Source organism: Propithecus coquereli, unplaced genomic scaffold (assembly GCF_000956105.1).
Source record: "Propithecus coquereli isolate 6110/MARCELLA unplaced genomic scaffold, Pcoq_1.0 Scaffold184, whole genome shotgun sequence".
NCBI lineage: Eukaryota > Metazoa > Chordata > Mammalia > Primates > Indriidae > Propithecus > Propithecus coquereli.
The window spans coordinates 2,672,741-2,816,919 of record NW_012143190.1 but is presented as its reverse complement, the minus strand read 5'-3'; the positions used below and the strand labels follow the sequence as shown (position 1 = coordinate 2,816,919).

Below are 144,179 nucleotides of genomic sequence, written 5' to 3'. Positions count from 1 at the left end.
TGTGTATTTCTCCTTGCAGTTCTTTATGTTTTTTCTCACGCAGATTGACACTGTTGTTAGGCACATACATATTAAAAATTGTTGCATCTTCTTGAAGAATTGACCCATTTATCATTATTTAATACCCTCTTGATCCCAGTAAGTTTACTTTTTCTAAAGTCTTCTTTTCTGGAATTAATATAGCTACTACAGCTTTCTTTTGATTAGTGTCAGCATGGTATATCTTTCTCCATATTTTTACTTTTAATCTGTCTATATCTTTTTATTTAAAGTGAACACAATATATTAGGTCTTGTTTTTATTATCTAGTCTGACAGTCTATGTCTTTTAATTGGTGTATTGAGACCATTCACATTTAGAGTTATTACTAATATAGTTGGATTAATATATCCTATATTTATAACCATTTTCTATTTATTACATTTGTCTTGTGTTTCTTTTTTATCTTTCCCTCTTTTTATGCCTTCTCTAGTTTTAATAGAGCATTTTATATGATTCAGTGTTCTCTCTTCTCTTAGAAAATTAATTATCTTTTTAGTGGTTGCTCTGGAGTTTGCAGTATACATTTGTAATCTAATTCCACTTCCAATTAACACTATCCCACTTCATGGGTAGTGCAAGCACTTTGTAAGAGAGTATTTCCACTTTCTTCCTCCCATCCCTTATAACATTGCTGTCGTCCATTTCCCTTATCTACAAACTATAATCACCCAATACATCACTGCTATTATCATCTTGAAAAGTTATCTATTGGACCAATTAAGAAGAAAAATAAAAAGGTTTTATTTTACCTTTATTTATTTCTTCTCTAACATTCTTTCTTCCTTTACATAGATCTGAGTTTCTGACTCATATCTTTTCCTTCTCTTGAAGAACTTCTTTTAACATTTTTTGCAAGGTAGATGTACTGGTGACAAATTCCCTCAATTCTGTTTGTCTGAGAAAATCTTTATTTCTCCTTCACATCTGAAGGATAATTTCTCTGGATGCAGAATCTGGGTTGTTGATTTGTTTCTTTCAACACTTTAAACATTTCACTCCACTCTCTTCTTGCCTTCATGGTTTCTGACAAGAATGTTGATATAAATTTTAGCCTTGTTCCTCTATAGGTAAGGTTTTTATTTTATTCTCTCATGCAATAGACTGAATATTTGTGTCTCCTCCCTGCCAAATTCATATGTTGAAATCCTAATCCAATGTGTTAGTATTTAGAGGTGAGGCCTTTGGGAGGTATTAATAATTAGGTCATGAAGATGGAACCCTCGCAAATGGGATTGGTGCCCTTATATGAAAAGGCCAGAGAACTCGCTAGCTTTCTTTCCGCCATGTGAAGATGCAGTAAGAAGCCATCAACTTGCAAAGCAGAAGAGGCCCCTCACCCACCCATGCTGGCACCCTGATCTCAGACTTTCAACCTCCAGAACTGTGAGAAATAAATTTCTGTTGCCACTCAGTCTACGGCTTTCTGTTATAACAGCCCAAACTGATTAAAACATCTCATTTCTTTCAAAATCCTCTCTTTGACTCTGGTTTTCTGCAGTTTGAACATGATATCCCTGCATGTTGATTTCTTGGTATTTAATCTGCTGGGTGTCCTGCAAGCTTTCTGGGTCAGTGGTTTGGTGTCTGTCCATAATTTTGGAAGATTCTCATTATTACTACAAATATTTCTCTTACTTCTTTCCTTCTTTCTTCTCCCTCGGGTATTCTTATTACATGTACGTTACACATTTTGTAATTGTTCCACAGTTTTATGAATTTATGTTTTTTATTTTATTTTATTTTGTTTTTGCATTTCAGTTTTGGAATTTTTGTTTTGTATTGTTTTGTTCTGAGACAGGGTCTTGCTCTGTTGCCTAGGCTAAAGTGCAGTGGCATCGTCATAGCTCACTGCAGCCTGCAACTCCTGGACTCAACTGATCCTGCTGTCTCAGCCTCCCCAGTTGCTGGGCCTACAGGCATGCACCACCATGCTGGCTAATTTTTTGAAATTTTTTGTGTAGGGACAGGGTCTCACTATTGCCCAGGCTGGAGTTTCAGAAGTTTTTATTGACATCTTCAAACTTACTAATTATTTTCCAGGTAATGTCTAGCCTCCTGGTGAGCCTATCAATGGCATTTTTATTGTTCTTACAATGTTTTTCATCTCTAGAATTTCCTTTTGATTCTGTCTTAGAGTTTCCATCTCTTTGATTACATTACCCATCTATTCTTGCACATTTTCTGCTTTGTTTGTTAGACCTCTTAGCATATGAATCATGGTTATTTTAAATTCCTGGTCTGATGACTCCAAAATCTCTGCCGTATCTGAGTCTAGTTGTGTTGTTTGCTTTGTCTCCTCAAACTGTTTTTTCTTGCCTTTAGCATACCTTATAATTTTTTGTTGAAAGCCAGACATGATGCATTGCATAATAGGAGCTGAGGTAAATAGGCCTTTAGTTTATCTGGCCAGGGGTTACGTTGTTTAATACAGGTGTAGGTGTTTGAGGCTGTTTCCTCTGTTCTCTTTTTTTTTCCATCCCTGTTATCTTTGGGTTCCCCAGAAACTCCTTAAATACTCTAAGCCCTGCAGTTTTTCAGCTGTAATCCTCTGCTATGACACAGAAGCCCTGTTGTGGTGGTGGCATGGGACACAGAGGTTAGAGAAGCTCCTAGAATGCTGTGATTAGGTCTCAGTCTTTTCGTGAGCCTGTGCTCCTGGGCTGTGACCTTCACGAGTGCTTCTCGGCTTTTCCCCCACTTACACGAGACAGAATGGCTAGAAGGGACTGGAGTTTTGTATTTTTCTCCTCCCACATCAATTAGGCTCTGCTATGATCTGAATGTCTGTGTCCTGCAAAAATTCATTTGTTAAAACCTAACCCCCAATGTGATGATATTAAGAGGCGGGGCCTTGGGGAGATGATTAGATCGAGAGTGGAGCACTCAGGAATGAGATTAGTGCCCTTATAAAAGAGGCCCGGCAAAGCCACCTGCCCTTTCTACCATGTGAGGACACAGCTAGAAGGCGCTGCCTATGAGGAAACGAGCTCTCGCCAGGCACCAAATCTGCCTAAGCCTTGATCTTGGACTTCCCGGCCTCCAGAACTGTAAGCAATAAATGTTTATTATTTATAAGCCTCCCGTTTTGTGACATTTTTGTTATAGCAGCCCAAATGGACTAAGAAAGGCTCTGATGAAATAGTTTCCCTTGAAGACAGGTAGAAAACAGAATGTTCTGGATTACTTTTTCCCTGTCCATGCTGGAAGCAGGAGGAGGATTTTCTCTGCTCTTCACTGAGAATCTGATGAAGTACTTGGAGGTAAAACTCACAGAGGTATGAGTCCTAGGGCCTCCCTAGAGCTTTTAACTTTCAAGCTAATCAATTAACAGTCAGCCTCCAGAAATTCATCAATTACACTTTCAGTTTTCTTACCCATTCCCTGGCTCTGACATCTTCTGCTCCTGGCAAGCTGCGCTTCTATTTGTCTGCCTCTTCATTTTTCGGAGTGTCAATTTGGCCTGTGACCCCAATTCTCAGATGGGTCTAAACAGCTTTTTCTTATTGTGACGATGGAAGTGATGATTGCCAAGCTCTTTACACATCCAAGCAGAAGCCAGAAGTTGTCATGTATTTAATTATATATCTCTTTTAAATCCCACAAGATATTATTGCTATTATTTTATATAGTCAGGATCCATTTAGATGTGCACACATATTTACTATTTTTATTGTTCTTTATTCCTTTTTGCTCTATAATTTTATCTGTAAGATTTTTACTTCTGTTGCAGATAGCCCTTTATAAATCTTTAATGTAAGTCTACTATGAATTAACTCTCTGTTATTGTTTGCCTAAAAACAATGTCTATTTCTCTTTTGTTGTGGAAGAATATTTTTGCTGGGCATAACATTCTAGGTTGGATATTGTTTTCTTTAAGCATTCTGAATACATCATTTCATTATCTTCTGGCTTTAATCGTTGCTGTTGAGAAATCAGTTTCCTTTTTAGTAGCTGTCTACTCTATTAAAGATAATCTTTTTCTTCTGAAAGGTCTTAAAATTTTCTCTTTGTCTTTGGTTTTCATCAATTTCATTGTTGTTTTTCTAGATGTGTATTTCTTTGTGTTTATTTTGCTTGGAGTTCATTGTGATTCTTAAATTGTGGATTAATATCTTCTATTAGTTTGGACAATTTTCAGGCACTATCTTTTCAGATTTCTGCCCCATTTTCTCTCTATTTCTTTTGGGATTCCAAATAAACATTGTTAGACCTTTTCATTGAATTCTTGATGTCTTTTACCTTCTCTTCGGTGTTTTCCTTATTTTTCTCTCTCCTGCTCCATTCTGGATAAGGTATTCTAACTTTGCTTCCAATTCACTGATTTTCTCTTCAACTGGTCTTCTATGTTGTTAATCCAACCCACTGTGTTCTTAATTTTAGTTATTGGATTTTTCAGTTCTACAATTTCTATTTTGTTGTTTCTCAAAGCTGTTAAGGTACTTTTTATGGTTTTCAGCTTTTTGCAAAAATTTTCAACTTTGTCTTCTATATACTTGGTCACATAAGTATCATTGCATTAAAGTCTATCTCTGACAATTCCAACATATGGAACCCCTGGAGGTTTTTTCCCCTTCTTTGTTGTTTCTGCTGGTTCTTTTTCATGCTGTCTTATGACCCAAAGTGTCTGGTTTTCTTTAATAGTGTGCCATAAATTGTAACTGAAAAATTATTCATAGAAATAATTTGAGGCTTAGGATGATGTTATCTTCCTTCAGAGAGGATTTTCATTGTTTTCTCCTTGAGGAATTAGCAGTCTAGAATCATCTTAATTCAACTGTAGGAATTAAGATTGTCTAGGCTGGGTGCTATGGCTCACACCTGTAATCCCAGCACTTTGGGAGGCCAAGGCAGGAGGATTACTTGAGCCCAGGAGTTGAAGGCTGCAGTGAGCTATGATCATGCCACTGCACTCTAGCCTGGGTGACAGAGTGAGACCTCAACTCAAAGAAGAAGAAAAAAGAATTGAGGTTATCTGGGTTGCCTGGATGACACTAAGCTGAGATGCAGTTCCTGTGTAGGCTGGTTTACCCACCCTTATTCCCTGAGAGTAGCTCTTCAAGGTCCCAACACAAGGACTTCACCATGGCCTCCCACCATGGTTTGAAAGTCTGAGGATCAGCTTAGCATCAAGAAGAGAAGTCCCCAGCACAGAAAAGGATCAGTACTTCTTTCCCCATCATTTTTATACTCAACAAGCAAATTCAGGCTAAATGTCTGTCAAGGAAGTCATGGGGCAGGCGGAACAGAGCAAGAATGAATCCCAGAGCAATGCTCATGCCCGGCACAGAGGCAGCATGGAAGAGTTTTGAAAGCCAGCTCTGGAGGCCGACTGCTCCAATCCTATTCTGGAGCTGCCACTTACTGGCTGTGATATCTTGAACAAGTTGCTTAGTCCCACAGTGACTTATTTTGTCTTATGTTTAAAATGGAGATAAATATAGTACTTCCCTCATAGTGTTGTCATAAGTATTAAGAGTTAATTTCTACTTCATGTCTATTAAATTGGCTATTACCTTAAAACAAAACCAGAAAACAACAAATGTTGATGTGGATGTGGAGAAACTGGAATCCTCGTGCATAGCTGGAGGAATGTAAAATGGTGCAGCCACTAAGGAAAAACAGTGCTATGGTTTGACTCCCCCAAAATGTGTGTGTTGGCAGTTTAATCTCCAATGCAACAGTGTTGAAAGATGAGAGAGATGAGGTGACTAGGTCATGAGGGCACAGCCATTATAAAAAGGAAAGGATTAATGCTAATATCATAGGATTGGATCCATGATCGCAAGGCTGGGTTTGTTATGAAAGCCAGTTTGGCCTCCTCTTGCTCTCACTCATGCATTCTCTCACCATGTGATGCCTTCTGTCATGTTATGACACAGCAAGAAAGCCCTCACCAGATGTGGGCCCTCAATCTTGGGCTTCCCAGACTCCAGAACTATGAGTCAATACATTTTCTGTTCTTGGTAAATTACCCAGTCTCAGGTATTCTGTGATAGCAGCACAAAACAGACTAAGACAAACAGTACATCAATTTCTCAAAAAATTAAACAGGATTACCATACAATCTAGCAATTCCACTTTTGGGTATATACACAAAAGAATTGAAAGCAGGGACTTAAACAGACATTTGTACTCCAATGTTCATGGCAGTATTATTCACAATAGCCAGAAGGTGGAAACAACCAAAACATTCATTAACAGGTGGATGGATAAACAAAATGTGGTATATATGTACAATGGAATAATATTCAGCCTTCCTAGTCTGTTTTGTGCTACTATAACAGAATACCACAGACTAATTTATAAAGAACAGAATTTTTTTTCCTCACAGTTCTAGAGGCTGGGAATTCCAAGATCCGGGCACCAGCAGGTTTGGTGTCCCGTGAGGGCCTGGTCGCAGCTTCCAAAATGGTACCTTGACTGCTGCATCCTCTGGAGAGGAGGAATGCTGTTCCTCGCAGGACACAAGAGCAGAACAGAATGAACCCACCCCCACAAGCCCTTTTTATAGGGGCATTAATCCATTCATGAAGCCCTCATGACCTAAATACCTCCCATTAGACCCCACTTTCCGACACCATCATGTTGGGGATTGAGTTGCAACATGAGTTTTTGAGGGGACAAAAACATTCAAACCATAGAAAGCCTTTGAAAAGGAAGGAAATTCTGACACGTGCTCCATGGGTGAGGCTTGGAGACATAATGCTGAGTGAAATGTCAGTCATGAAAGGACAAATACTGTATGATTTGACTTACATGAAGTACCTAAAGTAGTCAAGTTTATAGAGAAAGAAGGCAAATGGTGGTTGACAGGGGTTGGGCGGAGGTGGAGTTAATGTTTCCTGGGTATGTAGTTTCAGTTTCGCAAGATGAAGAAAGTTCTGGAGAAGGCTGGTTGTGATGGTTGCACAACAATGCGAATGTACTTAACAGCACTGAACTGGACACTTAAAAATGGTTAAAATGGCAAATTTTATGTTACATATATTTTACAAAATAAAACGTTTTTTTGAAGACTAAGAACTAATTAATTTAATTTAAGGGAGAAGGCAGAGTTAGGGGTTATGGCTGATTCAGCTGGGAGACTCACTCCTATCAGATACCATTCCCCACCTGGAGCAGATGGGTGACAGTGAGTGGCAATGGGAACAATTCAGATAGAACCCACCTTAGGAGATGATCCCATCTCACCAAAGTCAACAGAGCCTCAATTGGGACTGTCGAGAACCTTCCAGATCTTTCAATGGGACTTCAGGGAGGCAGTTTACTCCAACACAGAACAGTCACCAGCACCTCAGATGGTTAAACTCATAGTTACCTGACTCTTCCCAAATCCTTCCTTGTGGCACTTTGCATATGAGAAATACTGAGAGGTATTTTAGACGAAAAGGATGATTCCATGAGCAAATGAGTTTGGGAAATGCTGGATTACATAAAAGTAAAGAGGTTTCTTCATTGCAGGAATTCTCAGAGCCTTTAGTATCCCCATGTGCATTACGAATCTCCAAGAGGAAAATATAGTATGCAGAGTTGCCCAAATTTAGTTCACGTGGAACCATTTTTCAGAGAATGCCTAAGCTCTGAGGAGCCCAGTTTAGAGAATATTGTTTCTGGGAAGACACAATACTAGAAGAGGTTCCTTCTCTGAGTTAGGGGACCCTCTCAAAGTAGACACTACTTCTCTTCATCTCAGCCACTTTAAAAAAAAAAAAAAAGCTTAATTGGCCCTGTGGGAGGAAGGGGCTGGGCATGATGGGAAGGAGAGACCTCTGCTAAGCAAAAGTTTCTCAGAACTGGGGAGAATTGGGGACTAATTGCTAACAATCTTTACCCAGGGTGTTTGTTGTTTGCTTGCTTTCTTGATCTGCAGTCAAATGCTCTGTCCCTGAGCTATACCCCCTCCTGCATGTTTGCTTTCTTTCTGAATCAACTGGGGAAGAAAGAATGAGCTTTAAAAAGTAGAATGCCAGCATCCCCTTCTGCTGTGTCCACGCTTTCCAGAATTTTCCCTACCTCCTCTAAGCTCCATACGCTCAGTCTTGTTACGTTTCTTCTTAGCAGCCTTGCCTTGGCCTGTGTTTCAGACTTTTCAAAAAGATTTTCATCAAAATATTAAAATTCAAAATCTTTCTACTAATTTAAGTGAAAGATTCAGATAAAAAGAATACTCTAGTCCCAGAACGTTTTGCTTAAAGTTTCACTGAGATTTACTATATACACCCAAATTTTTCTTTGGGTGCCTTTTTTTTTTTTTTTGCTTGTTAGGTTATTGTGACCAAATTGGGTAAAATTCAAATTTTAGTAGCTATGAAGCATTACACAAATGAGACAGACTGGAAGGAGATCATCTTGAAGACTAGTGTGACCTCTCCCATCCCAAGGGGGCATGACACATGAGACAGAAATAATAACTTGTGTGCCAGGTGACGGGGGGTTGAAGGTGTTGAACCTTCACAGACACTCTGGGACATCCTTCAATGTGGCCTGTGAGAAGGCCCAGCTGGCTCCATGGGGCTCACACCCATCACTTTCTCCCCCAATGATTCTGTTCTTTTTATGCAGTCAGCTGCTATAAACAAAAGAAGTTTGAAGTCAAATGTAGGCAAAATAATCTCTTGCCATGGTTCCTGCCCAGATTTCTTCTCAGGAACACAGACATCTTGAAGGAAGAAAAGGTCAAATTGACTTCCATATAATTGGACCCACATTTTGGGAGTTTTGCCATCACTCCAGAGTGGAGATTTAAGAAGCATTTGGAATTTGAAAGTTCTCCTTTAGGTCCCAGCAGAGGGCAGAGTGTAACATCCAGACTTGCACGGATTCCGGCACAGTGACGCACTAGGGCTCCTTACATATGGTTGGTGGAGTTGCAGATTAATGAGATGTCAGGAATTTGGTGAGAGGGAAAACCAGCTAAGATAATGCTCTCTCCTTGGAACTTCCGGAAGCTCCAGATGCAACCCTTCTTCACGGCAGGGCCCAGGACCAACCTACATGGCCACGCCAGGTTCACGGTTCTCATGCCGTTGTGAGACAGCCACGAAGCTTTAACAGAACGGATCATCTCCACCAAGGACTCACTGGTTTTATTTTCATGGTAGAGATTATTCTGAAAACAAAAATATTACATGCTTGGCAGGTTTTTTTTGACCCATGTGTTTGTTATTCTAGCACACATCATCTGCCAACATTGCAACACAATCTACTGAGGAGTGAAAAAATAAAGAAAAAAGAGAAAGGAGAAAAAATGAAAAGAAAGCTCTTATAATCAGACAGGAAGTCATTGTACAGTTTAGCTCCTCCCCGTGATCCCCCCATGGTGGGTTCTCCCGACTTGTGTCCTCCACTGGAGAATGAGGAGCGGCAGAGGTGCCTCAGGAAGCCCAGCTCCCCTAGCCTGGAGCCACGTGCAGTGGAGAGGGTGGTGGGAAAAGTCTGGGGCCAACATTAACTCACTGGCAAGGCTGGGGGTCCTTTGGAGACTGGCCGGCATATTTTGGCTAACTGAGCCCTTGTGTCTCACCAGGAAGATCCCCTGCCTTTCAGACAAAGAGGGGCATTTCCCAGGCCCACATTCCGAATGTCCAAGGATCTCATTTTCCCCCAAGTGGGAAAACTCACTTTATTTTTTTGTCAGTCAGTGGAGAAATGGAGGCAGAGTTTCCGGTAATCAAGAGCATTGAAAAACCTCTATGTCTTTGTGTAACCTAGTTATCCATCCATTTATTTTTATAATTATCTTTTATAACAACACCAAAGATTTTAAATTACCCTCTGGCCTTCTTCATTCATACAGACATTGTTTGATGAAATATGAGTTCAGTTTACAAAGCAGATATATTTTTAATAATCTACTTCTATTTCTTTTCTCTGAGATTCTGCTAATTGAATCCTTGGTTAAGTCAATAGTATTATCTTATTTTAAACATACGTAAATAATTCAGAAATAAGGAAAGTGGACACCCACCTCTGCAGCCAATCCCATGAGCAAGATAATTTTTTGTACCGATGTAAGTCTTATGTCAAATAAGACTTTGAAAAGGAAGGTATTTGCATCAGGGCTTCTGGGTCAGGATTCACAGAGCTTTTGCTCGGCCAGTGCAAACCTGAGCCTGGCACTCCCCAAGTCTCCTTTACCTGCCCTCTGTTCCCAGCCTTGTCTTCCCCTTTCTCTGCTCATCGCCCACCTCTGCTTGGGGACTGTGCTCCAGCTCACGGGGTCTGCTGGCTGCCCTGCTGCCTCCTGTCTCCAGCTCTTTTGCCTGAACTGCCTCCTTCCCTCATATCTGCCACCCGGACTCCCACTCAAACTCCTGCCCAGTTTGAAGCCCCCTCACCTCCTTTCCTCTGAGACGCCTTCTCTCCCTTTATACTTCCCTCTTGCTTGGCAAGTCTGAGTGCAATGCTTCCTATAGTCTGCCCTGCGTTTCGAATGTGTCTGTGTGGGCACTACCTCCCCCACTAGCCTGCGGACCCTTGGCAGTTGTTTCTGAGTCATTCCCTCATCTCTGCATAGCAGCGCCTTGAGGCCAGAAGAGGTGACGTCCATGAAGAATTGAATTGAATGGACTATGGAGAGCAAGAAAGCAAGAAGCCAGGGCAACTAAGTGAAAGTAAAAGATGAATGACAAACTGGAGGGAAATACTTTTCACTTTATCACAGTCAAAGATTTACCATCTTTAATATATATGAACAAGCTTTAAAAATAAAGAAAAAGAGCCCATAGAAAAAGTAGCAAGAAATGTGAAAAGTTCACAGAAACAGAAATGCAGGTGGACCTTAAACATGAAAAAAGGCTCAAACTTACACATAGTAAGATAAATGTAATTTAGAACTACATTGACCTAACAGACATCTAAGAGAACACTTTGTCTAACAGCAGAATACACATGGAACATTCTCCAGGAAAGATCATATGCTAGGCTATAAAAGACTCGATAAGTGTAAAAGGATTGAAGTTGTACAAAGTAGTAATATGTTCTCCAACCATAGTGGAATTAAATTAGAAATCAAGAATAGAAAAAATTTGAGAAATTCACAAATAAGTGGACATTAAACTACATACTCCTGAGTGACCAGTAGGTTAAAGAAGTCACAAGAAAAATTAGAAAATACTTTAAGATGAACAAATATGAAACTTATTAAAACTTATGGGATGCAGCTAAAGCAGTGCTCAGAGAGAAATTTATAGCTGTGAACACCTATATTGAGAATGAAAGATGTCAAATCAATAACCTAACCTTCAACCTTAGAATACTAGAAAGAGAAGAGCAAAATAAACCTAAATCAAGCAGAAGGAAGGAAATAAGACTAGAGCAAAAATAAATAAAATAAGGAATAGATAAACAGTAGAAGAGATCAGTGAAAGCTTAAGTCGGTTCCCTGAAAAGTCAACAAAATTGACAAACCTTTAGTCACATTGACCAAGTGAAAAAGAGAGAAGACTCAAGTTACTAAAATCAGAAATCAGAAAGGGACGTCATTACTGGCCTTCTAGAAAAATACTAGAAATAGTATTTAGGTATTCTAAAATACCTAAAATACAGGTATTTTAGGATTGTGAGAGAATATCGTGAACAACTGTATCCTAACAAATCTGAAAACCTAGATGAAATGGACGAATTCCTGAAAAGACACAAATTGTTGAAACGGACTCAAGAAGAAATAGAAAAATTTGAACAGACCTATAAAAAGTAAAAATATTGAACTATTAATTTTTAAACTTCCCAGAAAGAAAACTGCAGGCCCAGATCGCTTCACTGGTGAATTCTTCCAAACTTGTAAAGAAGAATTAAGACCAATCCTTCACAAACTCTCATAGAAAATAGAATATGGGTGGACATTTCCCAACTCATTTTATAAAGTCAGTATTACACTGATACCAAAGCAAGACAACAGTATTATAAAAAAAGAAAACTATAGGCCAAAACTATATTGAGACACTGTTTCTTATGAAGACTGACAAAAATCTAAAAGTTTAGCAACGAAGTTTAACAAGAAAGTTTAGGCTACCATAAAACAAGAACTCATCAAACGCTGATAGAAATGCAAAATGATGCAACTTCTATAAAGGGAAATTTTGCAATATTAGCAAATTACATACTTACCCTTAATCCCAGCAATCTTATTTCTAGGAGTCTGACCTAAAGATTACCGGCAAATGCAAAAGGATGTATGGCAAGGCTTTTTGTTGCTGTGCTATTTGTAAAGACTGAGAACCATCCAAGTGTCATTGACATGAGCCTGGTTGGATAGACTCTCATGCATTCACCCAAAGATTAGGGCTGCATGGCCATTTGAAAAAATGAAGGGTACCTGTGTAATCTCCAAGAAAAGTGGAAAAGTAAAGAACAAAGAGCAAGGCGAGGAAAGTGTGTAAAATCGTCTACCAGGTATGTGAAAAAGAGGAGGAGGAAAATGAATACACATATACGTATATTTAAAAATGGAAAGAATAAAACAAAAATTTATTTTAGAGAAAGCTTACTCGTGGGGAGGGAAGGACTAGGGAAAAGGACAGACACAGTAGCCACACTCTTATTGAATGAATCTTGTTTGCAGATTTGACTTTGCAAAAATGTAGATGTTTTACATAACTGTACAACAAAATTAAATTTAAAAACCAGTTCCTAAAATAATGCATAGAAATCCAAAGGAAAATTAAATAAGTGAACCTCTTCGGAACCCTGCCGAGCTCACTGCACACGTACTAATTCTGAGACATTAATACCATCTCTTCACGCTTCTCATGCGTTGTGCCCCATGAATCTTACCGTGTATCAAGTTTGCAGAATAACCACATGGAGAATTATTTTAGGCTTTTGAAAAACCCTAATAGGATGTATCCAAGGCCAAAAAGAATAGTAAAACAATGTTTTCAACTGCTTCCAGTCCTCACATTGCTAGCAGCAATATTGGCATGTGACTCTAACCTACATTCAGGATAAAGCAAAATTGAAATTGTGTTAGTGTCATTAGGAATAAGACTTTCAGCATGAGCAAAAAGAGACACAAATATAAAATCAAGGAAGTTAACTAAAATCCCTGTGTTTCTAAATTTGAGTTGGAAATTATCAGTAAGAACTCATGATTCATTTTCTTTAAAAGTATATATGTGGGCCGGGCGCTGTGGCTCAAGCCTGTAATCCTAGCACTCTGGGAGGCCGAGGCAGGCGGATCGTTTGAGCTTAGGAGTTCGAGACCAGCCTGAGCAAGAGCGAGACCCCGTCTCTACCAAAAATAGAAAGAAATTAATCGGACAACTAAAAATACGTAGAAAAAATCAGCCAGGCATGGTGGTGCATGCCTGTAGTCCCAGCTACTCGAGAGGCTGAGGCAGGAGGATCGCTTGAGCCCAGGAGTTTGAGGTTGCTGTGAGCTAGGATGATGCCACGGCACTCTAGCCCGGGCAAGACAGTGAGACTCTGTCTCAAAAAAAAGTATATATGTGCACATACACACACTCACACACAACTTCGTAGTTCTGCCCCCTGAAAAGGCCTAGAAACGGTTCAGTTCAGAAGCAGATCTTGGTTTCTGAACAGGATTTCCCACTGAAAGGAACCGGGGCTCCTTGGAGAATGGCTGAGTCCAGATCTGGGGCAATAAATGGACAAGATGGGCCTGAAACACCTCTTCATCCCAGACAGCGAAGAAGCTCTCAGAGACTCCCGGGGTGGTGTCACAAGGATTCAAGAGTCTGCATGAAATTGGGACAATGTGAGCAACAGTAAAGAAAATAACTGCTGCGGATTGAAATGCCTCAAATATGTTCAAATCCATGAATTTATACTGACTCTCTGAAAAAAAGAAACTCACTAGTCACCTTGGGATGATGCCAGGGAACCAACTTACTCCTCTGGAAACTGAAACCTTTTCCCTGCCTTTCCTATGCGAACTGTGCCTCAGGGTAACCAGGTCTGATCAGGGCAAGTTTCTCTTTATAAATGAATTCCAACTAATAAATGAAGAAGAGTCAACTGCATTAGAAAATCACCATTTTGCAAGTCCTAGAGATATAATGGCTCTAGACAATCATCAAAGTCCGCTGACGTCACAAAAAAGAGACAACTGGACATTATTCGTCTCCCAACAGAAGGACACACCACCACCAGTGAAAGAATCTTGTTGCAAAAGTCAACCTTGAATCTGAACAGATTTCAAGATTTAATTATTGATCCGGAAATGCAGGAGATGGAGGGGCATGAGAAACAACATCGCTGACTCATTTCAGAGTCTGCTCTGAGGGGATCCAAACCAAGACCCTTGGGCCTCCACCCGGGGCACCCCCTGTCCACAGCCTGACTCCCAAGACCTTCTCAGGGCCCCGCAGAGGTGAGCACACAGGTCACTGTCCCAACACCTCTCACTGACCGTGACAGCCAGCTGGTCATTTATACCCTCTGAGCCTCAGTATCCTCTCCACAGTTCTCGTGCATCATTTCCACGCACTGGGTCATCCAGGTGACATTTGCAGAGGAGGACACCTCCAGAGCATGGGCATTCTGATCAGGACCTGCTCCCCCCCACCTCCACCCCCGACCCCTACGGCTCTGGCTCAGTGCCATCCAACAGAAATACGATGTCAGCCACAGCTGGGAGCTACGGAGCAAATGTAATTTTCAATTTTCTAGAAGTCAATTAAAGAAGTCACTGTCTGGGGGATGGGCATGCACGTAGCTCTGATTCAGGTGGTGCAAAGGCAATTTATGTAACCAAAGCATTTGTAGCCCCCTAATACTCTAAAATTAAAAAAAAGTAAATAGAAGCAGGTGAAAAAAATTTAATAACATTCTATTTAACTCAATATATCCAAAATATTTCAACATGCAATCAATTATTATCACAAGTCTTGGCAATCCCATGCATATTTTGTGCTCAGAGCACATCTCAATTCATTCTGGCTGTGTTCCAAACGCTCAGTAGCCACACGTGTGGGCCCTGCTAAGCTGGCCCCCAAGAAGGGGTGTTCTCTTGGGTAAGGCTGAGGCTCCCCTCCTTTCCATGTTATCTGACCCTGAGAAAGGGCCTGTTTGTCTAAGTGAGGGGCCCATTGCCTGCTGAGCCGCTGGCTGGCAGCCAGCTGGGTTGGGCTGCTCTCTGGCATTGACCACCAAACGTCCACACGTCTCAGCCCTGGCAGTGCTGGCTACCGGCTCACCTGCCCCATGGGGCCTTCCCGGGCTGCTCTTGGCCGATTCCTGATGCCTTCAGAATGCCCCGCCTCCAAAATTCTGCCTGGACCTGTGCTGTTGGAACTGTGGCCACTTAGCATTGTCCTGCTGCCCCTGGAAGGACCCCTGCCAAAGCGGTGAATTTTTCAGGCCTCAGGAGTCAACCACCAGTTGACAAGAAAGAAGACCTGGGCACCGGCCAGGGCTGCTGCTGCGTGGGTGCTGCTCAGCCCCGGCTGTGTGCATTCCGGCAAAGCACATGGGAGTCGTGCTTGCCCCCAACCCTCGTGCGCCTACTCTGTTGGGACAGACCTGAGAAAATCTAATGAAAACAAAAGATAAACCCTGTCCCCAGAAAATGGCCTAGCCCATGTTCACTCACCTCAGGAGTTCAGACACTTCCTGAGCCCCTGGGGTGTCTGCCAGGCAGGGGACGGGGGAGTGACCCCTCTGGGCTCAGGCTATGCTCCCCACCGGGCTCTGCTTATGGGGCAGATATGACAACCTGGGCCAGTCCTGCTCTGCCTCACGTGCTGTCTGGGCAGGCCATCCACTCATCAGCTTAGTGTCCTCATCTGTAATATGGGAACACCCCCAATTGCCCTTGTGTCCGACCTGTCTGCGTCTCTGTCGGCTCCTCTGTGAGGCAGGGGATGGCCCATGCCAGAAGACTCACAGACGCAGGGGGGAGAAATGATGATGTACAGGGGTGTTTCAGGGTTGGGTTTTTCCTTTCCTGCCATGCTGAGAAAGTGTGTCAAAAGCCAGAATAATCATGCACACTGTGACAGCAAATCCAAAAATCCTCCCACCATGGCAGTTTTGGGGTGACTGTGGGTACCGGTCAGGAGGTGCTGGAAGAGCGGAATAGTGGGGATTAGAAACACCCAGTCAGGGGTGAGAGTCATGTGGGGCTCACGCTGCATGTGCAGCTGGTTCGCCTCGACCTCTGGCCCAACCTCAGACGATTTGAAAAAGGATTAGCAATAATTAATGCCATGTGCTGCCTTCTCCCAGCTCCCCAGGGCCCAGGCACTGCCCGCATGATGAGGGGCTTCTGAAAGAACGATTATGTCCAATTGTCTCGATTATGCAAACCATGCTGACATTTCCATCAGGGGAAGGGCCGGCTGGGTGGGAGGGAGATCTGGGGGGGCCACTTCAAAGGGAAAGCTCTAGCCCCCCACCTTCCCCAGATCCCAAGGCTGTCATGGACTCTCACATGGAGCGGCCTGGAAGCTTGGGGCTGGGCTTCCTTTTCTGGCCTGGGAACCAGGTCACGGGACCATCGCCTCGCAGGGATCATGAGGGCCCAGGCGCTCACACGCTGCTCTTAAAGGGTGGGCCCTCCTCCCCCAGCATCCTGCTCAGCCCAAGGACGAGACTGGAAGAGGCTGGAGGAGGCTGAGCTGTGCCGTCCCTGTCGCGCTGCTGCAGGTAAACCCAGGTTTGCATAAGCTCAGGTGCAGGCAAGCTCAAGTGCAGGTAACCTCAGATGCAGGTAGGCTCAGGTATAGGTAAGCTCAGGTGCTGATAGGCTCAGGTGCTGTTAGCCTCAGGTACAGGTAGGCTCAGGTATGGGTAAGCTCAGGTGCTGTTAGCCTTAGGTGCAGGTAGGCTCAGGTGCTGTTAGCCTCAGGTGCTGTTAACCTCAGGTACAAGTAGGCTCAGGTGCTGGTAACCTCAAGTGCAGGTAGGCTCAGGTATGGGTAACCACAGGTGTGGGCCAGCTCAGGTGAGCTTCGTGGTACCTATATCTCCTCTTCTGCTGAGGCTCGCTGGGCAGGGCCCTGGGCAATAGCCCGTGGATCTGCATTCGGCCTGGGTTCCAAAAGTCCCTCTCAGCAGAACGGGCCCACCAGGCTGATTTGCAGAGGAGACAAGCACTCTGTCAGCGGGTCACAGAGAGCCTCAAAAGCTCTGAGCCTCCCCAAGGCCAGCTTCTAGATGCAGCTTCCAAGGATTTGCTCAGAAGCTCCAGCTCCAGGCCTTGGCCTCCTTAGCATCTTACTTTGCTTCAGGGAAAAGCCACATCTTCCTAGGAACCCCAGAAAACACTGAAGTTCTTGGGGGAGAAGGGGTTTATACCTGTAAGCCTGTATCAGCTGAGGTTTGTTTTTTTTTTTTTGAGACAAGAGTCTCACTCTGTTGCCCGGGCTAGAGTGAGTGCCATGGCATCAGCCTAGCTCACAGCAACCTCAGACTCCTGGGCTGAAGCAATCCTTCTGGCTCAGCCTCCCGAGTAGCTGGGACTATAGGCATGCGCCACCATGCCCGGCTAATTTTTTCTACATATTTTTAGTTGTCCAATTAATTTCTTTCTATTTTTGGTAGAGACTGGGGTCTCGCTCTTGCTCAGGCTGGTCTCGAACTCCTGAGCTCAAATAATCCTGCCCGCCTCGGCCTCCCAGGGTGCTAGGATTACAGGCGTGAGCCACCGCACCCAGCCTCAGCTGAGGTTTTAACTGTTAGTTACAGCCTTAGGGAAGAGGCTGGTTATACCACACAGGCTTGTGAAAGGAGATTAATATTCCCTCTCCCTGCCAGTAGGAGTGTGGATTGGTTTCCGGAAGGCAGTTCAGCAGTATGTGGACAGGAAGTCCACAGATTCCACATGTAGGAACCCACCCTGATTTTGAAGGGCTGCCAAAATTTACATGGTAACACAGTGAACAATCCAAATGTCCCCAAATAGAGGACTGGACACATAAATCATGGTCTATCTGCAAGATGAAATATAATGCAGTCACTTTTAAAATGACGAAGAGAAAGGTGTAATGACTATGTGTAGAATGATGATATTTTTTTCCCTAATCTATTCACAGAAAAAAAGCCTAGAAGTGTTATTAGTTATTTTTAAACGGAAGCCTCATGGGTGATGTTTATTTATTCCTCTGTGCATTTCTACTTCTTCTCTTCTCTTGTCTTTAATGATTTTCTGTAACAAATATATTTTCCTTTTTTGCCTGAAAGTATATCTCTTTTTGTATTTTTTATTGATATATCATAGTTACATATATTTGGGGGGTACATGTAATATTTTGGTACGTGTATACAATGTGTATTTTTCTTTTAAAACCTTAGCAAAAATAGTGGGGGTGGGGGAGGAGAAAAACTATTTTCAGGAATTGTAGTTGGGTTGACAAGGGATAGGAACTGAGAAGGAAGGTGGAGGGAAGGAAGATGAGAAAAATCTGCTCTCTCTGAACCGAATATTTAGGGCCGAACCAAGAGGGGAGCACAGCCTTTCTGTAAGTGGACTTGAGAAATACAGATTTGATTTTGGGAAGGATTGTCTTTGGTAATATTCCCCCAATACAATTCATGGAACTATCTAGCAGCAGTTTTAATTCATCGCATTTACAATTATATCTGTAGCATACATTGGCCACTTCTCTGCAGTGTATTTTGGCTCCAGAAAATGTAATTGGAAACATCAACTCATGTTGAATGTGTTTGCTGTAACTATTTATGTTTTATCGGTTATGTTCTAGGAGAAGTTTGGAATTTGGTTTGGCTCTTTGCAACCTCATTTATTTGCTTTGTAAATTTGATAAGTACAAGAAGTGAAATGATGCTCAGGCATTTTAAATTGCTAGTCATCTTCATTCTGAACTAAGTGAAAACAAAACAGATTTTCTATCAACCTAAAATCCTCTTACTTGGAGCATTAGATGTCTTTAGAAAATTCTCTTTTGCTTTGGTTGAAAATGTTTGCAAGATGTCCTGTAATGCGTGTGTGTGTGTGTGTGTGTGTGTGTGTGTGTGTGTAAATTCTGGACCTGGGAAAATGGAAGCCCTTAGCCAGGGGAATAATGAGACCCAATCCCTCAAAGCCTTCCATGACCTAGAGGTTAATGAGATTTAACATCTTAAAACTTATATTAACAAGACACTAGCCAGAGACACTGTTGTCACCAGTGATATGCAAAGGAATCTGGCCAGTCGGTACCTGTCGCGTTCCTCTTTTTCTGTCCCTAATGTTAGGCTGGACAATGGGTGAAGGAATCACAGCATCTGTTGGGAGCAGCCAGGGTCCAGGAAACAGATTTGTCTCTACCCTACCAGGAGCAATTTTCCCAGGCTCCTGTAGAAAGCACCTGTTAGTATTTATCTCACCACTTTCCAGAAGCTGTGCCTTCAGTTACTGTCTAAGTCGGCTGGGGGGGCGGGGGATGCATTTATAATGGTAGTGATGACTTTTAAGAAATCAAGCTAATGTCAACCCACAGCACTCCCTTGCCCAGCTGCTGGGGCCTTCCTGTTGCTGTGCATGTCATCCCCTCCCCCATGGCTCCTGGCTCCTACTCCACCTGGTCTGCCCCCACCATAAACGTGGCAAGCACAGGGTCCTCTTCCCTCCACACAACGTGTCTGTCCTGTGTCTGGTCCCCCAAGGTTGGTAATGCTTGATGGACCTCAAGGCAGAGGTGATGCTCCTGCCAGGTGGCCTCTCTCCATGGCCCTGGGCTCTTCTGGAGACAGGGCACCAGGGCAGGCACATTCCTCTGGCATGGTGAGGTGGAGAGCATGCTGGTCAGAGATCACGGCGACAGGGTCCTGTTGTGTTTGTTAATCATTTTAAGTATGATTATAAAGGCGTACGGAAGAGCCAAGTGCAAGTCCTGCTTACGTACTTCTCCCAATCCCCACTCCCCCGACTGCTGACCATGCTTAGTGTCTGATGTGTGTTATTCTACATCCTTGCCCAGTAGCGATAGCCCATGAGCCACACATGCTTCAAATTGTATAGTAGCCATGTTAAAAAAAAGTAAAAATAAGTAAGTGAAATTAACTTTGATACCATAATTTATTTAATTCAATATATCCAAAATATTATAATTTCAACATGTGGTCAATATCAAAAACTTATTAATGAGTTATTTCACGTCCTTTTTTTGTACTAAGTCTTTGAAATCCTGCCAAACACCTCTTTTTCCAGCTCTCGCGGTAGACAGAGCGGACGGGAGTGCGCTCAGACTTACCCTCACAGCATAGCTCCATTCGTACTGGCCGCATTTCTTTGCTCGACAGCCACGTGTAGCCAGGGTCTGCTGTGCTGGACAGCTCAGCTCTAGACATCTGCATATCAGGAAGTTTGTTCCTGTGATCACACCACAAAGATCTTACTACAGCTTTCTTTTCCATTCATAATAGAGATGTTTACACTTTAGAACTCAAGAGTTCTATGTAATCTTTTTCATAGTTGCATTAGCCCCTGATTGGTAAAACCAGTCCCCAATGTAGACTAACAAAAAATTGGAGGTTTCCAATTTTTCACTTAGTTGAAAATATACTGCAACAAATAGCCCTGTATTGCCTGTGTACAGACAAAAGTATTCCAGATAATAGATCCGCGGAAGCGGAAGTGCGAGGTCCAGGTACGCGCACTTTGCACTGTAATGGATCCTGCCCAGCTCCCCTCCAAAAAGGTGCTACCACCAGCGGGCTGTGAGAGAGGGAAGCCCGTTCTCAGCCAAGACAGCCACCAACTAGCTGGGACCTCGTTCCCTTCGAGGTAAATGCACAGAGTTGGGCTGATGTCCTCCTCGGCTCCTAAATGCCCACTTCCGTGGCTCGAATGGTGGCGATCCCCGCCAACGCCTTTGGTGGGTGGGTGAGAGCTGCCTGCTCCCCCTGCAGCAGGGCAGGTCTTGTCTGAGGGCAGCAGAAAACACTCAGAAAAAGAGCCAAACTGTATTATTTTTAAAATTGCTGTTTCACTAATTTTCATTCCTGTGGATCGTTAATTAAACATCATCACAGCAAAAGAGTAGAGCAGCGAAGGGGCCCAAGCAGCTCCGGAGCCGACAGCCTCCATCGCCACATTGAGCAAATGCCTAGGATTTTACCCGCCCACTCCTGCTGGTGTGCCACCCTGTGCCCTTCCCCACTCTGGTGGCCCCAACAAGCATCACAGTCCCCGAGGGACCAGGAGAGCCGGCTATGCAGACACCCATACCTCACAGATCTAGCAGCTGTGGGGCACCTGCTTGGGCCCTGGGAGCCCCGAGAGAGGAAGCCTGAGGGTGGGCACCTGGAGGGGTGGTGAAGGACAGGGAGCACCTGAAAAGGAGAGGGTGCTCCCTGTGGGAGCCAGGCGGGCAAGGAGGCTGGCCCAGGCTCCGCTCCTCGCTCCTGCGGGTGCTGGGCTGCACCCTCCTAGCACCTGCAAACCAGACCAGGCACTTGGGCAAGGAGGGGAGGCCCTATATGCAGTGCCCTCCCGACAACCTTGCCCTTCTGAGCCAGCCGGCTGGTCAATGTTGGCCAAACCAGGAAGGGGAGCTGTTGCGGGGCCCCAAGATCCTTGTTGGAATCCCCAGGTTCCCAAACATTATGGTAGAGCTGGTGACAGGGGAGGAGAAGGGAGATTGGGACACTCACCGATCCCAGGCTGTGTGATTCTGATTCTCTCCCTTCCTTTTGTTTATTTTTTTAAAATATTTTAGTGTGAAATAAAGAGTGTAAAAATAGTGCATAAAAGGTCTGCACACAGTTAAAGCATAATAATAAAGCAGATCCTGTGAATTATCACGGGGCCCTCTCGGGCTGCTCTCCTTCCCTCCCGGAGATCCCATCACTTCCTGATGCTCGTTCCCTGGCTGTTCTTTATGTTTTGTTTTGTGTCGTTTTGAGGCTTCCAGGTTTTTTAATTTTATTTTTTAATAACTTATTGAGATGAAATATATGTAGCATAAAATTAACCACTCTAAAGTGAACCATTGAGTGGTATTTAGCGTGTTCATGATGTTGAACAGCTATCTCTGTCCTTACTTCCTTCCATCATTACAGAGTAAAACCCCAGACCCATTCAGCAATTCCTCCCCACTTCCCTCCCCCAGCCCTGGAAACCACTGGTTTGTGCTTTGTCTCTATGGATTTATCTATTCTGAATGTTTCATCTAAATGGAATGGTACAGTATGTGACCTTTTGTGTCTGCCTTCTTTCAATAAGCATGTTTCCAAGATTCCTCCAAGGTGTGGCATGTTTCAGAACTTCATTCGTTTTTATGGCTGAATAATATTCTGTCGTTTGTGTGATATATACCACAATTTGTTTATCCATTCATCCACTGATGGACATTTGAGCCTTACTATGAACATACACTTGTTTGAGTCCTTGTTTTCATTTATTTTGGGTATATACCTAGGAGCGGAATTACTGAATCATATGGTAATTCTACATTTAACTTTTTGTGAGGAACTGCCAAATGGTTTTCCAAAGTGGCTATACCATTTGCATTTCTACCAGCAATGTATGAGGGTTCCAATTTCTCCACAGCCTTGCAAACACTTGTTGCTGGTTTTTGTTTTTTACTTTTTGAGGTTTTTTTTTAAATAGTCATTCTAGTAGGGGTGAAATGGTACCTCATTGTGGTTTTAATTTGCATTTTCCTAATGACTAATGATGTTGAACATCTTTTCATGTGCTGTGCTTGTTGGCCATTTGTATGTCTTCCTTGGAGAATTATGTATTCAAGTCCTTTGCCCATTTTTTATTTGAATTGTCCTTTTGTTGTTGAGTTGGAAAGTTCTTTATATATTCCGGATACCAAATTCTTGTCTGATACTTGCTTCACAAATATTTTTTCCTATTCTATATGTTGTTTTTTCATCTTCTTTATAGTGTCTTTTGATGCACTTTGATGGACAGTTTTTTATTTTAGTGAAGTCCAGTTTATCTCTTTTCTCTTTTGTTATTCATGCTTTTGGTATCATATCTATGAATACATTGACAAATCTGAGGTCATGAAGATTTACCCCAATATTTTCTTCTAGGAGGTTTATTGTTTTAGCTCTTATATTTTAGTCTGATCCATCTTGAGTTAATTTTTATAGATGGTGTGGAGTAGGGGTCCAAATCGATTCTTTTGCACATGGGTATCCAGTTTTCCCAGCACCATTTATTGAAAAGACTGTCCTTTCTCCTACTGAATGGTCTGTCTGGGCACCTTTGTTTACAAGTCTTTCCCTTCCTTGGTTAAATTTATTTCCAGATATTTTTATTATTTTTGGTGTTATTATAAATGGAGTCACATTGTACATATCTTTACTCTGTGTTGTGTTTTGAGTCATCCCTGTGGCAGCTGTGGTTTGTGTGTCTCCATTGCTGTACGATGTTCCCCGTGTGACTATACAGCACTGTGCCTACAGACCCCATAGCCGCTGGGCATCTAGGTCGCTCTCCATCGGGGCCCTTGTGAATGGTGCTGCTGAGCACGTGCTCGCGCAATCTTCTGGTACAAATACATGGCCACAGGTATATTTGGGGTAAACCTCAGTGTGAAACTGTTGGGCTGTGGAGTATGTGCCTGCTTCATTTTCTGAGGCAATGCCAAATGGTTTTCTGTCCTTAAAGTGTGAAACTCAAAAAGCCAATGCCCATTTTGGAGAAAACCTTTTGAAGCTGCTATAGGAGACAGCTGCATAACGAGGGAGAGGGCTGTGGACGGGATCAGGCCCAGCTGCCTGGCCATGTGACCAGTGGGGTTGGTGGCCCCACCACAGTGCTCTGTCTCCTCTCTTATGCTGCTCACTTCCTAGAGCCCTGACCAAAGCCCTAACCCCTCCACAGCCTCAGTTTCCTCATTCATATAACCAGGGGAGCTTGTGGTTTCTGCAGACCACCAGCCCCCTTCCCCACACCATATCTCGGTTCTGCGGGACAGTCACAGTGGCCACCACAGCAGAGAAATGGGATCCCACACTCTGCCTTGATTCTGCTGTTCCCACTTCCAAGAGCACCTTTCCCCCACCACTCCTGCCTGGCCATTTGTCCTCATCCCTCAGGGCTAAGCCAGATGTCCCCTCCCGGCCTATCCCGCCCATCGAGGGTCTCCCCCGTCTTCCAAAAAGAAAAGCTTTCTCCTCCCTCTGCCCGCTCCCAGCACACTGTGCTCACCTTGCTGGTGGCCTGGGCCCTCCTGGGAGCTGCCAAGGGCTGAGCCCACTCAACACACCTGGAGGCAGCGGAGACTACCACGTAAGGGGGCTTCATAAGCTAACAGTGTGAACCACACATATGCTGGGCTCCCTTCACGACACACAAAGCAGCCCAGCTACACAGTCCCCACTGAACTTTCAAAAATACTCCCCCCTCCTTTTTTTTTTACATAACCTTCCCAAGTTTTAAAAGCTGAGTTATGTGTGGGAACATTTATCTATAAATACATGAGCAGCCCAGACACTGACCATGAGTCACGGGTCACTACAGACCATATGGGTCAGGATAGCCCCAGAGGAACACAGCGTGTGTGAACTCCCTTTGGGAAGTCTGGCCGCACCCTCCCGCTTCAGCCCACCCTTCCCTGCCCGGCCACTCCCACCCAGGCCTGGCTGCCAGTGGCTCTCCCCATGCTGCCAAAACTGGCCCCTTAGGGAGGGCCCGTCAATGCCGCTTCTCCACGTCCTCAGACCTGCCCGTCCTGCTCCATCCCTCAGTGGCTGACTACTGTAAACTGGCCAGTCTGCTAAACAAGTGCTGCTGAAGTCCGAGAGGCACTTACTGACTTAACACCCGCACACTGTCCCCTGCAGCCCAGGAACCCACTTCACATGGATGATGGCGTTGTCTGCACAGCACGGAGTGGGCAAATACTTGCACGAGGCTTGGAAAAACACAAAATAAGATTTACACCTGGCATTGTTAAGGCTCATGACTGAACTGTGAGTTCTGGCAGGAAGTGTCTGCATTGAGGTGTCACCATTCTTGGGGACAGTGGGCCAGGCCTGGGCTTGACTCTCAGCTCTGCCATCTCACTGGCCTCTTGCTTCCTTGGCCATGAACCAGGGAATTGGAAACAATATGATCAGAGTCTACCCAACCTACCAAACAGACCCCGGAAGCTAAAATCTTACCCTCATTACACTTTTATCAGTTAATGCTTAAGAAATTTAAAAACCGTTAACTGAATGCCAATCTCTGCCAGACATAGGGCTCAAGGTTTCGCATGCTCAATCATATTTAATCCTTATGAAAACTATGGAAAATCAGCACCATTATCCCGTATCACAGACAAGCTAATTGAGGCCCAGAAAAGTTAAATAGCTTAGCCAAGGTCATAAAGATAAGAAATGGTGACTCTGGGATGTCGTACTCAGGTACGTCCAAATCCAAAGTCCTTCTCTTTTTTCCACATTATTTGCTATATTTTTACTTTAAGCACCACCTTCAAAGCTTAAGCCCAAAGAAATGACTTCAGTAGTAAAACTTCCAGGCACCAGTCAGGCCCATTGGGAAGATTCCTTCCAGGGTGCCGTTTCACGTGGAGAACACCACTTGGAATGGTGACCAGACGGCCACGCTGGGGAGTCCCTGCCGCTGGCTAAAGGGTGAGGGAGCGCTCCGTGCAGTGGCTCCAAAAGACACCCACAAATATTGCAGAAATTCCATTTTTAAGAAGTTCTGCACAGGAGTGTGCGTGTGGATAAGCAGGAGGAAATATCTGACGGGCACACACCAAACTGTTCCCGGGGGTTACTGCTGAGGCAGGGTTTGCAGGGCAAAGGAGAGAGAATCGCCTTTTGGTTTAGATGTTTCTGTGTTTTTCTAATTTGTTCCATTGAACACATGTTAGTTTTAGGGTTTTTTTTTTTTTTTGGTTTGGTTTTAATTTCAATCAAAGATAAAACACACACACACACACCAGGCCCACTGCGACCCCCACCCCCACGCGGTGCTCCCAGCCAGCCCAGGGTCCTCTGTCCTGAGTCACCGTTAGCTCCCTGTGGGCCACACAGCACAGGCGTCCCCTCACTCACAGGGGCAGGCAGGGGTGGATCCAGTGGTCCTTTGGGGCCTCCATTTTAAGGAAAATGATGGATTACACAAGTCCAGATCAGGTGCGAGGCCTTGGAGAGATCTGTGCAAGTTCAGGGCCCTGGAGCTGAAGCTTCCTCAGCCGGTGGTGACTCGTCCCCAGGGGCAGCTGGGCCTGGGCCCTTGGCATCCCTCACACACCTCCCAAGCCAGTGGTCCCCATGCCTCGTGTTAGAGCCCAGGGTGACTCGCAGGCCCGTTCCAGCCCCATCCACTGCTGCCCGTGGAATGTGCTGTCCCACACGGGCCTCCCCACTGTTCTCCAGCAGCTGTCTGGGCTGGCAGGAGGGTCAGTAGGCCACAGTCACCAACGACCTGTCATAAGCGTCACGCCAAACCCTATAGGATTCTGTGGGAGAAGGAACAATGTGCACCCTACATACACTTACCAAAATATCCTCCCATATTTTTAACTGAGCAGGAAAAGTTAATTAGTGCTCCACCATAAAACATGACTATATATAAAGCCTTGCATTCCCCAACATGTCGGGGTGCCACCATCAACCCCCAGAAACCCACCCAGTGGGGGACATGCTGGCCGCATGACCCAGGAACTGTGAGCTGATTGGAAATGACTGCTCCTGTTGCACAATAACTCAAACCACAGCCTGCCTTTAAAATTTTGATATTGTGTTCATCATAGATTTTTGGTATTAATTTTTTTAAAATATGGTATTGTTATTTATCCTGATTACTGAACTTTTGGCACTGAGAGGTGAGTGCTTCACTTGCCTCACCCTAACACTGGCCTGTCCATCCCCCCGGATAGCACAGAGAGCCCAACTGTATCAGCCGGCTCAGCAGCCTCCAAGCACTTCTACGATCAGGCTTCCGGTCAGCAGACGCTGACCTCCTGCCCCGGTGTCCAGGTGCCAGCACTGCCACCACTGCCTTTCCTCTGACTCATCTCCCCAACACTGCGAACTCACAGCTCCTCCAGAGGTCTGGATGGAAGGCCCCGCCGGTGGCAGGAAGCTGAGTGAGGGCTGCGCAATGGATCTCAAACTGTGCCCCTGAATCACGAGGAGGCTTGTGAAAATGCTCGCTCCTAGGCCCCGATTCTGAGTCAGGGTCTGGAGTGGCGCTCAGAGAGCTACATTTTCAATACTTTAGAAATTTTTTATTGGAACAGCAGGAGTTTTTTTAAAAAATTCAATTTTGGTAAAATATACATAACATAAAATTTACCATCTTAATCATTTTTAAGTGTACAGTTTGTGTTAAGTATTTTTGTATTGTGGTGTGACCCATCTCCAGAACTCTATCTTGCAAAACTGAAACTCTGTACCCACTAAACAACTCCTCCCTCCCCCTACCCCTAGCCCCTGGCAGCCACCACTCTATTCCCTGTGCCTATGAGTTTGACTACTTTAGGTACCTCGTATAAGTGGAATAATACAGTACTTGCCCTTTTGTGACTGGCTTATTTCAGTTAGCGTGTCTTAAAGGTTCACCCATGTTGTAATGTGTCAGAATCTCCTTCCTTTTTAAGGCGGAATAATATTTCATTGCATGTACAGACCACGTTGTATTGATCCATTCACTTGTGGATGGACTCTCAGGTGGCTTCTACCTCTTGGCTGTTGTGAATCATGCTGCTTTGAACACTGGTGCACAAATACCTCTTGAGACCTGCTTCCAATTCTCTTGGGAATTATACTCGGTGGAATTGCTGGATCACATAGTGATTCTATATTTAATTTTGAGGAACTGCCAAACCAGTTTCCACACTGGCTGTTCTATTTTACATGCCCAGCAATGGGCTAGTTTTCCAACTTCTCCATGTCTTTGCCAGGACTTGTTATTTCCTGTTATTTTCAAGGTATCCATCGTAATGGATGGGAGGTAGTATCCCACTGTGGTCCTGATTTGCATTTCCCTAATTAAGATTCGTGACCTTGAGCATCTTTTCATGTATTTGTCTGCCATTTGTATATCTTCTTTGGAGCAATATCTATCCAAGTCCTATTTTTTAATCAGGTTGTTTGGTTTTTCTGTTTGCTGGGTTATAGGAGCTCTTTATATATTCTGAATATTAATCCCTTATCAGATATATGATTTACAAATAGTCTTCCTGTTCCATAGGTTGTCAGATATCCGCATTTTTAACAATTTTCCCTGAACCACACTTTAAGGAATGCTGGCACAGAATTTATGGACTCCTTTCTAGAAGCAAGTTTCTGGACCAGTTTTAACCTAGGAGCAGGGTCCACGAGGAGACAGGGAGGAATGCTAGCTCCATTCAGCACCCAGGGCCCATGCTGGGAGAGGTGGTAACTCTGACCTGGTGCAGGTCTCTGGCATTGAAAGAAGAAGATGCCTGAAGGGTGATGCATGTTCTGGAGTGAGGCATGTCCCTGGTCCCCTCCCCCTCCAACAACGTGATCCCAAAAGCAGGGGCCATGCCAGGATCCCATCCTGTGCCAGGGAAGAGGGGCCATACGCATATGTAAAGCACAGCATGTGTTCACAAGTGCCTGCCTGGCTTACCTTTATGTGATCTGCAAATGGAGCACAGAGAAGTCTGACACCCAAGGAGGCACATGACTTGCAGGAACTCTCTGGCTCTGCCAGAGCTGGGGCTGGAAGCCAACCTCGCCGCCTTCCCTTCCTTCCCTTCCTCCCACCCTCCACCCAGCAGCCTGGACTGAGTTGTCCCCACGGCCCCCCGGGTGTTCCGTGACAGTCCACCTCTTCCCTCCAGGTTCATCGGGTGCCCTCAGCTGGAGTATGAACCACCTGTGTTCCTTGTCTGTGACCAGGGTAAAGGTAGCTTTCTGAGGGTGGGGACTTAGATATTCCTGTACACCCCCCATTTTGTTTGTTCTCCTGTGAATGGTCAGAGGGAAGTAGCTGTGGGCATTAGTCCCACAGGCCTCTATTCCAGGATATCGCAAGCCTGTCACTTTGGGCCTGAAGTCCTTCTCTGTGTCTGTGGGACGTGGGGGGAGGCGGGATCTTATCTGTCAATGGTAAGAAATGAGGAGCAAATATCAAAGACTTGGAAGCGTAACCCCAGCTGCCATCCATGTGGCCGGCCTGTATAATGAAATGTCTGGACTGTGGCCCCCCTTTTTTGTCTTTTTGTTCTGTTTTGTTTCTCCAGTTTGACTATTGGCCGTAGTTCAGAGCTAACTAGTAACACCCTGATTTCTACCCAAGAGTCAGCACCCCATTATCTGCAGCGAGGGCAGCCTGGCAGGAGGTAAGTGTGACAAGGGCTCCTGCTATCTGGCCCACGCCACCTTGAATTAAGGCATTATCTTACATGATTGGACTGTAAGTCACATAAAGACAACTGCAGTGATAACGCCAGAAACGAGTGGGCCTGTGCTCTCACTCGGACAGTAAAACTCTTGGACAGACTCCACTGTTTGAATCCTCACAGGCTTGCTTTCTGTGATCTTTCTGTTGCTCTTAATGAAAACTACTAGTTAATGTTAAAGCCATATGCTGTGATTCTATTATTTGCAATTGCAGCTTAAATATGCATAAATCCGACATGACGGAATGGCAACCAGCAGGATTATTGAAAAATGTAAATGTTAGTGACACTGCAGAAATGCCAAGGGTGTGACTACGACACTGGACTCCAGGAGCCAGGACAGACCCTGGACTCAGAGGCTCCTGGCATCAGCTGGGTGGCCCTGGGTACATTCTCCTTTTCCTCTCCTCTAAAATAAGTTTTTCTTATTAAGTAACTATTTTTTTATTTAGAAAATTAAAAACACAACGTGGATCGTGAAGAAATTAAAGAAAAATTCCGCATTCCCCACCACAACCACAAAATTAACAAGTCAATGAATTTCCTTCCTTCTTTCCTAGCCTTATTCGGCATTCCCTTAAAAAAGAAAAAATGTCTTCATAACAGCATTGTTCACTAGAGCCAAAAAGTGGGAACAATCCAAACATCCATCAGTTGATGGATCCATGTAATGGAACATTACTGAGGCTGAAACATGGCTAAACTTGGATGAAAGATGCCAGACACCAAAGGCCACATGTTGTCTGACTCCATTTATATGAAATGTCTAGAATAGGCACATCCATAGAGACCCAGTGGTGATGGTTACGCAATCTTGGAAATATACTAAAAGTTAAACTGCACACTTCGAAAGGTGAATTTTAGGGTATGTTAATTGTATTTCAATTTTTTAAAAAAGAAAGCACCAAGAAAAATGTCACTTCCTTTAGTTTAAAGATCCAGCTCTGTTTCCTGAACTCTAGTCTGGAGGATTGTCTCTCGGTGTCCCCAGGGGAGGGCCCCTGGGAGAGAAGAGAACTGGAGACCTGGGGGAGAGGGAACTCTGGCCCACGGGAGGGGTCAGCTGTGACACCTCCAGCGTCTCCTGCAGGCCAACACTGTCACCTTTGTAGGACTGTGACGGTGCAGCACAGGAAAGCTCTCCCGAGCACTTGCCACTCGGTTTTCATGCCAGCCCAGGGTATGGACGTGAGGAGCGTTATCACCCTCATCTCACAGACAAGGCTCGGGCAGGTGAGAGGTGAGTCCAAGTTGGCCCTCAGCCTGGCCCCTCCTACCTGCACTCTTTGCAGTATGGGGAAGCATCTGACTGAGAGTGTCCCTGAGGGGCCAGAGCAGGGACTCTCAGCTAAACCACCCAGCAATGGCCTGTTGGACCCAGGCCAGGACCTCCCGTGGCAGTGGGGCTGAGTGAGTGGGAGGGTGGAGCAGGAAGGAATGATTGTGGGTTTTAATCTTTTGTGTACACACGCATGGGTGGTTCGCGCCAGTGCTTTGGCAGGGAGCTTGTTTGATTCTCTGGGACAGAGTTTCAGGCACACAGGTGTTGCCCCAGGTGGGGCCTGCAGGTACCCACAGGTGTTCCCAGGATCCAGGCAAGGCAGGTCCCAGAAGGCTGTCAGTGTGGACGTGAGGACCCACAGCCACCTGCAGCTGTGCAGGGACGCCAGCATTCCCACGCCCTGAGGGCTTTCCATAGGAGACAGAAGTCGTAATCTCCTTCCTGACTTACAATGGCAGCTAACTGTACTTTTTATGCAAAGGTCAAACCAAGCCCATGTGTGGGCCACAGCAGCTGCGGGATGAGAGTTTGGGTCGTCTGCTCTAAATATACACATGAAACAAGCAGTTTCTTCTGGCTAAACTGGTCCACACATCAGTCATTTCATTGTGGGGTTTACTGTTAATTTTGGCCCAAAAAACAAAGCATTGAGTAAATAGAGACTCGCCTAGCAGTAAACCAGCTCTTAGGTTCAGAAGCCGCTTCCCTCCCCTGCATCTTCCCAGACCGAAGTTATAGCCTGTCTTTGCAGCCTGCCCCCACAGACCCATCCTTGTCCCCACCGCAGCCTTCTCCAGGATGTTCCCTGCACCCTCCTGCACTCATCCTTTTCAAGTCATCGCCATCTGTGTGTAAACACATTCTAGAAGGTCAGATTGTTAAAGCTCCTGCCATTACTCTGTGTGTCCCTCTAGCTCCCACCAGTTCTCGCCTCCCCTTCAGGGCAAAACTTCCCCTAGGACCTGACACTTGCTGTCTCCACTTCCTCAGCCCCTCACTCTAAATCTACATGAAAGTCCAGAGAGCAATATGACAGTGTGCACCTGGGCGGCCACCCCCAAGAGGGTCCAAAGGTTTCCTAGGCCATGTTTGCAGCAGATATTTCTTTCTTAAAAAAAATAGACACACAGAGATGGCAGACCTGTTCCCCGTGCTCTTCAGCCCATTATTCCTGGACTTCCTTCCCGTAACCTCCCAATGGCCTATCATGGACACACGGTCCCTGGCACAGATGAAAAAAATCACTGGGTCCTTGGCAGAGGGGTCATTTGAGAATGACCAGGATTCCATCTAAATCTAGTGCCTCCTACACGCTGTGCAAATGTTATCCCAGCTGAGGCTCAAAACCACTCAAAGCCATTTCCATTTCGGAGATGAGAAAATCTCAGCTCAGAGGGCTTGGGGGGTGTGGTGGTGGTGCCAACAGTTGGCCTCCAGCACAACCTCACTGTCCCGGATTTGGTGGATGGGCTTCCCAGCTGGGACAAATGCTCTCGTGGGTCGGGTTTTAATCCCCAGATGCCAGCGCTTCTATCATCCCACATGAAGGCATTCAAAGTAACCATTTCTGATGGATAGGACTATTTTGCATGAGTGGGTAATATCTAACCTAACTAGGGGACACTGAAGGGTTTGCAAATGAACCACAGGAGGCCCTGCCCTCCTTTCATTTCACAAGGGCATGGTTTACGAGAAAACAGTGGGTGGCACCTGTGGGGTCTCACCTGCAGTGAAGTCACTGTGGCTCTGGAACTCGTGTGACTAATTGTGTAAGGAGTCAGGGAAGTCTCAGCTCAACAATTCCGTGGCCCTTTGTTATAACCTTGGCATGACTCAGCTCTGGGAGCGTGACCAGGGGACCCTACACCCCTTGCCTTTCACTGGCCCCATTGCCTGAGCAACATCCGGGATGCCCAGCTGCTCCCCACGGGGCACAGCGACTCTCCTTGAGCAGCCTGGTAGGCTCCCTTCTGCGTGTGTGGCCCTGCTGGGCAAGTTCGGGCTCTAGGCATCGGCTGCCGTAGGCACATTGGCAAGGGCTGAGGAATGTGGCACTGCGCCATTCCATCGGGCGATTTAGTCATTCATTGAGTCATTAAGAGACACTGAGACATTGCCTCTGCCAGACACTCCTGGAGGCATGAAGGGATAGCATAGGGATATAGCACATGACTAAGGAGGGCTACTGCTTCTGCGGCTTTGTGAGGAGGGGTCAGTGCAGTGGGACGAGCTGCGTGGACAGCAGGGACATAGGGGTTGGGGAGCCAGGGGCACCTTCCTAAAGAGGTGACATTTGAGCAGAGACTGGAGCAGAGGGAGGGCACAATCTGTATGTTTTCCTTCCCCAAAAGAGACCACAGGCAAAGAGTGGCTACTATTCCTCTTGTTTATCCTCAATAGGTTCTAGAACATTTCTCGGGACTCAGTGGTAACTTGCAGTGTTGAACTGAGGCTACTTCCTTATATAAACTTTTACAAAAACTAATGGTTAATACTAAAGCAAAGCACTTTTCTCCCCCCAAGGAAACACGCTAGCACTTTTATTAGGAAAAAACCAGTTGTTCAGTGAAGCAGAAAGAAGTGAGTTCAGCATGGCATGGGCTGCTGACGGCAAGGGCTGGCTCTCAGTGGCTGAAAAGCCCTCCTTTTCAGAGTTTGGGGACAAAATGCAAGGCCGATGCCCCCAGAGAAGTCACAGATGCCCTGCAGCCGACCACGAGGAGGAGATGGAATGCTCCCTTGATGGAAGCGTTCAAACAATCTGTGACCAAACAGACCTAGTCACAAAAGTGCAGGGCACGTTACTGCTTTCCCAGCTTCTTCATCCACCTTGGAGTATTCATATCACATCCCGCAGGGCAGGTGGCACTGTCCCCTGTTGATGATGTGAGGCCTAAGCCTAGGAGCTCAGGGACTCCAGTTTTCTGATTTCCCATAACACGTTGGCGCTGGGTTTCCTGGGCTATGCTCCTTCCCTTGTTTCTTATCCTAGGGGGATTGACAGGGAGCAGGAGGGAAAGGTCTATAGGGCAGCAGACTGCAGGGCTGAGAGGGCGGGGCCTAGGGAACCAGGGGTGGAGCTTAGAGGGGTGGGGCAGAGCAAGGGGTGGGGCCTATGGGCAGGGCCTAGAGGGATCAAAGGGTGGGGCTTAGAGAGGGAGGGGGTGAGGTTGAAGGAGCAGGGTGGGAGAGGGGCGGAAGGATATTTCAAGGTCTTGTTTCTTTAGCCTCTGGAACATTTCTTCAGTCTGCTTTTGTCTTTTATGGCCTTGACATGAAGTATAGGTTGGTTATTTTGTAGCATGTCTCTATGTTTGGGTTATCTGGTGTTTCCTCCTGATTAGATTCAGGTTATGCATTTTTGGCACTTTTGTTCTCTGTGCATTTCATCAGGAGCCTTGCGATGAATGTTTGTTCTATTACTGGTGATGTGCACTTTGTTTTAGGTGGTTTTCCCCAGATTTCCCCACTATCAAGCTACTAATTTCCCCTTTGTGATTAATAAATATGCGAGATACTTTGAGGTTATGTAAATATACTGTTACTCTTCAAACTTTTACCCACTACTTTTAGCATTCATCAAAGATTCTTGATGGTTGCCAAACGGTGATTTTCTGCTTCCATCATTCCTTCTACATTTATTAGGTGACTTTCCACTGGAAGGAAGAGCTTTCCCTGTCCCCTGTATATGTATTTCTGTGTGTATTTGTAGCAGTGTGGACTCATGGGTTATTATTTAAGTCAAAGGATTATAAAAATTCTTTATCATGATCATTTATTTTCATGCTCAAATAATCCCAGATAAAGCTGGTGGAAACCCCTTCAGGTGGATCCTGTGTTCTTTTGACATGTTCCCATGTCAGAAGTAAACACGTCCTTACTTTTTGGCACAAGATGTTCCAGGTCCTTCTTATACTTCCCTGCCCCAGCCCTGGATTCTGTCATTTCTCCAAACAACCCTGGTTCCCTTTAGTAGAGAATGATATTTAGAAACCAACATTTGAGCTCCAGGTGTGCTCATTGCTATCAGGGTGGTCCTGCTACTAAGCCCTTGCAGGAGACACATGGCTGCGTGTGCACACAGACATACACGAGTGTGTGCAGTAGGCATATGGCCCCACAGGGCCCTCCTGATAGTCATGCTTTGTGTAATCCCTTCCCCTTGAGTGTGAGAGGAACTGAGTGACTCACTTCTAATGATAGGATATGGCAAAAGTGAGGGCTATCACTTCCGACGCTAGATTATAGAGACCACGACTTCTGTCTGCATTCCTCTTCTGCTTGCTCCGTCCAATGAGGTCATCTGCCGTGTTGTGAGCCACTCTGTAGAGAGGCTCAGGTGGCAAGGAACTGAGGGAGTCTGGGGCCAACAACCACGTGAGGGTTGAGAAATGGATCCCTCTCAGTCTCATTCACCACAGTCCCCACCCATAACTTGATCAAATCCTTGAGAGAGACCCAGAGTCAGAAGCATCCAGCTAAGCTGAGCTACATCCAATTCCTGGTCCATAGAAACTATGAGTTAATAAATGTTTTTTGTGTTAAGCCACTAGGTTTTGGGGCAATTTATTGTGTTAAGCAATAGATATCTAATACAATATGTTGTATCTATGTGAGTGTGTGTGTGTGTGGAGAGAGAGAGGGAGTACACATACACATTTATATCTGTTTTTATATCTATCTCTCTATATTACAAACCATGAGCTTACACTGATAACTTCAGTTCCAGACCAGTGCTACAGGGTTCATTTCCCACTTGCCGTGTTCGTAACTCCTTCTCCAACAGTGAGAAACTCAGCTCCAATTACCACAATATATTGATTTATTTGTTCATTCCTGGAATACACAGAAAGCAGTTTCAAGATTGCTATCTTATGTCTCTGAAAAAGTAACCTATTCATGGGAGTTCAATATTTGTTTAAAGTTTTGTTGTATTTAGTTGGCATATAATCCAAATACTGTGACCCTTAAAGGAAAAAAAAACACAAAAAACCCCAGGAGTCTGCTCTCCCAGCTTCTCTGGGAAGTGAGGCATGAAATGCAAAAAGAAAAGCACATTTTCTTTCCAGGTAGCAAATGCTCCGCCTCAATATTTCATACTTCACTCTTTTGTTGTTTGCTCTAACATCCCATGTAAGGCTGGGCTGGGGACTTCAGAGGCTGCCACTGTGTGCTCTCTCCCCTAAGCCAATCCTGCCTGCTTTCCTCTCATCAGCACAAAAGCACCAACCTCTGAGCCAGCAATGTCACCCTCAAGCCGTCATTAAATTATTTGGAGGAAAAAAGTGTACAGTGTTGAATTGATATAATCATTCTTGTTATTCAAAAAGAACCAAGTGACCAACCAACCAACTCTGGGATCTCCCCAGAAAGGCCAGGTTTGGGTGGGATTCTTGGGTCCTATCTCTGCATAGCTGGGCCTGGGGCCAGGACTCTAATAAAGCAACAAATCGAGCATTCGGCCCTTGATGTGACCTCGACGAAGAGGGCCTTCATGACACTGGGCTGTCACTGCAGTCCTCCGAGGAGGTGACCTCCACAGAGACAAGGGAGTCCTCAGATCAGCACTGCTGCCTGGGTCAGTGGGGATGGCCAGGAGGGAAGCACCAAGCCTTGTCCTACTGGATACCTCAGGTCCCACCCCAGTTGCAGGTCACATTGTGGTTCACCTCATGGTGGCTGTGGGAAAGTGGCCGAGGCCATGAGGCTCAGCCCTCCATGGTTTCCCTAAGATCTGACTCGTTATTGTTTGGGCTTGGAATACTAAGCCACTCCATTTCCCTGCGCCTGCCAAGCACCCTGCCACCATCTTCAGAGACACACACACCCCACATACATATCACACATGTAACACACACCATACATATGTCCCCACAGACACACCACGCATGCACCACAGACACACACAAATGCACACCACACACATACATACCCACTCACATACACACCCCCACACACTTCAGACCACACACTCTACATGCATAAATATAGCACACACAGATATAGCACACAAATGCACACATCACTCATACACAAACACACACTGAGCCAGGCCTCAGGGAGATACAGAGAAGGACGCTGGCTCTCCACCTGCCTCCCGAGGCACAGTGCCAGGGAACCTCAAGGCACCTGCCCTGCTGCCTTTCTGCCACCGCCACCCGTGGGAAGAGTCTCCTCACTCTGTCACCTGCTGACTCCATCCTGGGAGACAAGCCCAACTGGGCCCTTCCGAGGCAGGGCAGATCACTTCCCCACTCTCATCCTGAGGCTCCTCCATGTGAGGTGTTCCTGGTGACCAAGGACTAGAGGGCCATGTGGGGTAAAGCCAGCAGGGCTGGTGACACTAGGCACAGTGGGGACTCTGCAGGGAGTTTCCCTCCCAAGCCACCTGCCCACTCCAGTGTGTGCTGTCTCCACCCTTCCCCCGCCATTTCCAGGTGGTGAATGACATTTGCCTTGTAGTTTGCTCAGAAGTCCCCACAGTACCCAGCACAGCACCTTGCACAAAAAAGATCTTCAACAGATGGATATGGATGAAATAGGTCTCAAAATGGAAACCATATCTCAAGCCAAGGTGACCTTTAAAAAAATAAAGTAAAATAAAATTTTCAAATGGGAACCATAAATACATACTTCCAAGCCATTTCTCTTAAAAGGCACCAGAGCTGAAATCCTTAAAGATTTACATCCACCATTTTTGGAGGTGACTATTCAGATGTTATGGGCAGACTCCTGTTCATGGTATATTATTTTATAAAGGCATAAGAATGAATTCGGGTGATGATTTGGGAACATATCAGTCTAATTTCCACTTCTCTCTCTTCCAGGGTCAGAAAGCTTGGATAGAGAAAACCTTTTGCAAACGGGAATGTATCTTTGTAATTCCCAGCACGAAAGACCCTAACAGGTAAATTGGAAGCCGTAATTAAGACATCCGAACCAGTGCTCGTCCACCAGTTGCCAGCAACTATTCTTCTATTGTTTGTGGGAGGGGGGAGAAGAGTTAAGAAGGGTGGCCAGAATCTGTTCCCCATGGAAGTCATTAACCAAAGACTCACTTGGGCTAAGAAGCTCCTCTGTTAGCATGCAAATAGCTCAGAAAAGAGTTTCTATCCCTTACTCAACCTAATGTGAACTTTTATAACCATATGAGACCACAGCATTTCTCTTAGTCTTAGCAAAATCAAGGAGCTGAGGATTTCAAACAGGTTTCCAGGATATTTTTTGGGCCTCTTCAATAGAGTTTCATAGTGTATTTAGATGAAAAGTAATTTTCATCACAGGAAATATCTGAGTGGTTAAGTGAGCTAGATATATTATTAAAGGGTTTAAGTTGTAAACAAAATGTTAAACCATTTCATTCACCTACATGAAAATGCATCTGTTACAAGCTAAATAGAGGCCTTCTAAAGTCTTGCAAGCAATCAGAGATGAAGTTAGCTAAAATGTCTCATATCTGAGGGCCAAAGCTATGAGGCTGAGTTTGGGGAAGGTGGGGGACATGATTTATCCATACATTCATCCAATATAAAATTCATGCACATAGGATCACTGACACAGAGGTACACAGACTCTTAGAGATCACCTGGTTCAAATTTGTTTGACACATACAGTCACAATTCCCCCATATCTCCAAGCTGCCCCCTTCTACACACCAACCCCAGGTTCCTCTCCCTGCTTGAACCCCAGTGATTACCCCCCAAGGTAAGAAATGCCATTGTGGGACAATGGCAATGGTCACAAAAGCCTTCTCTTTGTTTCACCAAAATGTCCCTCCTTATTTCAATGGTACCAGGCCATCCTGGGAACTATCCACACCAGTCCTTTGTAACATCTGCCAGCACTGCAGTAGTCCATGAGGCCAGATAGCCAGGCAACAGAGGGGGCAGAAGGTGATTCAGGACTCCCACGTAGGCCTCCTCTGCGAGCTCCATGCATTCTCTAGCATGGACCAAAAAAGCCTGGAATGAAAAAAAAAAAAAGCACAACCATTTAAAAGCCCTCTGGAAATGGTCCCAAAGGCAAACAGCAAGTAAAGAGATGTGTGTTTGAGAAAGCCAACAAAAATTCAGTAAGAAAGACTAGAGTCTGCGGTATTTGAACCAAGAGAGTTTTCTCCCTCTTCTCTCCCAGTTCAGCAAAATGGAGAGCAGGACTTCAGGATTTCTCCTCCTGTTCCCCACTACCTGTTGCTGAGGCTAAGTCCTGAGTGCAGTTGAGAGGTAGAAGCTTCCTTCCTCCACCCAGGCCTCACTCATGCAAGAAGCAACCACAGAAATTAAGAGTAGCTATACTGATTTCAGACAAAATAGACTTTAAAACAAAAAATATTACTAGAGATATAGAGAGACATTTTATAGTGATAAAAAGATCAATGCATCAGGAAGTTATAACAAATATAAACATATATGTGCCTTATAACAGAGCACTGAAAAGCATGAAGCAAAACTGACATAAATAAAGGGAGGAATAGATGATTTAACAATAATAATTGGAGACTTCAGTACCCCACTTTTAATAATGGATAGAAGACCTTAACAGAAGATCAACAAGGGAATAGAAAACTTGAATAACACCATAAACCAACTAGACTTAATAGATATCTATAGAGGACACTATCCAATTACAATAGAATACACATTCTTCTCAAGGGCATGTGGAACATTTTCCAGGATAGACCATATGTTAGACCATAAAACAAGTCTCAATAAATATAAAAGGATAGAAATAATACAAAATATTTTCTCCAACCACAATGAAATGAAATTAGAAATAAGAAATCAATAGCAGGAAAAAAATTTGGAAACTCACAAATACGTGGAAATTAAACAACACACTCCCAAATACCCAATGGGTTAAAGAAAAAGTAAAAGAGGGAAAACAAAAAATACTTTAAGATAAATGAAAATAAAGACACAACACACCACAACTTAGGGGATGCAGCTAAAGCAGTGCTGAGCAAGAAATTTATACCTGTAAATACTTATAGTAAGAAAGAAGAAATATCTTAAATTAATAACTAACTTTCCACCATAAGACACTGGAAAGAGAAGAGCAAACTAAACCTAAAGCAATTAGAAGGAAGGAGATTATGACTAAAGGGAAAATTAATGGAAAAGGGAATAGAAAAAAATAGAGAAATTCATTGAAATCAAAAGCTATTCTTGGAAAATATCAACAAAATTAACAAATCTTTAGCTAGATTGACGAAAAAAAGAGAGAAGACTCAAATGGCTAGAATCAGAAATGAAAGTGGGACATCACTACCAGCTTTACAGAAATAGAAATGAGTATAAAGGAATATTATGATTTGTATGCCAACAAATTAGATAACTTAGATGGAATGGGCAAATTTGTAGAAAGACACAAAGTTCAAAAACTGACTCAAGAAGAAATACACAATCTGAAGAGACCTGTAAGAAGTTAACAGATAGCATTAGTAATAATTAAAAAAAACTACCCACAAAGAAAAGCCCAGGCCCAGAGAGCTTCTCTGCTGAATTCTAAAAGACCAATTCTTCACAAACTCTTCCAGAAAATAGCAGAGGAGGGAATGCTTCCCACCTCATTTTATGAGGTCAGTACTACTACATGGGTACCAAAACCAGACAAAGACATTCCAAAAAAGAAAACTATAGATCAATATCTCTTATGAATATGGGTGCAGAAATCCTGAACAAAATACTATCAAGCCAAATACAGCAACATATAAAAAGAATTACACACCATGACCAAGTGGTATATTTATCCCAGAAATGCAAGATTGGTTTACTTCAGAAAAATCATTAATGTAATACATCACATCACGAGAATAAAAACAAAAATCACACAATTGTCTCAATAGACATAGGAAAAACATTTGATAAAATCCAACACCCTCTATGATTAAAAAAAACCACAGAAAACTAAAAACAGAAGGGAGCTTCCTCAACCTGATAAAAAACATCTGTGAAAAACCCACAGTTAACATCATACTTAATGAGGAAAGATTGGATGCTTTACCCCTAAGACCAGGAGCAAGACAAGGATGTCCACTCTCACTACTTCTATTCCACATTGCATTAGAGGTTCAAGTCAAGGCAATTTATTTAATCCCTATCAGAACCTCAGCTGACTTCTTTGTAGCAATTGATGAGATGATTCTAAAATTCATATGGAATTTTCAAGGGAAGCAGAATAGCCAAAACAACTTTATATATTAAAAAAAAGAGCAAAGTAGAAGGACTCATACTTCCTATTTCGAAACTTAATAGAAAGCTACAGTAATAAAAGTATGATGGTAATGGCATATGATAGACATATGGACAAATGGAATAGAATTGACAGTCCTGGAATAAAACCATACACCTATGGCAAGCTGATTTTTGGCAGGGATGAAAAGACCTCTCAATGGGGAAAGGACAGTCTCTTCAACAAATGGTGCCTGAACAACTGGATAGCCCCATGCAAAAGAATGGATTTGGACCCTTACCTCATAATAGCTATAAAAATTAACTCACAATGGGCCAAATGCCTAAATGTAAGAGTTAAAACTATAAAACTCTTAGAAGAAAACATAGAGGTAAATCTTCAGGACCTGGGATTTGGCAAATGATTCTGAGCTCTGACACTACAAGCATGAGCGACAAAAGAAAAAATAAATTGGACTTTATCAAAACTAAACACTTTTATGCTTCAAGGGACAGTACCAAGAAAGTGAAAAGACAACCCACAGAACAGTAGAAAATATTTGCAAATTATATATCAGATACAAGGGGCTTGTGTCCAGAACATATAAAGAACTCTTACATTTCAATTATAAAAAAGATAAATAACCCAAGTTTTTAAATGGCAAAGGATCTGAGTAGACATTTCTCCAAAGAAGATATGCAAATAGTCAATAAGCACACGAAAAGGTTCTTGACATTATTCATCTGGGAAATGCAAATCAAAACCACAATGAGATACCACTTCACACTCAGTAGGATCGTCGGGATCAAAATATCAGTTAATAACCAGTGTTAGAGAAGATATGGAGAAATCAGAGCCCTCATACACTGCCGGTAGGGATGTACAATGATGCAGCTGCTTTGGAAAACAGTTTGGTCATTCTTCAAATGATTAAACATAGAGTAATCATATGACCCAGCAATTCTACTCCTAGTATACACCCAAGAGAAATGAAAACACATGTCCACTCAAAAACTTGTACGCAAATGTTCATAGCAACATTATTCATAATAGCCCAAAAGTACAAACAACCCAAATATTCATTAAATGATAAATAGGTAAATAAAATGTTTCAAATATTATTCAGCCATAAAAGGGAATGAAGTACTGACACATGCTACAAGATGGATGAACCTTAAAAACATGCTAAGTGAAAAAAGCCAGTCACAGAAGACCACATATTGTATGATTCCATTCATATGTGAAATGTCTGTAACAGGGAAATCAACAGAGACAGAAAGTAGATTTGTGGTTGCTTGTGGCTGTGTGATGGGGCATAAGAAGGCAATAGCTAAAGTGTGCCAAGTTTCTTTGTGAGGTGAGGAAAATGTTCTAAAATTGGCCGTAGTGATGACTGCACATGTCTGTCAATGCTAAAACCCATTGAATCATATACATGGGTCAATTGTGTGGTATGTGAAGCATTTCAATAAAATTTTATCTTAATTAAATGAAAGAAAGGAGGGGGGCTGGAGGGAGGAAGGAAGGAAAGGAAAAAAGGGAGAAAGAGAGAGAGAGAGGAAGTGAAGGAAAACCTGGAATGGTGGCCCATGCCACCAACGAAGTAGCCAGAGAAGCAGGGAGAAATATCCCGGAAGGGGCCCTGCACACGTGCATCACACACACGCACACATCACACATCCACCCAGCAAAAACATCCTCTCTAGTCCAAAAGCTGATGCCATCCCCAGCCCTTACTTGGGGAGAGAAATGTTTTAGTAAGCAACAGAAGAGTTCAACAATATTGAAAAATCCTGGAAGGTCTGCTCTGTGTTTGGAGGTTATGACTGTCTTGGTCACACTTTTCAGTATGCGATGGCCATACTGATGTTGTCAAGATAGAGTTAAAATATGTCCAGTAAAGAAGGGCAGCCATCCCATGTGTTTAAAACAGACTGGTACATAAATAGATATGCATCGATTATCTGAAAAAGGCCATACTAAGGGGCATCTGTGGTCCCTAATCAAGCTGGATAACTAAGGTGTTAGCATACCCTATTTAGGCCCAACTCACGTGTTCAGGTTAACTCATCTTTGCTAATGAAGGGAAAAGAAGAGGAATGTTGTAGAAAGAGCCTGCTTTTCCTTTGCTTTCAGGTGTTGCTGTGGCCAGTTCACCAACCAGCACATTCCTCCTTTGCCGAGTCTGACACCCAGCAAAAATGGAGAGGAAAACAAACAGGCGGATGCTCAACCGGAGAAATGGTCTGTCACCAAACACACCCAGAGCTACCCGACAGATTCCTATGGGATTCTTGAATTCCAGGGGGGAGGATACTCCAATAAAGCCATGGTAAGAGAGGCATTCAGACATGGTGCCACTGGGACCATAGCCTACATCAGAGGCCAGTCGCCCAGACCCCAGACTGCGGATACCTGAGTCTTCTTCAGGGTTGCGGCTCAATCTTCCCAGATATTTCATTGCAAAACCAAGAGTTATATTGGTGCACGTGGTTTTTTTAGCCATGAGACTTAGAAGCTGGACACTGTTATACAGAGCATGTAGTGTCCTGTAAATCCATACCAAAGCTCTGAATCCACAAGCCAGGCTCCGGCCCAACTTTGCAACCATATCCCATTGCTCCATCTCCAGTACTGAGAGAGAAATTTCTTTTTAAAAGAATTACCGTGGACCTACAAAGCCCCTTAGATGTGTTGGGAGTCTCTGGAAATATTTTCCCCCTTAGATGTGTGTGGGAGTCTGTTCACAGCTTTCCCCGGCGTGCACTCAGCTGGCCTGAGAAAGACCAAGGTCCCTCACATTTGCACACAAACGGGGAGTACCCTCTGCCTTTCCAATGAGTCCTGCCAGAGAAAGGGGGCTTCAGCACCATGATCCCCTCCAGCTAATTCTGAATAATACTCCCACGTGCCCAGTCAGAGCCTTTTTGCAATTTCATTTTATTTCACTGGCCCAACATCATTGTTCAAATAAAATTCAGTTGTGTTCCAAATACCACAATATACAGTCTTCCGGAATGGTGCCCTACATATTGGCACGGACACAAAGAGGCAATTCACAGGAACCAAGACATCTGACGATTATTAACCTCTCCTTCACTTTGAGGAGAAGGTCAAGTCCAGATGCGAGCCTGTGACTCCCTTTCCCACTCACTCAACAACGTCCTTCTCCAGCTTCTTGGGCCATTGTTCTAGCTGAGCCAGCTTTGGAACTGATTCTTCCAAGGTTAGGGTTGCCAGACAAAATATAGAACACCCAGTTATATTTTAATTTCAAATGATGGATAATTTTTTAGTACAAGTATGTCCCAAATATTATATAATTTATTTCATTTAATAAAAATGTACTAAAATATTTTCATTGTTCATCTAAAATTTAAATTTAACTGGGTGTCTTAGTCTGTTCAAGTGCTATAACAAAATGCCTTAGACTGGGTAATGTATAAACAACAGAAATTTATTGCTTGCAGTTCTAGAGACTGGGAAGTCCAAGATCAAGGCACCAGCAGATTTGGTATCTGGTGAGGGCTCATCCTCTGCTTCATAGATGGCGACTTCTTGCTGCATTTTCCCATGGTGGAAGGGGTGAACAAGCTCCCTCAGGCCTCTCTTATAAGGCCATTAATCCTATTCATTAGGGCTCTACCGTCATGACCTAATCACCTCCTGAAGGCCCACCTTTTAATACTATTACATTTGGGATTAGGTTTCAACATGTGAATTTTGGGGGAACACAAACATTCAGACCATAGCACTGGGCATCCTGTATTTTTATTTGCTAAATCTGACAATCCTCCCCAAAGCTCCTTTAAGTCACTTGGCCACAGACTCACAAAGGGGGCCTCAGGACCCTGAAGGAGAAACAAGCCAGACAGTTCTTGCATGGATGTGACTGATAGGCCTGCTCCTCTTTGACACAAGAAGCAAAACCAAGAACAGGTGCCGAGTGTCATACACTCTTTTGCAGTATATCCGTGTATCCTATGACACCAAGCCTGATTCACTGCTCCATCTCATGGTGAAAGATTGGCAGCTGGAACTCCCCAAGCTCTTAATATCTGTGCACGGAGGCCTCCAGAACTTTGAGATGCAGCCCAAGCTGAAGCAGGTCTTTGGGAAAGGCCTGATCAAGGCTGCCATGACCACTGGGGCCTGGATCTTCACCGGGGGTGTCAGCACAGGTAAGAGTGGACCTTTTCCCTCACAGCAAATGTACCACCCAGAACTCACTGCGGTCCCCAAAGAGCTTCCTAATAATTAAAGATGAAGAACAAGACATATTGCAGCCTGGTCATATTTATGACAAAAGTGAAAGTAGCTTGTTTTATTTTGTTATGATTCTTTAAGAAAAAAAAGTCAGGAAGTATAATAATGCTAGTGATAATGGTCAACATCTCCGGGTCACCCACTACACGCTATTCCTTGAACTGAGCCCCATACAAGCACCATCTTCATTTAGCCTCTCAACAATCCTTTTCCTGTTTTTATGGGAGAGGAAACTGTGGCATAGAGAGGTTAAGAAACAGGCCAGGCAGTCTGGCTCTCAACTTTAGCTGCAGGTAGCCAAGGACAGCCAAAGAGACCCAGTCGCTTCCATTGTTAGGTCTTGGAACCTTGTAAAGGAAATCCCAGCACAGTTGTCTTGGTTTCTGTTTTTGCCCTTTTCTATGCAGGATTTCTAGTTATTATGAACTCAGACTTTCAGTGCACTTTGTTTTAATGACGAAGATGAGTGTGTCTCAGCCCTGTTCTGTAGAGAATGCAGGGGCTCAGATTAGGTGTACCTAAAGTTCACAAAGGGTGCTATGATGGGGAAAAGAGGGGCCTAAAATATGACTTCTGGTGGCTGCTCACAGGTGTCATCAGCCACGTGGGGGATGCCTTGAAAGACCACTCCACCAAGTCCAGAGGCCGGGTTTGTGCTATAGGAATTGCTCCGTGGGGCATTGTGGAGAATAAGGAAGACCTGATTGGAAAGGATGTAAGTGCTTTCTCTGTAGACATTGGCAAGCTGTTGAAATTAAACTCTTTATGTTGAGATAATTGTAGATTTGGATGCAGTTGTAAGAAACAATAATTTCCCCCAGCAATATCGTGTTATACAACCAATATCACAACCAGTATACTCACATCGATGCAGTCAAGGTACAGGACATCTCCATCAACACAAGGGTCCCTCCTGTTGCCCTTTAATATCTACACCTAATTCCCTCCCTCCCCTGCTTCCTCCTTAACCCCTAGAAACCACTAATCTGTCCCCCATTTCAAGAATGTTTTATAAATGGGATCATAAAGTATGTAACCTTTGGGGATTGGCTTTTTAAAAAATTTTACATAGTTGGCTGGACATTTGTCCAGGTTGTCATGGGTATCAATAGTCATTCCTTTTTATTGTTGAGTGGTATTTCATGGTATGGATGTGCCACAGTTTGTTTAACCATTTATCTGTTGAAGGACATCTGGGTTGTTTAGTTTGGCTATTCCAAATAAAGCACCATAAACATTTGTGTACAGGATGTTGTGTTAACATAAGTTTTAATTTCTCTGCAATAAATGCCCAGGAGAAAACACTAGCTTGTCATTATCTAAAATAATTATTTTTTTTATTTTAATGTAACAATTGACATAAAGAAAACCTTCAAAAGGTAGGGTAGAGAAGTGAAGGTAAGTTTAAGTGCAGTCATTACAGACATACGTACTCTGCTCACTTCCGCTGTCGGTCGCAGTCCTGCAGCTCTAATGTGTGCTGTGTACTTTGTCAGGTAACAAGAGTGTACCAGACCATGTCCAACCCTCTGAGTAAGCTGTCTGTGCTCAATAATTCCCATACTCACTTCATCCTGGCTGATAATGGCACCCTGGGCAAGTACGGTGCGGAGGTGAGGCTGCGGAGGCTGTTGGAGAAGCACATCTCCCTGCAGAAGATCAACACGAGTAAGTGCTGGCGTGGGCCCCAGCGCTACCGCTGGGCGATGCCATGGCCACAGAGGCCAGGCTGAGGAGGCTGCCCAAGGGCGTTGACAGCTTTACCCTTGATTTGTGTTAGGTCAACAGAAAATGATTTACCTAGACCCTTTATCTCAGCTACCTCCCAAACCACATCCATTAAGCATGTGGTGATGCTTTGCCCCAAGTTCATGAGTTGGCACAAGAAACAACCCTGCAGTGGTCGCCATGGTGATAGCATTGTCCACCATGTTGCCTAGTAGTTCACATTCCCTGTGATTACTGTTATCTTTTTTTTTAATTTCTCAAAAGACTTAGAATGATTCCTTCTATCAACTGATAAGTGTTAGGTGACCATTAAATGTCTCTGTAGCTCTGGGTCTCTCACCCAGACTAAGATGGCCAGGTGGGGACATCTCTGGAGAGGACTGCAGGAGCCATGTGCTCCTGATGAAGCATCATCCTTGTCCGTCTGGTGGCCCAGGCCTGAGGGGGAGCTGATGCCATCGGAAGAATGCTGAGGTCAAACTAGAAAAGAACGAACCTCAACCAGAGGAAATGATAACAATTGGTTAGAATTAAAATAACTGGTATAATCTCTTGGAACATGTTCACACTTCAACAATTCTTACTGTGAAACAATTGTTAAATGATCTTGAAGAGTGTTTTGTTTTTACCATCACTGGTGAGGCTTTTCTGGAAGACAATGTAGGTCTGGAAAACGGTCATTGTGAAGCACGATGTAAGGGACTGTGATGCCGCCCAAGCGTGTGGAATGGGAGTGGCCTACCATGAAAACCTGTGGATTTCCAAGCACCAGATCTCCACGGATAAGCCTATTGATGACTGAATTTTTTTGTTCTCACGTCTTGAAATTTTCCAGACTTGTGAGTTTTCACACTGCCTCCCTTCACCTGGCTGTGTGACGTGTGGGCTTCCCTTTGTCATCCTTTGCCTAGGGCTCTGAGTGGGGCAGGGACAGCAAAGGGGTGCTCAGTCGTCACCTCCCACAGCACGGAGCTTCAGGGAGTCCAGCCTAAGCCAAGAAGAACCACTTCTGTTCTGTTTCTAGAAAAGCAGGTGAATTGGCCACCATACTCCTGAAGATCTAAAATATCATGCCTCGCTTGGGTTGGAAATCTCATAGGGCAGAGTCCGGGTCATCTTGGTCCATTTGTCGAGGATCTCTCAGCCAGGGCTTGGCACAACACAGACGCTCAGTGCGTGTTTGCCGAAATGAACTTAGCTGTAATTATTCTGCTCGGAGACAGCAGAGTCATTCCAAATATTTAAGAGTACAGAAATGTCTCGTGGAAGAAAACCAGACACTCTGAATCCTCCCACTTGAGATTCTCAAATCTTCTCATAACCTGTGCTGGCAGGTTTTATGTGAAGCCTTTCAGAACTGTGAAACCAAGGACACTTCTACTTGCCATTCGTTAGTGTTAATCAACTAATTCCCATCACAACTAACAGACACCTGGTGAAACAGGCTCAGAACATATACTGTGTCATGGCCAGTTTGGGGCAGAATCGTGAGGGAGGCGAATTTGTCTCCACTCCCTCTTCCTTCCCTCTCCAGAATCCTCCTGCCACCTCCTGCTTCCCAGCCCATCCTGCTGGTTCTGCACCTTCTGTGTTCTACAACAGTCCTATTATCTGATAGAGACAGAGGGAGGAGTCTAGGAACAGATCACTCACTGGCAGGATAACAGTGGTCCACGTGTTTGCCTCCAAGATCACACCCTGCCTTATTCCGGGCATTGGAAGCATCAGCAACAGCAACAACACCATATCGTATTTGTGTGCCCCCTAAAGTTTACAAAACTCTTTGATAGCCAGACGTGTTTTTATGTTTTATATATTGCTCCTTCAGGAGGTAAGGGAGGCATTGTGATTATTCACCTTTTATGGATGGTCGCCTAAGGCTCATGACGGTTCGGTGATTGGCCCAATGTCGGAAGGCAAATACAGGAGAGGCCAGAAATTGAACCGAGCTTCCTGGTGGCTGGTCCAGATTCCCTTTCACTGCCTGGTTCTTTAGGGGATAGCCATCAGGGTGGGAATTTCAGACGCTGGGGTTGGGCAGCAAGGGAGGTATATTTTCAACAAGAAGCATCTTCTAAGTGTTCTCACAGCTCGCCTTGAGGTAGTCTATACACCAGGTGAGTTACATGGAGTTTAACCACATGTTAGCCAGAACATTCAGGATTTTGAGGTCTTGGTTTTCCCACTGAGGCCATAATATGGCGTTTGAATACAAGAATGAAAACCATCATCACATGCTTGAATTTCTTCCAGTTTCTGTAAACACTAACACCACATAGAGCATCTGTAACGTTATTACTCTTCATGGTGTTTCAGGAATTAAAACAGGCGAGCGGAGGGTGCGGTGCACCGTTGCAGTACACTGGTGCAACCCTCGAATGTGGTTTGTGTTGCAGGACTGGGGCAGGGTGTGCCCCTCGTGGGCCTCGTGGTGGAAGGGGGCCCTAATGTGGTTTCCATCGTCTTGGAATACCTTCGAGAAGACCCTCCGGTCCCTGTGGTGATTTGTGATGGCAGCGGACGAGCCTCGGACATCCTGTCTTTTGCACACAAGTACTGTGAAGAAGGAGGGTAGGATTTCTTATGCGTTGGGAAGGGTGGGTACAGAAGTGCCTCCCTGCCGGGCCAAGGAGAAAATCTCGAGTGGTCCACTTAGACATTCCAAGCATGTCTAAATCATCAAGATTTTCTAGATTCCCTCTCTTGTTTCCCAAGACCAGCATGTGGGGAAACTGTCAGGAGCAGGATGTTTCTGAGGAATTCTCTCTCTGGTGGAATACCCTCCCATCCATCTTCATTTTCCCTTAGAAGTTTTGCAACAAGGCTAAAATTTAGGACAAGTGTGAATGAGGTGTTCGACAGTGGTCACTTTTTGTCTCCCATGCTAGGAAGCCCTCCAACAGCAAAGTCTCAAATCAAAGATACCAGATGGACATAGAGATGTCTGATTTATTCATGTACAGATTTAACTTGCCTTGTTTTGTTCTCTTTTGTGTTTCCTTTGAACAGGATAATAAATGAGTCCCTCAGGGATCAGCTTCTAGTTACCATTCAGAAAACATTTAATTACAATAAGACACAATCACATCAGCTGTTTGCAATTATAATGGAGTGCATGAAGAAGAAAGAACTCGTAAGTGTCTTGAATTTATTTCCAAACAAGCTCCATGGAGAGAATTATGTTTCCTTTTCTAATTCTGCCCATGTGTGCATGATGGAGTTGGTCATATTTTAGTTCGGCCTCTTCCAAGAGGCAGTTTACAAATCCATACCAAATCGGCAGTTGTGTCCACGTGATGGAGGTAGAACAAGCCCACACAGAAGAGAGTCCCAGGTGCTTTCAAACCTTAGCAAATGGGAGATGACACCACACCACATTGCACAACTCAGAGCTTCATAATATTAATCAGATTTCAAGACCTGGGGAAGAGGGGTATATGTCACCCTGTTAGACATGCTTCCAAAGTTCTATCTTTTCATTTTCCAAATGCAGTAATTATTTCCCACTCCTTCCTTCCTTAATTGTGTTTATAAGGAATAGGCACTCTTATTGTGCATATAAGATAGCCTTTTCAAAATGCTAAATTTACATATTTCCTACAAATATTTCCTATCTGATTAGATACAATTCTATCATCTCTAATGGCAAATTAGATATTGGAGTGTAGATCCTGAATTGGCTCCCTCCTCTCAAGGGTGTTGGAACAGATCTCGTAAATAATAAAATCAGAATCCAGGCAAAGATACACCGTCAGCAAGAGCAATGTTGCAACTTCTGGAAATCAAAAGCACTTGGTTTAAAATTGTTTAGCACTCAGGATCATTTTATTACGTGTCAGTTTCTCTGGTCGTTTTGTAAAAACACCTCGATTCTCCCTCGTTTTCGATTTTGCTTTAACTCGATCGTTTTACGTTTTCAGGTCACTGTATTTAGAATGGGTTCTGAGGGTCAGCAGGACATCGAGATGGCAATTTTAACTGCCTTGCTGAAAGGTGAGCTCTCGGGAAATGGTGACTCCTCTCCCTTTGATGTTGGCCTGGCCAGCAATCCTTCTCCCTCCTCGCCTCCCAGGGACTATGTCTGCTGGTGCCAGAAGCCCAGGCCAACCACGCTGCCTGGAGTGGTCTCAGCACAAAGCCATGGTAGAAGGACAGGCTCAGTATGGGTTTCTGTGGGGTGGGGTCTGTGGGTGCCCATGGACCATAATAGGCTGAAGTCAGAACCATCTCCATTTGTGACTTGTTCACTGAGGGCTTCAACCCACAGAGTGTAAACATAAAATGGTTTTTCATTTGCAATTGCTGCATTCTGTAGTGCTCTGTCCAATTTCCCCATCCTGCCTCTAATGACAGGCTTTGGCCTGGCATTCATGGGGTGGGGTCTGCTCTGGGATGCACGCTTCCTCCTTGACTCTTGGCTAGCCTGGGGCCATGAGGGGGCAGGAAAGAGAGAGGAGGGAGTAGGAGACACCACCAGGCCGGCTGCAGGCAGTGCTGTACTGGCCTCCCTGTGGGCCAGGGGACTGGTGCTCTTGGGGGTGGAGGGCAGCTCCCCTTGGCCTGGCCTGGCCTGGCCTGGTAGGTATCTGGGTAGTCTCAGGGCTGTGCAGTCCCATGGCTCCTGCCCTTTTGCAGATGAGGGTCCCAAGTCACTGAATTCCTCCTATGTCCCTCCCAAGGAGACCATGCAGAGCTGACATGGTAAGAGATTGCCTCCACCTTTCTCCGAGGAAGCTCCTTGAGATAATGGAGTTCTTAGCTTTGGGGCTTTATTCAGGGGTGAGAGAAAAGGCAGCAATGTTTAGTTCCAGGCTGACATTGAACCAGCCCCGGGGGAAACCTGTGTTTATCATCCAGGACCTGCCAAACCCGAGCAGTCCAGGTATGGAGTGAAATCACTCTTGTTTCTTGCCTTTCCAGGAACAAATGTATCGGCTCCAGATCAGCTGAGCTTGGCACTGGCTTGGAATCGCGTTGACATAGCACGAAGCCAGATCTTTGTCTTTGGGCCCCACTGGCCGGTGAAACTTTTTTTTAACTCATGTCATTTATCATGGCTTTGTACAGATGATATATTAGTATGTTCTCTCTTGTGACATGGATCTCAGGAAATTATTTAATATCTGGGGTTTCCGATGATCCGATGTATAATCCATTAGGATTATTAGAAGATGTTTCTGTTTAACCTCAAAGAACCAACAAGAAGTAAGAGCTACTAGCACTAATTCCAGATTCAAACCAGTACTCTTGAAGAAATTAACCACCAAATACTTTATCATTGTCTGCGACAGTGGGTTTTTACCCTTTTAAAGAAAAAGAAGAAAGAAAATAGCTCATTAAAATGAAGTACAATGCTTCCATCCAGGCTACTGATTTTTCAAACCATGTTCCATGAAACCCTAGAGGCCTAGAGAACTCTGTGTGTGTAGATGTCTTATGTGTATGTGTTCTTTATGTGTAGTGTGTGGTGTTTGCGGTGTAGTGTTTGTGTTGGGCTTAGTGCATTGCGTGTGGTGTGTCTGTGTGCATGTGTGATATGTGTGTGGTTTAGTGTGTGTGGTGTATATGTGTGGTGTCTCTGCAGGAGTGCAATGTGTGTGTGGGTATAGCATGTACAGCATGTAGGCAAGTGCGTAATATGTGACGGAGTGTCCATGTGTATGTGGAGGGAGTCTGTGTGTATGTGATTTGTGGTGTGTCTGTATGTGGTATGATTATGTGTGGGTGAGTACTGTGTGTAGCCATGGTTGGTATAGTGTGGTTGGGGTTAGAATGTGTGTGTGTGATGTAGGACAAGCAGTGCGTGCGCACGTGTGAGCACACATAAGAGCATATGTGATAAACGGTTCTAGGCCTCCTACTCCGTTAATCAAAGCATCTTCTTTGATCTTCTTTGAAAACTGGAATTTAGGGAAGATTTTTGTTTGCTAAAAGGGCTCTGCTGCTTAAAGGCAGGGCAGGACTATATAAATGGCTTATGTTAGGTTTTAAAAACCATATTTCTCAAAACATGCCTGGTATAATTGCTGGCCAAATGCATTTCATTTTTTACAACACTAAATTTTTATCAAATTAGTGTGAAGAGTTTATGGAATAAGATCAGTATATTAAAGGAGTAGCATATGGGGCAGAGTGTTTGTGTGTGTTGCTTATGGAATTACCCAAATTCAGAAAAATGGCATGATACAGTAAATATTTTAATTTTCTTTTTGATCTTTTGGTTTTCCCACCCTTGGTAAAGGAATTCAGGGCAAAATAAATTACTCCATGAATGGTTGTGAGGCAAAATGATGTGGCAGTGAATCTAGAAAATTCCAGAACAGATTGCAAGGAGTGGCTTGCTACCCAAGAAGGTCTTGAACACTTCCACTCCAGGGGAATGACCCCTGGGCTCTCTGAAGTTTTATTTTTTTTCGAGAGATGGCAGCTTTACTAGGGACGAGTTTCCCTGTCAGCCACAGAGAGAGCTCTGATTACAAGATTGTAGAGAGAGCCTTTGCCAGGGAACCAGCCATAGCATGCAGGACCTGCCTGACCTAACGTGACCGCCTGCATGCCGTCTTCTCATTACAGAAGCAACAAGTACTTTGTAGAAAACACAGACAAGCAAAAAGAAGGAACCGATGACTCATACCCCACCACCACAGAAAAACTGCAACACTAGGTGTGTTTTATCATGTCATTTATCCACTCAATATATTGGCATTAAATATTCTTCAACCATCTTTTTAATCCTGCTTGGTAGTCTTTGCTTTCTATTATCCAGTTAATTCATAAATATTGTTTTAAAATCAAATAATGCAGAAGAGCATAAAATGACAAGCAGAAGCTGCCTGCCCCACCTCCCAAAGCATTCAACTATCCCTGTTTAGTTTTCCTGGCAGTGGCCCTGATACATTGGCATAACACATTTTATCACTCTTGCTTGATTAATCTTGTATATGTATCCATCAATTCTTCACTTGGAAACGGAAGGAAATGGGTCACTTGCAGTGCTTCCACCTCCTCCTGCCCCTCCTGGATTTGATAATTGCCTGTTTAATTCTTTCATTGGTCACCTTTATAATGGCAAAGAATACACTGAACCATCTACTTGTTATCAGCTTCAGACTCCCATTTTGAAAAATGAGGAAATTAGCTCTATACTTCTCCTTTCTCTCCTCACAATCTCAACCTTCCTAATTCAATCACCTTCACCTTTTGTGTGCTCAACATAGTTAATGCTTATGTATCATTATTAAGCTTCTGTTTACATCTCGCTCTTTAATCATCATGGTGTTTTCACATTTGGTCTCTGTGTTGACTCTAAAACTGGAGAAACCAGCAGATTTTACATTGTTGTGATGACATGGACATTGTCCACAGAGCAGTCGGAACCTAAAAGTAGGATCGAACTCAAAGAGAAGGAAAGGTAGCCCTGGGTCACTTACGCAGCCCACACAAAGGAAAATATGACAGGCATCAAGGTTCTTACAGTTTGTCAACTATTTAAAATTATGTGATGTTTTAGTTTCCTTCACATTTGGACCATTACTTCTTTGAATTGGTAATGTTTGCTTTTCTCTGCATTTCTAATGGAGTCTCCTTTTTCTTCTTAATATTTGCCATCACATCACTGCCTTATCCATTCTCTTAGTCAGTACTGTCCCTCTTCTTCCTGAAGAACCATTCAAAGCTTCATGATGACCTGTCCCCATCTGCCCCCATCTGCAGGATGCGCAAAGTCTGCTGCACAGTTCTCTGCTTCAGACATATCTTCACAACACTCTGAGACTGGTCCATTGCTTCCTAGACACCGTGTCTTCCTCCCTCTCAGATTCCTTTTTCATTTTGCTAGAGTATATCTTCATGTAATTTTTACACAAAAGCATGTGGGAAGATCACTGTCTTAGTCTGCTTTGTGCAGCTATAACAGAATACCCACCGACTGGGTAATTTATAAAGAACTGAAATTTATTTCTTAAGGTTCTTAAAGAACTGAAATTTATTTCCTGGAGGCCGAGAAGTCCAAGATCAAGGGGCTGCTATCTGGCGAGGGCCTTCTCACTGCATCATTCCGTGGCGGAAGGCAAAAGGGCAAGAGAACTCAAGGGAGCAAGAGGGGGCCAAACTCTTAAAACAAACCCACTCTTGCAATGATACATCCACCCTCAAGATAAGGAATCCATTCCCTCGACAGACATTAATCCATTCACGAGGGCGGAACTCTCATAACCTAATCAATTCTTAAAAGTCCCACCACTCAACACTGTTGCATTGGGGATTAAATTTCCAACAGATGAGCTCTGGGGAACACTTTCAAACCATAGCGATTACCATTCAGTGTCTTTACATGTCTGAAAAAAAGTCTGGCACACACAAGGCTCAAATTGTTCTATGATTCTCATTCACTTATAGATGAACCATTGTTTTCTCTCAGATACACTAAAAGACCTGGTCTTTTGTTTGTTTGTTTGGTTGGGGTTTTTTTTTTTTTTTTTTTTTTTTTGGTGCTTTGAAATTTCACAAGGATATGTCTTCTACATCAAAAAAAAGAAAAGAAAAGTGTTTAGAGAATACAAATCCAAGTACTCGTATCTCCACTCATATATCCCTTCAATTCTTGGCTGTCAAAGGTCCCTTTATGCTGAAGACCTGAATCAGCTCTGTGAAATTTTCTTCTATCACTTCTTTGAGTATTTCTTTCTTCATTTTCTTTCCCTCTTCATCTGAAATTTCTCGTGGTGAAGCAAATGTTGGTCACTTCTCTTTTGACCCTCCATTTTCTCTTTTCCATCTCTATCATTTTGCTGTATGTTTTGGGAAATCTCAATTTTTTCTTTACTTTTATACTAATTTTTAAAATTTTAGACAATCATACTTTTAATATTTAAGAAAGCTTTCTTGTTCCTTAATGATTCCATTTCCATACAAGCCTATTTCATCTTATAGATACAATATCTGAAGATTTGAATTGGATTTTTTAAAGTTCTGTTCTGTTCCCTATTTTCTCCCTGGTCAGAAGCTCTCTTTGTTTATTTTGGGGGTTTGCTGTTGTTGTTGTTGTTGTTGCGCTGTTGATTTTTTCAAATGCTATAGATCTTTGGCCATCCTCCCACATTTAAGAATGAGAGATAGGATTGCTTAATTAGTATGGAAGCTTATTTTGCCAATAGGCTTTTCTCCTCCCTGGGAGGACTGATCAGGAATTCCCTGCTTAGGAATGGGGAGTGTCCACTGAACAGCTTTGCTTTGCCATGTGCAGACTGGAGCAGGCTAAGGCTCTGGGCCTCCCCATGCAGACTCTTCCCATTCTTTACCAGACATCCTTTCAGTTTCTCCTGGGAGTGAAGCCCAGGAATACAGCTTCTTGCTGTGTATCCACTGACCACGGTGGTGGCCTGGAGTAAAGGAGGGTTTGAGTGGTCTTCTGCTCTATAACCCAGCCTTCCACTGGTCACCATGCCTTCTGCCCACCACCTACCCTCTTCTGTGTGTCTTGGAAGATCTGGTCCTATCTCTACAGCAACCTCCACGTTGCACATTTTGGGCTTCAGCTTCCTCTCCATGGTTTTAACTGTCCTACCAGTACTTCTAGAAATTTGTTAGTAACTCTGGCTCAACTCTCCTCCCTGAAATAGATTTTTCTTTTTAATGTCCTCTGCTGTCATATAAATAGTATTTGAGGAGGGAGAAAAGGCAGGAAATACGTGCTCAGACTGCAACTTGAAGCCAAAAGTCTTTTTCTGTCTCCCTACAATAAACTATTTGGTCTCCAAAGTCTTCCTTTAATAGTTGAAGCACTCAAGAAACTATGTGCCTATGAATCTGTAATCATTCTAGAATTCTCGATATAATAGAGAGCTTGTGGTAGGGAGGACTTAAGAATTCCAACACAAAAATCAATCTTAGGTCTGATTTGTTATATTTTACTAGTCAAAATTCTTCTATCTATATTTTCTATTATTAAATGCAAAAATAAAAGCTGCCTGAGAGTATAATGGTGGTTATCAGGGGCTAGGCGATGGGCAGATGTTGGTTAAAGGGTACAAAGTTTCAGTGAGATGAGAGAAATAAGTTTTGGAGATCTATTGTGAAGCCTGGTAACTGTAATTAATAATAATATATAGTATATTTGAAAATTGCCAAGAGAGTAGATCTTAAATGTTCTCATCACAAAAATGGTAAGTATGTGAGGTGATGGGTATGTTAATTAACTTGATTTAATGATTCTATGATGCATGGATATATCAAAACATCATGAGTACGAGGGCTGTCTGGAAAGTATCCAGCCATATAATCTGAAAAATATATTAACAGTGGCTGGATATTTTCTGGACAGCCCTTGTATACTATAAATATATACAATTTGTCATTTGTTAATTAAAAATAATTAATTAATTAAAATAAAATAAAACTTCCCCAAAAAACCCTTTGTTAAAATATGCTTTTAAACACAATAACAAAGAGAGAGAGAGGTGTTTGATATATGCAAATAAAAAGGTAATTTATTTATTTGAATCATAAAAACTTTGGATTAACTATTTTTGAAGGAAAAAAGGGGTAAACTCAGTCTGAACATCCAGAAGGGAGGCTGGGGACATCAAGACTGCTGGCCACATTAAAGGCAACATCTACAAACCTTGGTCCTTGTTGAGATTTTGGAAACAGAAAGAAAGGGCTGCTGGCGTTCTAGAACAAGAACTATTTATTTGGGGTCCATTTGTGAGTGTAGGGTCTGTAGATGTCAGTAACACTGTGAACTAGACTCATAAAATCTAAAGTAGATAATGGTAATAATGCCTGATGTCTGGATCATACACTGGGCTTTACCCCTGTTGTTCACATACGTGAGCATTGCTGGATCAGCCTTCCCAGCTCTGAAGTAGCTCTAATTGTTCTCATTTTATAGTTCGGAAAAAAAATTGACACCCCAAGAGGTTAAGTGATTTTTCTCAAGTTCACTCAGCACCCTTTTAAATAGCACCTAAGAAGACATCTCAAGAGAAATTTTAAAATATTTTTGGCTCAATGAAAATTTAAATGCTACTTATCAAAATTTGTGGGATGCACAAAAGCAGTCCTTGGAGGGAAATTTCTAGCACTGAATGTATATATTAGGAAAGAATAAAGGTCTAAAACCAACAATCTAAGCTTCCACCTTAGGAAACTAGAAGAAGAAGGGCAAATTAAATCCAAAGTAAGCAGAAGAAAATGAATAATAAAAATTAGAGTAGAAATCAACAACATTGAAAATAGGAAATCAATAGAGAAAATCAGTAAAAGTAAAATCTAGCTCTTTGGAAAGATCAATAAAATTAATAAGCCTCTAGCTAGGCTAACTTAAAAAAGGAGAGAGAGAAGACACAAATGACTAATATCAGGAATAAAGAGGGAGCATCGCTACAGATCAAGGGGTCAGCATCCAGCGAGGGCTTTCTTGCTATATCATCCCATGGTAGAAGGCAAAAGGGCAAGAGAGCTCTTGAGCTCCCCATGAACATTGAAAAGGATAACAAACGAATATTATGGTCAACATCCCAGCAAGTGATTGTTCAATCCATATTTGAGGTCATGAAGGGGAATTTCTTCTCGCTGGACATGGTCCATGTCATCAGACATCATTTTTAAAGTGGTCCACAATTTAACACCCTGTGTTAGGTTTGATCTCACCTGCACAGCCCAGAGGATTGTCACCTGCCTTGTGTTTGGTCTACACTTCTATAATACAGCAACATACACTCTTTTCACTTATATTAGATTACCTTCTGCAGAAATTCCCAAGGGTTTTGTCATGCTTAATACCTGTCTCATCCACACCTATCTCATCCTATAGTTCTGGAGTTAGCTGGTCTTGGGCCAAGTGGACCCAGGTGGAAGACGTTTTTCTTTGTTACATTTCACCTTGTTAGAGTCAGTCCATCATGTTAGCCTGTCAAGATTTTTTAAATTCCAGTTATGCCATCCATCTCGCTTTCCTCTTGGCCTAAACAAATGCCATGACCCTCTCTCCAGTCTATCACACCTCTCTTATTTTCTGGGATTCTTCCAGAACATTTGTTTTCAAGCTGTTTTACTTGGAAGAACCCTTTCTACAAATGGCATCTGATGTAGAGCCTCAAAATGTAAAGCAGATGAGAACCGAGCCCCCCCATCAGCCGCCTTCCTCCAGGTAGACCCCCAGGCCCCTCCTCAGAACCAAGGGCTCTGCCGGCTCAGTCTGAAAGCTACTCTTCTGAGATTACGGACAGTGCTCTTAGAATGCGGGGGTGTAACCTATGAAGGCAGAGTGGGCAAACTTGTTCGAGCATCTAGGAATTCCTTTTCAATGTCTGGCCACATCTCATCTACCTTTTCATTCTCCTCAACAGCAAAGACAGAAGCCAAAAGAGAGGAGGAGGGTTTGGCTGTTTCTCATTAGCTCAGCAGCAGCAAATGGCAGAACTAACCTCCTCCTCCATCTTCTTGAAATAAATCTAGCTTTTTTTAAAAAAAAAAAAAAAATCCACGATTTTATTCATTCATTTAACGAATGTTGCTTGACTTCTTCCTGTGTGCCAGGCCCTTGTTCTAGGTGCTGGGGACACGGGGATGAACAAACAGACCTGACGTCGTCCTTACTGGACTGTCCAGTGGTGTTGGGGTAGACATAGGGGTGGGGAGAAGGCAGGAAGAGGGAGGCAGACATAAAACAGATAACCAGACAAATGAATATTGGATTATCAATTGCAGCAAGTGCTAAGAAGGACAATGCACATTGCCATGAGAGAGAATTCAGGGGTGAATGGGACCAATTTGTACTGAGGCATCAGGGAAGACCTCTCTGAACAAACGGAGCCAACCCTGAGACGTGGCAGGTGATGGCCGGTGATGGCAGGTCCTGGCCGGTGCAAAACGAGGGATGAGCACCTTCCATGCAGAGGGAAGAAAGAAATGGCCATTTTCAAGAAAACAGGAGGAAGAAAAAACAGTGTGGCTGGAATGCAGAGTGGGAAAAGGGTGACTCGGGAGGAGGTCACAAGTTGGCCGGGGCTGCATGCTGTACAGCCCTGCAGACCCAGTCCAGGACTGAACACTGGGTCCTAAGAGCTTGGAGATCCACGTAAGGACTTTAAAAAGCAACAATAAACATTTATTATCTCATGTAGTTTCTGTGGGTCAGGACTGTGGGAGCAGCTTAACTGGGTAATTCTGGCTCAGGGGCTTTCATGGGATCCCTGTCATGAGATTGTAGTCAAGCTCTACAGGCTGAGGCTAGAGATCCACTTCCATGACGGTTCACTCAGTCGTCAGCGAGTTGATGTCGGCTGTTGGCTGGAGGCCTCAGTTCCTCCCCACTGAGACTCTCCATAGGGCTGCTTGAATGTCTTCACAACACAGTGGCTGGCAATTTTTGCTTTTCTTTCTGGTCTTTCCCCTTTATTTCCTTCAACTATTGTGTCACTTTGTTTGCATTTTTTCCCAATTTTTTTTATTATGGTTAAATACATGTAAAATTTGCCATCTTAGCAATTTTTAAGTATACAGTTCAGTGGTATTAAGTACATTCATATTGTTGTGCAACCATCTCCACCATCCATCTCCAGAACTTTTTCATCTTGCAAAACTGACACTCTGAACACACCAAATAAGAACTTCACATTACCCCCTCTCCCCCAGCCCCTTGCAACCATCATTCTACTTTCTGTTTTTATGAATTTGACTACTCTAGGTACTTCATGTAAGTAGAATCACAGTATTTGTCCTTTTGTGACTAGCTTACTTCACTTAGCATAGTGCCTTCAGGGTTGATCCATGTTATAGCATGTGTCAGAATTCCCTTTCTTTTAAGACTGAGTAATATTCCATTGTATGTATACACCACATTTTGCTTATCCGTGCATCCACTGATAGACACTTGGGTTGCTTCCATGTTTTAGAATAATGCTGCTATAAACACAGGGGTACAAATACCTCTTCAAGACCTGCTTTCAATTCTTTTGGGTATATACCCAGAATTGGAATTGTTGGATCATACGGTAATTCTATTTTTAATCTTCTGAGGAACCACCATACTCTTCCCGTAGCAGCTGAAACATTTTACATTTCTACCACAGTGCACAAGGGCTCCAATTTCTCCACAATTTTGCCAATATTTGTTATTTTCTGTTGTTTTGATAATAGGCATCCTAATGGGTGTGAGGTAGTATCTCAGATGGTTTTGATTTGAATTTCCCTAATGATTAGTGATGTTGAGCATATTTTCATGTGCTTATTGGCCATTTGTAAGTCTTCTTTGGAGAAATGTCTATTCAAGTCCTTTGCCTATTTTTTAATTGGTTTGGTTGTTTTTTTGTCATTGAGTTTTAGAACTTCTCTCTATATATTCTGGATATCAATCCCTTAACATACATATGATTTACAATATATTCTGTAGCTGCCTTTACTCTGTTGATAGTATCTTTTGATGCACAAAATTTTTAAATTTTCATGAAGTCCATTCTATTTGTTTATTTTTCCTTTTTTTGCCTTTGGTGTCATATTCAAGAATTGAATTCCCAAATCCAATATAGTGACCCTTTTGCCCTATATTTTCTTCTAAGTATTTCATGGTTTTAATTTGTATGTTTAAGTCTTTGATCCATTTTGAGTTAACATCTGGACATGGTGTTGGGTGAGGGTCCAACTTTATCTCTTTGCATGTGGATGTCCAGTTTTCCCAGCACCACTTGTTGAATGCTGTGTCACTTTCTCATTCTGGACCGTGATGGTCTTGTCTGCATGAGGAGTCAGCTAAGGCACTTTTTCATCCATATCTGTATGTTGACCAGACACTACACAAAGGCATACATCTCCCTCAACGTAATCTCTGTCCCACCCCACATAAGGATTTTAAGTAGGAGAGTTACTTGGTTCCATTTATACATTAGGTCATTAAATATGAAATGTCCACTTTTGAATCGAAAATTTAGTTTATTGTATCTCAAACAAGAAGCTGTACAATTAATCAAAGTATGCACCTAAACTATTGGCACAATTTTGCCATCTTAACAGTAGCTTCCTTATGCCAGCAGCAAAGAAGCCTGGAGAGTGAGTGGCGATGAAATTGTGAAAGGCATTTTTCACAGCTTGTTGAGAATTGAATATTTTTCCTTGCAAGAAGTGGTCCAAAGGCTGGAAGAAGGTCCAAAGGCTGGAAGAAGTGGTAGTCAGTTGGTGAATATGGTGGATGAGAGGGAGTTTCCAAGTCCAGCCTCTGTACTTTGAGCAGCGTTGTGCAACATGTGGTCAATTATGGTCTTGCAAGAGGACTGGCCTGTCTCTATTGACCAATCTTGGCTGCTTAATCACAAGCATTCTCATCATTTCATCCAATTGGTTGCAATAGACATTCACGATAATTTATTGACCAAGTTTCATGAAGTTGTAGTGGATAATACCAGTGCTGGACCACCAAGCAGACATCATTAGATTTTTTTGATGAATATTTGGTTTTGGACTGTGTTTCAGCACTTTATCTTTATCCAACCATTGTGTCAAACAAACACTTGCAATTGTCAAAAAGAATCCATTTTTCATCACACGTAACAATACAGTGTAGAAGTGGTTTGCCTTTATGTCATGACAGCAAAGAAAGACAAGCATCAAGACGATTTCTCTTCTGGAGGTCATTTAATTCATGGGGTACCCATCTATACAGCTTCTTTACCTTGCTGATTTGTTTCAAATGGTCCAATATTGTCAGAATAGTAACGTCAAATCTTGCTGCTAATTCGCATGTAGGTTGAGATAGATTCGCTTCCACTACAGCTTTCAGCTCATCATTATCCACCTTTGTCTCAGGTCACCCACATGGCTCATTTTCAAGATTAAAATCAACAGAATGGAACTTCTCAAACCATTGACTTACTGTGTGTTCATTAGCCACATCCTTCCCAACCACTTCATTGATATTTCAAGCTGTCTTTGCTGCATCAATTCCTCAACAGAACTCATACTAAAAAACAACATGAATTTTGACTTATCCATGGTTTCACAAAAATTGCTCTAAAAAAAAAAAAAAGACAATCACAAGCCAAAACATGAGTTTGAAAGAATGAGGATCTACCTTCACAATAAAAATCAAACAAGAAGTGTCAAAGTGAAATGTTAGAGATATCAATTGTCAAACTTACTACTTGAGGAAATCGGACATTTCATGCTTAATAACCTTTAACTGATCACTCTGGACCTACTGTGGAAAATGCAATGGCAGATGTGCAGAGTACTGTTAATAGGCTATTGAAGTATTTCACGTGAAAGATGGCACCTTGGACTAGAGCAGAGGCAGAGAAGAAGGGAAGAATTGGCTGGAATTAAGCAATATTTAGCATTAAACCTGACTGCACTTAGGGATGAATTGATCTTGGAGGAGGGCAGTGGAGGGAGGGAGATGTCAGCAATGTCCCCCAGTGCTCTGGCTTACACAACTGGCAAGTTGTGGTGCCACTTCACTGAGATAAAGGACACTGGAAGAGGACTGGGTTGGAGGGGAGGTCCTGAGTGTGGTTTGGGACACTACGAGCTGAGTCTCTTGGACATGCAAGTGGAGATACTGAATAGGCAGCCGGAACTCAGAGGAGAAAGGGGGATTGAAGCTAGAAAGGAAAGGTGGTGTGCAAATCAATGGTGACCACCGGTGTGGGCATCGATGAGTAGCATGGAAGGGAAGGAGGCCGAGGACAGAGCCCAGAACAGCCTTGACACTTAAAGCTGCACCGAGAAGCGGAGGCCAGACAGAGAAGACGAAAGCCGGGAGCCTGTGCTGCCTGAGAAGCCGAGGAAAGAGGCTCTAGGAGGAAACGGGCTGTGGAATCAGATGCGCTGAGAACCCAGTGCGAGGGGCACTGAGAAATGCTGGTGAAGCAGGCGTGGCACAGTCATCAGTGACCAAAGCCAGAGCCCAGGACAGGCAGGGGAGAAGCAGAGTGCGTAGAGGCGGGATGGGAAGGGAGGGAATGGAGAAGCCACGGGCAGACGACTCCCCAGGACAGCTGGCCACAGGAGCAGGCAGAGAGGACACCAGCTGGGAGGGGTGGGTTGTGTAAGTGCTGGCTCTGTGTGAGCACCAGGTCACACCCCCGTGCTCTCCACTGCACCAGGACACCAGGCCCAGGGCACAGGCCCACTTCTGCTCTCCCTCCTGTTCTCTGGAGAACAGCAAACTCTCCCCTCGATGAATCCAGTCTGTCCCCACACTGCACGCATCTCAGTGATACCTGGACAGCTTCGCCCACCGATAAGCTCTAGTTCACATTTATATTCTGGTAGGCGTCCGCGGTTATATCCATTGTCTCTGACCCCTTTGTAATCACTTTCTCCTATTATTAGACAATTATGGGCACATCTCTTTGGTGCCTTCGAACTTTCCCCTTAGCACCCTTTCCATTGTGCAAAAGCACACAGGAAAGTCAAAATATCAGCCACTTTAAGTATGCAAAGCCACTACAGCAAGCCAAGTGTGCGTTTGTGCACGTGAGTAACAGTGGTTCACGGTACCAGGGCTTTCTCCACCAGACAGCCAGGCCTGTGATAACTGAGGATATGTGTGTATGTGCAGACTGTGTATGTGTACATGTGTGCATGTGCATGGTGGTATGTGTGTTCACTGTGTGAGTGTGCACATGCACATTGTGTGCATGTGTGAGTACTATGTGTTTATTATATGTGCATGTATTATACGTAGTTTGTGTGCATTTGTGCATGTGCACATGTGTGCATATGTAGTGTGCGTGTGTGCATGAACAGAGGTGGGGGATTGGTCCACTTGTCTTGGAACAAGGGACAGCCTTGATAACTTTTCTCAACTCTGCTTTCTGTGGACTGCAGCCCCTGGGAAGCCTGGCCCCACCAACAGATAGCAAAGCCACCGAGAAGGAGAAGAAGCCACCCACAGCCACCACCAAGGGGGGGAGAGGAAAAGGAAAAGGCAAGAAGAAAGGGAAAGTGAAAGAAGAAGTGGAGGAAGAAACTGACCCCCGGAAGATAGAGCTGCTGAACTGGGTATGTGGAAAGTCCTTGCTCCTGTTTCTCAGGATCATGGAGACCAAAGGGTTGGCGTCACCCTCCTTCTCCAGAGGAAGGAGCAGTTTTTGTTGCCTTTGCTTTAGCCCCGCCCAGGGCCCTGATCCCGAGAAGGAGGGGTAAAGAATTGACAGGATAGTGTCAATATCTCAAATGGCAACAGGATGTTCAAAACACCAAATGTGGCCAGGCACCATGGCTCACAACTGTAATCCCAGCACTTTGGAAGGCCGAGGTAGAAGGTCACTTGAGGCCAGGAGTTCAAGACCAGCCTGGGCAACATAGTGAGACCCCATCTCTACAAAAATTTAAAAATTAAAAATTAAAAAACACCAAATGTTCCTGCTTTGGGGGTAATGATGCCACCCAGTGAGGATGTCCTGGTCATCTTGCTCAACGGTGGTTCTCACTGCCCAGCAGGCAGACAGATGCTTGATGCATGAAAATATGGGAGACAAACCAATTACCACTGAATAAATGCAATTTGTGCAACAAAATCTTTTTGAAAGGCAGAGCCCATGACTGGGTGTATGGGGGTGACAGCAGTTGTCTGGGCTGGGAGCCTGGAGCCACACACCACACATCACATGGTTGTTCTTGGTCTCACCGCTGCCAGGATGCAGGCAAGATAGAGCAGCAGTGTGTGTACGTACGCGCATGTATCACAGCCACTCACTCACACGGTGCCCTGGTGGCATGCCGCGTGCCCACGTGATTCCACGTGCAATTCCACCACCACCAGGTGGATACTTCTCGGTCAAGGAAACAAATCGTAAAAACTGGACAGAGTAATGTCAGTATGGCTGAGATTTCAAATCCTCTCCGATTTATTTTAAAAGGGAGAAAATCATTTACAAATTTTGATAGAATATGTAGAGGCCAAATGAGAAGAAAGGAGAGGGGAGATGGGACGTGCTCACTGAAGACGAAGAGCAAAGATGACCATGATCCGAATACTCTGGGATCTGGGGGGTCAGACAACCATTTCCTCCATGTTTCCAATCGGCCTTCTGCCTCGTGTCCCTCTGAGAAGCCACTCACGGTCTCCCATCCGTTGGTTCATGCAGGTGAATGCTTTGGAGCAAGCCATGCTGGATGCTTTGGTCTTGGATCGCGTCGACTTTGTGAAGCTCCTAATTGAAAACGGAGTGAACATGCAGCACTTTCTGACCATCCCGAGGCTGGAGGAGCTTTATAACACAGTGAGTGTTCTGGAAGGAGGAAGGAGACACGGGGATCCCGCCATCTGAATACATTTATCACTGGCGCATGCTGTGCATAAGTGTGGTCAGATGAGCGTGGTCTCACTGGGACGCAGCTTCAGCTGGGAGGTCATGTTCAACAGCAGGCAGCGATTTCCCACCTGCTGCTGGCCACAGCCACGTTCACATTGCACCAGCTACCGCCACGCCTAGCCGGTCACTCCCTTTTGGGGCGGCATTGACTCTCGTGCCACACTTGGGTGTGATGTTTGAGTACTTGTTTATACAAAGAGAAAATCTAGCTTTCTAAGACGTTAGCAGAGTGAAAAGTCACCAGGGGTGGGCAGCCAGTTGCTCCTTGGGACCCTCACATTTTTACTAGGCTTTGGTTAAAAACGTAGAACTAAGTTTTCACAGCAAGGAGCTCCTCTGTGTTAGCTTGGAAGTGCTTGAATGAAATCTCCTCGGTTTGTATTATTACAGTCTAAGTTTTGAGAATTTACATTTCCTTCCCCATTCTAAGATTTTAAGTAGCAGATATGGCCCTCAGAAGTTGCTCGCTAAAACTTGGTGACTTTCCTAACACTCTATTGTACACCTTAACATATTCTTTAAAATAATTCAGTAAAAAGTATTTCACATATTTTTTAATGTGTTGGATACTTCTTAACCACAACCAGCTCTATTCTATAAAAAAACAGGCTAACAGTCAGTTATACTCCAGATCTCACAATTCATTAATTCTACGCAGTAGGGTAGGATTTTGCTCTAAGAGTTGAAGAGAAAAACATATTTAACACGGCTGAATGCTTTCCTTTCAGAGACTGGGTCCACCAAACACACTTCATCTGCTGGTGAGGGACGTAAAGAAGGTCAGTCTACTGTTTTATGATCCTTACCTACTGGCATCTTTGATGAAACATTTCTTAAAAACAATTTTTTAATTTCCAAAATGTCTTCTTATTCTTTGAGGCATAGGAGATAATGAATTCCTCCCTTCGTAAAAAGAGTTTACTTAAAACTAAAAAAGAAAAGGATAATCTCTTTCAAATTGCATGTTCGTGCCCATACAAGAGCGGAACATGCTCAGTGACTGCTCAATCACAGGTTGACGCCATTGCCAAGCCAGGGGCAGCCCTACCATCTGTCCAGGGTGCTTCATGTTCTATATCTACTTTACTATCCCCTCGCCCATGCTCTGGGCCTCTTTCCAGAAGTGCCAGCAGGAGGTTCCTCAATCTGTCCTGCGTGCCCTGTTGATCGCGGCAGTTGTGGTCGGCGCTTTCTGTTCCCCCATCATTAAGTGACACGTTTGTCCCCTTTCCACTGCCGCTGAGTACTCACCGTCTGTGTTCTTGTAGGGTCTTGCTCTCCCAGTGTTCTGTCGTGCTGTTTCTTATGTCTTGTCACCACAGGTTAGAGGATTGGACTGGGTTCACCTAAGAGTGACTCATTTTGCCAGAATGCAGCCCTGGGCATGCAGAGTACGTACCGTGTACTCATATTCTGAGCAAGAGGAAAGAACCTAGATGAGAGAATAGGATTTTCTTCCAGAGTCCTTGATAGCCCTGTCACATTTCATACCAATGCTCAATTCTAATAATATGAGAATGCGGCTTCTACAGACATTCATAGATCAGAACACAGAATCAATGGATCCGGGAACCCCCAGGGACCCTCAGAGGCCCTTTGGCCCAGTGCCCTTGTTATCCAAATAAGAAATCTGACTTCCCCACAGCTGGAAGATAGGTTAGGAGGCACAGATATTCAAAAGTCACAGCTACCCTAGTTCAGGCCCAACCATTTCTCACCTGACCGGTTTCAATAATCGTCCTCTATCCCCAATCCATGCCCCCTGCCCCGCCCCACCACCACCACTATCCCCTGCTGGAAATCCTCCAAAATCTCCCTATGGGCCTCAGTATGGAGTTCAAGCTTGTTCCAAGAAACATGCACCCCTCTGGGCCTGGTCCATGCCCACGCCTGCTACTCTTTCCCACCACGTCCCCACTGCACCATGTACTAACCCCTGCCTGGGGAGTCTGTGTTCTGTCCTGGGCCACACCTTGCTTGCGTCTGCAGCCCTCTTCCTTCTGCTCCACCTGCTCCCAGATACCTTGGACATTACCTTCTCCAGGAAGCCCTTTCTCATTCTCCCACCAGTGCACTGTGCTGCTGCATCAGGGCTATTGATGGCTTTACCCCTCTCTCCCCAACAGTGAGCCCCTCAGAGCAGAGCTGTATCTCCTTATCTCTGAGTATGGAATCCCCAACTCGGTCAAGGGTCACGCTAGGGGTTGAAAAACATGTAATGCATGCATGAAGGATTTAGTCCATGTGGCCAGTCTTATTGTAAAGGGAGAATGTTTGGAACGTGTAACCCCCATGCCATGAGTCCCAGGATAACACCATCATTTCAGCCATATGGAATTAACCAAGCAACAAATGGCACACAGAAAAAAAATCCTTAAAAATGGCTGGTCAACTCTGCCTCCTGGATAAGTGGACCAGCTGTGACATGAATGGCTGACTCTCTTCTGGCTGTTCCTCCCCTCTCATACACTGTCTTGACACACCCACTTCCCTTTCAATGCAAGACTCTGCACTTCACAGACCCCAGTCACACCAGATAATTTGGGTGTTTGCGTTCTCACTGAAGATACAGGGGCGGCCTCCAGAAAGTCACAGGCACCACGTGGAGCTCTCATTAGAAAAGGCCCAGCCCTGGAGATGATCTGTCCCACCAATGCCTCCCATAAAGCCCTTCTCATTCTGCAAGAATCCCGGCCTCCAGCCTTCTGAAGCCGCTTCTCCCCTGCAAGCAGCTCCCAAAGCATCTTCTCATCAAAACTAATCTGCTCTCACACCTGCTGCACCACACCACTTCCCTTACATTTGCACACGCGGACTACAGACCAGTGAACACGCCCAGTCATCAACCCTACAGCCACGAGGGTTTCTAACCCTGTTTCTCATTGGAAAAGTTTAGCCCATTTTCTGGGACATGGCTTAACCCATCACCTCCCTCAATCATATGGTAATAGCCTGAATATTGTTTAGTCCCCCGTCTGTTACCTAAACTCCGAAGTTCATGAACAAATTCTTATAGGACCTGAGTCAAAACTTCTTTTCTTACAGAGCAATCTCCCGCCTGATTACCACATCAGCCTCATAGACATAGGGCTCGTGCTGGAGTACCTCATGGGAGGCGCCTACCGCTGCAACTACACTCGGAAAAGTTTTCGGACCCTTTACAACAACTTGTTTGGACCAAAGAGGGTAGAACTCACTGAATGTGCAGTGTTCTGTGGTTTCCGGAGTGACATGTGGTTTCATGCTGTGCTTTTCAATAACTCAGCTGGTTCAAAGCCAAGCTTTCCCCCCATCCCCACGCACACCTGCCATGCCTCCTGCAGTGCTCTCAGGGATGGGCTTTCCACTTCACACAGAGGCATTCTCCAGCACCCCTGAGCAGGTCGGTGGCCCAGGCCATCCATCGAATCTGCCCTCCTTCTTTGTCCACAGCATCCTTCCTCCATGGCTACTGTCTCTGCTCCCTCCAACCCATCCTACCATCCCACCACTGTAGCTGCTGTAACTTCCAAAGCAAGGGACATGCCAGCCCACTACCTGCTCAAAGCCTCCCAGGGCTCCTCACTGCCTGCAGAATCGTGGCCGAACTCACTATCACAACACCCAAGGCTCTCTGCCGGTTGTCCCCACTCCACCATGGTAGACCACGTACCTCCTCCAAAATCAAATTGTATTACTGTGCCTGCCACGTCTTTTCCCCCATTGGTTCCTTTCCACATCCCACTCTTATCAAAAGCTCAGCTGAAATGTCAGGTGGTTGGTGATGCCCTCCCCTCACCGCCCCCTTAGAGCTCAGTGTCTAGATTTTTGTTAGGGAACTTCCTCCACCTGGAATAAAGGTTGTGTGTCTGCAGCTCTTTCTCCTCAACTTCTGCTAGCAGAAGAAGAGTTTCCATATTAAAGCATTTCTTTTCCTTGGATATTGTCAGTAGTTAATGATACAAAGTACTTTTTAATCGACTATTATGTCTACTACTAACAATACTATTAATGTACTACTAACATTACTACTACTAATATTAGCTATCTGAGTAAATTGATTTTTTTTCCTTTCCCTTTCATTATGCAGCCTAAAGCTCTTAAACTTCTGGGAATGGAAGTAAGTAGAATTTATTTTCAATAGTTTTATATCTTGGTCCCAATATACATAGCCCTTTTAGTTCTGTATTTGTTTAACATCAAATCAAACAAGTTTGTTTTCCATGAACAAATTCACCATACTACTCACCAAAATTTATTTAGATGCCATAGTCAAATTATAGAAAAGGATCAGATACATTTTTAGAAGGGTAAAATCCTCCCAATTCATTTTATAAGGTTAGAAAAACCACCATTTCAAAAGCAAAGATTAAACAAAAAAAAAATCCTAGAGAATAATTCTACTTATATATTTAAAAATCATAAATAATAGCAAAAGGAATTTAATAGAATATTTTAAAAATCCTAAACAAGTAAAGACTTCCAAGAATGCATACATAATGCAATCTTAGTCTTTAATATATTGCATTGTATCAAGTCAAAGAAGGAAAAAAGTATAATGATCGTTTCTCAATAGGTGTTAATAAAGAATTTGGAAAGATGTAAAGTATATTCCTTAATTTTTTAATCAAAAAATTAGTTCACTAGAAAGAGAATTACAAAATAAATAGGAAAATAAAATACTCTCTTGATATGATTAACACACACGTATATTCTAGATCAAGGGACATGTATGACTGAGCAGCAAAGCCCTGAGTCATTTCTATGAAAATCAAGAACAAGACATCATCATTATCCTGACCAATCTTCAAAAATGTTCTGGAAATTATACCACATGAAAAAATAAATGCTAAAGAAAGAATACCCAAAAAGGGGAGAAAATGATTATTGGCAAAAAATATCGCGTATCTAGAAAATCCAGGAAAATCAGCTAAAATTCCCTCACAATAGGACAAAAGTACCAGAAATAATCTTAACAAGAAACTTTAATAACAAAGTACTAGACATAAAAATATTTAAATGACTGGAAGAAATGCCATAACACAGACTATTAAGACTGACTATTGGAAAGATTCTTCTGAAATAAATTCATGAGCTAAACAGCATCCTTAATTCGGCATGGATTTAGTGTAGAAGGCACTAATTCTGTGTTCCCAATTCAAACTGACTCCTAGCATTGTCTCATCATGTTGTTGGACTTGTGTTCCTGGGAAGGTTACGAGCTGTCCATGATTCCCTATTCCCTCAAACTCTGTCTGTCAGGTAGGGTTTGTCTGTGCCAGGATGGTTTGGGGGACTCATCTCTAAAATAGCCCAGTTCTAGTCCTGCTTCTTAGGAGTATATCTTTCACCACTTCATAATAGCTATTATAAATATGAGTCTATTCAGGCTTTCTATTTTATAGACTCAACTCTGGTAATTTATATTTTCCTAAAAATTATTTACTTCATTTAGATTTTCAAGTTCATTGGAATAAACTTTTACATAATATTCTAGTTTTTTCAGCCTCAATATCTTTAGTTGCATGCCATTTCTTAGGCCAATTTTTTAAAAATTTATATCTCCTCTTTTTTTTTTTTTTTTTTAAATTAAGAGACAGGGTTTCACTCTGTCACCCAGGCTAGAGTGCAGTGGCTCAATCACAGCTCAGTGCAGCCTCAAACTCCTGGGCTCAAGCAATTACTCCTGCCTCAGCCTCCTGAGTAGCTAGGACTACAGGTGCTTGCCACCGCACCTGGCTAATCATTTTTAAAATTTGTTGTAGAAATGAGGTCTTGCTATGTTGCCCAGGCTGTTCTTGAACTCCTGACTTCAAGCTATCCTCCTGCCTCAGCCTCCCTAAGTGCTGGGGCTACAGATACGAGCCACCTTGCCTGGCCTCCTCTTTTTTTCCTTAACCACTCTTGCCTACATATTTTATTGGTGTTTTTGCTTTATCAAGCAACTTTCTTTTTTCTGTTTCTATTTTATTAATGTGTGCTTTTACTTTTATTCATTCTTTCCATATACTTTAGAGTTACTGTATTGTTTTTATTGACTCAATTTGAAAATAAAGTTCACTCATTTTCAATCTTCCCTATGTTCCAATAAATACATTAAAGGTATACATTTTTCTGAGCATTGTTTTATGGTATTCCACAAGTTTGGGTAAGTAGAATGTTCATTGCCATTTATTTCTAAGAGTGTATAATTTCCTCTTTAATCCAAGAGTTATTTAGAAGTGTATTTTAACTTTTCCAGATGCGGACTTTTGTTGTTGTTATTATACTACTGTTATTGATTTCTACTTTTATTCCCCATATGTAAAGTATATGCTTTTTGATACTTGGAATTTGTTGAAATGGAAAATCTCAAAAGAATTGGAGTATTATGCATGGTTGATTTTTGTTAATAATCCATGTATGTTGGAAAAAACATGAATTCTCTGTTGGCTATAATTCTTATATTTACTCATGAGATCACACTTAATCATTCTGCTATTCAATTTGCTTCTATACTTATTAATTTTTTTTCAAATTCATTGCTAAGTGAGGTGTGGTTACAGACTCTTACTATGACTGTGGATGTGTCGATTTCTCCTTATACTTCCAGTTCACATCCTTTGTTATTTTGTTGAGTTGTTTCTCTTTTTCTTATTGATTTGTGGCAGGCAAAGGCATTTTAGAAAAATTAACTCCTTGTTTCTTATATTCTTTCTCTGGCAATTATTTTAAAGGAATTTGCATATAATTAATATTTTAATAATATTACATGTTATTGAATAGTAGGTTTTAAAGGACTTCTGTTTTATAACATTTCATTAGCCATTAGTTTATTTTATTTTATTTTCTATATTCTTGAAAATAAAGCTATGTTTACTTTTAAATTTCTATAATGTCCATTTTTAACCTATATAGACCAACCTTCCTTAATTACTGTTACTGTAACTTTACTGTGACAAAATTAGAAAATCAGAACAAAAACATTTACATCTGAGGCAAGACATGATAGTTTCAATTAAAGTGTTATCACAACTCATGATATTATAAAGATTGAGTCAGTCGTGAACAACTTGTAATAGGAATTGCAAAGCCAGATTTCCCCCAGAGCTCCCAGGCTCTAGCCCTCTCCAACCACGTAAATGTAGGCGAGTTATTCAGACTTTGTCTTCATCTGAGGGAATGGAAGGAATTCACAACCTCTCAAAGTCATTGTAAGAATAAAAGTAGATAATTGGTGGGAATGCTCTTTGCAAAAGAGCAAACATCTGTTTCTGCTATTCCATTGAGTACTAAAGTATTAGCCTGGAATAGTCTAAGACCCACATGTGTCCATGCCAATTCTCCCAATCATCATCTGCCGTTCTTGAGAATCCTGCTCGGCTTTCAGAACAGTTCTCGTGATCCCTTTAGGACATGGGAAATCTTGGCCTCCCGTTTGCACCATGTGAGGGAAAGGACAGTGCTCATTCAAAATGGAATGTTTGCTTTCTTAAAACGCTGGAGGGAAACTTGAAAAACATTTTTCTCTATCCCTTGTTACATTTTTCTATTAATTTCTGGTTCGGTTATAGCTGGCAAACGAGTGTTGATATTACGCTACCTTGGAAGACTTCCCTGGGGAAATAAACTGCAGACCTTACCTCGCCCACGGTGCTATCTGTATTTAGTTTGGGGGGAGGTTTTGTTTTAGTTTTGCAGCATCTCCTCAGCTAAAGTCTTCTGAGTAAAACTGCTCACCCAGGGTGTGAGTTACTCACAGTAATATGCCTTTGCAGCTCGTTTGGTTTTAGGTGGTTTACTTATAATAAACATGTGCATCTTTTCAGAAGAATTCATATATGAAGCAGAAACTTAAGATGTATTTTAAAGGTCTCTGTATCACCTCTGACAGAAGGGTTTTCTCCCTCCAGTAGTCTGGAACCCTTCATTGCACACGGTTATGGCAGGCCCATGAAACGTGAGCCTTTCTCCCCTCAGGATGATGAGCCTCCGGCCAAAGGGAAGAAAAAGAAAAAGAAGAAAAAGGAGGAAGAGATCGACATCGACGTGGACGATCCCGCCGTGAGCCGATTCCAGTACCCCTTCCACGAGCTGATGGTGTGGGCCGTGCTGATGAAGCGCCAGAAGATGGCGGTCTTCCTGTGGCAGCGCGGCGAGGAGAGCATGGCCAAGGCCCTGGTGGCCTGCAAGCTCTACAAGGCCATGGCCCACGAGTCCTCCGAGAGCGAGCTGGTGGATGACATCTCCCAGGACTTGGACAACAATTCCAAGTTAGTGTCTAGAGGGGATTTAAGGGCCAGGAGAGACTGCCGTCCTGAGTACCTGTCCCTTTCAGGGAAGGGTTGCCAATGTCCTTCTCACTTAAGGACCTTGCGTCCAACAATGGTCAGAACTTGTTCATAGATCACTTTGTCCTTCACATCAGCGCTTTTCCTTCCGTCTCTCTGGGCTGTTTCTGGACTGTCATTGTTTTTGTTTACTTCCTCATATTGAATTTTAATGCAAAGACAATGAGATTAATTTCCATAAGGGGGACAACTTTAGTGAGCCCATGCCTTGGACTGTGAACTTCACAAGTGTTTCTCAGTGTTTTCTTCCCCTTAGGTGGGACGGGACGGCTAATGGGAGAGTTGGGAATGCACCCCCGCCCCAGGTCAGTTAGGCTCTAGCAAAACCCAAGCAGGTGAGGCTCTGATAAAATCGGTTTTCCTGAGGGCAGGCCTTGTTAAGAGTGCTCTGGCCTAGTTGAAAATGGTTTCTTTTCCCCTGCCGCAGCTGGAAGCACAAAGGGATTTTTCTCCTCTATTCGCTGTGAGAACCTGGTCAAGCTCCTGGAGATAAAATTCTCAAAAGTGTGGGGGCCCTCCTGTGTCTGGGTCCCCCTGGAGTTTATAACTCACAGACTTGTCCACACTGAGCCTCCAGAGATTTTTCAATTACAGTTCACGATTTCTCACCCTGCACTGGTCCCCACAAAGGTTTCTGCTCCAGTAAGTGGTGGTTCCCTAAGTCCACTTGTCTGTCTCTCTAATTCTGGGGACAGCAGTTTGCCCTGCCACCCCACTTCTCTGATGGATGTAAGAAGAGTTGTCGATTTTCAGCTTGTTCAGTTTTTTACTTGTTAGGACAGACTGGTGACTTCCAAGCTCCTTCCATGCCAGACTGGAAACCGGAGATCCCGGCACAACTTTATAGGTACATAAACTCGAGGCAGATCCAGGAAGCCCTGCCAACATCTAATATCTTTGTTTTCTGAAGTATGCTGCTTTTACTTTGGACTGGATGACTTCTAAACTTACTAGCTGATTTCTAAACATAGGAACTCAAGGCTCTCTAAAAATGAGGATGTGTCCACATAGCTTATGGGTTCGTAGATGCCATCGTCCCTTGCTTCCTAGAGTGCACACGTGGTAAAGTGTCAGCCCACAGCCTGCAGGGCCTGGGCCAGAAGGTCCTGCACATGGCATTCCCCTTCAGGGGATGGAGAAGGCCGTTCTCCCACACTTAATTCTACCTTCTCCCTTCAGCTCATAACTGGAATAAAATCTTCTATAGAATGGAGAAACAAAAACTGAGGAGGGTGATCACTATGGGAGCATATCTTAACCACATTCCCTAATAAAAAGTTGGAGGAACTGGGAATGTTTATGGTTATCATCAGATATTTGAATCTGGATCATGTGGTGAAGGGAATAAATTTTATGTTCAAATTTCAGCTTGTCACCTTCTCCATTTTCCCCAACTCCTGTCACTGCTCCTCCAACTGCAATTAGGTGCCCCCTGCTCTGGGCCCTGTGACAACTATTCCTCGTTTCTATCATGGCACAAAGAATATGTTATTCTCTTGTAATCCCTGTGTTATTAAGTATTACACACACACAGAGAAAGGCACGAATCCTAAGTGTATAGCTTGATGACTGTTCACAAACAGAACACGTGGGCATGACCAGCACCCAGATCAAGAAAGAGAAGCTAATTGGCACCCACAAGCCCCCTTGTGACCACTTTCAATATCCACCTCCCCTGCTACCACCATCAAGGGCAGCCCTATGGTCCTGGCCTCTGACCCCACAGGTGCTGTTTTGAACTTGCCTTTTCTCTCTTCTGTCTGCCTACCTGATCTGTGCACTACTTGAGGGAAGGGGCTTTGTCTTCTGTCTCTGTGTCCTTGGGACCTGGGGGGCAGATCTGGGGTCAACCTAAATCTCCATTTGCAGCAAGAGCCGTCAGTCCCCGTGCTGAGCATGGCATCCCTATCCCTGGCCACCCTCCTCTGCATCCCTTGAGCTTCTTGCTTGAAGAGGACCTCAAAGCCCCTTGCAATCAAGCAATCTGCATCCTGTGGCTCCATATGTCCCTGTGGACACGGCTGTCTAAGAAAGAGCTTGCAGCGCCTGCAGCTTCACTCCGATTCCTTCTCTTTCCCTCCAGAGATTTTGGCCAACTTGCTTTGGAGCTGTTGGACCAGTCGTACAAGCACGATGAACAGATCGCCATGAAACTTCTGACCTACGAGCTGAAAAACTGGAGCAACTCAACCTGCCTCAAACTGGCTGTTGCAGCCAAGCACCGGGACTTTATCGCTCACACCTGCAGCCAGATGCTGTTGACCGACATGTGGATGGGGAGGCTGCGAATGAGGAAAAACCCTGGCCTGAAGGTATGTGTCATGTGGCTGTTAGACTAGTGACTGCCAGGCTGAGCTAAGAACTTCCAGTGGGTTCTGTTACTTGTTCCTCTGAGCCACTCTGTAAGCAAGATACTGTGACAATCCTTGTCTTACAAATGAGGAACCTGAAGCTTTGGGATTAACTTGCCTCAGATTTTAGCTGGTCAGCGTGGGACCAGGACCTAAATCCGGGTGGCCTAATGCCAGACCACCACCCGACAAGCATGCCTGGCTTACACAAAGCCCTGTCACATTCAGTGTCTTCAAATGGAGCCCCTGTAACTAATCACACACCCTGGTCAGGTTACCTACCTGCCATTAAAGCAGGGACCTCAACTCTATTTCTATAGATTCCTTTATAACTCTGAAGTTATGTGATGTGATTTTAATTGGTAATGTCTTCATGATGTGGAGTTTATGAGAGAATATAGAGCTATGAAAGGACTTGAAAGGATGTTGTGGGGAGACAACTATATTTCAATTAAACACTAGCTCTGTTGTTTACTACTGTTAACTATTAGGTTATCTTGAAAAGAGATTCTAATCCGCAGATAACCTAGTTATCTAATGGAGATATTATACCTATTTTTAGGATCACTATGAGAATAAAGAAAAGAGAATATATGTTATATTGTGTAGCATGGTTCTGGCAAATAGAAGGCACTTTGTTTTCTAGAAATACAAATGTTATGCCGAACTGTCTAATTCTATATAATACACTAAGCTGATAGTATACATAACTTTGGATATTATCATAATACCAAAATAGTTTGCAGGATACCAAGAATAAAGAGATATTTAAGGTTTTAAAGAAACCAAAATAGATCACTTACAAAAGGATGAACATAGTGTTGGCATCAGACTTTTCGTCAACAATATTGAAACCTAGAAGGTGCAGTGGAACGAGGCCCTCACAGTTCTGAGGGAAAAACATTTGGAAACTGAAATTTTTTTACCTAGGTCAGCTACTTAAAAACATAGACTATCTATTTAGGACAGGCTCAGGACTCAAATTATACACACTTTCTATATACCCATTCAGAAGTTTACTTCAGTGGCTATTCCATGGTGGGGGGGGCGGGCAGAAAAGGGTAAAAATTGCAAGAAAAAAGGGTGACATGGAATGCAAGAAACACGTCCCAAGTTTCACAAACCCCCATACAAAAGCTGTGCAGCAGAGAGAAAGGCAGTCAGATTAAATTAGTACAAAGAATTGCTGGAATCCAAGAAGAAAGTACTGAAGGAGAACAGAAATGACTCCAATAAAGAGACTGAAAGCCACAAAGTGTCAGGAATACAGGTTAGGGAGACACAAATAGTTTATAATTCTTAACAAGAAAATAGAAGGAGAATCATAAATTTCAGAAAAAACAAAAAACTGCACACAAAAGATAAAGTTCAGTTATGATTCAAACTAAAATTTGAAATGATCTCGAGCAATTGGCACAGTGTAGAAAAATCACTTATAAAAAGGGCAACACGTTTTCCATCTACCAGCCTAGGCATTCTTTTGTTGTGTAGGCTGAGCCCAATTAAGTGCTTTTGTGAATCACATTAGCCTTTTGACTCTTAGTTCACATATTCTTATTTACATCAAAGTTATTTCTACATAAAATAATTTTGGTCTATTTCATTAGAGGTAGTGTTGCATTTTATTTATTGATTGATATTATGATATGCTAATTTAAAGATTTACCTGCTTTGAAATTTAATGTAAGAACTTTGCTTGTTAAAGTCAGGATTACCCATAATGCTGCTTGCGATCCACCTAAAAAAAAATCAGCTGGTATTCTAGAATTCTTCACCGTCTGCAATTCTACCACTGTACCAAGCACGAGAAGCCACAAAACTTCGGAGCAGGGATAAACATGTTCCAGGGCTCCTAGGTTATCGATTAATATTGAAGGTTATCATTTTAAAATTTAAACTATACTGGGACATTTTTCTAGAATTGCCATAGCCTAAAAAATTGATTTATGTCTTACCATTCACAGGTGATCATGGGGATTCTTCTCCCCCCCACCATCTTGTTTCTGGAATTTCGCACATACGATGATTTGTCATATCAAACATCCAAGGAAAACGAAGACGGCAAAGAAAAAGAAGAGGAAAACATGGTCAGTGAAGCCCTTGATCCCAAGAGGATCATCAATTTCCTTTCATTTCTGAAACTGTTGAGAGTCCTCTTACCATGGATTTAGAAACCTCATTAACTGAGTGTATTTTTATAATGCTTTATTTTGAAAGGCACCTGTGTGCTGGAGTACGTTGCATTCCCCACTTAGCAATCTGCCTGCTGTGTGCTGTGCTCTGTTTTCCAGGATGCAAACGCAGATGCTGGCTCCAGAAAGGGGGACGAGGAGAATGAGCACAAAAAGCAGAGAAGCATCCCCATCGGAACAAAGATCTGTGAATTCTATAACGCGCCCATCGTCAAGTTCTGGTTTTACACGGTAAGGCCTCCTCCCGAACATCTGCCATCTAGCATGTTTTCAGTACTTCAATATGTTGGAATCAAGAAAAATTTCAAGGGCCTAAAGAAGTATCTAAAAATTCACTGAATTAACATGAATTAGGAAAACAAAATTGGGACTAATTGAGATCTTTAACTGAAATTGGATCTAGATATCTTGTTATGTATTTTTATGTATGTAAAAATATGGCCATTCTACCCCCCAACAAAATAGTCACATTCCATTTGCTTAAGATGAAGGATTTTTAAAATGCCTTTAGTAATACAAACTTAGGGAAATATAATTTTAAAAAGAACAGAGATGGCTAGTGATTTAAAGAGCAAATTCACAGATTCCATTTTTCATTAAACTGGTGGGGTTAGTAAAAGGGCTTGGCAGAACCCAGACGATAACCTCCTGGAACAGAGCAGCAAATCAAGCCCTCTCCGCTCTACAATGCCCCCAAACAGACCACTTGGCCCTCACGCCATCCTCCAGCCCCCTCGGTGCTCAGGCCCAGACAGCTGCCTGGAGACACCAGCAGGAGAGGAAACAGGAGCAGATCTGAGCGCCCACCTCTGGAGGGAAATGGCCTAGCTGCACTGGGAAATGGTCCCAGCAGGGGTGGCCAGACATGCTGTGGCTTGTGCAACTGTGTCAGTCTGGCAGAGGGACAAAACGTCTCATGAAATCCCAAGCACCAGGCCACAGCCCACGCCAGGCAGGCCCTGGCACTGTGGTTCCATTGGGGACCAGGCAGGAGCAGATGATGGACATGAGGAGCTAGGTTTGGGGCCATGAACCATGCAATGGATGAGGGTGGGGGTGGGGCAGAGCAGAGCTCTGGTAGGGGGCAACCTTGAGGGTCACCCATGGGCCTGGACACCCAACCTTTTAGCAGCCACACTTGATGATGGAAGTGGAAGCCACCACCACCTACTTGTTCTGTTCAGAATCAGCTGAGGGCCTGGAGTGCACCTAGGGAGCCCAGCCACAGAGGATGCGGGGGAGGCCTGAGTCCATGCTTCTGAACCTTGGGCCTTACCCAGACCCTCTGGATGCTCTTTCTGGATGGGGGGATGGGAGGACATGGCACATTTTACAGCTTCCCAGGGATTATGACACAGCCCAAAGTTTGAGAACTCTAGCTCTGATCCTCCTGCAAGGAACGGACAGTGGATACAGGGGATTCTACATGTATCCTCATAAAGCCTATACAATGGGGAGGGGAGGATCTTTAAAAAAAGAAAACCTGCCAAGTCACAGATACGTAACTGCTAGCACCCCTCCCCCAAGACTTCAGAAGGGGCCTGTGCCAGTGAGGGACCCTGAGCTGACGTTCCCTCAGCTTCGTGGCCAATGAACCCGGGACCATCAACTTCAGACAACCTCCCTCCCCAACACCTCACCCCTGTATGCTCACCCCACCCCACCTCCAACTCTACCTCTTTCCTTGACACTAAGATAGGGACCGTATTGTGGCCACAGCAAACCCTAGACTTGTCACTGCTAATGGACGGAGCTGTTGGGTCAGCTCCTGTGTCTGGGCAGACCACTCATCCCACTCCTCCACACAGCCCTTCTTCTAACTTCCCACGGCATCCATCAGTCATGGAGAGATTCCAGAGGGAAATCTGAAAGACAGGGAGGAGTAAGTAACATTTTCCAATTTCCAGGAATGTAGAAGACACATCAGCAAACTATTAAAATTTCCCTATTTATCATAATTTTTGCAACTTCGTAATTTTCCCATGAGGATGGTAGCACAGACAAATAAATATATCTCCATGTAGAAAATGAAATGTCAGTGCCTGTGGGCTGCCAAGGTATAAAATGCCTCCCAACCTGCCTCAAAGGTCTCTATCTACACTGGGTATGTGCAGGGAAGGTTTTCTCTCAATGAGTCAGTCCAGCTGGAAATGGAAATTTATTTTAGAAGATGTGTCAACCTGAAAGAAAATAGAGTTTCCAAACTTGATTCCAGCGTTATCCCCTCCAACGTGGCTGGCAACTTTTCTTTCTTCCAGATATCATACTTGGGCTACCTCCTGCTGTTTAACTACGTCATCCTGGTGCGGATGGACGGCTGGCCCTCTTTGCAGGAGTGGGTTGTCATCTCCTACATCGTGAGCCTCGCGTTAGAGAAAATACGAGAGGTGATTACTCCAAAGGCCCATCCCAGCCCCACTAACCACTGGCTTCAAATTCAGATATGGGTCCTTATTGCAAAAACATTTCATGCACATTATATATGCTGTGGGACTTTTCTTTTGAGGTGTCACAATCCCAAGTTTAGTCCATTCACTTACTTAAGATGTATACGTTTTCTCCTTCCAGCTGAATTTGAACTCTCAAAACAAAACACAAGGCAAAATAAATGATATTTAATAATAAAAACAGGTCTGAGTACATGTAAAAGCAACAGCAGGCTGGGCACAATGGCTCAAGCCTATAATCCTAGCACTTTGGGAGGCCGATGTGGGAGGATTGCTTTAGGCCAGCTGTTGGAGACCAACCTGAGCAAGAGCAAGACCCCATCTCTACAAAAAATAGGAAAACAATTAGCCAAGTGTGGTGGCAGGCACCTGTAGTTCCAGCTACTGGGGAGGCTGAGGCAGAAGGATCACTTGAGTCCAGGAGTTTGAGGTTGCAGTGAGCTATGATGACAGCATTGCACTCTAGCCCGGGACCTTGTCTTGGGAAAAAAAAGAAAAGTAACAGCTAATGCTGCCAGCTACCTGAGATAAACCAATTACTGCAACTGGGTACAAATTTTGGCTCAGTTTTCTGGGACCTGAAACTATAAACAGAGAGATACAAGAGATGACATTTTTCCCATAACTTGGAACTTTAGACCACATTGTGCGCTCGCACGGTGCACACCTGGACTTTTGTGCGAGAGATTTATGAAAAGAAGGCTCTCAGTAAGAGGGAGCCAGGAGTAGGGAGGCAGCCAGGGGAGAGAAAGGAGCTGAGTGAGGTGTGGTTTCAGGTGGAATCTGTCCTCAGCCCAATCCTGCAGAAGACTCAGTGGACTGGACACCGCAGAGTCTGTCCCACGTTGAGCAAAGGGAGCGGAGTTTTATACCCCACATCAGTCAGTCATTGGCACCCACCAGAGACACAGCTCCAATTGCCCAAGGGCCAGCCTCCCAGAAGCGGGCAGGTGTCAGCCTAACAGCAGGGCCTGTGCCCACATGGAGAAAGGATCCAGGGGGTGTGGGCCAGGCCCAGAACATCTATTGCAAACAGAGGGAACAAGATTTTTTAACTCAGTGTTGAAAAAGAATAGACAGCATTGCACACATGACTCTTATTATCACAGAGAGCTTAAAATGATAATGAGACTCCAAGAAGGCAATCTCAGCAGGCAGCAGAGGACATATGCACCAGCCTCTTTTCTTTCCAATGTCATCCACGAGTTTTAATTCACTGTATTCGCTTATAAAGAGAAAGCTTGTATCCAAGCAAAAAATGAACTTGAACTGAAAAAGCACACAGCATAATTTCACATCTTTTCTCCAACTAATATAGAACCAGTGTTATTAGTTTGCAATTACTATTGACTCTTTTCACTAACTAGTTTTACTAACCTAGTTCAGCTAGAGGGAGTTTGATGCCATCGGTCTAACAAGAGCCTGAGAAACCAAAAGCGCACTGAATCTAAAATTGTATTAATACAGCCCATCCCCATCTTCTTCTACTACTATTCTTTCTTTTCTAGCTGGGCTTCAATCAGCCTCTGCAGGTGCTACAACTGGGATTTCCCAAGTGGCCTGCCTTACCATCTCTAGTGCCATCGTGACCTTGCTGAACGTCAACTGTACACCAAGACACTGTTCATCTCCTGCCCCCAAGTTACAGGAAAGAGAGTGGCCATCAGCCAGTGTGCCAGGGTTGTTAAATGAGTAAATCCCCCCTGTGTTTGCTGAGAGATAGTCACCACTCCATCCCCCTCCGCAGGATCCCCAGGACCTCCCAGGATCTCCACAACTGAAGGGGTATCACCTGGTACAGCAGACCCCCTCCCTGATGCAGCACCATAGCTGTGCCCGTTGGCATCTCTTTGTGCATGACTGTGCATGCTGCTTGCTAAATATTTTCCATCTTATTCTGTGGAAGTCTCCTTTTAATCAGCAGTGATCTTGAAAGTATAATATCTCAAGTAGGGGAAAACCTAGGCCAACTTGCCCCTGACTTCTCATGTCTAAGTTACAAAGGAATTTTGACAAATTGGCATTTTCTAGCCCAATTCTGCCATCTGCACGGGGTGGACTGCCCCTCTGTGGGACCATGTGGGGTTCATCCGTGCTCTAGAATTTTCCTCCTCTGTGAGTCTGGAATGTGGACTAACAGGCACGTGTCCAGATAATTAGAAAAGAAATCAAAAGTCAGCTGATTTAATTACAGCCAGAAGGACATAATTTAGAAGGCATTTCCTGAGAGTTTATGAAATCCTGCATCTAAGAATAGGGAGGATTCCATGGAATTTCCCTTTCTAGATATCACTCTCTGCCTGCGAAGATTAATGTTTAGAGGTCTTCAGCAGAAAGGCACCAGATGCCCTGGAATGTTCCACCGGTCTTATCATTCCAAGATTCTAAGAAGACAAGACTTCCAATACAGCATTCTCAGTTTATTGTTCTTTGGGGTTTGTTTTCAGATCCTCATGTCAGAACCAGGAAAACTCAGCCAGAAAATAAAAGTCTGGCTTCAGGAGTATTGGAACATCACGGATCTTGTGGCCATTTCCACGTTCATGATCGGAGCAATCCTTCGCCTACAGAACCAGCCATACATGGGCTACGGCCGAGTGATCTACTGTGTGGATATTATCTTCTGGTACATCCGTGTCCTGGACATCTTTGGTGTCAACAAGTATCTGGGGCCCTATGTGATGATGATTGGAAAGATGGTTAGTAATTACACCCCATGACCAACCACAGATACTTTGGCTATGGTTAGGACAGGAGACCAGGCCTTGGGTGTGGCTTCCTTAGATTTCATTTGGTCTTTCCTGAGCAGTTATTTCTTATAAGATATGTTCTTTGCTTTAAGACACACAGTTCTCCTACATGTTGATAACTTAATAAAATCCAATAGAAAAACATGAGTTGAGGGCCTAGTATATATATATACATATACTCTGTGTGTGTATATGTATCTCAATATAAGGCATTCAATACATACTATTTTCCTTCTTCCATACCTTGTTCTATACCACATTTAAACTGTAGGATGACAAATTACTTTCACTTTTTATTCCTTCTGATTTATCATTAATGAGTATATATCAACAGTAAGATAAAAGAAAATATCCTCCTCTTTTATAAGAGCTTTCTTCACCTTCCCAACACATTAGAGAACATCAAGTTTGATGCAACAGGAATTCAGGAGCAAAATAGATACCTCAAAATATATACTCTACATCTTGATGGCTAGAAACTTATTTTCAGCATTCGTTAGTACAGGGACCTGGATTTGATGTTCTATGAGGTTACATCCACTTCAGAATTTTTATGTGGCAAAAACCTGATTCATAACCTCCAGCATGTGGTAGAAGCTGGAGAAAAAGGGGGCCCAGGGCCATTCCTCCACCTGTACTCCAGACAGTCTTCAGCTCATGTGCTCCGGCCTGTGGGCACAGGTAGTTCATGTGATTGGGCCAAGACAAATCCATGGTGATATTTACTCCAGAACAGGCTACAGAAAATGAAACTAAAAATTAAATAGCAGGTAATGCTTATATTACCTAAAACAGCCCTTCTTAGGACTGGTCCCAGAAGAAAGGAAACCTCCTAAGTTTAGGAATAACTCTTTATAAGGCGAGTGGCTTTGAGATAAGGGGTATATGATTTAGTTAATCCAGCAAGGACCCTCATCTTCAGAGATGTTCAAAACTAGGAATGGTACCAGTTTAGTATCCACAGTAACCAGAGAAAGCACCAGAGAAACCACTCAGAATTCATGTAATGAATGAATAAATACTGGTGTATACTCTCAATTCATTATCTTTTTACCTCCTTAGCTATTTCCTTCTCTTATTCCTTAGTTTCCCTTACAAAGTCCCATCTTTCCCCATCAGTCTTCCCTTCCTCCCTTGGCAGTTGTAGTTACTAGAGGAACATGTGTTCATGGGCAAAATAGAGAAGGACTGAGAGCAGATAAGGATAGCAATGTTCTAAAATAAGACATTCTAGCCATAAGGCATTGCATAGAGTAGAAAAAACTAGTAGCCCATGGATGGAAAGGAAAGAAGGGAAAGGAGCTTTCTCCATCCCAATTAAGCAGTTGTGAAATCCTTGGAAAGAGCAACGTAATGAACCAGGATGAACTCGGCCCACGAGTCAAGACGGTAAGAGACACACATTCTCCCTACTCAGATGATCGACATGCTGTATTTTGTGGTCATCATGCTGGTCGTACTCATGAGTTTCGGAGTAGCTCGTCAAGCCATTTTGCACCCAGAGGAAAAGCCTTCATGGAAACTGGCCCGAAACATCTTCTACATGCCCTACTGGATGATCTACGGAGAGGTGTTTGCAGACCAGATAGACCGTAAGAATAGAATTCATAGTAAGATTCTCTTCCCTGCTTCTGAGGCAGATGATCAGCTCCAAATTAATGAAAGATCATGGATTAATTTGGAAACAAAGTATTTTTCATTCTGCCACAGGCATCCAATTACTTCATGAAGGAATAAGTATAGATCATGGAATGTAGATTTTCAGACATCAGTCATTTCTTTTATTCTAAAAACCCTTCCCTAGACTTCTGAAAGAGCCTGACTTCCCTTGAGCTGGGCCCAGGGGATGTCCTATCACATGACTATAGTTCCAATGCCAATATCCTAGTTCTTCCTCAACCTCAATATCTTTCCACCCCAGGATAAAGCTGGTAGTAGAATGAACTAGCCAGCATGGCAGGGTAACTGGTACCTCACATCCTCTTCTTCTTCAAGCCATCAAAGCCCATTTTCCACATAGCTACCCATCCCCTCTTCACTACTGGAGTGCTATTTTTTATTGTCAACAATAATCTGGATGTTGGCAGAGGAAACAATTGCAATCCTGCATGGATTACTAAGGAATGTAGGCCCCAGCTCCTCAGCAGGCTGGGCTGGTGTCCCCTGTGTTGTAGGGATGTGCAGCTCAAATTTTCTTGTACCTGTTTCCCCAAGTCAGTTAATGCTCCACCAGTGAACAAGGCACTTCAGTCCCATTTTCATGTCAATACCAATATTTTCATTTGCATGTTGTACTTTATCACAAAGTATCAGGTATAATAGCATGTCTCCTGCTTCCAGAGTTCTGTCACTTGGGAACAGAAGATTTTGAACATCCTCCCCTCATATGAAACACAGAGCTGTCAGTCTTCTGCCTCTAGATTAGACTAATAAATAACAAGCTCACACAGTACCTTCTTTCTATAATAGCTTTTATGACACGATTCTGATAAGCAGAGAGAGATTCTGAACTTGAGTATTCTGATACACAAGTATCACAGATCAACTATTGGATGTGTTTGTAGCTTGGTAAACCGGAACATAAAAATCTGGCTAGGCATGGTGGCTCACACCTGTGATCCTGCACTCTGAGAGTCTGAGTGGGAAGGATTGCTTGAGATCAGGAGTTGGAGAACAGCCTCAGCAAGAGTGAGACCCCATCTCTACAAAAAATAGAAAAATTATCCAGGTGAAGTGGCGTGCACCTATAGTCCCAGCCACTTGGGAGGCTGAGGAGGATCGCTTGAGCCCAGGAGTTTAAGGTTGCATTGAGCTATGATGACACCACTGCACTCTAGCCCAGGCAACAGAGCAAGAATCTGCCTCAAAAAAAAAAAAAATTAATCTGATTTCAAAAAGCATATTAGTTTAGGTAAACATGTATACATGTTAAAAGTCCCTGGACTCCAGACAAGCTGTAATATTTTTGTTATTGGTTATTTTTAATTAATTTGGGTAATAAGAGAAGATAAAGAAGTAAACCTATGGCTATGCTATTTTCAGTAACACCATTAAATGTAGGTTTTCAATTCTTGATCCGACGATAACATAATTTTGTATCTATGTGTGTGAGGTGTTTGTTTTGGAATAGAGGGAGTGCTTGATTGGTTAACCTGTGAGTTAAAATGATCATCTGCCAGTAACATCATGTCTTTTTCATAGTATTTTTAACTAGTGAGTTTCTATTGTTGCTTATGACATATGGTAAAATAAATATTTATGAAATATATTTTCGAGAACTAATAATTTGTTCAATTCTTCTAAATAGATCACTGTTTCCAAGCATGACTCTATAAGACCCAAGCTTGAAATCTTTGCATTTCTTCACACCAAAATATTTCTTATGTTGTTACAGCATTTGTTTTACTTTTCTCTCAACTGTCATTTTATTTTCTTTCCTCTCCTCCCATCAAAACCAAAAAAATAATAATAATTATCCTGCTCTCCGATCACTGCATAGTCTATGCCATGGAAATTAATCGTAAGTTTACATGGAATTGATGATTCTGTTCCATGAAATGTATTTATTAATTACCTTTTCCTTAGCTGATTACTAATAGTCTTACATTGTTTCCAAATATTTCTCTTGTTTTCTGGTTGCCAGTGCTTGTTAAATTGTAAGTAAAAAGTAAGCACAGTATAAATACACTGTTGGGATTATCCTTTCTTTTGGGGGGGGGGATTTAGGTCCTCTATGATAAAAGCTGCATTTCAAACAAGCAGAGAGAGAAAAGATTATTTTCCAAACATAGCACCAGAACAGTTGATTAAACAGTTTTGCAAGTAAAGGAGACCCCTTGCAGGGAGTTAGCTATGCTCCCAGCAAAAAATTGGGTCCCGTAGGCAAGGGTCATCGCAAAGGATAAGGAAATAATAGAATAGAGAAATAAAAGAAAACACAGAGACAAAAGTACAGTTTTATAGATTTATTTAAAAAGGGGTTGCTCAGGGGACCCCACAGTATTCCCATAAACTGTGAGGCTCAGAATAAAGTTTCACATGGGTATTTATATGTACAGAGATCAGTTGCCAGGGGTAACAGGTTTACATAATAACAGGTAGTTCGTTTTAGGTTCAAAATCTTCCAAAAGCCTTCTATAGATCCCTTAATTAACTCTATCTATGTGAACAAACGGTTACAAAATCTTTCAAAGACAAACTTCTAAGTTCTAAGATAAAGCTAACACTTAACAGAAGGGTTAAACAGAGATATAGTGGCTCCATATTTCTTTATCTAGTTATTGTGGATGGAGACAGGTAGCCAGGAGTCAAGCAGGAACTGTCCCTTGGGCTAATTGCTTTTAGCCACAGGTGTCTGTCTCTCGGGTGGGCACTCTTTGATCAGCTCTCATCCCATGGCTCCATGCAAACCTGCTTTGTTGTTCAACGCAGGTGAAAACCACAGGTTTGAAACTGCAGCGTCACCTTGGAAAGCAGCTGCTATTGACCTTTGAGATGCCCTCCTGAGGCAAGGCAGCTTTTGATATGCAAACTAACATGTTCACATATTCCTTCAGGGCAAAGCCCTGCAAATCTCCTGAAATCATTTCTGTCTCCAATATAGCAATATTAATATATGGAGCAATATTTCTATGGAGCAACAACTCCTTTCCCATACCACGTAACAAAATTATTTTCAAATTTAATGTACAAATGAAACCACGAAAACAACCAGAAGACAAATATAAGGTTAAATAATTGGAAGACACAGTAACTTTCAAACAGATATTAACAACCATAAAGAAAGAAAACGTAAAGATTGATTTGTCTGCTTAAAAATCAAGAACTGTGTATGAAAAACTCAATAAAGAAATGGAAAAATGTTTACAAATATGACAAACTATGAATGACTACCTTTGAGTGAAGATAGTCCTTCATACAATCCTCAGGATTTGTATGAGTTGATATTTTTGCACATGGAAATTGACTGCTTATGAAATAAGAAAAAATCATATTAAAAAAGAAATAGGTCATTTGATAACGTATGTAACAGATGTTTATTCTTTTCATTACATTAAAAAGCAAGCACAAAACCACAAACTTTTCTTTCAGCTCCGTGTGGTGAAAACCTGTATGATGAGGAGGGCAAGCGGCTACCTCCCTGCATCCCAGGCGCCTGGCTCACACCCGCCCTCATGGCGTGCTACCTACTAGTCGCCAACATCCTACTGGTGAACCTGCTGATTGCTGTTTTCAAGTACGTGTCATGGCTGAGGACTGTGAGCTTATTATTTATTGCTTTATAGATTTTCAGTTTAATCTTGGAAATCTCCCATGAGACCATATATTTGCAGAGCATTTCACGAGGGCTTTTAAATAGATAGCATTTTTGCAGTCTTTTTGTTCAACTTTAATCAGTCATAATGTATTCATAAATCAAGAGTTGACACTTAAATACATTTAAATTGAATCTTGGTTAGTATTTCAACACTTCAGTGTGCATTTTAATCTAATGAAAATATTTTCTTAGATGAAAGTCTCCTGGCGTCGAGAAGATTTGATCAAATCGTGCTTTTCATTCATTAGCAGAGGCGCAGAAGGCAATAGTAATTTCATAAGCTGTTACAATCATTGTGATACCATATTAAATATTTTTTCTTATTTACAGAATAGAAGATTAAATGGCCTACGAAAAATATGGCTTAAATGATTAAATCACATTTCCTTTAAAACTTGTCCATTTGACATGATTGTTGAGTATGTTGACCATGCTTAATAAATGTTAAAAAAAAATGATTTTAACTTCTAAGATGAAAAATATGAGAGAAAAATCCTTCACAGAAATATAAAATCTTAGAACTGAACAGGGCGTTGGAGAGGACCTAATTCAAACTCCTGGCTCAAGATAAGAAAACTCAGCTCAGGGATGAAAAAACTGGCTTTTCGAAGGTCCCAGTGTTGGTAGACAAAGCAACCATTCGCTTACTGTCTCCTGTTAGAAATTAAAATAGAAGATTGTACCTACCCCACATCCAAACTGATTCGCCTTCAATCAAATAAGTTCAATAATTAACCAATCCAGTTACCAAGAAAAAGTCATCTTGTTGTTTGACTCAATTGCAAATTTAAACCCTTCAAAATGCTTAGTTAAATGGCTCGTACCTTTAAATGCAGGAAATTAAATTTCCTGAGTATATGAGTCAGTAGACTGGGGTATGGTTTTTCAAGAAAGCGATAGACAGCAAGTTAATATACTTAATTCTTAATTATTTATGAGTGCAATATCCTTGAGCACAGATAATCCACACTGATAGATAAACCAAAAGATTGGGTGAGCAGGGAATTGATATGAACTGGCACTAATAGGCCATTTGTTGTGTATTTTCTTTTAAATATGAGTAACTCTGATGGTTCTAGGAAATCACAATAAACAGTGACATAACTAACTGTAGCAATGTCTTCTTTTTAAAGCAATACCTTCTTTGAAGTCAAGTCAATATCCAACCAGGTGTGGAAGTTCCAGCGCTATCAGCTGATTATGACATTCCATGACAGGCCAGTCCTGCCCCCACCAATGATCATTCTAAGCCACATCTACATAATCATGATGCGTCTCAGTGGTCGCTGTAGGAAAAAAAGAGAAGGAGACCAAGAGGAGCAGGATCGTGGACTGAGTATGTGCAGGACTTTTCGTTTCTATCTTGGGCTAATTTCAAAATCATGTTCCCACTGGACATCATCATAGAAATCTCACTAAACTACTTGCATGTGTGAAAAACACAACACTCTAGACCAGCTGTTCTCTTCAGAATGCTTCTCGTTTTGTGTCCGTTTTATTCCAGTTTTGTCAATCTATTAGTAAGTAACATTACTGAAAGCCAGTTAATGGGGATAAGAAGTTTAAAAAGTTCTCAAAAATAACTCTTAGATATAAATTCCTATATAAATTCAATGTTTCTTTCAAAATGTTTTAATTTCTTCCATCTAAAGAGGCTGAGAAAACCATGCTATATGCTTGACTCTATTAATAAAATACATGCAAGAGGTTTTCCAGAATACATGACTTGGCTTAAATTTCCCAGTAGATGTAATTTTGGGTTTTGTGTTAAAAAGCGGGGCCGTTTGGCTCCAGCAGAAAGGCCACTGCTGCTTATAACTTGTTTTTGGATAATAACCGATTGGAGTAGTCAGAACTGCCCACGAGTGTGGAGAAGGGAGTTTAATTAGAGTCAGGCTGTGAAATTCTCAGTGACACAACTAAACTGATTCTCCACGGATCTCACTCGGTTTTCACGCGGCCAACACTTCTCCCTTTGCACAGAGCTGTTCCTTAGCGACGAGGAGCTGAAGAGGCTGCACGAGTTCGAGGAGCAGTGCGTGCAGGAGCACTTCCGAGAGAAGGAGGACGAGCAGCAGTCGTCCAACGACGAGCGCATCCGCGTCACTAGTGAGAGGTGCGCCCAGCGCGTCCCCACGGCCGGGCCACGGATTTGCGGATTCGGGCGCGCCACTCTACCGGGCATGCCAAAGCGCATTTAAACGTTCACTCTGAGTTCTCGCGTTTATTTAAACTTTGGGTTTTAACGCGTTTGCCCCTCAAATAGTGAGAAAGTTCCTAGGTGATGATCGTATATTGTATATAGAAGTGAATGACAACATTCATTGCAAATACTTCAGCTGCCCCAAACACCGGACAGTTCTTGCCCACCCTCACTGCCCCACAAATTGGGGGCGTTTACCACAGTGTCCTGCATTAATGGAAGCTGCAGAGAGCCATCTTTCTCTGAGCTTTTGCACGTGTAAGTCCCCTTTGCCAAGTGTGATCTTCCCTTAGGGATTGCCTGGAGCAGAGCAGAGGGAAAGGCTCCCTCCTGGGGGCTCCCGGAGGGACAGGGAGGGTAGCGCAGGGAATGGGGTGTCTGTCCGCCCCCCCCGAGGGTGGAAGCCTCTAAAGGGCAGGCTCTGTCTTTCAGATGCTTTTACACCCTCAGTACCCAACAAAATCAGCATAATCCACATGGCAATGCTTAATAAATGCAGAATGAGTGAATACAGGAGTGCATAAATGAAGGCGGGTCTCAGAGTCGATGGAAAGGGTGACATTTTTCAAACCTTATAGTATTGCTGTACCTTAAGCTGAGAAAGAGTAACCTGCAAAGGGTTGACAGGAGCAATAAACCCTCACTATTTGCATTTTTTACCATATAATTTTTGAGAACCTCTATCACTTACCAAAAGTATTTAAACTTGTTAAAGATCTTGATGATCGATGTAATACTTGGTTCCAAAGGGTATAACTAACAGTGTGATAGAAGGATGATCACAGAGAAGGAGACATGCCTGCAGGGATTCTAGCCCTCATTCCATCCTTGAGTCCTTGGAACTCAAGTTTTCTCATACAGTACATGTGTACACTGAAAAACATAAAAACAGTGCAGAACTTCAAAAAGATATTTCAGCCAACAATTCCCAATCAAGGGCCCACACGGTGACAACAGAATTCACAGATACCCCTGTGAATCTCCAGGCCAGTGACCCTGCCCCAGCCCACAGGAGAGGAGATGCCCCTGACAGCTGCGAGTCCCCAGCCCCTCTCCTCTCCTGGACCTAGTCACCTTGTAATCCAACCAAATCCAACCAGCTAAACTCAAGGATCAGCTGCACTACCTTTTGTCCTTACTAAAGTACATTTTTAATAAAACTTTGAAATACTTCTTGACATTTTAACAGCAATTGCTACACTTTCAAGACATAAAAATTATTTCTTCATGAGAGAGATAAAGTACACCATGCAGATAATCTAAAATTTCCACTTTTTATTATAGTTAGACATTAACTTGGATTTAATCATAGCCAGTCATTTACAATGGAAATTGTGTTTGGTTTCCCTCTCCCTTCCCCAGCATTGTTTGGATTTTTGCCATTCTTGGACCAAGGCTCCAAGAATGTGGTTATCAGGTCACTACCAAATTGCATTTTTCTCTGGGGGCTCTGTGCACACGTAATAGGAATGAAAGTGTGCAGGGCAGTAAAAACATGCTACTTCCTGTTTCCTTTGGCTAACATCCCAAGAATGATGGGAGCACATTCCTGTCCCTCTGTTTCCCTTTATCGGCCCTGCTAGGCTGACTCACAGGTGAATGTCCAAGGCAGAAAGAGAAGGACATTTGGGGAGAAGGGTGCTTTCCTTCCCTCATAACCAGGCCAGCTGAGGAGCAAGGGATAGGTGGGAGGATGGAAAGAATAGTAATTATTTGTACCTAACTGGGAGCACCTGTGATTACTTTCAAAATCAAATATTTGAGTACTCAGACATTTCTGCCATTTCTTCAATCTTCTTTATATATTCAATTAGTTTTATTTTCTGCATCACCATTTGCCATTCGATGATTTTCCTGCCCTTCCCCAGCACCATTCAGATTGTAGGGTCTGGGTAGGAGTGCCCTGGTCCCTTTCTTGCCTCCTTGTGGTCTGGGTAGCTTTCCAGACCTGAGCCAGCAACTCCTGTGACTCAGTCTTACAAATGTGCGTATACAGGACGTTGACACACTAGTCATGCTCCTCCATGCAGGGCGCTTTCCATGCTTCTGTGCAGACCCACAACTCAGCTCACTCCAAAAAACTGAAACTGGAAAATCACTGTGGAACTTCTCTCTTCTTCACTATAGATCAAGTTCTGTTTACTTCCCCTTGTGAAGAAATCCTGGCCTGGCCACTTCTTTCCGTCCCCAGCAGTCAACAAGTACAAGCCCTCCATTCCTGCAGCTGCCCCACACTGAGCTCTCCATATGCCTGTCTACTCTTCCAGTCCATGCTGCACTCTGTTGACTCTAACGGGGTCCTGCACTCCTGCCTCACCAGCTCTCCTTAAAAACCCCTCAGTGGCCCCCACTGTTCTCAGACCTTCAAGGTCCAGCCTTGTCCTGGGCCATCCTCTCTCCCAGACTTCCTAGTCCATTTCTTGGCCTTCTTTCATTTCCTCAAAGCGCCAATTCCTCCCTGCCACAAGGGCTTTGCACGTGCTGTTCCCCCCGCCTGGTGCACCTCGCCCTGCTTCCTTGTCCATCTTTTGGATCTCTGCTCAAATTCTAATTCATTATGGAAAACTTCCCTGACCACATTTCACCACAGACTAGGTCAGGACCCTCAGACCCTAAGCTCCATGAAGGCAGAGCCATGTCTGGGTTTTGTCCACCATGACATTCCCAGTGTCTGCATAGCTCCACATAGGAGGAGTGAGATTTTTGAATGAATGAATGATTTAAAAATTTGTTTCTTGATTTGAATACAAATTTCTCTCCTATCACCAATGATTTCCCTCCTATAATATCAATAAGGAAATCAACTATGCTCCCTCTGGGTTCAAAGCATTGTTTTTACTATTAGGAACTAGGAGCAGACTCAAGATGCAAAGGATTGCCCACCCACAATTGTAGGAAAGAATGACAAGTGTTGGTGTTGGCATTGTCCCTGCTTCAAGGGACAGTATCAGAGGGCCAAGGGGGCTAGTGGGATGAGAACGTTTTATAGACAACTTTTGCCAGCACATGCAAAGTAGAACTTGTCAACCTAGATATTCTATTCTCATCCTACCAGGAGAATAACTGGTAACATAAATCCTTATCATTTGGAGCTTCAAGGCCATCTCAATGTCTTCTGCAAATCCACTGTTGAACACATCATTCTTTTTGTGGTTTGGCATCCATTATCACAGCTTCACAGGTTCAGCAGCAATTGGGTTGGAAAGAATCTTTCATGACAAAATTTTGTCAGATTCAACTTCCTTTTCTCAAACAATGAGAATTATGTGATCCAGTGTGTTTTCCTTTTTTTCCATGGTTTCAAGGAAGCTCAGCACCAAATGTAATATTTAATTATAAAAGTATACTAGTACAGGTTTTTGGAATATATGGTGTACATTGCCTCCTCTTTACTTTTTTATACCTTCTACTTCCATTTACGTAAGTTTTACCTATGTCTGCTATTTCAAAATATGCCAGTTATAACTCATAAATTATATGCTTTTTTTTTTTTTATTTCAGCAAATTATGGGTGTACATATGTTTAGGTTATATGCTTTAAGTGCAGTTGGCCTTGTACTTAAGAAGCTATGGGTCTTAGGCCAGCCAAACTTATAACAGCAGATTCTGATTCCTCCCATACCTTCTAGGTTAAGTGGTTTCTTGTCAGATTTGTGGATCTGGTTTAAGGTCTTGGATTTCCTGTAGGTTTGATGAGAAATCAGCAATTCATGGCTTTGAGATCTTTTTTTCTGTTTCTGGGTTTTTTTTGAGACAGTCTCACTCTGTTGCCCAGGCTAGAGTGCCATGGCATCAGCCTAACTCACAGCAACCTCAAACTCCTCGGCTCAAGCAATCCTTCTGTCTCAGCCTCCCAAGTAGCTGGGACTACAGGCATGTGCCACCATACCTGGCTATTTTCTATGTATATTTTTAGTTGTTCAGCTAATTTCTTTCTATTTTTAGTAGAGACGGGGTCTCGCTCTTGCTCAAGCTGGTCTCAAACTGCTCAGCTCAAATGATCCTCCCGCCTCGGCCTCCAGAGTGCTGGGATTACAGGCGTGAGCCACCGCGCCCGGCCAAGATCTTTTTATTTGACATCCTCTTCCCATGTGACCTGACCAGGAAGGCAAGATGCTGGTAATAGAGACCCTACCAAGAAGGAGAGAAGATAGAAACTAGAAGAGGAACTGAAAAGGACATCAGGCTTAGGAAGGAGGTGGAGGATTCCTCGAGTGTAGAGAAGGTCATAGAACGAGAAACATGCAGTGATGGGGAAGATGTCTGGGGCAGATCCCATCCGAAGGCTTTTGTCTTACAAATCAGTAGGAATTAAGGTTGCTTGGATGGTGGGAGGGGGACAGGATTAAATTTTGGAGTTTTGATGTTCCCAGTAAATGACACACCTGCTCCTCACCTGACTTTGAGAGCCAATTCAGAGATAGATGCAGACACCAGACAGAGATAAAAAATATCAGCTTTATTAGTAATAAAAGTTGTACTGGAGGGTGTGGCTCAGTTCTTGCCAAATACACACCCAGAATTAGGAATATCCACTCAGTCCCAGGCAGCGGTAGCCATTGCAGGCCTCCCTTCCCACAGGTAGAGTCAGCCTGCCCGCTACGCTTACCAGATGACCGAGACAGAGAGAGAGAGAGAGAGAGAGAGAGAGAGAGAGAGAGAGAAGCATGCCAGTGTCCTCCTTCCCAAACTGCAACCAGAAAAGCAGTCCTCCTCAAGAATAAATAAAGGGCTGGAGCAAGGCCAGGAGCATTACACTAATGGAAAGTCCTGGCATGTAGCAAGAATAGGAATGGGGAAAGTGTAACCCCGACTCCCCGCCATCAACACACAGACTTGAAGCCAGTAGGGAGGATTCAAGTCAAGTGAATCCTTTCTTAGGGGAGAAGTGCCAGGACAGGATATAAGCACAAGGTTGCTTGGCAGGAACAATGAAGACCCAGATGAAATTAGATGACATGACTTTATATTGTGCCATGTCAATGTGGTTCCCATGACTTTCATCAATGACACTCTACAGCCCACAGGCAAGGATGCAGAAACTAAACCATACACGGGGCACGGAAACTGCAAGGGGCCTGTGGCCCCAAGAACCAGTCAGTGGGGATACCACAAAGTTGCTAGTGTTTGCAAATGGCAGCATACACATATCACATCACCGCCAAGCACCATTTATCCTGGCCCAGCCCTGGAGTCCTGGTAGCCATAGAGGAAGGGCTACGGATTGGCACTATTGTGTTGGAAGTAAGGGAGACAGAACCTAGGATATTAATAAGGGCTTCACTTAGTGGCCAGCCACAGAATCTGGCCTGAATAGAAAATGGAACATAGCCAGAAAAGGCTAATGATTTAGATGACTTCAATTCTAGAATCCTAGCTGAGGTATAGCCATGTGGGTGCATATAAATGAGGCAGCATAGAGCTAGAATCCCAGAGAGCTTAATATTCTTTTAGTAACTATTCAATATACTGTTTGTTACAAAGAATGAGAAATCCAGAAGATTTAAGATTTGAGTCTTGTTCTTTTATTACTAGTCTTCGTTTAGTATTTCACATATAAAAGCTCTGTAAGTAAGCACAACAATTTTCTACTTTGGGTGTTTGCCCTATAATTACTAAATTTAAAAGGCAGCCCTGTATGAGGAAGTAGATGGAAATTTAAATAGCTGGATGTAAAATGTAGAGTGGATTAGACAACTTTATGATCTATAGATCGGGAATAAAAATATAGGGTAGAAATAGTCTCAGAACTCAAGCATAGCATACCAGGGGATCTTGAAACACAGTTTCTTCAAGTATGAACTAGACCTAGCTCCACTAACATCACATTTTTTTATGTTAACATTTAACTCTATCATTAAGGAAATGCTCCCACATAATTTATGCCTTGCAGGTGGAGGGTGATTGTTTCCCATGAAAAGATGATGATGACTGCACATAAAACAAATTTTAATAACTGGTTTACTATAGAACTCCAAATGTCTCAGTCCTGTCCTTAGGAGAGACACACAGGGACTCCCACCAAGAGAACATGAATTTGGACTTTACATTTTTTTTTTTAGACAGGGTCTTGCTCTGTCGCCCCTGGCAAAGTGCAGTGGCATCATCATAGCTCACTGCAACCTCAAATTCCTGGGCTCAAGCGATCCTCCTGACTCAGCCTCCCAAGTAGTTGGGACTACAAGTGCACACCACCACACCCAGCTAATTTTTGCTATTTTTGGTAGAGACGGGAACTCACTCATGCTCAGGCTGGTCTGGAACTCCCAACCTCAAGCAATCATCCCACCTCGATCTCCCAGAATGGTACGATTACAGGCTTGAGCCACCGCGCCCGGCCTGGACTTTACATTTAATTCGCAAGAGTCAATGCAAAGTCTGATAAAATTATGCCATCGGTATTAATTCATAGGTATTGTCTTGGAAGTTACTACAAAAGTTCCATGAATTTATATATTGTTGTACTTATTATTTGGATGAAATGGAAAACATTATCTACAATTCCTTAAGAAAAAAATGTACTTTTGTTAAAGGTACATTTTGTTTTAAGGTCCAATGGCATCATGTTCAAAATCAAATATCCCTAGTAATAGATACCAAGATATAGAGAAGATTTGCAATGATACCTCATTTCAAACAGTCATGTTATTTGACACTTGTGAAGTATTTACAGTTCATGGAGCACTTTCATTTACACGATTACATTTAATTCTCACAACACTATCACGTTACAACTATTATTATTACTGTTTTATAAATCACTCACCAGCTGTACAGAGGAGCTGGTGAGGTACCTTCATCCCTAACGCGAATGCAGGCGCAGCTCAAAGGAAATGCTGAAGGTGACAACACGTGAATCAGAAATAGTCTTTGTTTTTTCTCAAAAACAAACTAAACAGACAAAAAGAGTCATAATATGTAATGTCAGTTGTTAATCTGCTACCATTATCTTTCACTTAGTTTTTCTTTCTGGTTTTTGGGGGGTTTTTTGGCAGCTAAAGCAAATCTTTCATTTTCTTAATTTAAAAAACAAGTGTGTGAGTGTGTACACATCTATCTATCTACATAACTATATGCTCCAGATTTTGAGACTGGTTAGGGCATTAACGTGTATCCTTTTAACAGAAAAGCCCAAAGACCAATCAATACTAATCTTTGAATCAAACAGAGAGAAATATGGTGGAGGGCAGGGAACACGGCTGTTATTAATCAAGATTGATTAAGCAAATTAGGCTCTGGGCTCCTCAGTGACTGTAACAATAGCACACATGATCCCGTTAAGGGCAGGGCAAATATTCTCATACAGCAAGTGCAGTTTAAAATTCTATTCAAAGTAGGAGAATGATTAATTCGAGCCCAGACAGTTCATAAGATATCATTTGTTTATAGTTTCCTTTGATACAAAAGAATGGTGAAGGGTGACCCTCAGGAATTGCCAGTCGACAAATCATGCATTTGGTGGTTAGAAAAGGGGTTCAGTGCCCTATTCAAAAGTACGCTTAAATGGGAGAATTTTTGCTGTGAAGTCAATGCTACCATAATGTGTAAAATAAAAATCTAGTGAAGCTACTTACATGACCTACAAGTAAATCCAAACACAGAAGTAGTTACAGAAGCCATGAACTTCAATTGGAGGGAAAGGAAGAGAAGTAGATCTGATCAGAAATCAGTGTCCCCTTCTGTAGGAAAGTACACATTGCATCACAAAAGTATCCATTGTCCAAAGAAATAGTCTCTTTGAGCTGAATACTTGTCATGTTAGAAAAATAGTTATAAATGATTTGCCCACATGATTTGAAATATTTGAAAGAGTGTATCGGCATATTTTTTTAAATGAATATTATTTTGAAAACCCTATAATAAACAACACAGCCATGTTAATCCAATTAAATAATACCTCAAGCCAGGACAGGAACATACCTTTACATACCATGGCTGAGGTCCCTGACACCACCAAGACAGCATTCATGTATCTGATTCTTCCACAATCATTAGAGGTAGCCACAAGTTCTAGAACAGGTGTTCTCAAACTGGGGTCATCAAATGCCTTGGCATTTGGGGTTCTCAAGTCCTGAGAGAATTTTACTTTTTCATTTTGATTATGACAGCGTGCTTGCAAAGGGTGCTTGAGCAAATGTGGGGATGAAGAACAGAACGAGGCAGGGAGGATGGGGGCAAATTGTGAAGGGCTCACAACATGTATAAGGGACAGAAATATTTGTAGGAGGAGGTTCGGGCTGCTGGTATTGGAAGGGAAGACTTAAAGGTGCATTTACATTGCACTTTACATAATAGGAGAAAGTGTCAATGTCCATTTCACAGAATAGGGTTATCAATGGAGATTATATGGTTTTCCTTTAACACACTCTTTGATATCCGAAACTGCAATGAAATTTGGTTTTTATCTCAAGTGTGATGGGAAGCTGCTACTGTTTTTAAGCAAGGAGTGACATGATTGTGTGTCCGTGTTATCTTTTTGGATTAGAGTGAGAAGACATTGCAAGCAAAAAGGCGTTTCCTTATAACTATAAATAACATTTTTTGCTTTATCAGCTTGAGGTACAAAATGAGATCATATATCTTTTAATATTAAATGAAATGATTCTTTGATCTCATCTGTTTATTCCAAGAGTGCCTTTTTCTTCTTCCTTCCCCAAACCAGACAAATACAGTTGAAAATGAAAACTACAGAAAAATATTCCTCATAAACATAGATACAAAAATCCATAGCAAAATATCAGCAAATTGAGTCTAGCCATGATCAGGTAGTTTATCCTAGGAATGAAAGTTTAGGTTAATATTTGAAAACAATCAATGTAATTCACCATATTAATGATTTAAAGAAAAAATCCATATATGATCATATTAATTGGTGCAGAAAAAGAATTTGACAAAATTCAACATCCATCCACGATGATAAAAATAAAAAATTTAAAAAAAACCCTTCTCCGCAAATTAGGAACAGAAGGAAATTTCCTCAGTCTGATGAATGACATTTATAAAAATCAACAGCTAACATGGCAAAAGACTAAATGCTTTCTCCCTAAGATTGGGAACAGGGAAGGATGGCCACTCTCACCACTGCTATTCAACAATGTATTGGAAGCCTTAGCCAGTGCAATAAGGCAAGAAAAAAAATAATAAAAGACATATATCTTGGAAAGGAAGAAATAAAACCCTTTCTATTTACAGATGACATGATTATCTAAGTAAAAAATCACATAAAATCTTCAAAAAACAAAATGGAACAAACAAAAACTCCTAGAAGTAATAAGTGAATTTAGCAAGGCTGCAGAGTATGACATCAACAAACAAAAGTCAATCTTATGTCTATATACTAGCAATGTACAATTGGACATTAAAATTTTTTAAACAATACCATTCTGTAAGAACTCCAACAAAAAATGAAATACTTAGGTATAAATCTAATAAAACATGTATGGGCTCTATATGTAGAAAACTACAAAATGCTGATGAAAGAAATCAAAGATGACTTAAATAAATGGGAACACATACCATATTCATGTATTGGAAGACTCAATATAGTACAGATGTCAATTCTCCCCAGATTGATCTATAGATTTAACGCCATACCAGTAAAAATCCCAGCAAAAATGCACCTGCCCTGTCCATGGAGAGAGACTGAGGTTTGTGAGCTCCAGCCTGAGCATGAGGGCACCAGGACGACAAAGAGGTCAGCTTCCTTAGTTTGGGCCATTGTCTGTGCTGTGAGCAAGAGGAAGCTGCAGTCCACCCGTGCTGTCCTCACCCTGACACCCTTAGCAGTAAACAAGATAAAACAATTTCTTAAAGATAAGCCTGACCACGTAGGCATGAACCAGGAGCTGTAATGGCCTTTCTTATACTCCAGAATACACGAAGACAGAAGGGCATTCTGATTAAGTTGTTCAAGATGGACTCAGAGTGTTCATTGAAAAGAAAGCACAGCTAATGCTTTTAGGGACAGAAATGGACTATGTTAAAGACAAACTACCCAGTGAGTTTGTGTTCAATAACCCAAACATCAAAGGACCTTGTGGCTGTGGGGAAAGCTTTAATATTTGAAACCTCAGGACTCCTCTGGCTATACACTCCAGGAACACTAGCAGAAGCCTTAGGGCTTACTGAAGAAATCATGTGACTGTCACATGCTTAATGTGTGGCTGCCTTGTGATGAAAATAACGTGATGCATTTTGAAAATGAAGCCAGTGTTAGATTCCAGAAGAAGTGACATTTGTATTCTCTGTAGGGGACAGAAAATCTCTCTCTCTTTGGATCATTTTTCTTTTCTATAAAGAAAAAAATCCTTCCCTGTACTTAACTCTCTTGCATCCTTTCTGTTAGAGCCAGTTTCATTAAAGTTGCATCGCTGGGCAGCTATTAATCCATTCAGGAAACGGATTGGATCTTTAGTGAATGGCTTGAATGTCTATCTCCCTCTGCATTTTTCCCAACCAGATTGGTGACTCTGAAAATTCAGAGGCAGGAAATCCTGACTTCTGGTAGTAACATGGGGGTGCATTATTTTCCACCCAAATCTGGCATAGCCTTTTTACACTTTCATTAAAAATTTCATTTCCAGATCCTCATTTGTGTATCTTTTAACAGTACCAGGGAAAGATTTCCTTGAACTATAATGCAGGATAGTTCTGAGTGATGGTATCAAGAGGTGAGCAATACTTCATCCACTGGTTTTTTAATCCATTTCTTTTGCCACCTTAAATGTTTGCTGGAAGATGGGATCTCAAGCTGACTTTAATTCTTTTAGTTGAAAGGTCTCTTAAAAGCCATCTAGTCCATCCCACTCAATTCTGTATATGAGGAAGCAAAACCCAGGGAGGCCAAAGGGCTTTTGTCTGCCTTCATGCGACAAGCTGGGAGAGAAGGGAATCTATCCCTCTCACTCCTTCCTTGTAGGTGACACATGTGCTCTGAGCCAATCAGTGAAGGGAAATGGTGATTTGACTTCTTTGGTCAACATTTTGATAGAATTTCTTTGTAATTTGGTGGGATTTCACTTTATTTTGAGTGAATCTTATTTTAAAATCCTTTTATGTGAACTATTATACCATCTTGTTTCTTAAACTTTGAAACAATGGTTTATACTAGCAGAGAAGACATTGTAGCAACCCAGAATTACTCTGTTGGAATGTAGTTCTAATTGTGAAGGAGAACATAGGGGTCTTTTCTTAAAATTCCTAATATGCATATACTCTCTGGTTCCTAAGTCCAGTTGCTAACTATTTTTTTCTAATTGTTACCACAATTGTTCACAACTGCTAAATTGTTTAAACAATATTTTAACCTATCATTTTTATCACCAAGTTTTCTTTCAAAGCATTCCTTTTCTCACTTAATGACTTTCCTAAGTTTGACATATTAAGTATTCTATGAGATAACATATATGCTTTTTGTGAAAGCTAATTCTCATGAATTCAAGTAGTTGGGTTCCTTTATGTTTATTTTATTTACTAAAGTATTTTGCACAAAATGCATCAAAACCTAGAGCAGCAGTTTTACGTAAATGCTCATGAGTTTGAATCATTAATATAATTGTTGATCCACTTATAATTTGTGTAATACTGTATGTATGCAGAGACTGAGTTATCAATTAAAAAAAATGTGGCCTCGAAAATCCCAGCAGGATAATTGCTAGATATAGGTCAACTGATTTTAAAAGGTAAATGGAAAGGCACAGGAACTAGACTATCTAAAACAATTTTGAAAAAGAAAAATGACATTAGAGAAATCACACTATCCAGCTTGCAGTGGTCCCCAACCTTTTTGGCACCAGGGACCATTTTCATGGAAGACAATTTTTCCACAGATCAGGGAGGTGGAAGGATGGTTTCAGGCTAATTCAAGTGCATTAAATTGTGCACTTTATTTCTATTATTATTACATTGTAATATATAATAAAATATTTATGCAACTTACCATAGGTTGGGGGCGCCAGGTACTGTAAAGCTAGAATAATGAAAACAGTGTGGCATTGGTGAAGGATCTAACACATACGTAAGTGGACCAGAGTAGAGTCCAGAGGTAGATCTATTCAAATAGGGCCAATTGATTTTTTCCCAAAAGGTGCAAAAGTAATTCAATGAAGAATGGACAGTCTTTTCAACTAATGGTGTTAGTACAATTAGACATTTTTACACAAAAAAATGGATCTCAACACATACAAAAATTAACTAAAAAATGGATCATAGATCTAAATATAAAATAAAAAATTAAACTTTTAGCAGAAAACATAAGAGAAAATCTTCATGACCTGGGAATAGACAAGGAATTCTTAAACATAACACCAAAAGCATAATCATGCCAATCACATACCTGACAAAAGAATTGTGTACAAAATATTTGAAGAACTCTGAATGCTCAACAATAAGGAAAAAATAGCCCAATAAAAAATGGGCTAAAGATTAGACACACTAGAGAGGACATAAGATTGTCAAATAAGCACATAAAAAGATGCTCAACATCATTAGCTAAATTAGTGAAACGCAAATTAAAACCAGGATGAGATACACCTACACACCTATTACAATGGCCAAGAGTAAAAAAATACTGACAATACCAATAGCTGAGAAGAATGCTGAGCAACTGGAATTCATATACACGGCTGGTGGGAAAACAAAATGGTACAGCCATTCTGAAAAACGGTTTGGCAGTTTCTTACAAAGTTAAACATACATTTACCCTATGAACCAGTAATTCCAGGTATTTAACTCCTAGATATTTACCCTAGAGAAATGAAAACTTATGTTCACACAAAACTAGAACATGAATGTTTACAGCAGCTCTTTTCATACTTGCCAAGAAAATGGAAACAACCCAAATGTCCTTCAACAGGTATTGTGGTACATCCATATTCAAAATATACCTTTAAGAAAGAATCAACTTTAATTAAAGGAGAGGCCAAGAAAATGCCCTTGTATTCTGTGATTAGCTGAAAAATATTTCACTCTGTGCTGAAAGGAAAGCTGAATTAAGACTTAGAAAGCTAAACAAATAACTCGTTTGCTGATTAATCATATCTCGCCATGAGCTCTACCACACCTGATGGACTTCTCTTGTGTTTTCCTGCCATTCTGTACAAACAGATGGGGGGCTCTTGTCAAATTGAGTCCTAGATAGCCTGTCTTTCCCCATCTGAAATGGAAATCACTCTTTGTTTGGATGTCAATGTTTGTGAAACATATTCTAAGTAATTGTGGGAAGTCACAAAACATGGCTAGCAAAGGAGAGAGTTCATCATTTGTCTTTTTTGTTAATCATTTCAGATATAAGGGAACTTAAATTCATTTTTCTTCTTTCGCCTTTCACACATGCTGTAAAAAACTCAACATAACTTCCCTTGACTTGGCATAGCCATTCAAAATTTGCTGTCTCCACACTGCAGCAGTTTACAAGCTTGAAACAAGCATCTGACACTTTTTCTTAATTTCAACCACATCATTAAGCATTGTTTCTTTCACAGCTCCAAAGAAGGGAATGGGGTAGGGCTGGGAGTCCTATGGCCCAGCTTGGTCACCGATTCAATGCAGTGAGGAGTAGAGGGGAGAGAGGCGAGGGGAGAGAATAAGTAGAGGGAAACCAAAGAATCCGATGACTTCGATGTTCTTTTTTTAATGTATGAGTGGCTGGCAATGCTGTTATCTTAATTAGATAATAAAGGAAAAAATACAGAGAATTATAAAAGATTTGAGGGGAAAGATGCTTATCTCTCTTTTACCAGTGTATTTATTTGTAAAAGTTTGCACAGCTGCAGGATCTCCTACTGTAGTGTTTGTTAGAGGATCTCAAGTTTCACAGTTACAGAGGCAATGTGGTTTTTAATTGAAAAGGAATCATCAGGGATAATATTTTTTTTTTTTTAGACAAAGTCTTGCTCTGTTACCCAGGCTAGAGTGCAGTGATGTCATCATAGCTCACTGCAGCCTCAAGCTTCTGGGTTCGAGCGATCCTCCCAACTCAGCCTCCCAAGTAGCTGGGACTACAGGTGCACACCACCATGCCTGGCTAATTTTTCTATTTTGTGTAGAGACGGGGTCTCGCTTTTGCTCAGGCTGGTCTTGAACTCCTGAGCTCAAGCAATCCTCTCGCCTCAGCCTCCCAGAGTGCTGGGATTACAGGCATGAACCACCACCACGCCCCGGCCAGGGATAACAGATTTGAAGGGAGCAAGGAGCCATTATATTTAACAGGGAACATTGTAAAGTTAATAGTGAAAAGTTCTTCTATTAGTCCCTGAAATGCAAGAGGAGAGAGAACCCTTCGAATCCACAGTGCCCATGATAGGAGAGGCTTTTTAAAAAAAGGAAGCCAGGACTTTTCAGACATGGTGAATTTGGTTGTTGCTGGTGGCAAATTTCCAGGAAGCCAGACCCTTCCTGTTCAAATGCCGTGGTTTCCTAAGGGACATATAAATAGTTCTGTCCCCAAGAAAAGAGTTAAGGATGGAAGCCAAGGAACTGCACACGCACACACACATCGGAGTGCAGCTGTCAATGTTGCCGACAGAAGAGCGGCATTATCAAAGGTGACTCCGGGAGAATGTGGGGCGCAGTGGCCACAGAAGCAGCTGGATGGGGCAGGGGTGGGGTTAGGAGGTGGAGTCAGGCACAGCGCAGGGACTTAGCTTGCAAAGAGCAGCAGGTGAACTATCCAGAAGACAAGAAAGGGGGTGGCAGACCATCGTGAAGAGGATGGAGAAAAGGAGAGCTGCACACATGAGGGGATTTATAGGGAATGTTCTATAGAGAAGGTAGCAAAGACCTACTATTAATAGAAACAGACTGCGACGCAAGCCAGGTCTGTACGTTCCTAAGAAATGGGGGAGAAAATCAAAGCATAATGAAATCAGACCAAAGTGTTTGCCTTCACACAGGCATGAACCTGCAGGAACAGACCACCACACTGCCTAACTGGAAGCCAGGACTCCCAGACCCATCCCCAGGACAAATGCAAGTGTTAGAAGGTAGTCCTAAATCCTGGGCATACCTCGCAGCCTCTGAGAGTTACATTTTATGAACCTATTGAAATAATTTATGCTGTACATATTGAAATATAAAACAAGGTCTATACCAGCAGATTCTAGTCTAGGCAACATTATGGTTTCATAGGCTGTTGCTTGATCTTCTAGGAGTTTTTTTTTTTTTTAATTATCTAACAGCAGATATTTCTTATCTGCCATGCTCTTTTTTTTTGGTGAAACCTCATTAAAGGAAGGCTAATTATTAAATATAAAGAACAGTTTAAAGTTCCTGGTATTCTTTAGGCAATTAAATAACCCGTTGTCCTTTAAGTAAACTATCTGATGATCTGAACTTAATTACTAAAGATTTATTATCTGAATTTCTTGAACTTCAAACAAGGATTTTAATTTGTTTGTTTTGTTATAACCATTCATCACTGACAGCCATGGTCTAAACTCTACAAACTATTAGTAATTGGTAGGATCTTCCGTCATTAGAGGCCGTGTGATGGACCGGCTAAGAGACACAGGCTGGAGCAAGTGCTAGGTGGTGTGTGCCCAAACCCAGCTCCGTTGCTTACCAGATGTGTGCCTTCGGGCAAATTACTTACACTCTCCAGGACTTAATTTCCTCATCTGTAAAATGGGGATGATAATAGCTGGACCTACCTCATAGGGCTGCTGTGAGGATTAAATAAGCCTAGAACAGAACCTCAGTAAGTACTTGTTAGTGAATACAGAAGGCAATTAGAACAATCCGGGGTAATTTGATAAATATTAATAGTAAGCACTATATGCATTAACTGTTATTTCCATTATTTTCTGATGCTCCTCACAATAATTTTAGTAGGCATGTTAGGGGTATGTGAAGTTGATAAATATGCCCAACAATTTCCATGTTCTCAAACGACTGAAAAATCACATAGCAATGACATTATCTCTTTTTGTAACATTCAGTTCATCTCAGTTTAATGGATCTATCCCTTTGTATTCAACAGAGTTGAAAATATGTCAATGAGGCTGGAGGAAATCAACGAAAGAGAAAATTTTATGAAAACTTCCCTACAGACTGTTGACCTTCGACTTTCTCAACTGGAAGAATTATCTAACAGAATGGTGAATGCTCTTGAAAATCTTGCGGGAATCGACAGGACTGATCTGATACAGACACGGTCCCGAGCTTCTTCTGAATGTGATGCAACTTATCTTCTGAGGCAAAGCAGTATCAACAGTTCTGATGGCTACAGTTTGTATCGATATCATTTTAATGGAGAAGAATTATTGTTTGAGGATACTTCTCTCTCCATGTCCCCAGGGACAGGATTCAGGAAAAGAACCTGTTCCTTCCGTGTGAAGGAAGAGAAGGATGTGAAAATGCATCTAGTTCCAGAACATCAGAACGGCCTTCACCTTTCACCAAGCGCAAGCACACCAGCAACAACAGATGGCAGTCACCTTGCAGTCGACGACTTAAAGAACACTTCAGAGCCAAAGTTACGTCCCGATACCGGGATTCCCACTGAAGATGATGAAAGACAGGCAGACTCTAAAAGAGAAGAAACTGTCTCCCCAAGTCTAAATCAGACAGATGTGATGCATGGGCAGAACAAACCAGACTTTCAAAACACTCAGCTGACAGTGGAAACAACAAACATAGAAGGCACTATTTCCTATCCACTGGAAGAAACCAAAATTACACGCTATTACCCTGATGAAACATTCAATGCCTGTAAAACAATGAAGTCCAGAAGCTTTGTATATTCCCAGGGAAGAAAGCTGGTCAGGGAGGCTAACAACTGGAATGCAGAGTACAGTTCCATCATGGACCAGCAATGGACGACAGAGTGGAACTACCAAGTTCAAAAGATCACACGCTCTCGCAGCACAGATATCCCTTACGTTGTGTCAGAAGCTGCAATGCAAGCCGAACACAAAGAGTTTACAGATATGGAAGATGAAAACTGGGTTCCTGCAACAGTCCCTCAAATCCCTCGTTTGTCCCTAGCTTTTATTGACAGAACTGGAAAGGAAAACTTGCTGTCTGTGAAAACAGATCAAACTTTGGGGTTCCCATCTCTAAGGTCAAAAAGTTTACATGGCCGTCCTAGGAATGTCAGATCCATACAGGGCAAATTAGACAGACCAGGGCATGCCAGTAGTGTAAGTAACCTGGTGGTGGTGTCTGGAATTACAACAGAAGAAAAAACGGTTAAGCAAGAGAAAACATCCACAGAGACTGAATGCTGACCTGTTTTGTTTGACTTTTTTTTAACAATCAGAACCACAAATGGGTGCCAGCTCGGTCACCTAAACATCATTGGTTTCTGAAAATGTTTTCCTTAAAAAAAATTTGGAAATTTAGACTTAATTTAAAATTTAATACACTAAACTTAGAGTAGTGTTTTGTTAGCATATGTTTGTAGGCTTAGTTTTTTTTAGTTGGAGTAGAACCAAATGAAAGTGACAATACTCTAATTGAGATAAACTGGTTAATCAGTACACAAGATTATACAATCTCTTTATTCTTGAGGGCCACCAAATAGCCTAAGAAATGCCTTTGGGCATTTAAGTCACCATTAGGTTGCTTAAGAAGTAAGCAACTACAGTAAGAAAGAGAAGTTAAAGAGAAAGCAAACATGAAGAAAGGGAGGGGCAAGAGGAAGGAAAATAAAATTATGAAATGTGAGAAGTGGGAAGGAGCCATAAACATCATATGTTTTTTATGAGATCCTGCTTGTTTTATGTTTTAATGTTTTATTTTAAATTACACAATGAGAAAAAAGTACACGATTATATCAAACATCACACTTTAAAAATTCTGGATGACCACAAGTTTTGTTAATGTATAAAAATAAAGTATCCAATACACATTTTCTTGTTGTCCTATAGTCCTCCATAGCAAACACAAATAATTATATCTCTATGTAATGGTTTGTGCAAAGACATAGCTAAAACCTAAAGGATATATATGTTCAAGAACCACAGAGACCACTTGTGGCTGAGAACACCAGGTGTTTTGCTTCAACTTGAAGTTCAAACACCCACCATAGTACTAGGACCCCATGCAGGGGGTCCAGAGGGGGCCACTATCTAGGAACCCTTAAGGCCATCCACCACCAACACTCTTAAATATACAAAAAGGAGCAGAAGGGGCAGAAAGGGGTCTCCTCTGGGCAGAGCAGAGGTTGGACTTAGACCCTGGGCCCTCACCATGCCCCAAGAGTACCTCAGTGTCTAAGTGTGTCTCAGGCGCACACAGAGCAGGCCAGTCTCCAGCCTGGAATTACTGACAGCTGTCACTTCTGCTAAGTGCCTCATACCCAGAAAACCACTGGGTAAAGTATCTAGGAATTGGTGGTGGTAGGGTCGGGGGATGTGTCAGACAGAAATGGGAGATGATCAAAAAACAGGTGACCAGCACTCCTGTTCACATCTGGGCTGCAGACCTGTCACACTGTCCCAAACTGGCAAGGGAGGAGGGAGACAGGACAGAGACAAAGATGCAGAAAGAGAGGCAGAGACAGAGAAATAGAGAGAGGGAGAGAGAGAGACTGTAGCCTGTTCCACAACAGTAGCTCGCCACAGTTATGATAAAGGTAGTGATCAGAGATGATAATACCTAAATGTGTTAAATATTTTTCCTCAAAATAAGACTAAGATTTTTAATAGGCATATTAGAATCCCTGAACTAGGCTGAATTTATCAAAAAGGACTCATATACCATTGCTTGGGGGGAGGGAGGTTTTGAAATTTAAAAATGATAATAGTCATTTAATAAATTAAGCTATTATTTGTATATCATTACATTGAGACTATTGAATTGATCCTGCTATGTGTGTTTATTTGACCCAATACTTAATCCATTACAATTTTACCTCATTCTTGTATCTTTCCTTTGAGTGTCAAAAACCTTTCAGCCTTTTGCCATATCCTAGCAAAAAGATTTCTCAGGATAAGCCAACTCAACAGAGCTGGTCTGAAGAAGACAAAGCTTATCTTTGGAATTCTCCACCTCTCTTTTTGTTACACAGCCCCCTTTTCTGCTCTCTCCTCCTTGCCCCAGATGTGGCCCCCACATCCCATTTCCTTAAGTCTCACTAAGATTTGTGACACCTATCTCCTGTCACGGTATTGGCTGAAAGGGATTTTTGATGAAATATTCATTTTTTTTTGGATATAGGATATGGCTCTGTTGCCCGGGCTAGAGTGCAGTGGCGTCATCATGGCTCACTGCAACCTCAAACTCCTGGGCTGAGGTCATCCTCCCACCTCAGCTTCCCAAGTAGCTGGCACTACACAGGCATGCACCACCATGCCTGGCTAAGTTTTTAAAATTTTTGATAGAGACAGGGTCTTGCTATGTTGCCTAGGAATATGTTGCCCAGGCTGGCAACATACTCCTGGCCCAGCCTGGGCAACATAGCAAGACTCTGCTCAAACTTCTGGCCTCAAGCAATCTTCCTGCCTTGGCCTCCCAAAATGCTAGGATTACAGGTGTGAGCCACCTCGCCCAGCCTGATGCAATATTCTCCAAGAATTTTGTCTTACAAATCCAAATGAGTCAATTCTAATGGTAGAATTTAGGAACCTGTCACTGGGTCAACTATTCTTGAAACCTTTCTCGCATATCTTAAGTCATATCACATAGCTGTTTAGTACTTTACCAACTTAGTACAAGTCAGATATTGAGGGTATTTTACATAGAGCACTGTGCCAGACTGCTTGTTATTACATTATTACATTACTAATTATTATATTATTCCCAATATCCTTACAATTTTGTCTAAATATGGACAACCAAATATTATAAACTAATATCAAATCTAACCAAATCTAAAAGTATCTAATACATTGAAATAAGAAAACTGCATATGTTTAAATCATTTAATATAGAACTGTCTTAGTAAATAAATAAGAATTATATTTCTGTCCCAGGTAAAATATAATAAGAAGCCTTTTATTCTTATATCCCCCAAATTCTGACATGCTCATAAATGAATTATAATATCATAATTGGTATAAAGTAAGCTAGTTTTGGACTTTGAGCAGTGGGAATTAAGACTTGAACTATCAAAGGACTCATTGTAAGGGGCTCTCTCCTTTAAGACTGTATGATTGCTTAAATTCTGAATATATATTAATATCCTGCATCACCATGATGTTCCTGCATCATAATTCAGGTTTCAAAATCTAAAAATTAGACCGTTAATGTTGTAATATAATTATTCCACATCAAAAATGCATTTCTGCTATATACATATATGAAATAAAGATAAATGAAATCATCCTGTCTCCTACATAAAAAGACTTTTTAAAGAAATTTTCCAGTCATAAAAGATACAGAAAACCACACAAAATAATTATATGACTTAAATAATTATTGTAAGATGAATATCCTTATAACCACCACTCCGATTAATAGAATTTGCCAGTTACCCCAGAAGTCTCTCTGTCCCCTGAAAAGTAACTATCTTTTTATAGTAATCACGTCCTTGCTATTCCAGCTACTATCACTGTATTACAAATGGCTTAAAACACTCATTTGATTATTCTCATGGATTCTGTGGGTCAGGAGTTCAGACAGGCACAGCAGTAACGTCCCTGATTTGTAGTGTTTGCTGATTTCCATGGTATAAAAACTCCTATCACAGCCAATTTCGAGCTACCAGCGTGGCTTCACTGCATGTGGAAGCGGGAAGACATGTTAACAATTGGCTCTTGCAAGCCAGTACAGGCTGGCTACAGCACACCACTGTCTCTGCTCCATTGTGTCTGAGGCCCCAGCTGGAAAGACTCAGTGTCTGAAGGTGACTCGACAGCTGGAGGCTAGAACCATCTAGAGACATCTTTACTTACATGTCTGAAAACTGATGCTGGCTCTCAGCTGGGACCTCAGTCTCAGTATAGGACGTACACTCATGGCCTCTCCACCTGGTCTGGGCTTCCTCACAGCATGGCAGCCTCACAGTAACTGGATTTCTCACACAGTGGTTCAGGGCTCCAAAAGTAAGTGTCCCAGTGAGCAAGAAAGAAACACCATTTTTTTAAATGATCTAGCCTCAGAAATCTTGCAGAGTCACTCACTCCTATTGCATTCTATTGGTTACAAGTGAGTCACTATGGCCAGCTCAGATTCAAGAGTAGGGATCATATATAGGGGAATGTTTTAAAAATTTTCAGAAGCATTTTAAATCACTACGCTTGCATTTCATCATAGTTTTATCATCTGAGTGTTCCTTAGCACTATACTTTAGCCTGACCTCTGCCCTTTTTTTTTCATTTGAAGGTCTTTAAACCTGTTTTAATCTATTAATTATCCGCTCCCCCTCCCCTGGCTCTTTCTCTTCCTTACAATTTCTCTGTTCAAGAACATGGGTCATTTGTCTTGCAAAGTTTCCCACAGTCTAAATTTTACTTACTGAATACTCATAGGCAGTTTGACATATTCTACCATTTCTGCAGGTTGGCAGGAAGAGTCAGGCTTTCTCAGGCTTAGGTTCAATTCTTTGGCAAAGTTATGTAGGTGGTGTTGGTCCTTTCACCGTGAGGTACATCTGTCTACTTGTCTCTCTTTTCTTGATGTCAGCAGCTGTTGATGCTCAATGCCTAGATCCCTTCATTCATAGGAGGCTGAAAATTGTAATACTCAAATTCTATTATTTCATTTATTAGTTGGAATACTTCATAAAGAGATGATTCCTTTCATCTACTAGTTAGTCCACAGTGGTACGGTTCATGCTACACAGCAGGAATAATGATTGATTGATTTTTCCCATTTATTTGCCAGTTTTCAAAATAATGAATTAGTTCTCTATCATTCTCCAAACGATGGGGGCAGCTATCTGCAAGCCAGGCAGAGAGCCCTCAACAGAACTCTATCTTGCCTTGCCAGCACCTTGACCTTATATTTCCCTGTCTCCAGAACAGTAAGAAATAAACTTCTATTCTTTAATCCACCAGTTGGTGGTATTTTGCTATGGCAGCCTGAGCAGACTGTTTCTCCTTCAAGAAACGGATTTTTAAAATTACTTAATAGTCATCTTAAAAGACCATATACTCAGGCGATGGCATAGCTTTGTAGACATTATATATAACCACTTCTAACCATTATACATAACCACTTCCACTGCTACCGCCATCATCTTCTTTTATCTGGACTACTAAAATAGCCCCCCAACTAGTCTCCCAACTTCCACCACGCCACACCACTATAGTTGGAGTGATTATTTTAAAATGTAAGTCAGATCATATCACACTCAGCTCAAAACATTGCAAAAGTGTCTCAACTTTTGGGGCCTATGTGATCTGACCTATCGTTCCCCTTTGACCTCCTCTCCCACTGGATTAGGCTACTTCAGGCCTCAAATGCATCACACGGGCTCTCATCTCAGGACCTTTGCACTGCTACTCCCTCTGCCAGAAATGCTCTTCCTACTGATTTCCACCTGGCTTGCTTCCTCACTCCCTTTTGTCTCTGCTCAAATGTCATCTAATCAGAAAAGTCTTCCCTGACTACATCCAACTCCCCATTGAAAAACAGAACCCTCATTCTCTTCCCATGTTTTATTTTTCTTCACAGCACTTGTTACCACCTGATATGTTATATATTGATTTTTTATATCTTTCTACCAAGAATGAAAATGCCAGGGAAGTGGAAACTTTGTCTTCTTAGTGTCTTGAATAGTGCTTGGCACAAAGTTAATACTTACTACAAATTCATTAGCTCACTGAATGAGTGCCTGAATGAGTATATAAAGTACCTAGCACCTAATAAGTATTCAAGAAATGTTAGCTCTTTTAGGGAAAAGGAAGTGACCTGTAGGGAATTCCACCATTCCCAATGCTACAAGAACCAATAATGGAAACAAAGGTGTAGTCAGAAAAATAAGTGAAGCAGGACAAAATAGTGATGTTAGAGCCAAAAGAAGGGAGTGATCAACTACACCAAACATACAGAGTAGTCAAGGAGATCAGGATCTGAGAAGAGGATATAAGACTAGTGTTATGGGCTCAATTATGTCCCCCCAAAATGCTTATATTGAAACCCTAACCCCCTGGTGTGATACTTGGAGACAGGGATGTTAGGAGGTAATTAAGATTAAATAAGGCCATAAGGGTGGCCCTAATCCAACCGGATTAGTGTCCTTACAAGAGACACCAGAGAACTCATTATATACCCTCCACTACCATGTGAGGACAGTGAGAAGGCAGCCATCTGCAAGGCAGGCAGACAGCTCTCACCAGATCCCTATCTTGCCAGCCCCTTTATCCTGGACTTCCCAGCCTCCAGAACGGTGAAAAATAAATTTCTTTTGGTTAAGCAAGCCACCAGTCTGTGGTATTTTGTTATGGCAGCCTGAGCAGACTAATACAGCTAGATATCTGAAAAACGTCATAAAATTTAGTGTTAAGCCAATAACAAATCTGGGAATCAGAGTTTTTCCACTTTTCAGTTGTATGGTCACATGTTAAGAGTTGTAGATCCTAAGAAAACCTTTACAGGAAAACCCAAATCACAGAGTAAGTCATTCAAATATAAAGAAAATGCCAACTATTACTTTAAGAGTATTTGTAGAAAAAAATCCATTGAATGGAGACTAACAGAATATATATAAAAATAAAAAATGTATGCACAACTATTTTTAACACCTATAATCCCATCGAATTAACATTTTAAAGTGCAATTATGGTCCTGGGCAAAATGGAATCGTGTGTTACTCAAATAGGTTAACCGGAAAGATCAGTAGGGTTCTGAATCCAGGATAAATTATTTTCAGAAAAAGAGCAACTTTTTGAATCTTTTTAAATTGTTAAATGTTCCCATGAACAACGGTTGTATGATTGTGATTGGTATGGCCAAATCGGAGCTTCCCAGTGACATTAATCATAAATGCTGGATTGGGGTTTTATTCTCCAAGTGCAAGAAGGACCTAGTCTGAACTGGTAGATTCACCGAAATGTAACACCACTAGCTCCCTTCCACCAAAGGCTGCTCCAGTTTCAGAAATAGGTGAGAGTTCAGAAACGCCCTGAGCTTGATATGCTGGAATTCGTCTGTTCTTTGCAATTAATGGGCAGATTTTTGGTTCCGTAGCCTATCGAAACTCCCTACACCGCTAGGGTCTTACTCCTGATGGGCTTTTGATCATTTATCTGTTCATTAGCATCTTTACCTGTGAGGATGAGCAAGAAAGCAAGGCAACTTGCTTAAAATCTTTTTCCACATTAAAGTTTAATAAGGAGAGCAGAAATGAATGAACTAAATTGAGGAGTCTGCGTTGCCTGTCAATGTCATCTGTCCCGTCCCCACAACACACACGTGTCTCAACATCCTTTGGAAACCAGCGGTGCTCAATCGGTAGGAGGACATTCCTGTCTCAAACATTGGCGCAAAGACAACTGACCGGGTGATGGAAGAAAATCCTCCCCAAGTGTGGGAACTTTGGAGCGGGGTTTATGACAAGCGATACGGACCGCGCTGAACTTTTGAATCTGGTCACTGTTGGTTGCACCAGCCCACTTCTCCAGTGCCGGTTCCTCACACACTGGGCGCGGACAGTGTGACTGCCTGACTCCGGGACCCCAGAGTCACCTTCCCGACCGCCCCTGGCTCTTCCCCGAGAACTTCAAAATAATGTTCGCCCAGGCGGGACGACTAAACCTGTGTATGTTTAAGTCAAGGGGCGGTCCCGGGGCAGTCGGTACTGAGATATCCTGCGCCTCGGTCTCAGCCGCCTCCGTCTGCCTCTGGGCCCCTGCGGCCGCCGTAGGTCCCCGCGGGCCGCCGTGGGCCCCGCGGGCCGCCGTAGGAGCGCCGTCCCACAGCCGCTCTCTCAAGATGGCTGCCCGGCTCGGCTTCCCGCGGCGCCCCAGCTGAGAGCCCGGCAGCGGGCGCTCGGCGCAACTTTTGTGTTCCGGTGCCTGCGCGGACTACTGACCCGGAGCGGCGAGCCGCTGGCCCTGCGCGCGCCGTCTCTCGGGGCGGGGCACCGGGCCCCTTCCGGGGATGGGCCCCGGCGCCCGCGTCGGCCCGGCTCTGCCCCGGCTCCTCCCCGCTCGGGCGGGCGCTCCGCCGTGTCCCCGCCCGTCAGTCCGCCCGGCCCCGCCGGCCGCAGACGGGGTCTGGGCGGCCGCACAGATAGCTCTAAGTCCAGAGGAGTCGGGAAGCGTCAGCGCTGCCGCTGGACCGCGACGGGACGGGGGCGAAAAAGCGGTGGCACCATGTTCTCCCTTAAGCCGCCCAGACCCACCTTCAGGTCCTACCTCCTGCCGCCGCCTCAGGTAAACAACCCCCTCCTCGGGAGTACCCTCTCCTTGGCGCTTCCGGGGAGCCGCCAGGCCGCCACCCGGTAACAGGAGGACCCTGGGACGCTGCACCCGTCTGTGCCCCCAGTCGTGCAGTTGCTTGATCTCAGACTCTGGGAACGCGTCTTCTCGGGAGCCACCTCTGGCTCGGTGGAAACTTGTAAAACTCTGCCGCAGCCATTCTCTGCCCGAAGTCCTGTCGTCCCGCAGTTTTGCTGTGTGATGAGACCCAAGGGAGATTTGGAACTGCATTTATTTCGTTCGTAGCCCGGTGACGGTCCCCACTGTGACCGCCAGCATGATCGCAGCGCTTGTGGGCATTTAGTAGAGGTTACCGATCTGTCATAAATGTGAACACCTGGAAGCGGTACAGGCAGTTTTAATATTTTTCTTGTCAGACTCCCAAGTCGATAATGAGCAGATCTTAAAAAGAGCTCGTTTAAAATGTGAAACAGTTTAAATGGGGAATACTTCTGTCTCATGTGTCATCGCTCAGAAAACTTGTCTTGGTATCTTATTGGGGGGGGTTGGGTTTTGATTTATTCTGTTAATGTATTTCAGACTGACGATAAGATCAATTCGGAACCGAAGATAAAAAAACTGGAGCCAGTCCTTTTGCCAGGTAAACATTAGTTAGTGTTATAACAGATACTGTAGTAATGTAATTTGGTCCAAGATTATTCTACTGACTAGTATCATGTGTTTAACTTTCTGTCTCTTTTTAAACTTTCTCCAGTTAAAAATCTAATGACTGAGAAGAGAAAAAAGAGTTGATTAGAGACCTACAACAGCAACCAAAAATAATGATTAATTGGTGTTTATCCTTGACAGTTTAAAGTGTCATAGAAAACAGTCAAGAATATCACTACCTCATTTTTTGTGTGTGTGTCCTGAAATGTTCTTTTTGAATGGAAATATATCTTTACTTGCTTGGGTAGCAAAAGTACTCTTTGCCCCTTCTCGTCTGTCTGCGATGTAATGCGTTGATTAATAGTCAAATCATTTTAATGCATTTTGATAGTATGAAAAGCGATTTTTATCATGTCTGTGTCTTTGTACCAATTACAAAGCTTAGTGAACTTTGAATTACTTACTTGGCAGTTATTTTTTGAAGTTGTCAGCTGTACTTGCAAATTTGCTTGTTTCAGTTTAGAATAGAGTTTTCCAACAGAAAGAGGCACTACTGACAATTTGGGCAAGATAATTCTTTGTTGTGGGGGGCTGTAGCAGCCTCTAGCCTGGCCTCTAGCCATGAGATGCCAGTAGTCCCCCTATCCCCTGCCACCAAGATGCAGCCTACTTGCCACAACCAAAATGCTTCCAGGCATTACCGAATCTTTCCTTTTTGTTTTTTTGTACCTCTGGGGGACAAAATTTCCTCCTGATTGAAAATCATTGCTTTAGAACAAAATTTACCTTAGCATCCTTAGAGACAGAGGTAGGGATTGATGGTAGACAGGAGTTTAGTTTTAGAACATACAAAATATTATTCGATTGGTATTTTGAATTGTAAAACAATTGTATAATAATTAGGAAAAGTCAATTGTTTAATATAATTTTGGGGACCATATAGCCGGATACTTAGAAAAGCTTGTTTTAAACTTGAAATATAATCTAATAGCAGTTTGTATGGCTCCTATCACGTTTAAAAATCTCAGAGACCTTACTTAAAGCCAAATCTAATAAAATAATTAGAACTTTGTACGTTGTAACTGAACAAATTTGAAAACTTTAAAATTTTAAATATTAAGTATGGACAAATATATTAAAAACATCAACCTTTGGTTCCATATGGTAGTCTTTTTTAAAAAAACTTTAAAAACTCTTTTTAAACTTTATTATGGGAATTAGTTATACATATTTTCCTTTGATTTTGTTAGTGCTTTTCACTCAGTGTGTACTAATTAATCCTTTGTACTTTTCCTTAGCGTGAACAATAGAATTACTAAGTAACCCTTGCTCCCTGTGTGCTCTGTTCTAGTCTTAGTCACTCCAGGCGTTTAAAAGGCAGCAAAGGGAAACAGTCAGTACTCATCTTGAATTAATGCCTGTGAGCTGTTGAACTTTGGCTTCCTTTACTTTGAACAAGCGTAGTTCTTAGGCTTTGATTCCCTCTTCCCAATACAGTGATTTGACAGTAGTAAACAACATGGTCTTGGTTACAAATGCAAGTACTTGATTTTTTTAAATTAGCTCTTAGGTTTAAGATATGCTTATAAAAAGTGTTACTAAATATTGATAAGCTTTTTCTTATTGTAGGGTTTTTTATAAAATTACTACCAACTTACCTTTCTACTGAATAGTCAGTTTTCTGGGGAGATTTTAAACCCATTTCCTGACTGTGAGTGGTTTACTTGTCCCAGAAATAGCAACTAAGTCTGAATCTTTTGGTTGCCTGTTAAGGAATTCTCTGACTTCTTAATTTTTCTTGCATTGACTCCCAAGTCACAGCCAAAGTCTGTACATGCATACATGGTGGCTCTGTCACCCAGTGTTCTGTTGCACCTGCCTTCTCTTACAGAACATTTAACCAATCCTGAATTACCATGTCTTCTGCCCTCGTTCTCGACCCCTTCTGTTCTTACCCTTTCACTCTGGCCTTCCCACACTCTCCCCAGTTGTGTGTGTGGCTGCCCCATTGTGGTCTCTGTGTCCATCTCTGACTACCCCCTAGAACCTACCCCCAGGCTCTTCTTTGGACTGTAGCCTACTACTCTACTACAATATGAAGACAAATGGAAAATAACTAAAATATTGGTGATCTAAAGACCTAGGCTAGGATAGGGCTTTTACTAAGAGGGATTGAATAATATAGTCCTGGCCTTCGTTACCATTAGGAATCCATAGAAAACATGGCCAAATCACCTGTGGCTTTATACAGGCACACAGAAGTAATTGTTCAAAGATATAATACTGCATGCTATGTTTTGGCATAATGCCTTGAGCCCAAGGATATCCTACTTCAGTTGCCCGAAGTTTGAACTTTTAATTCAATAAGCAGATGAAAATTAGAACACAAAATCAATTGTTTATTTGTGTGTAGTCACCATGTGCTCTGTTGGAACTTAACAAGGCTAAATTTAAAATGATCCTCATCTTTTATTAAGTAAAGAAAATAGAAGAAAATGACTAGTAATTTCATTTAGATTGTGGTTTATGTTAGTAATTTTCAACTTTCCTGGTTCACGAAACTTCTTGAGATGGAGATTTTACCTAATTCAACTTAGTGGTCCTGATGTCTAGCATAGTGCCTCTAATGCGATGGTCACTGGGATGTTTACTGAGTGAATGACTCAATGAAAGAACCCCTCAGACCACCTGCTTAAACTGTTACTTTAGCCATGCACACATAGAGACAGACCAAATCCCAGATTTAAGAGTAAGAGGGGCCGGGTGCAGTGGCTCACGCCTGTAATCCTAGCTCTCTGGGAGGCCGAGGCGGGCGGATTGTTTGAGCTCAGGAGTTCGAAACCAGCCTGAGCAAGAGCGAGACCCCGTCTCTACTAAAATTAGAAAGAAATTAATTGGACAACTAAAAATATATAGAAAAAATTAGCCGGGCATGGTGGCGCATGCCTGTAGTCCCAGCTACTCGGGAGGCCGAGGCAGGAGGATCACTTGAGCCCAGAAGTTTGAGGTTGCTGTGAGCTAGGCTGACGCCACGGCACTCTAGCCCAGGCAACACAGTGAGACTCTGTCTAAAAAAAAAAAAAAAAAAAAAAAAGAGTAAGAGGAAGGACTGTGTTATTTTATGCCAAGCATCTCAAGAGAATTATATTCATGCCTGGAATTGAAATATAGTGCTCTGTCAAAGTAGTTAGCTTTTGCGTAGGCTTTCTCTTCATCTTCCCATCATTATGTGAACCTCATTCTTTTAATGATTATATATGTGTAAAATCACTCCAATACTTTTTGAAGATCGTGTATGAATTTTAAAATGTGTGTGCGTACATGTTTATGTCCCAGCATATATCCATTAAGAGCACGTGTCTTTTTTTGATAGCTGCTGGACTGATGGATTGGTTCAGTGAGCATTTCCTAGGTGCCAGGGTCTATGCTAGGTGGGGAAAGTCTTGGAAGTGTAGTGTGCCTACAGGTGAGCTCTAAAGCTGCCTGTTGACAAGGTAGAAGATTGTGATCTGGATCAGTGGTTTCCAAATTCCAGCCAGGGCCTGGCGTCAGATCTAGATGGAGTTTTTACCAGCCCTTGGTCAAAATGGGAAAATTAAGAAGCATGCAGCTTTCTTTCATAAAGTTAAATTTATTTCATTTAAAGGATTGTCCTTTATTCTGAGATTATGTCCTTCTAACTTCTTTGGTGTAAATTTGCTCTTTTGTTAAATGATGATAATAGTAGCTGTGGCTTTAAAAAACACTTTTGAGTTAGCAAAATAAAAGGTTAAAAACCTTGTTGGTCCCTTAAATTATTTTTGGTAGTATATTTAGTTTGAAATCTAAACTGGAAACCACTAGATAATATTATCATAATATTATAGATACAGTTTAATGAGCACTCACACAGAGAACATCAATTATTTTGTCTGCCTAAGAGTCTTTCTGCCATCTTCTGAAAAATGTATCCTCCCTCTTTTGGCAAATTGTTCTACCCCAGTTCCACCCAGCCTTGGGTTCTAGTGTGGCCAGCAGGGATAATAACTCACCCTAGACTGCAGGTGTGAGTACAGGTCTGCCTCTGGATATTTTTAGGTTAGTACTAAGGGAAGAGATTATTTTTAGTAATGCCAGTGGCCATAGTTCCAGAAAACCTGTCCAAAAGAGTGAAGAACACCAAGGTGTTCAAACCCCTGGGGTTCATTTTCCTTGTAGTCCAGCTAACACAGAAGCTACAGAATTCTCCTTTTTGCTAAGCTAGTTCTGATGTGTTTCTGCCACTTTGAAGTAAGATCCTTAACACAGTTTATAGGTTAATCCTCATAACAGCCCTGTCTGGTAGGGTTACCAGTTTATCTCCATTTGACAAATGTGAAAACTATAGTTTGCAGAATCTTGCACAGCTAGTAAGGGTAGAGCCAGATTCTGTGTCCGGCTCCCAAGCTATGCCTTTAACCACTGAGCAGCATAGCCCACCTGGCTCTACTGGCAACATTAGGGTCCAGATTTATGCTTTGGAACTGTTGGGGAGCGGATTGGATGTTAGCTTAGAGGGATTTCTCTAGTGAGGTAAAAAGAGCTCTGTCCTTGTCTTTGCCGTTTTCATAGCAGTGACAGATTTTGACCCAGCTTGAGGAGGAACTTTCAAGAATTTCAACTGCCAGAAAATGGAATGTCTTGGGAGGCAGTGGACTTCCTGTCACTGGCTGTGCAGAAGCAGAGGCTGGTGAAATGCCAGTGGCTTTGTGATGAGGATGTGAGATCTGCAGTGAGTGGGACTTGAAGGTCTTTGCTCCCTTCTAACCCCAGGGCATGATCTTTTTTGGGAGAAGAGTTGAAATGCCAAGGCTAACAAATAATGAATTACTTTGTTCAGCAGGTATTGAATGCATGCTCAATGCAACTTGGCAAAAGGATAAAAAGCTGAAGATACGGGGTCCTGCTCTTAGACGATTTCAGTTCATTGAGGAAATACTTCAGTAAAGGAGAGCAGAGGTTGTGAAAGCTTAGAGGAAGGTCACCTAAACTAGATTTGGGGTAGGACAGGAGTGCCAGGAGAGGTCTTCTTGGGAAATGCTTGTGCTCTGAATCTTGAGTGCCGGCTAAGCCAGGGCCACTGTGCTAAGGCTGTCAGCTCAGTTCTTCCCCTCTTCCCATCTACAATGTTAACAGCACTTTCATTATTGAGATTAACTGTTAGATTGATAATGAATGCACCGATTGTCAGAGTCTTTTGTAATCAAATCAGAAAAGCATACCACCATGGGCCATCTGGAAAATGAAAATAGCCATTGTTGTATAGATGTCTTGTTTATTTATTACATATTCACTGTTTGGCCTGTTTATGTACTGTTCTTTTTTTTTGTGCCTCACCGTAAGTCTTATTTCCTCAGTTGGATTGTGAATTCCTTAAAGATAAAGACTTTGTCTTTTAGGTGTTTTATGTAATCCCTTTTTGTAGATAGGCTTTGTAGATGGTTATAGACTGATTTTGTGGTATTTTAATTCATGAATACATTGCTTTTGAAAGACCAAAGGACTTGTAGCGTGTCCTTGGAACTGTGAACAGTGTAACCAACTGTAGTATCTACATGTAAAGTATAAACCTTAGCATTAGGTTTATACTTTTCCTGTAGAACCTTAAGGATGTTTGGAGCTGTCCATTCCTTAGGCTACTGCTATAGTACCTTAGGCCAGCATTTTGTTACTTACCTCCTAACTCCTTACCATCACTATCTTTACCTTGCCACTCCTGCTCCAAACTGTTAGTGAACCTCCATAAATAAAATCCTACTTAAATAAGATAAAATTCAAATTCCTTAACCTCTGTAATTTGCTAACATTCCACCTCCCTAGCTTCGTTTTTCACTATTTCCCAGTATTGGTATTTGCTTCAGTCAGGCTGATTCCTTGGTCTTTCCCAGATGTCTTATTCCTTATTTAGGCCTTTGTTATTGTTGTTATTGCATGTTCTTTACTATCTCAACCCTCTTCTTCCTTTAAGATTTCATTCTAGTCTCTTCCTGATATTTGCACTGTGACCTTTTCCCCACCCTCCATCGTAGATGGTACTCACTGGATATGGTACTTGATTACATGCTTGTTCGTATTGTGTGTGACCTATAGAATCAGACCCTGCTAGTACCAGTGATAGCATCAGCCATTTTGTGTTTATCTTCTACATAGTTTCAACTTTCCATGACTTTTAGGCCACTTTAATTCCTGAATTTATCGAAAGCTAGGGTGACCAACTTGTCCCAGTTTGCCTAAGAGTGTCCTAGTTTTAGTGCTAAAAGCCCCACATCCCAGGGAAACCCCTCCATCCTGGGCAAACTGGGACAGTCAGTCACGTATTTAAAGCCACAGGTTAAATTATGTTTTGGGACTATACACATTTATAGGTTAAATTAGCCACCGTGCGCAGTGAGACTTTGTCTTAATCTATTTTCCAAGCTAAAATTTATGGGAAAGATCATTCATCAAACATGTATTGACTTTCTAAATCTGTAAGGTGTTGGGAGAGATAATACAACATGGTTTTTTGGTCCTCTGGGAGTTAAAAACTTCCCTGGCTATGCCATTTTGAGATTTATTAACTTTAATTATATTTGCTTTCTCGTTTATCTGTACAGATGAAACGGTCTTGAGAAAATAAACTTTGATAATTTCTTGATTTCCTTCCCACGTTGTGGTAGAGATTCTTGGCCCATCATCTAATTTAGAAGGTTTTTCTGTGATGCTTTTTGCTTACCCCACACTGAAGTTAATTTCCTGCTTGTTTTATCTTCTATGAGTCTTCCTGTGGCTGCCCACCAGTGGTGTGCTGGGGAGCGCTTGGTGGTGCAAATCATCCCACCACGGCTGATGGTGCTGAGCACAGAGCTGGCAGGAAGGAGCCTGGCGGGTTCTCAGAGGCGGGCCAGCCTCCTCTAGCACACCATCCCTTCACTGCAGGAAAAGTGCTGGAGTACAGTCTCAGTGAAAACTTCCTGTCCCCTGGAGTTCTGAAGCTTTGATTATGAGTTTTCTCTTCAGGGTCACTAATTTAAAACGTAAACAAGAGCAGTCTCCGTACTCTTCTTTTTATATCTCCTATCTAGGAAGTGCCCACTTTGTATCTTCCTTTGCTTCCCTGTCTATGAACTAATTTTCCGGCCCACAGTGTTGTACAAGTACATCAGTACATGACAATAGCTTATGACAGCTCCTCGCCAGCATTCCTTTTTTTAAAGTTTTGAGCAGGTAACTGCCATGTGAGCAGACAGCCATATGTGATCCACTTATTTTAAAGACTAGTTCTATGTGCACAAAATTTAGTGTCATTAAATAAAACTCAAGCCAGGTTAACTTGACACTATTTAATTATATGACTATAATATAATAGGAAGACCGAGTTGTAGCATATCCCCAGAAGTACCCTCCTTTTCTTGCCCCCTCTATCCTTCCCTCCTGCTATTCTTTGCTCTTTGCCAGAGGCTCATTTCCATTTTCTAAGAAAAAGCTGTGTGACACTTAATTTTCCTGAAAAGACCCTAGCCCAGAGAGTACCTATGTTACTTTTTTGTTGTCAGTTTTGTGGGGGTTTCATCCATTTTTTTCTTTAATAGTTTTATTTTGAAATAAATTTGGATTTACAGAATTATTAATATATAAAAGAGAGTTAATGTGAACTCTTCACTCAGCTTCTCTAATATTATTATAATATATAACCTTGGTAAATTTAGCTAAACTAAGAAATTAACAACACTCTTAACTAATTTGTAGGTTTTATTTACATTTCCCTAGTTTTTTCACTAGCGTCTTTTATCTGTTTCAGGATCCCATTCAGTATACCACATGGCAGTTAGTCATCATATCTCCTTAGTCTGACGGTTTCTCCATCTCTTCTTGTCTTTCAAGACCTTGACACTTTCTTCCTATTGAATTACATTTTCATTTCTCCTCAACTAATACCTATAAAAGCACTTTAAACATAGAAATATATCTAATAAAATAGGAATAATTTTATAATTAGATTCTCTGTTTTGACAAAGCACCCCCTAGAAACTTCATCAAATTGACTTTTTAAAATTTAGACATAATTTCAGGCTTAGAGAAAAGTTGCAGATAATAGTAGGAAAAATCTGTGTATACTCTTTACTCAGATTTCCAAACAAAACTGTCATACTTTTAAAGAGTATTATTCAGGTAGTATTTTGTAGTATGTCCCTCGGTTTGGGTGTGTTTGGTGTTTTCCTTTGATTAGGCAGAGGTAATGGATTTTGGGGGGAGACCACCACAGAGGTGGTAACCGTTGTCCTTGCATCGTGTGAGAAGGCACAGGACATCAACATGATTGGTTACTGGTGATGTTAACCTCAGTCACTCCCCGTTAAAGTGGTGTCTGTCAGGTTTCTCCTCTGAAAAGTTACTATTTTTCGTTTTCCATACTCTCTGTTGGAAGCAGTCATTAAGTCCACACCCACATTGAAGGGATTGGCAATTAAACTCCACCTCCTGGAGGGAGGAGAATCAAGAATTTGTGGACGTATGTTAAAACTAGCCCAGTAATTAGTAAATACTTGGGGGAAGATAGCTTTTTGCCTATAAAATAACCTGTTTCTCCTTAAAATTTTGCTCACGAATTTTAGCATTCGGCAGTGTGTATCGCTCACAGCAGTCATTTAGTCAGTCCATGGCAGGTTCTCGATCTTTACTGTGGTATTCTAATAGTGATTTTCTATTTCCCTTATTCCTTATATGGTTATTGGTTGGAATTCCCCTGTAAGGAAGATCTGTCTCTTCTCCCCCATTTATTTTTTTATGTATTTATTCAGTCATCTGTTTACATTAATGTGGATTCACAGATACTCATTTTGTTCTTTACGTCATAATCCAGCATTATTGTTTCTTCTTTTGTTGTCTTGTACAGATTGTTCCAGCTTTGGCCATTGGGAGTTCTTTCATCTGTCCTTTTGAAATGCTTGCCCTGTCTATTCCCACTTCCTTATTTGCTGGCATTCTGGCACTACCAGAGACTCCCTACTCATCCTGTTTCCCTTGCCCCAGCCTTCGAATTAGCCATTTCTCTAGGGAAACTTGGTTCCTTTTATTAGAGAATAGTATTTAAAAACCTAGATCTGAGTGTGAGTGTGCATATTGTTGCTGGAATGTCACTGCTTTTAGGCCTTTCAGGGGACAGAGCTAGAAAACATACACATGCATACTAACCCATTTGTATACACATCTCTTTGTAACTGTATCTTTCTCTGTAGACAGAAGGCAAACATGAGTTCATACTGCTATCTCAGACTCTAATCTAGCCTTGCAGGGTTCATTCACAAATTTGTGCTTTTGCTTTTGATGATGGAGTACAAGTGGTACAGCAGTTCGATCTGGTTTCCATGTTACTTTCTGCTGAGTGCTATAGCTCACTGGTGAGAAAGGAGTCTTGACTTGACTCTAATAGACACATTCCAGCAGGAAGTTTGTCCTCATCACTCCTCTCAGTGTCCTTCAAAGCTCCCTGAGATGGCTCCGACATTGCAGTTTGAAAGCACTTCAATTTGAAAGGTGCTTCACTTCTCACCTTTTAGACAGGAAGTGCCTCATTGCATCTTCTGAGCTTTGTTTCACATAATTTTAAGAGTTGTCACTTAAGTAACCATCTCTGACACAGGGGTCAATAAACCTTTAAAGTACCAAATGGTAAATATTTTAGGTTTTGTGGTCCATAAGGTCTCTGTCAAGTACACAGCTCTGCCTTTGTCCTCTGAAAGCAGCCATAGGTAGTACACAAACAAATTAGCATGGCTGTATTTTACTGACATTTTATTTACAAAAACAGAGTTTTGTGTTTGGCCCATGGTCCATGGTTTACCATTTGCTGGACCTATTAAATGCATTCTCTTCCTTTTCTTTGTCTCATTCTCTCTGCATTCACAGGCTTGACATTTTACGTTTGTGCATCAGTAAAATAATCAGGTTTCTAGAAAAGAAGGGCTTGAGTATAATAACATACGTAAGAAATACGTATGGATCGTAAGTGTTAGAACTGGGTGAATTTCTGTAGCATCGTTTGAAAAGTCTGATTTTGGATGAGTTGTTTAGGTAAGAAAGGTGGCACTGTATGTGGTGATGAAGGTTATACTCTGTGAGCCAGTAGTTTTGGTGTGAGGAGGTCAGTGTTACCAGGAGTATGTCCTCTATCTCCACTGGCAGTGGTTAGTCTAGTTGTTTAAGTTTTATAATTGGTAGCTAAGATTTACTGGAGGGGAGAAAGGGTTGAATATTCAGTAGCCCAGATTCTGATATGGGTGTTAGTAAACTTCGTGTTGAAAGAGCTCTAGACAGCAGTCCCCAACCTTTTTGGCACCAGGGACCAGTTTCATGGAAGACAATTTTTCCGTGGATGGGGTGGGGGGAGGCAGTGATGTGAGCGATGGGGAGTGGCTGTAAATACAGATGAAGCTTCTTCGCTTGCTCGCCCTCGGCCACTCGCCTCCTGCTGTGCAGTCTGGTTCCTGACAGGCCACAGACCGACATTGGTCCACAGCCCAGAGGTTGGGGACCGAAGCTCTAGAAGATTTAAATTTTATGTATTTGAATTATTCAATGATTTTTTATGTATATTTTTGTCTTTTAAATTTTTTTCTCATTAGCATCTAGTTAAGACCAGTATTTTGAATCTTTAATGCAGTTTTAGACTCCAGAACATTTAATTTTATGTAAGTATAGGAAACAACTGTTGGATTTGAAGTCAGAACACTTGGTTATAAGTTCCAAGTTTACTTCTTACTATTTTTAAGATCTTAGGAAAGTGATTTAACCTCTTTGGGTCTAAGTCCTTTATCTGCATATTAAGGAAAACATCTGCCTTCCCTAACTTACAGGTTGTTGAAAGAATCAGAACAAATGTTGAGAAACTTCCATTGGTAGGTTTTAACAGCTCTTTGTGCATGTATAGGCGAGGAGTGGGTGGCAGTTCTGTGACTTTTTTTTAACTTTATATAAATTTACCTGAACAACCCTTATCTTCCAGCTGGCTTGGCTACTTGGCCATATTGAATTACTGGTTTTTCTTCTATCTAGAACAGCTTCTGGTGGTGGTTGTCTGGTGAACCATGTGTTGTGAAGTGATTTTATTCATGCATGCATTCAGCACTCATTCAACAGGCACCTACTGTGTGCTAGGCACTGTTCTACGCACTAAAGTTTCAGCAGTTAGTATTAATAAAAATCATCCATCTCCTACCCTCATGGAGCATATAATCCTGAGAGTAAGGCAGGAATTGAATGAATGAATGAGTAAATGAAAGAAATTTATAGCTGTGGTAAGTGCTAGAATTATAAGCATTAATATATAATGCTATGATAGGGAGATTTAATCTAGGCAGGAAGATTTAAAAAAAAAAAAAGACATTCCTGAGATAGCAGTTGGGCTAAGGGAGAAGGAAAAAATATTCCCAGAAAGGGGAACCTGTTCAAAGACCACGTAGGTGGAAGCATGCAAGGAGCGTGGTCCATATGAGGGATTAATAGGCAGCACTGGGCAGAGCAGTGAAGGTGGGAAAGACCGTGGTGGCTGGCTAGGCATGCGGGGCTTCTAGGCCATTTGAAGGAGGCTCCTCTTCAGAATGGAAATTAATTCAAGTGATTTGAGCTGAGAATTTGACACGAGCAGATTTTAATTAAATCCTCCAGTAAATGTGAAGGGGCTGTTCCTGAAACTAGCCTTGTGCACTTTTAAGAACTTTGAATAACAGTTACTATTGCAACTCAAATTTATTATATTTTTGTTAAAGAGAACATTGTTTGAGACTATAATTTCATTCTTCATGAATTGGTAAGTGTTTGGGGATTATCAACAAAGAGATTCTATCACTGCTAAAAATTTTTATAATGATAGAAATTGGCAAAGTAGATCAGAACCCTAACTTTTCTGCCACTGACGCCAGAAACTGATGGCTTAAAAATGTTTCTGGGTCTAGTTAACGTTTAGATCTTAGAAATTAAGGTTTAAGGATGACCAAGCTTTAAATAAATTATAGAAAACTATTCTTTCAAAAACACATTATAACTTTTGTGTTGGTTTTTTTTTGTTTGTTTCCTGTTTTTTGAGACAGGGTCTCTTTTGTCCAGGCTAGAGTACAGTGGTGTCATCTGAGCTCACTGCAACCTCAAACTCGTGGGTTTAAGCAATCCTCTTGCCTCAGCCTCCCAAGTAGCTGGGACTACAGGCACATGCTGCCACACCCAGCTAATTTTTCTATTTTTTATGAAGATGGGTCTTGCAGTGTCGCCCAGGCTGGTCTTGAACTCTTCACCTCAAGCAATCCTCCCGCCTCAACCTGCCAAAGTACTAGGATTACAAGCTTGAGCCACTGCTCCTGGCTTGTATTGGCTTCTTATATTTATTTCTTTAATCTTTCCTTTTAACTCAAACTATATTTTAAAGATTTATTGCCTTCTAAGTTACAATTTGAGTGCCGAGGGAAACTTGATTTAGCTTTATGGAATATATTTTAAAATAAATAAAGCTGAACTCTGTTCCTCATCCCTTACAAAAGGAATCAAAGACATTGGTTTGAGAGATGAAGTCACTTGTTAATAAAACAAATATTCCATCAAGTAATACTCTGAAGGAGAGCGTGTAGTTTACTTCTTCTCCAGAAGGTCTTTCAACAAGTAAGTAATGAAAGGTAGTGGCTCGGGCCAGCCTTTCTAGTTCAACCAGCTCAGACCCCTAAGCTCTTTTTGCTTCAGCTTTTATACCTTACAAATGGAGAACACCTTGTTACTGTCCCTATTGCAACGACGTAAAGTGGGTGCAGTGCCTGGCACCTTGTGAACAGTCAGTGAATGTTCCTTCTTACTATCTTCATCATTATCATCATGAAATATGCCTTCTAGGTCATACAGTGACTTTTGACATTCCATGGCACAATTGTAGCTCACACAATGATATTTTTTCTCTTTTTTTTAATAAGGAGAAATTGTCGTAAATGAAGTCAATTTTGTGAGAAAATGCATTGCAACAGACACAAGCCAGTACGATTTGTGGGGAAAGCTGATATGCACTAACTTCAAAATCTCCTTTATTACAGAGGACCCAATGCCATTACAGGTGTGTTTTATTTGTACACTGTTTCATTGTATCAAGGCTTTTGACTCTAAGCGATATATATTGTTCCATAAACCACATGTGGGAAAATTATAATAAAATTATTAATAAGTGGTTAATATAATGTTGGAAATGAATTATATTAAAATTCAAAATAAAGTTTAAGAAGAATGTTGGGACTTACTTGAATATAATTATTGAGATGATTTTTAAGTCACTTTGCTTCATTTATCCTCTGATCACTGGTTATGTATCTTTTTCAATAAGGAAGTTATTCCTTCTCTTTCAGATCTTTTAACCTGCTTATAAAAATATAATAACCTTTTTCTCTAGTCATAAAGAGAAAAACTTAATTATTTAGCAAATCTTATTATTGCTACACATTTTTCTGATTTCATGATTTTTTTACACTAATTAGTTCTTTTTCCAAAAAGCCAAATTGTAGTTGTAGGAAGAATGAAGAAAAATATTGATAAAAATTTTTTTAATAGCCTTCTTGCTATTTTATTTTCTTACTGGAAAGTAATAGTTCTGCATTATTTTGGTGTTTAAAAGTTTAGGCATTCATTTGATTAACTTAAAAATCCTGGACTTTTCTCTCAGCTATTTTCTATTTTGATTTGTAAAGTGTTACATACATCTGCCCCCTAGATCTTTATTTAGAATAGTAATTGTTCTCTAATGAAATGTTTACAAATGAACTGTAAACTTTTTGAAGGGTCTAACAAGGTGTATTTCATGTAGTCATTTGTTAATTTACCATAATATTTACTGTTCTGTATATTTGTGTGTTTATCGCAATTTTCTCTAGGTATATTTAGACTAAGGCATTGACAGATATTTAACATGTAGGGACACTAGCTTATTTGGATTTAGGCTTGGGTTTTTCCCTTTGTTTTTAGCTTTATTATGATCCCTGGCCCCAGACTTCACGTAAATGAGAAGCAAATACCTGTCATAGTTTAAATCCAGTACCGCCAATGGGAAAAATAAACCTATGCTCTACTGACAGCAGATTGATAGTGTCAACCAGTTCCTTAGTTTGAAAATGAGCATGAAGTGTTTGTTAACAAGTGAAAAAAAAAGATCTGTGGTTTGCCAAAACCTTTCTCTAAAGATTTTTATTTCTAATAGATTTTCTGCTCTAAAAAGATAGTTATTTTCCACTCTGAAATCTCCATTTTAAAAATCAAGCATGATTTTACCCATTAAAATATGATGTCCTAGGAACCCCTTTTTCTTTATTTTGTAGCCAGCTTATCCAGATCTAGACATGTAAATGTTTGCATATGAAGTGATTGATAATATTCCATATTTTGGATATTATGGGATTATGTACATTTTAACCTAATTTCCATCTGTCAAAAAAGAAAAAAGCATGGGGAGAAAGAGGGAACATGAACACAACATATATTTCTTTCTCTCTACCCTTGCTTTACTACTAAAGTGTGTTCTAAGATACTGTATCCTTAGAATGGTCCTAGCTACACAGACAAAAGCTTTTTGTGCTTTTTAGAAATAGTCATCACAGTTTCTCATCACACTTAAAAGTAAGACTTGTGCTACCATTGTGAAGTTATTGGGAAAAGAATTAACGTGAATGTAATTTTTTATTTCAGAAATTCCATTATAGAAACCTTCTTCTTGGTGAACATGATGTCCCTTTAACATGTATTGAGCAAATTGTCACAGGTATGTAGCATTCTATACACACTCTTTCTAAAAGTTGATTCCATTCTGGAAGTATTGCTTTAAAAGTCATACTTCTCAAATACTTAGGTTATAGTTTTATTGCTGTAGGTTTACTTTTACCATTGTTTTGAGTCCCAGGAACATTACTGAAAGAGGGATAAGTCAAGAAATTATTTTAAAAGGGAGATACAGAATATATAGCTTTTTATGGTTTCTAAGCTTTTGTCCTCTTTTTAATTAAAATTTTAATTATTAAATGTATCTAGATGGTAGTGATTTTATGCAAAGAATCATTTAAAATATCTTTTGAAGCAAAGTTAAAACCAATGCCCCAAGTTCTAGGAATTATCAATAAATATGAAAGATTCCAGAGAAGTGCCCAAGTGATGGGTGACCTTCCCATTATTTTCACTAAAATTTGTACTAAAGGGTGAGTAACAAGAAAGAATTTTTATACTTTTTTTTCTTTTACTTTTTTCTTTTTCAGTTAATGACCACAAGAGGAAGCAGAAAGTCCTAGGCCCCAACCAGAAACTGAAGTTTAATCCGACAGAGTTAATTATTTATTGTAAAGATTTCAGAATTGTCAGATTTCGCTTTGATGAATCAGGTCCTGAAAGTGCCAAAAAGGTAATACTAGTTTTATCAAGTTCTGGGTTCTGCACTGTATTTACTGATTTCAATTCTGTATGGAAGTTTTCATTTTCAGTTGCTCATGTTTTTTTAGGGGACATTATCATTAGATATCTCCTTATGTAAAGTCGAAGCCAAGAATATTAATAGAATGATTTCCTTGGATTAGTTTATGGCTGTTTTAAAGTATTCTATATAAAGCTACTAAAATGTTAAAGACTTTCATGTGGAAATTAGCATATCTTTTACATTAAGACCATTGCCTGTTGGTTTCTTTCTTGGTTAAAAAAGTTGAAAATTTGGTGATGTACTGCAATTAAGATTTCGTAAGGCTTTTAATTCAGAACTGTAGAACTTGACCAACAGACTGAAAGCTAGACTTAGGTTACATAAGGTTTAGGTAAATGTATAGTTATGAGAGGGGCCTAATAATTATTAGTGGTTTAAAAAAATCTTATGAATTGATTTGGCAGGGGCAAATCAAAGCTAGTCATTTTGATTGCTGTATTTTTTCCTGCCTTCCAGGGAATGTTCACCTACTTACTCATAGAGTAAGATTCAAGGGCAAAAATCTCCACTTTTTTGGTTCCATGTTTTGCTTTACCAGAGGTGTGAAACTTGTAGACCTAATGCCCCTCGGTTCCAGTCTGTGTTGTAACAAATGCAGAGGAATAGAATTTCCAGAAAAAAGCCTGTTCCTGTGCATTGGGAATTGAACAACTGTGTCTTAGTGAAACTGGAAGTTGCTTTCTCTCAGAACTGAGCCAGCCTTTGCACCACCAAGCAGTGGGTGCATTTTTTTTTTCCATGGTCAATAGACTGACTGCCATAAACTTTCTGTGGCTATCAAAATGAGGCTGTCAGAAAGATCTTAAGGCAGCTGTCTTCATGTATTTTGATGAGGAGGTGGAAGATTTGTTTTTAGAACTGTAACCAACAAATTCTTCATAGGAAAGAAAACATGAGACAAATCCTTGAAAATGAATGACTGTCTAGCAGAGTAGAATGATGATGGACTCTATGGGTGAAAGTTTTCAAATAGAGTCTATACAGCCATCTCCTAGCATTTTGCATTATTGAAAATTCAACTAGGTAACTCTTTAGGCCCCTTTCACCTGTTTGATTCTGCTGTTTGTGATTTTAGCATTTTACCAATTTGAGATGCCTATTCTTACAGAGACTTCAGAATTAATTAAGTAGTAGACTGTACATAAAATATTTTGAACCAACTTACTTTCTTGAGCTTAAATATATACTTGTAATTTAATCAAAGCATCAGGAACCTGCTTGTGAAAAATTTAACTTCAATATGTATAGCATCTAAAGAATTGGGACACCCCAGAACTTGTGAGATTGAGTTAGGACAGCATATTTTTAAGGAAGAAATTTATACAGTTGGCCCGATATTCTTTCAGAAAATTTAATTCTCTCCCACTCTCTTACAGTATCTTCCAGATGACACCATTTTAAAAGTATAAATCATAATTATTTGGTCTAGTTCTTGAACCATCTATTGTACTTATTGGTAATTTCTGACACATAAGGCAGTGTGCTAAATTTTGCAAGATAGAAATAAGGATAAGATGCAGTTTCTTGCCCTAAAGAGCTTAAGTCTAGTTGAGAAGATAAAGCATGAACAAATGAAAATTAAGTAACGTAAAAAGTAGCAGCACAAAAGACGTTTCCACACAAATGATTAGTTGCCAAATTAACAAAACATACTACTGTGGAAATTCAGAGTATCCTTTGTTTGTTGTGCTACTGGTGAGTGATGAAGAGGGCCTCATTTAACTGTCCACATAAAACAAGCTAGTCCATCTCATGCCCTTTTCCAAGACCAAGTTTCTGACAAAGATCCTTTCCCCAATGTTAAAATATAAAAAGGGTGTTACCTCAGGCTCAAAAGAAATACTCTTTGTCTTTCGTATAGTCAAGGGGGGAAGAATTTTTCCCTTGATTCACATGTTTCAGACACAGAGGATTAAGTCATGTGTGACTACCAAAGCTTCCTGAGTTAAAAACAAAAATTCTGGCATACCCTTTTATTTTAAGTTTTCATCTAAAAGTAGGTAGCAGTTAGGAATTTATGGCTCATTTTTACCTCCTGGAAGCTTTGAATGCTAAATTTTCTCTGGAAAATGCTTTGATTTTATAAGTTGTTTTAAAATGACCAGATGCGTGTTTGGAGTTCTCTGGTGGGTAAACCACTGATTCATTTTAAAATACCTGAGGCATTTATATTTTTGTTTGAAAAATGAAATCTCAAAATACTAAATTGTTCACATTTTGTTAAATGTTGCTCTGAAACCTTCTCATTGTCTAGTTGGTGTTGTCTCAATAGTATTATGACAAAATTAGATTAATTTGTGCACCTGTATCCATTAACATTCATCCTCATTATCCTTGGGCTGTCACAGGAAAATAATGATATTTGGGAAAGGTCTAGGAATTTGATGATACAGAATTGTACATCTAACCTCATAGCAACTTTGAGCCACCAGTTTTTTGTTTTTTGTTTTTTTTTTGAGACAGAGTCTCACTGTGTTGCCCGGGCTAGAGTGCCGTGGCGTCATCTTAGCTCACAGCAACCTCAAACTCCTGGGCTCAAACGATCCTTCTGCCTCAGCCTCCCAAGTAGCTGGGACTACAGGCATGTGCCACCATGCCCAGCTAGTTTTTTGTATATATTTTTAGTTGTCCAATTAATTTCTTTCTATTTTTAGTAGAGACGGGGTCTTGCTCTTGCTCAGGCTAGTTTCGAACTCCTGAGCTCAAACAATCCGCCCGCCTCGGCCTCCCAGAGAGCTAGGATTACAGGCGTGAGCCACCGTGCCCGGCCCCACCAGTTTTTTTTTTGAAGAACTTTTGCTCAAAACTGAGAGGTAAAAAAAAAAAAGAGAGAGGTTGTTTTTAATGATTTATCACTTTATTTTCACATTAGTTGGTGAACCACTTGTTTAGGCATTCTTTCTAGAAGTGATTTCAGTTCATCTAAAGAACAAGTTGGCCTTTTTCTGAACTGTCATTTTTGCCTTGAATCTTCTACTTACTCCTTGGTGGCTTTCAGGCTACAGAAATTTAGGAAACTAGTTTTGTTTGCAAATGCGATGGAACTTGATGAGGTTTAAGTGTTTCCTGGATTTGAGCTTCTCTAGTGCTGTACCCCCAGCTGGCCTTAAAGAAGAAACTATCTACTGTGGTACTTCTGGTTTCTGTCCAGAGAAGAATATCAGCGTTAGTCCAAAAATCACTTCAAAAGTAGTTTACTTTTTTTCTCCAATAAAATATTTACCATAATTTAATGTCTTTAATATCAATATTTTCTTCATTTCCTGTGACAGCCAGGACAAATGAACTATTTCAAAGGTAATTTTTAAAGATACAGTTTCCAAAAAATTTTTTATGCTTAGGGAGTAATCGCAAAATCAGAATAATTTTACATGAAAATGAGTATTTTTTGAGACCTTTTTTTAAGTCTTTCAAAAACTCTTAAGGATGGAAGGTAGGAATTTGGACTTAGGCTTTTAAATAATATGTATGAAAAAGTGCAAAGAACAGGGCACCTGGCTTTCTTTTCTCAGTGGCATGAGCGTAATCCAGGTACATAAGTTTCTGTGTGCCTTTATGTGTGTACCCAAAGATACCACTACTTAGGTTATACAAAAATAAGTTATACACACTTGTAATTACACTACTGTAAAAGAATAAATTTAGTTTAAGCTGTGCTTCCTCTCCCCCAAAAAATCAACCATGTGTAAGTAACTAAACTGACTTTCAGTTTTACAGTATTTTTTATAGACTTCTTTAAATGTAGATGCTATTAGACATACTCATTTGTTTCCTAACCTTAATGTAGATGCTGTTAGACATACTCATTTGTTTCCTGATCTAATGTGATATTATGCTATTTTTAAGGGGCTTTTTCAAAATAGGCTGTGTTGGGTTTTGCCTTGCAGATAGGCCTTGTTTCTTTTTTGCTTTGTGGCCACAAAGAACATATTCTGTAACCGATGATCTGTGAATTTATTTTGTATAAACTGTGACTGCTTTCTAATTGTCTTAGAGAATGTGATACACTAGTATTACTGGCTTGGAGTATTTTCCTTAATATGTTAGTAGCTAATTTTGTCAACTAGTATTTTAGTGCAGCCACTATTGGACACAAGGCACCTTCAGAAAGCTACTGAAGTGATGCTACAAAATGGAAAAATCTTCAGATCTTTACTCAAGTCTGTGCAGAGAAGTCTTTCTTGGTCTCCTTCTCTAAATGTTTAACCTGCTTCCCTCTTCTCTCAGTATAACACTTCATATTCCCCTTCCCTGCTCTCCTTTTTTCTCCTTTAGCACTTATAATTATGTAACTTACTGTATTTTTGTTTGTTTATCTTTAGTGTCTATCTTCTTCACTAGAATGTAAGCTTAATGAAGGCAGGGATTGGTGTCTGTTTTGTTCACTGCATCCCCAGGGCTTAGGACATTGTAGGTGCTCAGTAAATATCTGTTAAATGAATGAGAAGTGTGGCATCTACCCTTAATGAATTGACCTTAATGGTAGAAGTATAAGAAAGTACCTATGTCCTACTTTCATCCACATCATAACTATTATAAGAATACCTTGAAAGTATAGCTATATCAGCACAATTAACTAAAGAGACATTTTATATTGGAACTGTAATTATTTGAAGGGAACAGTAGGGTTTCTGGAATTAATACTCTGAAATTGGCTTGGTCTAGGAAGGTTTATGAAGATAGTACTGTTGAACAGACAGGACAGTTTCCAGGAAAGCATGGTTGGCTAAGAGAAATAGAAGGATTTCCTAAGCAGAGTGTGGCAGAGGAGATGGCTAGGGCCAAGTCAGACAGAATGTGTGCAAACATATTTTTCTCTGACCAGAGACTGCTGAGGGAATATTGGGAAGGTAAGGGATGTCTGGTGAGGAGAGTCAGTTTTGTGAAAAATCAAGAATGAGAAGATTTATTTTATTAAGCAGGCATCTGGGAACCACAGCAGATTATCAAGAGAGTAAAATTATTCGTCAGAATTGCATCTTTAGAAGAGAATTCTTAAGTGTTGTGGATTTCTAGACTGTAGGGAAGCCCACAGAGGTGAGTATGGCTTAAGGATATGGCTGTGGCAGTGTAGTGAAATGGACAAATATGAGAAATTTCTAGAGAACAGTATAAGAGAGCTTGTAAACTATATATGGTGCCCAAAGGAATAGGGAGTGCTGAGGATTTTTCCAAGGTACAGATTTCAGTAGTTGTGCTGCTGGAAGTGCTTTAAGGAAGAGTGTTAACAGATTAGCAATGGGAATGTAGACAACCCGCTCTGAAATTTTGTGAGTGGAGCCACCATAGAAAGCTCTCGTATAGGCATTGAGGAATTGAGATATTACATAAGTTTCAGAAAGCTTTTTTTTTTTTTGGTCAAAACTAGTGATAAATTCTGTCTGCCAGGTTGTATATTTTAACTGAATAAGATAGGAAACATTTATTCTATCATAAAAATGACTTTTAAAATACAGTTTAAGCAGCAAGCTGACACATACTTACTAGTTAATGGAATTCGCATCAACCCATTCCAAACACTGCTAACTTGACATGAACTAACAACTAAACTTTTCTTGCTTGCTCACTTTCAAAAGTGTATCATTCTGACTTAATGCTTTACCTTCTAAATGATATCTAATCTTTTAAATAAGATCTTCTGCTATTCTCTTCTTGCATATGTCTTATATGTCTTAAATTTCTTCTTCTTTGCTCATTTGAAGAGTGTTTTCTCCTCTGGTGCAGAGTTTGTATAAGCAAAGGGCACCATCCTTCACTCCATTCAACAGCAGTTGAGAATGACAGTAATATTTCCATGTATGGATCTCCTCTGAAGGCCAAGCATATTAATCTTTACCACAGACTAGGTATTAATATTACCTTCATTTTACAGATGAGCAAATTGAGGCTGGGAGAGAGGAATTGACTTCACACAAGTTATGTAGCAAGTACTTGATAGAACTAGGATCAAGCCCTGGTCTGTTTGACTTGAAAGCCCACACTTTTTCCACTACAGGACACAGTCTGAAATCATTTAACTTATACACAGTTTTTTGATGTACCTCTTTGAGCCACCCATGTATTTTTGAGTTTCTTGGCAATTTTAACTTTTTTGTGATTATGGCTTCTCTATTAAGTTTAGATTTTTAATCTATGAGGTATAAACATTAAAATTTCATACCTTATATTAAGCCTTTATTGTCCCAAAAACAAAACTTTTTTCTTCTTCTTTTTTGAGTGGATTTGTTGTCACTGCCTTTTTGGAGAATGCTTCTTTAGCTTTCAGGTATATTTATTGGAACAAAAATACTTTCCAGTTAAAATTCAGCTCAGCAAATACTTACTTGCCATGTACTAACTAAGATTAAAACAAGTGTCTTTAACAAAGATTAAGCAGTGTCTTGGGGGCACAACAGCGAATGAGATACCTGGCCTTAAGGAGCTTTTATATTCGAGGTCAACCAGAAAAACATGTAAATAGTATCTATAATCACTGCCCCAAGATGATGCTCCCAGTGACCAAGGCCTTGTTGTACATTTCATTTAACTAAGTGTGTTAAAATCAAATTCTAAATGTAGAATTTTTCCTAGGTATGCCTTGCAATAGCTCATTATTCCCAGCCAACAGACCTCCAGCTACTCTTTGCATTTGAATATGTTGGGAAAAAATACCACAATTCAGGTAAATATGAAAATATTAAATATTGTGACTAATTTTACATGTGTAAATTTTGCTCTTATGTTTATCAGAAGCCTCCAAATATGTGAGCTTTAATGATTGTAGAATTATTAGCTTAATACCTATTGGAGAAGTAAGCACTATATACTAAAAGAACCAATAATTTATCACATTATTTCTTGAAAAATAATCAGAAAGAGCCTATAGGCTTATAGTCATGTCAAGTGTTTTACCTCCAGTTATTGGCTTATATTTTATGATGAGGAATATATCCCCTACCTTTTTCATTGGTAGCTTGAGTTAGGGAGTAATCTTATCTTTTAAGAGAATTGACAGAAAACTAAAAACTAGTTAAAAAGCGTAATATTTTCAGGCAAAGTGTGATTTCATGCAGAAGATAAAGTGGTTAAAAACTTTCTGTGGACTTCATTAAGATTCTCAAAATAATTTCTATTTCTGAATAACATTGATGAAAGGAAGATGAGCTTTTGTCCAAAGGACAGGTATATTCTGGGCAATTTTTGTGAAAGTAAAATAGCTTTTTCTACATGACAGCCATGACATCACCAAGGAAAACTACAGATGATCATGTAATTCCTGTACTTTCTGTTTATATACAAATGTAATTTTAATAAACCATTTCTTAAAATCTCTTAAAAGGATAGAGAAAAACAAAGAGGCTGTGTCTCCTTTTAGCCCCCTTGTGGGTTAGTGACTGCTCATGGACTAGCCAGCTGAAGTACATGTTCTCTCACTGTTTAAGCAAGAAAAACAAATCAGTTGTGTATTTATAATGAAAAATCCATTCACCACAGCATGGTCTGGATTTTACAAATTATTAATCATCCTGGACTTTTATATTTTGTTACTGTAAAATATATGGTAGTAATTTAAATAACCTGTATCTTACAGTATTACTATATTGTAAGTACATTAAAATGTAGTATCAATACACAGTATCTTCAGATGCATATAGTATAAATACACTTTCATTACTCGAAAAAGTATCTATCAACACTATAAAGATGATATATGAAAATACTGCCTTGCAGAGTAGCTCTTATCTTAAAGTACTATGCTTACAGAAATTGGATAACAAAAGTATTTGTAACTTAATTTTTCTTTTTCTTTTCTTTCTTTTTTTTTTTTTTTTTTGAGACAGAGTCTCACTCTGTCACCCCAGGTAGAGTGCAGTGGTGCAACCTCAAACTCCTGGGTTTTAAGTGATGCTCCTGCCTCAGCCTCCTGAGTAGCTGGGACTATAGGCGCACACCACCACACCTGGCTGATTTTTCTATTTTTAGTATAGGCGAGGTCTGGCTCTTGCTCAGGCTGGTCTTGAACTCCTGAGCTCAAGCGATCCTCCCGCCTCAGCCTTCCAGAGTGCTAGGATTACAGGTGTGAACCACTGTGCCTAGGCTGAGTATTTGTAACTTAATTTTTTTTATCAAAATGTACGTAATTATAACTTAAGCTTGAGGAATACAGTTATTTTTAAAAAATTATTTCTTAATATAAAGTAAATTTACTTATTGTCTCAAAATAAAGAATTACATGTTTTTTTTTAAAAAAATAAAGTACTATAGATCCTGCATTATTAGTCAGGAAAGTACTCCTTTGGATCATCATCAGGCTACACAACAGTGAGCACTAGGTTATCCTCAATAAGATCCTCACCCAGAATTGCAAGAGTCACTGAAATGAATATTTCAAAAGGTATAAAAGTTGGAGGAGGGAGTCTTCAATTCCTGCTAAATTTGTTTATGATACAAACCAGTTATTCATGCTACATTTTTTCTGATAGAAATTATTCAGTCCAGTGTGCAGATCCATAACTTCAGCACTAATATAATGACTTGAGCTCAACAAATAAAATAAACTTCCTATAAAATTGATAACCTATTGCCTGCTTAAGTTACTTTTCATATTTTTCTTCATTCATTCTTTGCTGGCATCTCTGGTTTATAATATTGTTAATAGTTTATCAACCATAGGTCTTCTACTACTAGGTTTTTTTTATTTATACCATTTACTTCCTCTATTCTTATATAACTTGTTGATAAAGTTTGATGATTAATACTTAAAATATTCAGGAATACTTTTTTATTCTTCAGATTCCACCTTTGACAAGTACTTCATAAATATAACACTGGCCATAGTTTTGTTAAGATTCCTCGTAGGGTGACATCCTTTAATATCCTTCCATGCTGTTACAGAAGCATAAACTGCATCCTTAAGATCAAAAGAAGCCTGAAATTTCCATACACTGCAGTCAGAATTCATTAATTTGTGAGTGAAAGATGCCCAATAATCCACTCTTGAACTTCTGGATGACACCTTGATTCATTGGCTGGATTAAAGAAGTCCTTTTTGCAGGCAGGTAGGTGACAAAGCTGTTTCCACAACTAAGATCTAAAGTTGGAGGAGCTCCCCTGCAATTACCTAAGAAAAGAATCTTTTAGCAGGCCTTCGGCATTCTCAGGTTTTCATTCATATCCAGCATCACTTGAGTAAAAGCCATCTCTGAAAAGTTCTGCTGTCATCCAAGTACTTCTGTGAGGATTCTGTATTACAGTAAGACGTGTAGTACCCCAGGCTGTACACAGACTCCGCAAGAGGCACTAGCTCAAACAAGGACAATCATTCTGTTTTTTCTCTTTTAACTTGAACGAAACCATGAGGGCTCTGTTTTCATCAGTCAGATTATTATTGGGCAAATAATGTCAAAAAAGTACAGATTCATTTTTGTTATAAAATTGATAAGATGTCAGATTATGCTTCTGGACTAAAACATTGAAAACTTCATGACGTTACCTGCAGCCTCAGTGTCAGCAACTCTACTTCATGACAGACATCATGCTTCCACATGCTGTGATGTAATGTGGAGTTGTAAGGATATTTCACATCAGAAATTGTACATTTGCAGTGACATTTGTTTTTTAATTCTATCCTTTTTATGAACAGAGATCTTGGTATTAGATTTTCCTTTAAATGCTTATTTGAAAAACACGGTACGCAATCCGTTTGAAACAGTGTAGGAATTTTTGAAGTTTGTTGCTTGTCAATTCTTTCAAGATTTTCAGTGTAGCTATAAATGACTTTGATCGATCCTCTTGTCTCTTGAATATGCCACGGACATCAGAATCATGTTAGAAGCCTTTAGAAATCCAGCCATGTTGGCTCCACCACAGGCCCACAAAGTCAGAATCTCCCAGTTAAGAACTACTTTGTTGGCTCACCTCTTTTGAACTTACTAATGATCACAGTTCTCTTTTTAACTTCTTTATTCTTTATGACTTTTAATTTATACAGTATCATCAAAGTAATAGGCTTTATTTTTATATATTGACTACTTTCATTATCTTTTCTGTTGCTTGAGGTCATTCTAAATATCAGTGGGGCCAACTAAATGGAAACTCTAAAATAACCTCAACAGTCTAGGATTAGACTTCTGAACTAGATCATGGAAGATAGCCACAGTCAGGAGCATTTAGTATCTGGTTTCACTTTAGTCAACTGAGGAGCTATAGCATAAAACCTCAGTCAGGTGGCTGTTGAGGGAGCCAGGTCCCCCTAAGATGACCTGCTTTGTCAGTCTAGTGCTGCATCCCCTCATAGTGATCCACTTACAGAAGAAGCCACTGGTGTTAGCCCCTTGGGACTTTTGGGAAAGCATTAGAATTTCTACACTATAAAGCCAGATTGAGTATCTGTTACACTTTCTGTAATGAGCTCTCATCGAAGAAGATATAGAACACATAAAAGACCTAGTCCCAATTGTTGAGAAATGTACAGGATTCGAACAAGAGAAACCTATAAAATAGCAAACAATACAGGATCCTATAGATGCTCTCCCTTTACGTTCAGAGAATTTGTCTAAGTTCGATCTTGAGACGAAATTTGGCAAAAGAAACAGTCTCATAAACAGTAGCACTTTCTTAGCCTAGCTTATTAAATCCTGCAACTGAAAACCCAAAAAGTATTCGGTTCTAGACTGTCAGCCAGGGGTATGCTACCAAACAATTTACGTACCTCTTAAAATGTCATGTGTGTGTTCTTTATACTTCTTTTTTGGTGGTGGTTGTCTTTATTATGTGGCTAGGACCTCTGGTTCAATGTTTAATAAAATTAGCAGGCATCGTTTCTGTTCCTGCTTTTAATGAGAGTACTGTTTGTTCTGTGTTTTTGATAAATATCTTCTATTAAGTTAAGGAAAGTCCCTTTTATTCTAAATTTGCTAGTTTTTTTTAATCATATAACATATGTCAAACTCTATCAAATATTTTACTGCACTTACTGAGCTGGTCATATAGGCCTTTTCCCCTTTAATTTAGTCATATGATGAATTACTTTGATTTTCTAATACTGAATAGCTTTCTGTGTTTTGGTGCTCTGAACACTGTTGAGTTTGGGAATTGCCTGAAGATTCTATGCAGGTTTTGTATTCTTGGGAGATCACAACTCCCAAGGTGTCCCCCACCCCCACACACTGTCTA

The 144,179-nt window shown here is 41.7% G+C and overlaps 2 protein-coding genes and 1 pseudogene across 3 annotated transcripts in view; all 3 read left to right on the top strand.

Annotated features, from left to right (window-relative positions):
- Window positions 1-37,415: 37,415 nt before the first annotated feature.
- On the top strand, window positions 37,416-108,859 carry TRPM1 (transient receptor potential cation channel, subfamily M, member 1). Of its 2 annotated transcripts, XM_012642694.1 has the most exons (24): window positions 44,728-44,936; window positions 45,612-45,736; window positions 46,518-46,689; window positions 49,146-49,302; window positions 49,759-49,882; window positions 50,670-50,742; window positions 51,670-51,770; window positions 64,576-64,749; window positions 65,838-65,972; window positions 66,794-66,844; window positions 69,111-69,251; window positions 70,135-70,164; window positions 74,004-74,296; window positions 76,458-76,686; window positions 78,690-78,812; window positions 79,017-79,148; window positions 81,176-81,304; window positions 83,812-84,063; window positions 85,532-85,706; window positions 87,614-87,634; window positions 89,206-89,350; window positions 90,565-90,767; window positions 91,415-91,547; window positions 107,611-108,859. In XM_012642694.1, the coding sequence occupies exons 1-24, from the start codon at window positions 44,771-44,773 to the stop codon at window positions 108,857-108,859; spliced, it is 4,533 nt and encodes a 1,510-aa protein (XP_012498148.1). In that variant the 5' UTR covers window positions 44,728-44,770. The 2 variants fall into 2 exon arrangements, 1 of the variants encoding a protein (XP_012498148.1); XR_001137409.1 differs by lacking the exons at window positions 64,576-64,749; window positions 65,838-65,972; window positions 66,794-66,844; ... (12 more) ...; window positions 91,415-91,547; window positions 107,611-108,859 and adding exons at window positions 37,416-37,492; window positions 42,892-43,087 and having other exon boundaries at window positions 44,723-44,936; window positions 49,146-49,350; window positions 51,670-52,092.
- On the top strand, window positions 101,249-101,699 carry LOC105808924 (annotated as a pseudogene).
- Window positions 108,860-116,731: 7,872 nt separating the features above from the next.
- MTMR10 (myotubularin related protein 10) overlaps window positions 116,732-144,179 on the top strand; it is a 46,249-nt gene continuing 18,801 nt past the window's right edge. Inside the window, exons 1-6 of the mRNA XM_012642709.1 lie at window positions 116,732-116,893; window positions 117,479-117,539; window positions 130,498-130,634; window positions 132,251-132,323; window positions 132,811-132,953; window positions 139,596-139,686. Coding sequence (XP_012498163.1) covers window positions 116,834-116,893; window positions 117,479-117,539; window positions 130,498-130,634; window positions 132,251-132,323; window positions 132,811-132,953; window positions 139,596-139,686 — 565 coding nt within the window. The 5' untranslated portion in view covers window positions 116,732-116,833. The remainder of the gene's footprint in view (window positions 116,894-117,478; window positions 117,540-130,497; window positions 130,635-132,250; window positions 132,324-132,810; window positions 132,954-139,595; window positions 139,687-144,179) is intronic.

Excerpts from the sequence above, each read along its gene's own strand:
- TRPM1 (XM_012642694.1), top strand. The coding sequence starts at position 44,771 with ATGGTGAAAGATTGGCAGCTGGAACTCCCCAAGCTCTTAATATCTGTG. Across the intron at positions 85,707-87,613 it reads GTTTGCAGACCAGATAGACC|TCTATGCCATGGAAATTAAT; the intron begins GTAAGAATAGAA and ends ATCACTGCATAG. Across the intron at positions 87,635-89,205 it reads CTATGCCATGGAAATTAATC|CTCCGTGTGGTGAAAACCTG; the intron begins GTAAGTTTACAT and ends CTTTTCTTTCAG.